Here is a 134,353-nt window from a genome sequence, read left to right as displayed (position 1 = left end):
CTTCCCGGCCCCACCACGTGGCTCCGCCGCCGCCACCACCGGGAGGGAGTAAGGGAGGGGCGGGGCGGGGCGGCCTCGGGAGCAGAGGGGAGGGGAGAAGGGGTAGGGAAGTGGAGGGTGGAGGGAGAGACGAGGAGGGAGTGGAAGAGTGCAGGCTTGGGGGTGGACAGCCCTGGGTCAAAGCCGGACTTCACGGGCTGTGTGACCTTGGGCGAGTCACGTCGCCCCTCTGGGCCTCAGGTTTCTTAGCAAAGTGGGAATAACGTGTGCTTCGGAGTTGCCAAGGTGAGAAGCTGTTGTGTGAATAAAGCACTTAGCCCTGTGCCTGGCCCGCTGAGGGTGCTGGAGCACTCCTCTCTCCACCCTGTCTGTAGGACCCCCCCCCCCCCCCACACACACACCCTGGGGTTCCAGCCTTGGACCTCTCCTGCCACTCTGGTTCCCAGGTCTGCTCCTCACCCCGGCCTCCCTCCTGAGTGTCTGGTCACATTTTCGTTCTTCCCTCTTTCCTTCTACTGGCATTTACTGAGCCGGGACTGCATACACACCCCTGGGGGCGCCCGGGATCCAGAGAAGAGCACTGCGGCGCTGTTCCAGAACCCATCGAGCTTCCCAGGGAACAGGCAAGCTCCCAGAGGCATGTGGGTGAGCTGCCTGATGGCAGAGACAGAGGTTGGCGCAGGGGGGCTGTGGCCTGCCCCTAACCCCTAACTGAGGCTGCAGTGAGGAGGGAGTCAGCAGAAGACTGCCTTCTTCAAGACACTCTGAAAAGCACTCCAACTTCCAAACACACGCCAAATCCATGTAATCCCCGGCTCCCCGCCTCACTCCTAACTTCTGAGTCATCTTGGTGGTTAGGATCACTCAGGTGGAAATCCCTGAGGCATCCTCTGGGCTTCTCTATATCCCATCTGACCATTCTGTGAACCGTACCTTCCAGCTAAGGTCTATGAAATACCTACTATGGGCCAGGATCTCCGCTGGGGAGAAGGGGATGCACCAGTCTCTGTGCTCAGTGAGAAAACAGTCCAATGAGGGGTTGCCATTACAAGAAACATACAAATAAATACATAATGATGGATTCTGATGAGTGCCTTAAAGGACAATAAAGAGGAAAAGAGAAGAAGGGGGCACAATCCAGGTGTGGAGACCAGGAAGGGCCTCCTTGGGGAAATGACGTTAATATTGAGAAGACAACAGGAGGGAAGGAGAGGCAGAGGAGTGGTGAACAGTGTTCTGACAGAAGGAACAGAAGGTTGCCAATTCTTCCCATAGTCTCTATTCTGGCCAGCCCTCCTGACCCGGGGGCGGGGGTAGGGGGCAGTGTGATACGGATTCAGACCCATGGTTCTGGACCCGAATAGCCAGAGGCCAGCCCCCTCTCCTCCCTGGACTACTAAAATGGGCTCTTCTCTGGTCCCCCTCCCCCAGCAATTCCTCAGCATGCTGCCTGGTATTTTAAAACACACAGGCTGCAGGCGGGCCCCTGGGTGGCTCAGTCCATTCAGAGTTAAGCGTCCGACTTTGGCTCAGGTCATGATCTCACAGTTTGTGAGTTCAAGCCCTGCATTGGGCTCTGTGCTGATGGCTCAGAGCCTGGAGCCTGCTTCGGATTCTGTGTCTCCCTCTCTCTGCCTCGCCCCCACTTGTGCACACGCTCTCTCTCAAAAATAAATAAACAGAACACACACACACACAGGATATTCATAGAGTTGAAAGTACATGTGCTGAGGTTTTCACTTGGAAGAATAAAATAAGGTAACAGTGGGAACTTTTTTTCAGTCATGCTTGGCGAGTAACAGCTGTGTCCAACCAGGTTCTATGACTAGACAGGCTTCCAGGAGTCTGTGAAGTCCCTGAAATAATATGCAAAGCTTCGTGCGAGCAGATGTGCCTTTTTCTGGGGAGAGGCCCCGACAGCTTTCATCAGATTCTTCAAAGAGTCTGTTTCCCACAAAAGAATAAGAACTAACCCCACGAAGCCTCGGCCCAGATATAATGGTTCTCTAGCAGGCCCTCTCTGGGGCCTCTTCCAGATAGAGCCTCTGTCAGTTCCCCCCGAGACTCTAACAATGCAAATCGGTAATAATAACAATAGCGATAGCTTATTGAGCGCTTCCTCTGAGCCAGGCACTTGGCATATATCATCCCATTCAGTCCTTCTGCTGGGGCTGTGACCAGCCCTTGCCAGGCTCTCGGCTGTATCGCATCATGTTCCCAGGCCTGGCTGACTCGCTTTTAAGTCTGACCCATGGGCCAAGAGATGGCTTGTCTGACCTCAGAATTGGCCTCTGGCCCCCGGTCATTCCATTTAGCCCAAGTCCTGCCCTGATGAATCCACGCACACACAGGCTTCGCCCATTTTGTGCTGTCTGGAGTACATCTCCCGTCCAAATTCCCAGCCCGGAGAACTTCCCATTTCGAATCTTAGCTCCACAGTCACTTCCCCTCAGAGGCCTTCCTTAACTCTCTGTCACCTGGAGCAGTGCCTCACCTTTGGGCTGGCAGTGGTCTGTGCGATACCTCCGTTAGCACTTTTACTGGGATTTGCTGTACTTTTCTGATGTCGCTGGTCTCCCCCAATAGACTGTGCACTCTATGGGGAGCCAGCAACAGTGTCATAAATTACCTCTGCAACCCACGGGGCTGGGATCACGTCGGGAGTCAGCAAACACGTGGTAAATGAATGATCTTCCTGGCCTCAGGCTTCAGCATACTTTGTGCCCTCTTTGTCACCTGGAAGTTCTAAGGGGGAAGGCAATCCAATTGTAGGAACAGCCAGAAACAGCTTTGAAAGACGTCGGGCGGGGGGGGGGGTTAGGAGCTGGGGATGACGTCCGGAGGGGCTCGTCATAGCTGGCGGCATGAAGGATGACTAACCCTTCAAGTAGGGAAAGACTGTGGGGCAAACAAAGCAGGATTTAGAAATAAAGGGCAGAGATGATTCAGAGCATACCCACGCTTCCTGAGTGAGGAGGCAGAGTCATGGTCAGCCCTGGAGAGAGGCCCAGGGGGAGCTGTGGAAGGCCTGGGATTTATGAGGTGCTAAGGAGTTCCTCCTTGGCCCTAAACCAAGTGGTCACAGGGTCTGAACCTTCCACCGTGGCCCCTGTGAGGGTTGACACGGAAAGCTTCTGAGAAAGTTCGCTCCCAAGATGGCCGAAATGTGAAGCCAATTAATTTCTCCTTCTTCCACGTTAGAGGCCGGGACGTGCTCACCAACGATAGTTTCTGGGGTATTTTCTGACACCAACCAATTCTCCAACACCAGCCGATCGTTCAACAATTCACTTCAGGTCTGACACTACCCAGAATGAGCGCAGACCCGCAGCTGAATTCAGGGTCAGTCCCCACGTGACCGCCTGTGTGTCGGATGCCTGCAGCAAGTCTGTGGTCACCCCTACTTCTGCCTGACCAGCTCTAAGTCGGGGGAGCCCGTGATCTCCTCCTTAGGTTCGATGATGTGCTTGTGAACGGCTCAGAGAATGCAGGAAGGTGCTTCACTTACCTTTACTGGTTTCTTAGAAAGGATACATAGTGAACAGCCGCTCTATGCCAAAAATGGGGAAAAAGACCAGATGTATTTTATATCATATCACAACAGCTAACATCTCTTAAGCATTTCTATACCAGGCACTGTTCTGGGCAATTTCTATGCAATGACTCATTAAACCTCCCAGCAAATCTTTAAGGTAGGTGCTATGATCATCATCCCCTCCTTTTTCCAGATGAGGAAACTGAGGCTCAGAGAGGTTAGATCACTTGCCCAGGATCATGTAACATAGAAATGGCAGAATCAAGATTTGAACCCAGGCAGAACCACTTTACCAACAAATTCCTATTCCATTCCTTACGTTTTCCAAACTTTTCTTTCTCTTTTAAAAACGCTTATTTATTTTGACACAGAGAGAGAGAGAGAGAGAGCGCGCGCGCACAAGTGGGGGAAGGGAGGGACAGAGAGAGAGAGACAGTTGGTTGTGTCCGACTTCAGCTCAGGTCACGATCTCACGGCTCGTGAGTTCGAGCCCCGCATCGGGCTCTGTGCTGACCGCTCGGAGCCTGGATCCCGCTTCGGATTCTGGGTCTCTCTCTCTCTGCCCCTCCCCCGCTCGTGCTCTGTCTCTCTGCCTCTCAAAAATAAACGTTAAAACATTTTTTTTAAAAATGAATAGGCTATCCCGAGAGTCCTCGGGATAATGGCTTGGGGGTTAGCACACTGTTGGCCAGTCGTCTGGCATCGAATGGCATCGTCTACCATTTCTTTCTTTCTTCTTCCTTCCTTCCTTTCTTCTAAGTAATCTCTATATACAAAGTGAGGCTCGAACTTACAATCCCAAGATCAAGAGTCGCATGCTCTACCCACTGAGCCAGTCAGGAGCCCCCATTGCTTATTTTCTTGAACCCGGCTGCTTCACCCATTGCCTTCCCTCTCTGGCCCCTGATGGCACCTGAGTTTGGGACTCGTGGGCCTGTGGCCGAGGCAGAACATATAAACAGGCAGTTACTAGCAATGAATAGAGAGGCCTAGCGCCTACAAGAATGGTGGAAAGAATGGTTAACTCTGCTTGGGATTAGGTAGTGATGGCAAACTTCAGAGAAAAGGTGATGCTGACTGAAATATAGGTTGCCAGGCCAAAAAAGAAACGCAGACACAGAAGCGTCTAACAGCCACGGGTGTTTCAGGAACTGTGAGCCCTTCCTTTCTTTAACTTCGGCACATACTTCTTCCTATTGCCTCCTTACTGCCACCTCTCCTCTCCAACCAACTTCCTTTAAAATCCCAGTTTTAGAGAAAATCTTTTTTTTTTTTACATTTATTTATTTTTGAGAGACAGAGAGAGAGAGAGCACAAGCAGGGGATGGGCAGAAAGAGGAGACACAGAATCCGAAGCAGGCTCCAGGCTCCGAGCTGTCAGCACAGAGCCCGACACGGGGCTCGAACTCACAAACCGCGAGATCATGACCCGAGCTGAAGTCTGACGCTCAACCGACTGAGCCACCCAGGTGCCCCTAGAGCAAATCTTAAAAGGAAAAAAAAAAAAAAAAAAGCTCTGATAAGAAGGAATGGTGGAGAGAAAAAGAATAGGATGGAACAGGGCAGGGTTTAGGGTCTAGGTCAGGAAAACCCTAAACAGCTCAGAGAACGTTTCGTCTCCTTGTCTGGGGCTCTGGGGTCCAGAATCCCTAGCACAGCATCTGCTGACAGCCGAGACAAATCTCCCTTTCCACTAGCCCTTGGTGGCCACATGGGCTTCCCGTTAGTTTGCCCTCAGGCCAGCTGAGCTGGGGACATTGTGAGATGGCCCCTCCAATCAGCCCCACACTTCGCCGGGCCTTCATTATACACGGGGTTTGTCTAGGGGCCACCTGGGGATAGGAAGACAGGCAGGGTTAGCTCAGGCCTCAGGCCCCCAGGCCCTGACGGGATTCCCAGTCCCCTGCTGGCTCCCCACCCCTTATCATTTTCCATAAGCCATCACCCAGGTGGCCTTTCACAGAAAACAATTCACTGAATCCTAAAATTACCATCTTAGAGTCTGAGGCAAACGGCATCTATAATCATGGGACAGTGGAGCTGGGAAAGGGGTCCTCTAATCGCATGGCCCCTGATGGTAGTGTGCAGACCATCTGTGTCTGTATCAGGGCCCCCACACCAGCCCAGCCCACACAGCATCTCTGGAGGCAGGACCTGCTTACCGGGATTTTGAAATATACTCCCCAGGGATTCTATGAACAGCCTGGGCCCTCTGAATCAATACAACACAAACACTTCTGTCAAATGGTCACCCAGCTTCCGCTTGCACACTTCCAGAGGGGAAGAACTCTCTATCCTTCTATCCGTGGGCAGCTCTGATTCAGCTGCTTTCTCTGTTGAGTGCAAATCTGCCTCTTAAATTCCACTTTGCCTTGGCTCTGCACTTTTGAAGCTTCCCAGAATGAGTGTTTTCTCTTGTCCAGCATAGCCATTTGCCTTACGAAGGCAGTGATCCGTCTCCCCTAGTTCCCACAACAGTTCCTCGCGATGATCTTCTGAGAGGGTACCCAGAGCCGAAAGCATCCTCAGGCGTGGTCGTCCTCCTGTGCGGAGTCGCGACCTCGGCTGGCTCCCTTTCCACAGAACGAGCCCCAAATCTGCCACCCTAGCTTTCGAAACCCTTTGCAATCCGGCTCCGGTGCTTCCCAAGGTTCCTCCTCATCTGCCTGCAACTCCCCCAGCATCCTGTTACCACTACCCCGTGCGGTGTGTCATTTTTGAACACACCCGATTTGGTGATCTGTGCTGCTGTCCCTGTTTGTTTGTTTTTTTTTTTTTTTTTTTTCCCCATCACCTCAACTATACTTCCCAGCTTCCAGCTCCCGGGCGCTTCTCCCCGGGTTCCAAGCCTCCTTTAAGATTCTTTAAGACTCATTTCCTCGGTAAAACTTGCTCTAACTCCAGAGCCCTTTGGTACTGCCTCTGACAGTATGGATTAGATTATACTCGAATTGCCCATTTGTTATCTGTTTCTAGAACAAGTACAGGAGAGGACACAAAGCCCAGATAAATGTGGTATATTGTCCTGGAGTGTCAATTTTACTAGGTGCTCAGTCATTGAAAACGTTTATTAATGTAAAACAAACAGAGCTACATCGTGAAGCAGCACACAAAACCACATATATTTAAATAGTCAATTTCACCAGGAAGAAGGTAGGGGGACTGTTCCGAGGTAAGAGACACTAGAGACACAGAATAGCCAGATACATGAAACCTGATCGATTCCAGATTGGAAAAAATAGCTGTGAAAGACATTTTTGATACTGAAGACATTTTAATATGATCATTAGATAGTACTATGGAATTGCTGTTAATTTTCTTAGGTGGGGTAATGGTACTGTGATTATGAAGGAGAATATTCTTGGCAGATGCTTGTCGAAGTATTTAGGAATATTTGAGAGTGAAGAATTATGAGGTCTGTATCTTACTCTCAGTAGTCATCCGAAGTCATATATATGTGTGTGTGACAGACAGAGATTATTGAATCTAGGTGGAGCATGAAGAGATATTCATTATATTCATCTTTCAAGTTTTGTTTGCAATTTTTCAAAACAAAAAGTTAGCGGGGAGGGTCTTATATTTTACAGATATGAAGTAAAATTTCAAGGTTATTAACTTCAATAGTCTCGCTGCCCCAGTTCATTCTCCTCTGCCATTTTTTTTAAATTAAAAAAAAAAATTTTTTTTTAATGTAAACAGAGAGAGACAGAACATGAACGGTGGAGGGTCAGAGAGAGAGGGAGACACTGAAGCGGGCTCCAGGTTCCGAGCTGTCAGCACAGAGCCCGATGCGGGGCTCAAACTCACGAGCTGTGAGATCATGACCTGAGCCAAAGTCGGATGCTTAACCGACTGAGCCACCCAGGCGCCCCCATTCTCCCGTGCCATTAAGGACACTTGCCAATTTTTTTTTTTTAATGTTTATTTATTTTTTAGAGAGAGAGAGAGAGAGAGAGAGAGACAGCACAAGTAAGGGAGGGGCAGAGACAGAGAGAGACACAGAATCTGAAGCAGGCTCCAGGCTCTGAGCTAACAGCTGCAGGGCTTGAACCCACAAACCATGAGATCATGCCCTAAGCTGAAGTCGGACACTTACCGGATGCCATGTATCATGTATCAGGCGCCCCATGCCATTAAGGACACTTAAGGGGAAAAGTTTGAGAGGCCCTGATTTTTGTTTTTGTCCTCACCCTCTGCCCTGGGAACTCCCAAAGAATATATGACTCAGTCATTTCTGTATTCTCAGAGGCCAGCACAGGGCTCGTCACAGAGGGATGTTAAATAAATGCTTCCCGAGTGAGCAGAACCCCTAACTTAATAATGGGCACGTAAGCTGTATCTCCCCTCAGTTTCCCCTTCTGTAAAATGAGGTTGGACTAGATGACTGACAAGTGAGTAGCTGGGAGGTTCTTTCTAGCTCTAGCACCTTCCGAAGCTATACCTGGAGTTCCAAAGGAAAGCCACAGGTCTTTTTTTCAAAATAAAGCCCCGGAGTCATCAGGCAGAGATGATCACAGTAGATCAATCTCTACTCTCCGGCCAAGGTCCAAAGTTTTAGCTCAACCATAGGCTTGGGAGAAGTGGGCGTACGCTCACGCAGACCATGAGCCAGAGCAGTTTCCTGGAGAGCCAAGGGGTGGCAGGGGAAGCCAATTTGGCTTTGTGCTGCCCTCCTGGCTATAGCTGCAGCCATGTCCTTAACCTTGATTTCATATTGCAATCCCCGAATGAAGCTTTAAAAGAATACTCCTGTTCACCCTGGAGATTCTGATTTAACTGGCCTGGGGTAGTATGATCTAAGCCTCTGGATTTTTAAAGGCTCCCCAGCTGATTCTAATGTGAATTCAAGGTTAAAAGCCACTAAGGCTACATTGTGGTGATGGGGTTAAGATCTCCAGCTAGGTTTACATCCTGGCTTTGCCACTTACTGGTTAAGCTTGGGTGTTACTTCTCTATGAACCTGTTGCTTAGTACTTGACAATCAAGTGAGATAATGCATGTACGAAACCGAGCCAGAAAGAACAGCTACGTAGTTAGGGGTAACTATGAATGAGTGAACAGAAGGCTCTGTGGCTCTCCTAGGAAAGATTAGAACTCTCTGAGCCTGTGGAGCAGTGGCTCTCCAAGCTTGCATCAGAATCACTTGCAGGGCTTGTGAAAACAGATTGCTGAAGACTTCCTTCTCCCTAGGTTTCCGATTCAGTAGGTCTCAGGTGGGGCTCTAGAATGTGCATCTCTAGCATGTTCTCAGGTGATGCTGCTGCTGCTGTCCCCGAGAGCACACTTGGAACATCACTGCTCTGGAGTAGGGTTTCTCAAGAGCATCACTGATATTTCGGAGCAACTAATTCTTTGAACATTTCTGGCCTCTACCCACTGGATGTGCACGGCATCCCTCCAGTTGCGACAATCAAAAGTCTCCAGACAGGAGCGCCTGGATGGCTCAGTGGGTTGAGCCTGTCTCTTGACTTTGGCTCAGGTCATGATCTCAGGGTCATGGGATCGAGCCCTGTGTTGGGACCTGGGCTGAGCATGAAACCTGTCTCTCTCACTCTCCCTATGCCCCTTTCCCCAGCTAGCTCTATCTAAAATTAAAAAACAAAAACAGGGGCGCCTGGGTGGCGCAGTCGGTTAAGCGTCCAACTTCAGCCAGGTCACGATCTTGCGGTGCGTGAGTTCGAGCCCCGCGCCAGGCTCTGGGCTGATGGCTCAGAGCCTGGAGCCTGTTTCCGATTCTGTGTCTCCCTCTCTCTCTGCCCCTCCCCCGTTCATGCTCTGTCTCTCTCTGTCCCAAAAATAAATAAACGTTAAAAAAAAAAATTAAAAAAAAAAAAAAACAAAAACAGACACACACACACACACACACACACACACACACACACACACATCTCCAGACATTGCCAAATGTCCCTTGGGAGGCAAAATTGCTGAGTTGAGAACTACTGATTTGGAGGATATAAGTTAAAGAACAATCTAAGGGTCTAGGTGGGTATCAGAACCAAGTGATGAAAAGTTGAAGCCTAAAAGAAAGAAGAGTTGGGGATGGCTCAGGGCTTGATGCAGAGGGGGTGGGTGCCTATCAGGGCTTTTTTGAGGGATCATTATGGGTCTAGAGTACAGAGACAATTGACCAGGGGGCAGAGGGCAGGCTCAGAGCTGTCTTGGCTTTATTTGATCCCACAGGAATAGGGGCTTTAAGTCTGGCCCCTCCTTTTGTTCTGAGACACAGTTATCCAGCCCTGAAGTCTCCTAGAAGGGGCAATTCCGTCTTAACTCAAATGGCTTGATGGCCTTTCCCTAAGGCTCAAGTGCCTGCAGCCCCAAATTGTTCAGATGTCTCTCTCACCTCAGTTTCCCATTCATGCACTTTTGAGATATTAACAAGCAGCAGACTGTAGGTCTACCCGTGAGAAACCAGTAACTCTGTAGTTTTGCTGTGAAGAAGCAACTCTGGTAAGATTCCTGACCTGTCCAAACCCACCTCTCTCAGAACTCAGCCCACAAAACTCAACCACCCAGCAAAAAAAGACTTGGCTCTTTAAGTGCCAATGGTATTAAGTGCTAGAGACTGTGGAAGTCATAAAGGGAAATTAACTGAAAACCAGAGATGCCATTACTCATTCGGGAGCAATCTATCTCTCCCAAAGTGAGAATACAATTTGCACCTCTGGGGATGTTTTATACTCAAATCTTTATTCCCCAGGCAAGGGCCTCTATTCCCTTCAAATTCTAAGTGGTGCTGCTATTTCCTGCTAATGGCTTCTAGCCAGCCTTTGAAGAAGGCACTTGGGAGGAGTGAAGAGGCTGAGGTTGGAGGAAAGCCCTTGTGGTCTCCAGGGCCTTGGTTCTTCCCAATCACAGCCAACTTCTCAAGGGATCGGTAGGCTTTGAAAGTGGTGTTAAGGTTCAAGCCCTGTTCTACCCCAAGCCAAGGGAGATGAGGATGGGTGGAGGGGCCTGGGTGAATGATGGGGTAGGTGGGCCTGGTGTTTAAGAGGGATCAGAGAGTAACCTGTGACAGTGCTAGAGGTGTGAAGAAGAGCCTGCAAACCATTCTTGGCTAAATCTCTCCTGGGTAAAGGCATAATTTTCTATATATTAATTGCTCAGGCCTGAAATCTGAGTCATCATTCCCTTTGAAGATCCAACTAGGTTTTGTGTATTAAAGGCTCTGAGCAGTCCTGCAGTAAAGAAACTGGTTTTTTATTGAACCCAGTTTCCTCCAAACTTATCTGAGCATGGGATCTTCATGCCCCAATGGACCTCACATATCAGGGAAACTGCTCTGTGGAATACACTTTAGGAAACCTCAACCTATAGGATCTAGCACGTGAAGGACAAACTCTCTGAGATTTGGCTCCTACTGAATTCTACCACTTTCCTGTCCCTATCACCTCTGACCAAGCTGAAGTTCTTTTGGTTCAGGAAATGTGCTAGGCTTTCAAGCTCATGCCTGCAGTTTCTTGGAATGGATACATTCTTTGTCCACCTGGCAAAGCCCTTGTAAGTCTCAAACTAAGCATAGTTGCACTATTGGTGAGACTTCCTTAATTCTTATAGGCACAATAAATTAAAAAAAAAAATTTTTTTTTTTTACATTTATTTATTTTTGAGAGAGAGAGACAGAGCACTAACAGGGGAGGTGGGGAAAGAGAGAGAGAGTCTCAGAGACACAGAATCTAAAGCAGACTCTAGGCTCTGAGCTGTCAGCACAGAGCCTGATGCGGGGCTTGAACCCGTGAACCGCGAGATCATGACCTGAGCCAAAGTCAGACGCTTAACTGACTGAGCCACCCAGGCTCCCCACAATAAATTTGTTTCCAGGCACTTTATTGAAATTCCATTGACTGTATTAAAAGTACTTGCTTTGTGGGGCGCCTGGGTGGCTCAGTCTGTTAAGCATCAGACTCTTGATCTCAGCTCAGGTCTTGATCTCAGGGTTGTGAGTTCACGCCCTGCATTGAGGGCATGAACTTTTTAAAAATAAGTTAATTAAAATAATAAAAGTAATTGGTTTGACAACTTTACTAATTGGCTCCTTCCTTAATGACTTAACTAAATCTTGGACATGTGCTCACTTAAAACTACCCTCTCTCTTACAAAAGAGAAATCTATTTCTTGAGAGAAATAGATGACTGAGGTTTGGGTGCTAAACATATAAAACCAAATTATGTTCCAAACAGGCTGGAGATGTGAAGCCCTCTGTGTTCTGACAGGAGATCCAGAAAAGACACATGAAGGCGCCTGTGTGGCTCAGTCAGTTCAGTGTCCAACTCTTGATGTCGGTTCAGGTCATGATCCCAGGGTCATGGGATACAGCCCTGTGTCAGGCTCCCTGCTGAGTGTGGAGTCTGCTTAACATTCTCTCTCTCTCGAGATCACAACCAACACACCAGGAATAAAAACAATAATAAGAGAATATTATGAGCAATTATATGCCAATAAAATGGGCAATCTGGAAGAAATGGACAAATTCCTAGAAACACATACACTACCAAAACTGAAACAGGAACAAATAGAAAATTTGAACAGACGCATAACCAGTAAAGAAATCGAATTAGTAATCAAAACTCTCCCAAAAAACAAGAGTCCAGGGCCAGATGGATTTCCAGGGAAATTCTACCAAAGATTTAAGGAAAAGTTAACACCTATTCTCTTGAAACTGTTCCAAAAAATAGAAATGGAAGGAAACCTTCCAAACTCTTTCTATGAAGCTAGCATTACCTTGATTCCAAAACCAGAGACCCCACTAAAAGGAGAATTTCCCAGACCAATTTCCCTGATGAACATGGATGCAAAAATCCTCAACAAGACATTAGCCAACCGGATCTAACAATACATTAAAAAAATTATTCACCACGACCAAGTGGGATTTATACCTGGGATGCAGGGCTGGTTCAATATCCACAAAACAATTAAGGTGATTCATCACATCAGTAAAAGAAAGGACAAGAACCGTATGATCCTCTCAATAGATGCAGAGAAAACGTTTGACAAAATACAGCATCCTTTCTTGATAAAAACCTTCAAGAAAGTAGGGATAGAAGGATCATACCTCGAGATCATAAAAGCCATATATGAATGACCCAACGCTAATATCATCCTCAATGGGGAAAAACTGAGAGCTTTCCCCCTAAGGTCAGGAACAAGACAGGGATGTCTACTCTCGCCACTGTTATTCAACATAGTATTGGAAGTCTTAGCCTCTGCAATCAGACAACACAAAGAAATAAAAGGCATCCAAATCGGCCGGGAGGAGGTCAATCTTTCACTCTTCGCAGATGACATGATACTCTATATGGAAAACCCAAAAGATTCCACCAAAAAACTGCTAGAACTGATTCATGAATTCAGCAAGGTTGCAGGAGATAAAATCAATGCACAGTAATTGGTTGCATTCCTATTCACCAGCAATGAAGCAACAGAAAGAGAAATCAAGGAATCAATTCCATTTACAATTGCACCCAAAACCATAAAATACCTAGCAATAAACCTAACCAAAGAGGTGAAAAATCTATACACTGAAAACTATAGAAAGCTTATGAAAGAAATTGAAGAAAACACAAAAAAAATGGAAAAAGATTCCATGCTCCTGGATAGGAAGAACAAATATTGTTAAAATGTTGATACTACCCAAAACAATCTACATATTGAATGTGATCCATATCAAAATAACACCAGCATTCTTCCCAGAGCTAGAACAAATAATCCTAAAATTTGTATGGAACCAGAAAAGACCCCGAATAACCAAAGCAATCCTGAAAAAGAAAACTAAAGCAGGAGGCATCACAATCCCGGGCTTCAAGCTATACTACAAAGCTGTAACCATCAAGACAGTATGGTACTGGCACAAGAACAGACACTGAGATCAATGGAACAGAACAGAGAACCCAGAAATGGACCCACAAACGTACAGCCAACTAACCTTTGACAAAACAGGAAAGAATATCCAATGGAATAAAGACAGTCTCTTCAGCAAGTGGGGCTGGGAAAACTGGACAGCGGCATGCAGAAGAATGAACCTGGACCACTTTCTCACCCCATACACAAAAATAAACTCAAAATGGATGAAAGACCTAAATGTAAGACAGGAAGCCATCAAAATGCCCGAGGAGAAAGCAGGCAAAAACCTCTTTGATCTTGCCCACCACAGCAACTTCTTACTCAACACGTCTCCAGAGGCAAGGGAAACAAAAGCAAAAATGAACTACTGGGACCTCATCAAAATAAAAAGCTGCTGCACAGCGAAGCAAACAATCAGCAAAACTAAAAGGCAACCAACGGAATGGCAGAAGATATTTGTAAACGACATATCGGATATAAAGGGTTAGTATCCAAAATCTATAAAGAACTTATCAAACTCAACACTCAAAGAAAAAAATAATCCAGTGAAGAAATGGGCAAAAGACATGAATAGACACTTCTCCAGAGAGGACATCCAGATGGCCAACCGACACATGAAAAACTGCTCAACATCACTCATCATCAGGGAAATACAAATCAAAACCACAATGAGATACCACCTCACACCTGTCAGAATGGCTAACATGAACAACTCAGGCAACAACAGATGTTGGCGAGGATGCAGAAAAAGAGGATCTCTTTTGCATTGTTGGTGAGAATGCAAGCTGGTGCAGCCACTCTGGAAAACAGTATGGAGGTTCCTCAAAAAATTAAAAATAGAACTACCCTATGACCCAGCAATTGCACTACTAGGTATTTGTCCGAGGGATACAGGTATGCTGTTTTGAAGGAGCACATGCACCCCTATGTTTATAGCAGCAGTATCAACAATAGCTAAAGTATGGAAAAAGCCCAAATGTCCATCGATGGATGAATGGATAAAGAAGATGTGGTATATATAGACAATGGAGTATTACTTGACAATCAAAAAGAATGAAATCTTGCCACTCGCAACTACGCGGATGGAACTGGAGGATATTATGCTAAGCGAAATTAGTCAGAGAAAGACAAATATCATATGACTTCACTCGTATGAGGACTTTAAGAGACAAAACAGATGAACACAAGGGAAGGGAAGCAAAAATAATATAAAAACAGGGAGGGGGACAAAAACATAAAAGACTCTTAAATATGGAGGATAAACAGAGGGTTATGGGAGGGGTTGTGGGAGAGGGGATGGCTAAATGGGTAAGGGGCATTAAGGAATCTACTCCTGAAATCATTGTTGCACTATATGCTAATTTGGATGTAAATTTAAAAAAATTAAGTTAAAATAAATAAATAAAAATGTAAAAGCCAAAAAAATTTTTTTGAATAACAACATTCTCTCTCTCTGCCCCTCCCCCTCCCACTGCACGCGTGCATCCTCTCTCTCTAAACAAAAATAAAAAAGACACACACTACTCTCCCGTGCCAGATGGGACTCATTAGTGTCAATCTGTGTGCTGGGCGCAGTCATCCAAGGATCCAGGGGGACAGTAACCTGTTTTGAGGATAGAAAGCAACTAACAGCATTTCTTACTGTCCCTGTCAGTTTAGGAAAGACAGGCGAGTAAGCAGAACTACAAAAGGTCTCAGGCAACGTCATGGTCCAGTTACGCCAAAACCTTCACAGATTCCTTCTGAGTGGAGACCGGTGCAGTGTTCCAGCCCATCACCGCTACTGGCTGAGACTGCCCACATCTGTCTGCCCGCTTCAGGAGCCCTGACTGTAGGGGCTGCTGCTCAGAACTGTGGCAGAAGGCAGAGTCAAAGTAGATCCTGTTCATTAAAGATCATGTAAAAGTATACAAAAACTAGGTTCTTTCAGACCTTATTACCTTTTGACTGCTAGTCTCTAAGTAGGAGAGAAAGCATTCGTTATGGATACTCTCTGGGAATAAATCTTCACGGGAGTAAATCAAGAAACATGAGAAGGGGGGAAAACCTCTAAACATCCCTGTAAACAGCATCCTGTAAGTTCAAATGGATTGTATCCCTTGGCCACATCATGCCCTGCTCAGATTTACAGCCATCAAGCTTCAAAGAAAAGACAGCAATAAATCCAATCCACATGGCTCTTGTAAAAAGGCATCTATTTGGTTTTTAATACAAAATGATTCAGAGAAACACAGAAAGAAAATATCATACAAGCCAGTTATTGAATTAAGAAAAAAAAAACCCAACAAACAAATTTCAGTCACATTTCCTGTTTTCACCCTGGATTAGAAGACAGGAAACTGCAAACCAGCCAATGTCTGTCTCTTTGAAGAAATCTTATTTAAAAAAAAAAAAAAAAAAAAAAAAAAAAAAAAAAAAAAAAAGGAGGCAAAAACCAAACAGTCCCTGAAATCTGGCAGGTGGTTTTTAGAGGCCACTGTAAGCTTGCCTTAATCATCCTGGTAAAATGGGATACCAGTGGTGGTTGGGATATGGCCACATCCTCCTTGCCTTTTGCTATGAATGATCTTCGTCTGCAGGTAGGATGCTGGCCTGGGCACTATTCGATGCCGCTTCTGTAGTCTGAGGTCTCAAGGCCAAGCAGCGGTGGAGTCTTCCATTCTGTGTCTTCACTGAATCTCCCCCATATACAGTCTCTTGTCACTGGACGCTGACAGAACTGAGGTGAGAAGAACAGAGAAGATGAGGGGAGCTAATGAAGGCTCAAGGAGACTTGGTGCTCAAGGGCTCTTGTGTCAAGAGCCAATTTTGGTAAAAAGAGCAATTGGATTTAGCTTAAATTCCCCTCCTCTCCAACACCATTCACAGGAAAACTGTAGCCTGGCTTTTTAGTTCAAGTCCTCCTTTTTTTTTTTAATGTTTTATTTGCTTTTGAGAGAGAGAGAGAGAGAGAGAGAGAGAGAGCGTGAATGGGGTAGGGGCAAAGAGAGAGGGAGACACAGAATCCGAAGCAGGCTCCAGGCTCCGAGCTGTCAGCAGAGCCCCACGTGGGGCTCAAACTCGTGAACCACGAGATCATGACCTGGGCCAAAGTCAGACGCTTAACTGACCAAACCACCCGGGTGCCCAGTTCAAGTCCTCTTGAAACCAACCCCAAGGGTGGACTGTGCTATGGGAAATGCATTTATCAGGGTCTAAACCCCGATGTCCCTCTTCAGCCACACCCTATGAAAAGACCTTCTCAGCCATTCTCCAGAAGAATAAACGTCTGTGCCAGTCATTTTTGTAAATGTGCTTCTGCTGGTTCTATTTAGCCCTGGAGAAAGTTATACTTTCTCCTTTAATTCAAGGCTCATTGTTTAATTAGCTAGCCAATATAACATAAGCTGCAATTTATATCTGAACATTAAGAAACATTATTCTTTTACCCAAACGTGTAACTGAAACACAGACTTGAAGCAAGTAAACTCAAGAGAACTAGAAATAGATTAACCAGTCTTCTTTTGAGAGTCACTGGAAAATGGAACATTGCTCTTGACTTCATCACTTAAAACACTGGTGAGGCTGTCAATGGACAGCCATAAAGACAACAAGGAAATTCACATAAAACAGACATCCACTTCTGCCTTTGTATTTGCAGGGCCCCTTGAGGGCGATTTCCCCCCAGTTTCCCTTTCCCCACAGTCAGGACAGACTTACTGATGGGTTCATCGGGGTGGAAAGCCACTTCATTGATGGAGCCAGCGTGTCCAGGCAGCTTATACAAAATCCTCCTGCTTGTGGTATCCCACACATACACAAACCTGCAAGGTATCATGAAGGGCAGTGTTAAAACTTCCCAGAGCTGAGGGTAGGGTAGAGGCACGGCTTTTTAACAGAGATGGAAGCAACAATTTACTCATTCATCCACCCCATATTTACTGAACTGTGTTCTGGTGTTTACAGACTAGAAATACAGATTCTGAATAACGGATGGACCCTTGAGCAACTGAATAGAGAAAGTGGAACAGCTACAACTATAAGCATTCCTTGTATTTCAAACGTAAGCTTTTGAAATAGGAAAGAACATGGAGGAAGACCATTTTTCCTACGGTCCCCACACAGAAATCTTCAAAGGGCATCTGATAGGCATCTAGGATGTCTTAAAGCTAACACAATTCTCAGCAGGCTGGGAGCCTAGGGTGCGGGCCCATGTGAGCCTCCCAGGACTGCGTTCAAATCACAGAGCTGAGAGAAGGAACAGGAAATTTCTGCAGTATAACACACACCAAATACAGACTTGACCCAATCTTGCCCTGAATTCATGGGAACTCCATGACCAGCTGGTCAAAACTCAGTTTACAGATAAGAAAACTAAGGTATAGTGACTCTTCCAAGGTGACACAGTTCATCAGAGGCAGAACTAAAATTGGAACTTTTTTTTTTAAAGTAGGCTCCATGCCTAATATGGGGCTTCAACTCGCAACCCTGAGATTAAGAGTCACATGCTCCACTGACTGAGTCAGCCAGGTGCCCCTACAATCAGAACTCTTAATATATTCTAGTAATCTCCTTTCTCTTACCACCCTCAAACATCTTCTAATTCCTCTCGCCCCTTGGAAGTTCTTTTGACCTTCAACCTTGCTTGGGTTATTTTGGGGCTGAAGGGTAAAATAAAGAGACATTATCTTCACATGCTCATGCAAAAATAATCTGTGGGTCAATTTAAAGGGCTGGTGGTTTTCAAGCAGGTTATAAACATTACTTGCATATTTGTTTTGTTCAGTCAACATCTAAAAGGGTAGGTACAGTTACCAGCACTTGATATTAAAATGCCTAGTGCTGGGGTGTCTGGGTGGCTCAGTCAGTTGAGTGTTCAACTTCAGCTCAGGTCATGATGTCATGGTCCATGGGTTTGAGCCCCGTGTTGGGCTCTGTGGGACAGCTCAAAGCCTGGAGCCTGCTTCGGATTCTGTCTCTCCCTCTCTCTCCCCTGCTCGTGCTCTGTCTCTTATCTATCTCTCAAAAGTAACCAAACATAGGGGCGCCTGGGTGGCTCAGTCCGTTAAGTGTCTGACTTCAGCTCAGGTCATGATCTCACGGTTTGTGGGTTCGAGCCCCGCATCGGGCTCTGTGCTGACAGCTCGGAGCCTGGAGCCTGCTTCAGATTCTGTGTCTTCCTCTCTCTCTGCCCCTCCCCCCCTTGCACTCTGTCTCTCTCTCTCAAAAATAAATAAACGTTTAAAAAAAAAGACAAACATAAAAAAATAATAAAATAAAATAAAATAAAATGCCTGGTGTTGATGTAACATCACATTTGTGGTTTAAAATACAACTAAACACGAACTTATTTACCCTGTTTAGTTCTCAAGTGCTAGGCTCCATAGGAACTTAATAAAAGTTCCAAGCAAGATGGAAGGGAAGCAGGAAGCCCATCTGTCTCCAGACTTCTTGGCTCCGATGATCCCGCTCTCCCTACTGTGTTCGTTCTTGCTGTGCACAAATAACGTCCTCATTAACCCAGCCCAGGAAGATATGACAGAGTAACAAAGTGTATGAGCTCTGGGCTCCAAAAGACCTGGGCTGAAGTCTCATGCAACTGTTTAATCACTAAGTAAGCTTAGACAATATTTAACTTCTCTGAGCTTCTCTTTCTTTAGTTGTGATGATGGATACTATACTGATCTCACAGCTTGGTTGAGAGAAAAGAGGAGATAATATATGCACAGTGTTTGGCACACACATGACAGCTGTTGTTATGATGAGGACATTTATTATCAAAACAGAAGAACATGAAGTCAGGAGGCTGACTAACTCACTCATGGCAGACAGACTGACCAGTCTTCCCACAGTCCTGGATAGGAACTGTTGAAGGGTTTCGAGTTTGAATGTGAGGCGGTAGGTGATTTGCGAGTAGAGAGGGGAAATGTGCCAAATCCAGGCCAAGCTAAAAAGCAAATTTCTGAGAAGGATACATTTCCCAGGCACATAAAAGCCAGCAGAACCCCAGATCTCCAAGGGTTTACTTGAAGGCCTCACTCTCCATGGCTGCCAATTAGGTGCTAAATTTAGAGGGGTTCCTTGTCCTCTCCTTACTTTGGCACGGGAACATTCGGCAGGAACCAGGTTCCTTATATAACAGAGTTGCTTGTTGACTTGGGGCTAATTGGCGAGGTGGCCTGTGAAATCTGGCCAACCCCAGCAGGTAGATACACGGGCTGTGCCCAGACCAGGGCCATGCTTCCCGCATGTAAGGTTTAAAGGAACAGTGGGGAGGGAAAGAAGAAGAGAGGACACTGAAAGTCAGAAAGGGCCGATGTCAGAAACAAACTGCTCAGAAGAAAAGCTTAGGCAAATATCATTTAAAAGCTTAACTGTGTAAAAAAAGAGATCTCTGTTGAGAATTATGTAAAAACACTTCGAATCGTTCTTACTCTGTTAGAATGCAAGATACCTTAGGCTGTGGACCTGTTTCTTAAGGTCTTCTTTAGTAACCTGACTACTGAAAATCCCTTAGATTTCCTCTGCAAGGCAGCTCTCTACACCAACGGGTTACAAACCATCAATGTGGCACTGATGGCCTGGACCTTTTACCCCCAGAAAACACCCCAGTACTTGGCCTTTTATCTCAGTATGAAACTTGCTAGGGAAAAAAAGTGGACTCTGGAATCTTCAGGTATGTTCAGCACTGTCCACAAGCAACAAGGTGTAGGACAGACCAACAACATGAGGCTTTTCTATGGCTGTGGTAGGGCCCCAAATAGAGAAGAAAACCCTGGAACATGCTGAAGAGTCCAAGCTATGCCACAAAAGGCTTCACGTTTGTAAGATGGTGCCTGTTTTAGTACGGTAGTAGGAAAATCTCTCAACGGAGAGAAAGATGGGGTTAAGCTAAAAAGGGTTAAGACATCTCTCAATGGAAGTTAAACCCAGAGTCGGCCATCAGAGGGCCTTAACATTCTTCACCACTCCACATCTGTGGCCCATTAGTCTGGCATGGGCACCCACACCCCTGCCTCTGACCCCGTCCTAAGTGCGGGTCACCATAGATATACTAAACAGCAGGGTCTGATAGAAGAATTCTCTCCCTTCTCTTTCTAATTCATCACCGAATGGCTGAGCCAGTTTAAAGTGACAGCTAAGAAAGTCTCATGGTCTCTGAATTCAGGGGTGGAAAATACCTAGCTCACATGTTGACACAACCCTCATCTAGCAATCATGGTACTTTTCCTATTGAGCCCACACCCAGCTCTGAATCACCTCCAACACAGGCAGCCATTACCAACAGCTGAGCTGATATGCAGAGTAAAATCTGACTGCCATCCTTGAGCTAGGAATTCATTCATGTAAGATTCACTAAGTGCTTAGAACAGGTCAAATACTGCTCTGGGTTCAGAGACGACTAAGACTCATTTCCTGACCTCTAGGAACAAATAATTAGGTGAGGGTGCCCCACTCTGTTTATCTCACGGTAAGACGTGCTGGATGCTGAGAAAGGTTTGATGTATAAGGTGTGACTACAGTGCAGAGTAAAGAGCAGTTAGTCATACCCCAGAGGAAAGGGAGAGAGGACCAGGGAAGTTTACAGACATAACACAGAGGTGATTCATAGAGAGACACAGAAATCTGGAAAATGGAGAACAGGGGCTAGGAGAAGCCTGGAGGCACGAGGGATGTAAGAACAGGGAGAGTTCTGTGTGAGTGAAGCACTGTGGCGATAGTGAGGGAGGAGAGGACACAACATGCATTTGAGCGAACTGGAGCGCCGCGGAAGAATCTGAGAAGGGAAACTGGGGCTAGATTAGGAGTCTAAATTTCACTTTGATGGCAAAAGGAATCCAACAGAATTGAAAAAACTGTTTACCTTCCAGGTCAAAAAGGTATCCATAGAGAGCAGAGAAGCTGTGTTTGTCTGACATGATCCTTAGGCCCTTACTGCATATGGCTTCATCGCTGAGCACGGCTGTAACTCTACGTCCGTGCTGGCGCGCCATCTGCACTTAATGGATTAGACACAAGCAGGCACCTGCAGAGCTCCATCATTTTTCACCGCACACCCGGTAATCCTTACCTGTCAGCTGAACCAGCTGCTATCTTGCTTCCATCAGGTGACCAAGAACATCTCAGGAGATTCTATAAAGATTGGAATTCAACGAATACAGTGATTAATGCACCACACCCCTCTTTACTGGACTACAGAATCACCAAAAGACTTTAAATTTCTTATTTAAAAAAAAAAAAATTTTTTTTTTAACATTTATTTATTTTTGAGACAGAGAGACAGAGCATGAACGGGCGAGGGGCAGAGAGAGAGGGAGACACAGAATCGGAAACAGGCTCCAGGCTCCGAGCCATCAGCCCAGAGCCCGACGCGGGGCTCGAACTCACGGACCGCGAGATCGTGCCCCGGCTGAAGTCGGACGCTCAACCGACTGCGCCACCCAGGCGCCCCAAGACTTTAAATTTCTTAAGTAGAGTTTCAATTAGTCTCCCCAGAAAGATGATCAGCAATCATCTTATATTGTGTGGCCTAAGACAGCATACTTTATTTCATACAACATTCAGACCAACTGTAGAAAATGCTTCATTCACAGTAAATTAGAGTGGACCTGGCAACAAAATGTTCTTCTGCCTACAAATGAAGGTTTTCTGTGCTCACTGATCTCGATCCTCATTAATAATTTCATTTTGAAGGAAAATAAAAATAAAACCAAATCCAACAAAAAACAAGATCTGATTTATAAAGTGAAACTGAATGGGCGCCTGGGTGGCCCAGTCAGTTAAAGCGTCCGACTTTGGCTCAGGTCATGATCTCATGGTTCATGAGTTTGAGCCCCACATTGGGCTCTCTGTTGTCAGTGCAGAGCCCGCTTTGGATCCTCTTTCCCTCTCTGTCTCTCTCTCTCAAAAATAAATAAAACATTAATAAATATATTTTTAAATATAAAGTGAAACTGAATCATACAGACTCTCAAAAGAAAAACATTAGTCTTATTATTAACAAAGTATCTGGAGAAAAAGCTGCTATCAAGAGCTGACCTAGGACTTGAAATTTAAGAAAAATTTCTCTCAAAATCTGGGCCATGGTCCTTACTGAGGAAAGGGATGTATTCTCAGGGCTCTAACAGTGGGTCACTGGGAAGGTGAGGGAAGCCACCTGAGTAACAGACAGGAAGCCTGAGTCCCGTATGTAACACTGACCCAAGAGGGTCAAAGTTTCCAAGGAATGAAAAGGAGGTTAAGACTATCTTGTTGAAGTCAGAAGTCTCGAATTTGAAGGCGGTCACACCACCGTCTATCTATGTAACTGCCTTCCTCCCTATGCTTCCATTAGTTTTATTTCTGGCAAGAACGGTTTTGATGGAGAACAGTGTTCACTGGAATATAGCCCCTTCTTAGTAGAGCTACTGCCCTCTATCCTTAGCACCACTTTTTTTTTTTTTAATTGAGATATAACTGACATATAACACTGTTTTGGTTTTAGGTGTACAACATAATGATTTGATATATATAAATATTGGCCTTGGCACCACCTTAAATGTATCTCTGAGTCAAATGGACAGTAAAACTCTTTTGCCATGCAGGACTCACCTTTTCAAAGTTGTGCACATTTCCTTGAAATATCTTCACACACCTCTCTTTGGGAGCAAATGGCCGGACATCCCAGACCCGCACTGCAAAGGGAGCAAAACATGTTATCAGCTGGAGGCCTCCTGAGAACCCACCCGAAGTCAGTATCACGTCAATGACAGATGCTGTTTCCTGGACGAAGGAGGGCCAACACGGTAGAAGGTACATGGGAAGGCTCTCTCTCTCTCTTTTTCTAACAGAAATGAAATGCATACAAATTCCATGAACAGTGACTAAGGGCACAGAGGAAAGCTGAGGAGGCAGGAAGGGGAAATGCCAAACACATAGCTGGGGGTCTCTAACAGAAAGTAGGTGGGTGTGACATTAATTTCACCAAACATTTGCAAAGGATTTCTCTTGCCAACCCAAAAAGTCACATCTAACAAAGCCTTAAACATAACACTCTAAATACCGTGGACTACTGTGACAATCATCTACAAAAACCAAACTCAGGACTGACCTTTTCTAACTTTGCTCACAGGGACACCTGACAGTCTGAACTTGAACAAGGAAATATATCCAGAGAGTACCATACTAAGAATTAGAAAAAGTGAGCTGTGATTCTCATTCTAGCTCTGTTATATGTATGGGTGATATCAGGTAAAAAGTGAGTTTCTGTGTTTTGTGTTTTGTCTCTGTAAAATGAGAATACCATCTGTTCTTTTACTTTTTCATGAGTATTTTCAGGATACAAGGGACAGGGCTCTAAGAGAGTGGAGGCAATAAACAAAAGGATTTTGTAATTTTATCATACAGCCATAATAAAAATTCTTATTATTTTACTAACCATTCAGGGAATCTCATCTTTCCTTATATAGGGCGAACACTGCTACAAAATTAGTCAATGGTAAACACATCACGATCAGGATATAAACATGCGTGGTAAGCAGTGGCTACAGTTGTTAACAAACGTTATAACTATAGTGGAATTCAAGTGATGATGTCATTTTAATTGAGTGTGAAAAACAAAACAGTCCTTGAAATCAGGCACAGAAAGGTGAAGGTATGCATGAAAGTTTGCTACTGAGTTGAGGATAGTCAGAAAATAAGGGTGCTCATTCATTCAAGAACCCGCTGAATGCTAGGCTCTGTTTGTATTACAAAATGTCAGTGAAAGCATTTCAGTTCCTGACAAGCCTATGAACTTGTACACCAGAGGGGCATCTCTAAGCTCTCCCAACACAAAGCATATACTCCATCCTCCTTTTTGCTATAGTAAACCCATCCTCCCACATAGCAACTCAGAAACAAGCAGAGGAGAGTGTTTGTGTGAATGCGGAATGTTGCGATGTCGTAATGAGGACCTCTTGTCACACCAGTCAGTGCTCTGAAGTGGGAAGGGCAGACGCGCTGGCAGAAAGAGCACAGTTCTACCCACAGCTCTGCTGACCAGCCAAGCTCGGTGCTCTCTGAAATGCTTGCGAACTGCTTTGGATGGACCTGCAGACTCACGTTTCTCAACAAACTAATGATCACCAAGAGTTTCTCGTCTGCTGCCTACATCCGCAGCACACCAGACGCTGAAATGGGTCTTAAAAGCTTGTGTCAAGTTGCTCAGGGATTAGATGGCAGATCTGGGACTAGAATCCTGGCTTCTTGACCATATCTTTTAAAGCTTTTTCTGTTACAATGTGTTTTCCTAACTGCCCTGGTAGAAACCTGCGAGCCACTTTTGACTCTTTCCTTGGATCCACATTTATCCCAGCACAATTTCTACCACCCAATGCCCACTTTCTTTAGGGTCCACAGTGACTGGGCACTTGGAGAGCTTTCCTTTTCAATGTTACCTGTATTGTCCATTGCATTGGACAAGAGATAAGAGCCTTCAGAACTTAAACTCAGGCCCGTCACTGAATCTGCATGGCCTCTCATGGTGTAGGTGAGCTTGTTTTGGCGCAAGTCCCAGACCTATAAAAACAAAAAAGTTGCTCCCAGAAATCAAATTGAGAATAGCAAAGAAACAGAGTTTTTACTAAAGACTCAATGGCCTGGAGAAACTGGTAACCCTTCTCAATCTGGCTGTGGGCCAAGTATAACTTTAGCACAAAATAGAAGATTTCTGTCAAAGAGGAAAAGAACTCTTGTCTTTCTAAAAAGGGAGTCAAAATTGCTATGTCTGACCAGAAGGCTAATAAATGTCAAAACTTATGTTTAACAAAAATTAATAAAATTTACAGAGACTGTTCTCAAATAATAACAAAATGTATTAGAAATTAAAAAACTAAGTAGCATTTAAAATGCTTCAACTATGATTCTTAGCAATTTAAACTATTAGAACTATAGAAGGGGCACCTAGGTGGCTCAGTTGAAGCATCTGACCCTTGATTTTGGTTCAGGGCATGATCTCACAGTTCGTGAGGATGAGACCTGCATCAGGCTCTGTGCTGAAAGAATGGAGCCTGCTTGGGATTCTCTCTGAACCCCCCTCTCCCCACCTCCCCCAATCATGCGTACGCACGTGCATGCACGCTCTCTCTCAAAACAAATAAACTTAAAAAAAAAACAAACTATAGAAAAACAAGTGAACATGTCATTTGAAAAGAGCATTATGATTACATGTAAATGTATCTTAAGATAATACACAGAAATATACGCGCTTAAAAATTTTCATTTAATGTTATAGGTACACAACACACACACACACACACACACACACACACACAGACACAGACACACACACCCACACTACAGAAAAGCATATTTATTAAAAGAAAAATGAACTGCAGATTCACTGTTGCCTGGGTAGGAAACGTAGAAGAAACAGTTCAGCTAAAAATAACCTAACATCAAACAGGGAATATAAATGGTTCATTAAGTTACAGCCCATGAACACATTGCAACACCACGGGACTTTGCTAGAGACAGTACAGCAGAGTGGAAAGACTGAGGATTTAGGGTCAGATTGACCCAGTCCTAAGAGTTCTGTCTTATTGGGCCACTAACCCTCTCTGAGCCTGTTTCTGGTCTGTAAGATGGGGATAACAACATTTACCTCTTATGGCTCAAATAGAATGCTCAGCAGATGCCTGGTATGCAGCAGGCCCTCAATAATTGGTAGCTATTATTAAGCAACCTCTAAAAATAACTCTGAGGACCAAATGGAAAAATGTTCCAATAATAAGCTATTAAGCTAATAAAGAAGATACAAAATAGCATTTATATTTACACAGACTGCAACTATGTGGAAAAAAAATAAAGCCAATAGCAATGGTCTGGAATGTCATATGGAAAAAAGAACAGCAATTTTGGTAAGGTCATTGGTATTACACAGAATTTCCTCCAAATTTGATTTAATACTGCCATGTAGTTTTTCTGAGTGGGAAAAAAAATGTTTTTGCTGCCTATTTAAGCAAGGCACTTCCCTTATCTAGAAATGAGTTTGGTGCTGCATGTCAAAGCAATGCAGAAGGCAGACAACTCCACTTTCCCCATCAATAACTCACTCATGTGTGCAACCCAACACACTTTATATACAATCATTTTTGTGTCAGGTGTTTGCTGCCTCAATAATCAGGAAAGCTTGAAATGGCTGACGTCTTTTGTTCAAGCTACTGTTCCTCCTTTTCAGGGAAGACACTGTTGAAGTCTTCAGCTTGTTAGGAGAGAATGCAAAGCCATCCCTCATAGCACTTGGGTGCCATTTCCAGACCTTCCTTCTTGAGGCATGTACACGTTGTGCACAGCCAACACATATCCAGATTTGCTGTAGAAAGTAGCACTAATTTAAGCAAGACATTTCGCAAATCCCAAATCAATTGTTCAGTGAATGCTTGGGCATCTGACTGGTGGGCAGCAACACTACGAGTTTTCATACTGGAAACAGTATAACAGGGTAGAAAGCTTTTCTAAGCTTCTGGAATACTGTGTACTTTCTAATAAAAAAATTTCCTGGGGCGCCTGGGTGGCTCAGTCGGTTAAGCATCCGACTTCGGCTCAGGTCATGATCTCATGGTCTGTGAGTTCGAGCCCTGCGTTGGGCTCTGTGCTGGCAGCTCAGAGCCTGGAGCCTGCTTCAGATTCTGGGTCTCCCTCTCTCTCTCTGCACTTGCCTCACTTGTTTCTCCCTCCCTCCCTCCCTCCCTCCCTTTCTCTCTCCAAAATAAATAAACCTAAAAAAAATTTCCTGAAAACAAAGCACTGGCAGAAAAATCTGAATGTCTATACACTAGCTTAAAAGATAAAGACTAGAAAGCTACGATGTAAAAAAATACGTAGCACTGGAGCACCTGGCTGGCTCAGTGGCAGCAGTATGTGACTCTTGATCTTGGGGTTGTTAGTTCAAGTCCCCTGTTGGGTGTAGAGATTACAAGAAAATAAATGAATAAATAGGGGCGCCTGGGTGGCGCAGTCGGTTAAGCGTCCGACTTCAGCCAGGTCACGATCTCGCGGTCCGTGGGTTCGAGCCCCGCGTCAGGCTCTGGGCTGATGGCTCGGAGCCTGGAGCCTGTTTCCGATTCTGTGTCTCTCTCTCTCTCTCGGCCCCTCCCCCGTTCATGCTCTGTCTCTCTCTGTCCCAAAAATAAATAAAAAACGTTGAAAAAAAAAAAATGAATAAATAAACTTTACAAAAAAAAGGGGGGGGAACCCACATATGATAACCAGGAACTAGTTCATTAAATTATACAAAACCAGAATCAGGGGACTTCTCAAAGAAACATGAAGGACATTCTTTTAGAAAAAAGCCAGTGAGGGGCGCCAGGGTGGCTCAGTCGGTTTAAGTGTCTAACTCTTGATTTTGGCTCAGGTCATGATCCCAGGGTCGTGGGATTGAGCCCCGTGTTGGGCTCCGTGTTGAGCATAGAGCCTGCTTAGGATTCTCTCCCTCTAACCCTCTCCCTTACTGACACTCTCTTTCTCTAAAATATGGGGCGCCTGGGTGGCTCAGTCGGTTAAGCAGTGGACTTCAGCTCAGGCCATGATCTCACTGTTCGTGAGTTCGAGCCCCGCGTCGGGCTCTGTGCTGACAGCTCGGAGCCTGCAGCCTGCTTTGGATTCTGTGTCTCCCTCTCTCTCTCTGCCCCTCCCCCGCTTGCACTCTATTTTCTCAAAAATAAACATTAAAAAAAAATTAAAAAGTAAGTAAATAAATAAAATAAAGTAAAAAAATAAATAAGGAAAAGAAAAAAGCTAGTGATATATGTAATTGCTGTACTTATGGGACTTTATTTACACATTCTCTATATAAGATAAGTTCAGCCTTCAGAATAAAACCGGTATGATTGACTAGCTATCTGTAGAAACCACCTACCCTAAGAGAAGAAATAACATATGGTGTGTGTCTGAGAGGACATGGAAAACCTTCAAATCCTAAAAAAGGAACCAAGTATCCCTTAAGGACTATAGCATACATTTAAAATATCTGTTTATAGAAGACCCAGGAATAGGCTAGGAAAAAGAGTATGGAATAAGTCACACTGTATGTGGTGAGAAGGCCTTACTGGCACAAGAGTATTCTTCTTAAACTAGTCTATCCCCTCAGTGTAGATGAGGGCATCAAATTCTCAGACCTTAAGTAAAAGAAGCCAGTCTCAAAAGGTTACATACTGTATGATTCCATTTGTATGATATTCTAGAAAGGAAACTATATGACAAAGAATGGTTGCAAGGACTTAGGAATGGAAAGAGGGTTTGTCACAGGAGTGCACTATAAATTTTGGGGGTGATAGAAATTGTTCTGAACCTTGTTTGTGGTAGCTATACAAATCTATGCAAGCATAAACATTCATAGAATTGTACAAAGTTAATTTCACCATGTGTAAACTTTAATAGTAATGTATCTTTTTTTGATGGGAATTTTTTCTTTTTTTGATGTAAGCTATATGCTCAACATGGGGGGGCTTGAACCCACGGCTCTGAGATCAAGAGTCGCATGCTCTACTGACTGAGTCAACCAGGCACCCCAATAATAATTTTTAAAGTATGAAAATTACAATACCTTAATGACACAAACCTACTGTCAGGTATAGAAGATGCCCTCTAGTGATTCTAAAGCTAATGGGCTCCCAAACTTCTCTCTGGGAAACACTGCATTAGCTATTAAGATGATCTAATTAAGTTCCTGTGCCCGGATTCCATATTCTCCATACAAGTTATAAGATAGAAAAGGGATGGGAAGTTACATTTTGGAAGTGGTCAATTTTCAAGTATTGTGGGATATCCAAGTGGGGACTTCTGAGGGGCTGGTCGTATACAGGGGTCTGGAGCTGAAGATCTGGGCCAGGAATATGGAGTCATCAGCACAGAGATGACAAAGTCATGAAAGCGGGGGTGCCTGGGTGGCTCAGTCGGTGAAACATCTGACTTCAGCTCAGGTCATGATCTCGCGGTTCGTGGGTTTGAGCCCCGCGTCTGTCTCTGTGCTGACAGCTTGGAGCCTGAAGCCTGCTTCACAGTCTGTGCCTCCCTCTTTCTCTACCCCTCCCCTGTTCACACTCTGTCTCTTTCTCTCTCTCTCTCTCTCTCAAAAATAAACATTAAAAAAAAAAAAAAAGAAAGAAAACACACCGTCTGGGAAAACTGATGGCATGAAGGCCCAGACAGGAAAAGGAGATGAAATCCTTCTGCTGAAGGGACTACCTTTAGACAAAAGCAAGCACATGTCATCCACTGTAACAGCGAAGGAGGCAAGGAGGGATGGGAATACAGCACAAGTTTTAGGTGGTGACAACACAGGAAGCTGAATATTTACTCACCAGTTACCACTCTAACAGTACAACAGAAAGTAAGGTCAAAATCTTTGAAATATTTAAGGAAGCCAACAGGTAAAGACAGACGCAAACTGGGTAGCCCCCCAAAACACTTCCCTTCTACTGGCATTTGCTGTGTCCAGAAACTGCTAGGTGCTCTAATGCATTAGGTTCATTTAATCCCCACAACAACCCTAGAAGGTAGACGTTATTGTTACTGTTGAGAGGCTTATAGAAGTTAAACAACTTGGAGTCATAAAAAACTAGAAAATGATAGGACTGGGATTAGAATCCAAGTCAATTACTCAAAAGCCAGAGCCACACTGTACTGCTGTATGGACTACTGCCACTCTCTATGACATCATCACTTCCCTCATTCTTAGCTGTGGACTCCCCAAAACTTCCTTTCCATAGTCTCAAAAAGAAAGATATGCTGAGAGATTGGAGCTGAGAATCACAAATTGCTTCAGTGTTATCTCATCAGGCCATCACAGTGAGAAAAAAAAAAGTTTGCAAATGTCTTTAGGCAGGGAATGCATTCTTCATGTTCACAGAATCCACACACGGGGTTTCACAATTCACATTAACTGTCTGGTCCCTGATGGCATTTACATGAGCTGCAATGCAACCTTTGACTTCTGTCAATGAAGACAGGACAGAAGGAAAACAAGATTTAACTTACTATCCTCCTTGTAGTTGGTATAAAGTGGAAAGCTACCAAAATCTCAGAAGTTTGAAAACATTACCTCTGAGAGTGAAGAGAGGTGAAAGGGAAATGTAACACAAACATTAAACATACCTTGATATCATTGTCTATTCCCCCAGAAATAATCTGATCACTTGTGTCATTGAAGGTCACAGCTAACACCTGGTAGGTGTTCTGAAATGTCTGGATGGCTGCTTTCTTCCGGATGTCCCAAAGCTGAAGCAGAGGAACAAGAGGGTCTATAGTCAAACATCATTCTAAGACGTAATTGCATAATACATCTCGAAATCCAAGGACTTTGTACAGGTGAATACATTTTTAATAGGGATCCTGTTCAGAAACTTGTCTGGATTTCCTAGTAACACGGTGAGAAGTGACCACAATTTTGCCAATGTATCTGAAGGCTGGGAGAACCAATCACTTTGGTTGTATTTTCAGATTCCTTTGTTAAAGTATGAATATAGTTAATCAACACGCCTTAGAATGGAAATCCTCTACTTGTTTAGTTTATATTTAAAAAAAATTTTTTTAATGCTTATTTTTTGAGAGAGAGAGACAGAGAGAGAGAGAGACAGAGCATGAGCATAGGAGAGGCAGAGAGAGAGGGAGACACAGAATCCGAAGCAGGCTCCAGGCTCCGAGCTGTCAGCACAGAGCCTAACACGGGGCTCGAACCCACAAACTGCGAGATCATGACCTCACCTAAAGTCAGACGCTTAACTGACTAAGCCACCCAGGCGCCCCTAGTTCATATATTTTTAACATAGCAAGGATATCAGACCAGTGTTTTAAAAATTTTTTTTTCAACGTTTATTTATTTTTTGGGGACACAGAGAGACAGAGCATGAACGGGGGAGGGGCAGAGAGAGAGGGAGACACAGAATCGGAAACAGGCTCCAGACTCTGAGCCATCAGCCCAGAGCCTGACGCGGGGCTCGAACTCACGGACCGCGAGATCGTGACCTGGCTGAAGTCGGACGCCCAACCGACTGCACCACCCAGGCGCCCCAGACCAGTGTTTTTAAACTGGAGATCCTAACTCATTAATGAGCTGTGGCTTACATGAAAAAATACAGAGAAACTTTTCTCATCAGCAAAAATGGAAGAGCAGGGAATACTAAAAGGCTGTCCCTCTACAAGAGCAGAGAATTATGTGACAAAAAAACTGACAGAACCAACTTTGTCAGAACTCTCGAAACTAATCAGAAGCTTATAGCAGCCAGGCAACTGCTTAATGAGGAACGAACCCTCCCGAATCTTACAGAGTTCTGTAGCGTCTTAACTTACCCTGGCTCCATCTCTTCCGCAGCAATAGCTTTGAAGACAATGGCCCACATCCCCAGGATAGGTTCCTGGTACCAGAGGGAGCAGAAGGGACCTTACTCCTTATTCTCAAAGAACTGTGGTGGTTTTTAACTGTCTGGTGGCTCCCTGAAGGATGAGCTTAAAGGGATGGACTTTACTTTGCCTAACTGGGAACGCTTCCAGGGCAGAGACATTGGTCTACAACATTTAAAGGCAAATGCATTAGCCTCTGCTGTCTGGAGCAAGGGATGGCAATTGGAGCAAACCACAGACAAAACAAAAAGCTTGTGAGGAAAGCTGGGGAATGAGACAATTTGGAGAAAAGGGGCGTCGAAAAGATGACATATTCCTAGGACTCTAGAAGGCCACTTGCATGCCCGTGTCTGGACACATGCTCAGAAAAGCCCTGAGAAGGCCCTAAGCTCTCCTCTTGCTGACCTGCACAGGCTCAAACCTGTGCACAAGCAAGAAGTGAAGCCTAATGCAAAGTTGTAAACGGCCTGGCTGAGAGGCAGAGACAGACCCAACACGCACACAGAGCAAATCTGCAAAGACCAGGAGTTTTTCTTTTAATCACAAGCCATTAAGAAAATCTCTACCAAAATCATTAGTGAATTGCCAAGCTAACGAAACCGAGATTTGAGTGGCTACGTACGGCAAACTACACAGACTTTACAAAATCAGTTCAGAAAATTCATCAAACAGCTACAACAAGGAGCAACAGCAAACCCCAGGGGGAGAATCTAATTTCTAGAGTTACCACATTATAATATTCAAATGTCCAGTTTTCAACAAGAAATTGTGAAGCATGAAAACAAGCAAAAAAGTATGGCTCTTACAGAAGAAAAAAGAAATTAAATCTTTTAAAAAATGATGGGACAACTGGATAACCATACCTAAAATACGAAGGCAGACCTTTATCTTACACCAGATGCAAAAATTTACTCCACATGGATCAAAGACTCAAATGTAAAAATTAAAACTCTGAAATTCTTAGAAGAAAACACAGGGGTAAATCTTCATGGCCTTAGATTTGGCAATGAATTATTAGATATGACACCAAAAGCACAAGTGACCAAAGAAAAAATAAACTTCATAAAAATTAGAGACTTTTAGGGGCACCTGGGTGGCTCAGTCAGTTAAGCATCTGACTTCGGCTCAGGTCATGATGTCACAGTCCTTGAGTTTGAGCCCCGTGTTGGGCTCTTTGCTGACAACTCAGGCCTGGAGCCTGCTTCAGAGTCTGTGTCTCCCTCACTCTCTGTCCCTCCTGTCTCTCTCTCTCTCTCTCTCTCAAAAACAAATAAACATTTAAAAATTTTTAAAAATTAGAAACTTTTGTACATTAGAGGATGGTATCCAGAAAATGAGAATACAACCAAGAGTGGGAGGCATTATTTGCAAATCACATACCTGATAAAGATCCAGTATCCAGAAAAAGAAGCTATGGTTCAACAACAAAAACACAAAGAGTCCAATAACTGGGCAAAGGCCCTGAATAAACATTTCTTTTCAGATGATATAAGTGCAAGACAAGATGCTTAGCATCATAAATCATTTGGGAAATGCAAATCAAAACAATTAGATGTTGCTTCACACTTACTAGTGGGGAAAAAAAAAGAAACCACAGAAAATAAGGGGTGCTGGTGAGGATGTGGAAAAATTGGAACCTTCGAACATCACTGGTGGAAATATAAAATGATGTGGCTGCTATGGAAAAGTCTGGGTGTTCCCCAAAAGGTTAGAGTTACTCTTTGACCCAGCAATCCTAGATTGCTCCTAGATATATACCCAAGAGAAATGAAAGCAGGTGTTCAAACAAAACCTTGTACACAAATCTTTGTAGCAGTGTTAAAAACGAATCAAGTATTAATACATGTTACAAGGATGAAGCCTGAAACATTAAGCTAATCAAAAGAAACTAGACACAAAAGGCCACATATTGTACAATTTTATTCCCAACAGAGACAGTAAGTACATTATGGTTGCCAGGGGCTGGAAAGCAGGGAAAAAGTACTGACTGCTAAATGGGTAGGAAGGTGCTTTTTGGGGGTGCCAAGAATATTCTGGTATTGGATCATGGTGATGATCACACACACTGTGAATGTACTAAAAATCACTGAATTGTACATCTTTTAAAATGGTTAAAATGGTGAATTTTATATTATGTAAATTTTACCCTAATTTAAAAAATATATAGAAAAGATAATGTCACATATAGAAGAGGCTGATACATAAACACAGACATACTGAGGGGAGTATATACTGGGTCACAGTTTAAAATGTATTCCTTAATGCAGATTGAGATTAAAAAAATATTTTTAAATTACTACACTTAGAGGATCTAGTTTAACTCCAATTTTTATGGATGAGCAAACTAAAGCTCAAAGAAGGAATTAACTTGATGACAAACACCCAGCAAGTCAATAGCAAAACAAGGATTAGAATTTAGTACTGTCTGATTCTGTTATGTTCATGTTATATTAACTTAAACATACTAAAATATATGCTAATTTCTTATAACGACTAAAGTAATCTACACTTGTTTTATACCGTTAACTTTTTAATGGCTACTTGATTTATTAATAATAGAAGATAGGGGTGCCTGGGTGGCTCAGTTGGTTCGGTGTCTGACTCTTGATTTCAGCTCAGGTCATGATCTTACGGTTCGTGGGATGAGGCCCCGAGTTGGGCTCTGTGCTGGCAGTGGGGCGCCTGCTTGGGATTTTCTCTCTCCCTTTTTCTCTGCCCTTCCCCTACTTGTGCTCTCCCTCCCTCTCTCAAAATAAACACTTAAAAAAAATAGTAATAGTAGATAAAAATTAGGTATAACGAGACACCTGGGTGGCTCAGTTGGTTAAGCATCTGACTTCAGCTCAGGTAGTGATCTCACAGTTCGTGAGTTTGATGTCCCATCAGGCTCTCTGCTGTTAGCACAAAGGCTACTCCAGATCCTCTGTCTCCCTCTCTCTCTGCCCTTCCCCCGTGCTCTCTCTCAAAAATAAAATAAACATTAAAAAAAAAATTAGGTATAACAACTCTAGAATCCCGTACCCTAAACAATTAGGCTCTATTTTTAAAAAATAAATTTATATAACACGGATCTACATTTTTTTTAAAAGATTTTATTTTCGAGTAATCTCTACATCCAACATGGGGCTCAAACTCACAACCCTGGGATCAAGAGTCACATGCTCTACTGACTGAACCAGCCAGGCACCCCAACATGGATCTGCATTTATAGAGTGTGGATAATAGGGAGGGCCTAGAGATGTTTCTTGCCTTTTTTTTATTAAAAAAAAAATTTTTTTTAACATTTATTTATTTTTGAGAGACAGAGAGAGGCAGAACATGAGCAGGGGAGGGTGAGAGAGAGATACAGAATCTGAAGCAGTCTCCAGGCTCTGAGCTGTTTGTCAGCACAGAGCCCAACGTGGGGCTCGAACTCACAAACTGTGAGACCATGACCGGTGTTGAAGTTGGACACTCAACCGACTGAGCCACCCAGGCGACCCCCCTTCCTTTCTTTTAAAGTTTTTTTATTTACTTGGAGAGACGGGGAGAGGGAGAGAGGGAGGGGGGGAGAGGGAGAGAATACACGCATGTGTGTGTAGGGGAGGGGCAGAGAGGGAGACAGAATCCCAAGCAGGCTCTGCACTGCCAGTGTGGAGCCCAACTTTGGGCTCAAACTCGAGAGCCACAGGATCATGACCTGAGCTGAAAACAAGAGTCCGATGCTTAACCTAATGAGCCACCCAGGCACCTTAGAGATGTTGCAACAAATGACTGACAGACTTGGTAAGGTGAACCGTGATGTTTTAAGAGTGTGGGTCATTTCATTCAAATGACAAAGACTGGGGTGATGGTGTCCCAAGTTTTACACACATGTCATTAAAAAAAAAAAAAAAAGATGGGTGCCTGGCCGGCTAAGACGGTGGAGCATGTGGCTGTTGATCTTGGGCCCCACACTGGGTGTAGAGATTACTTAAAATAAAATCTTTAGGGGCGCTTGGGTGGCTCAGTCGGCTGGGCACCTGACACTTGATTGGGGCTCAGGTCATACTCTCACGGGTCCATAATCTTTTTTTTTTTTTTTTTTCTTTGACAAGAATTTATCTAGCTCACTTGTGCTTAAGCACTACTTTTCACAAACATACATGGTTGAAAATATATGTTACATTCAAAGACCTAGAGAAGAAAAATTCCTACAATCTTCCACAATAATCGTTTTACAAAAATTTTTTTTTAAAAAGTTCTTTATCCTTATAATTAGGGGCACAGAAATGTTACATTTCCACCTTGTACATAGCAATTCTTATATATCTGAGTAACAACTTTAAATTTATCCTCTTCTACTTTTTTTTTTTTATATGAAGTTTATTGACAAATTGGTTTCCATACAACACCCAGTGCTCATCCCAAAAGGTGCCCTCCTCAATACCCATCACCCACCCGCCCCTCCCTCCCACCCCCCATCAACCCTCAGTTTGTTCTCAGTTTTTAACAGTCTCTTATGCTTTGGCTCTCTCCCACTCTAACGTCCTTTTTTTTTTTTTTTTTTTTTTTTCCTTCCCCTCCCCCATGGGTTCCTGTTAAGTTTCTCAGGATCCACATAAGAGTGAAACCATATGGTATCTGTCTTTCTCTGTATGGCTTATTTCACTTAGCATCACACTCTCCAGTTCCATCCACGTTGCTACAAAAGGCCATATTTCATTTTTTCTCATTGCCACGTAGTATTCCATTGTGTATATAAACCACAATTTCTTTATCCATTCATCAGTTGATGGACATTTAGGCTCTTTCCATAATTTGGCTATTGTTGAGAGTGCTGTCACGGGTCCATAATCTTATGGTTTGGGAGATCAAGCCCCCAGTGGAGCTCGGTGCTGACAGGGCGGAGCCTGTCTGGGATCTTCTCTCTCCATTGCTCTCTGTTCCTCCCCTATTGGTGCACGTGCTCTCGCTCGCTAGCTTGTGCTCTCTGTCTCTCAAAACAAATACTTAAAAAAAAGGAACCAGCCATAGAATCTCAGGAAAGGCCTTAAGTTTACATTCAAATCTGCGGTAAACAAGCAGTCTGGGTTGTTATCTCTGTGCCAACAAGGATTCCTCCTCCCAATTCTCATGGTTTGGAATGCAAACTCATGAAAACATAACCTAAAAAGGCTTAGGTTTGGTTACTCAGGTAAATGGTCCAAAAAGAGTGCTTCATCCCTCTTCTGGAGAACCAGTACCTAACCCCTGCCCACTAATTCCTCTGGCTACAGAATCATGTCCAAACCTATTAGTTTGGAATTCAAGGCTTTGATAATCTAGCCTCTCCGTAACTCTTCCAGATTTAGTACAATCTTTGTCTTAATAATCTCTACACAGATCAAATCAACCTTTGATTTTATCCTAAAAGCTAAGGTAGTCATTTAAAGCTTGATTCAGGGGCACCTGGGTGGCTCAGTGGGTTAAGCGTCTGACTCTTGATTTTGGCTCAGGTCATGTTCTTGAGGTTCGTGAGATCGAGTCCCACGTTGGGCTGCGTTGACAGCACAGAGCCTGCCTGGAATCCTCTCTCTCTGGTCCTCCCACTCGCATGTGCATATGTGCTCTCTCTCAAAATAAATAAATATTCAAAAAAAAAGTTTGATTCAAATATTTAATTTCTTAAAAGATTTTATTTTTAAGTAATCTCTATACTCAACGTGGGGCTTGAACTTCACAACCCCGAGATCAAGAGCCAAATGCTCCACTGACTGAGCCAGCCAGGTGCCCCTGATTCAAATGTTTTAGAATATTAGTTCCAGATGACCATCATTTTTAAAAGACTATTTTACTTTGAAATATTCACAAACTTACACAAAAAGTTGGAAGTAAAAGAGAACATTTTTGTTGCCCGAATCATTTGAGAACTGCTGACCTAATGTCCCATCACTCCTAAGTACTTGAGTGTATTTGTCCTATAAAAATATATATAATACATATAACATATACAATCCTGTATAATTTCAGCACAATCAATCAAAATGCAGAAATTAACACCAACACATCACTACCAACCGGTTCTCAGATTTCATTCAAGTTTCACCACTTGTTCCAACATGCCTTTTATAGAAAAGATTCAGTTCAGAATCATGTGTTGAATTTAGCAGTTATGTTTCTTTAGTTTCCTTCAGCCTGGAAGAATTTCTCAGACTTTCCTTGACCTTGACACTTCTCAAAATTATAGGACAGTTATTTTGTAGGATGTCCTGCAATTTGGGTTTGTCTGATGTTTCCTCATGATTAGATTCAAGTTATGCCTCTTTGGCAGGAATATCACTGAAGTGATGCTGCATTTTCAGTGTATTTTACTGAGTGGCTCACAATTTTGTTTTGTCCCATCATGAATAATGTTCAGTTTGATCATTTGATTTAAGATATTCTTTTGACAAGCTTTCTGCACAAGATGTTCCAGGTTCATCTTGTACTTTCCCTGCCCAGTCCTGAAACAGGGAACCCTGGTTTCTTCAGTGGAAAATGGTGTTTAAAGGCCAAGACCTGCACAGTAGATGTGTTCATTGCTTTTGGACCGTTGTTCCTAAACCCTCTCAGTGGACAGTTGCCAATATATCCATACACAGGTGCGCGCACACACACACACACACACCTGTAAATACCCATTTACATCTCCCATTTCTTCTACGCCTGTTTATGTATTGAATGTTTATCAGTTCACACTGACACTTCCAGTTCAATACCAACAACACAAGATGCATTTTAGTTTTCCCTCCTGCATTGGTAACTCCTTTCTCCGACAATGAGAAACCTGCCTCCCGTTATTATATTTACTTATCTGATCAAGCTTCGTGAATGTAACCAATCTCCCACATCCTTTTCTACCCTTCTCCTCTTCCTTCCCTGTTTGAACTGTGATTCCCATCCTGGGCTGATCTTATGTGAACCCCTCCTCATCCCATATGGGTCATCCCTTTGTATGAATACCCCCTTCACCCTGCTCTGGCTCTAATATCCCTCTCCAGGCTGCCTTTCCTCAGGAATGCTAGCCTCAGCCCCAGACTCCCTACCCAAACTGCTCCCACACTATGTGGACACCCTCAGCTCAGGCTGTGACACCCATACTTCCCCCTACTCCACTAACGTACAGATGACCCTTTTATTCTGCTAGGGTACCAACTCTCCATGCTGGGCTGCTCCCCGCTCCAATTCCCTATTCTGGGCTACCGACCCTGTGTTATGTGGTTGCCCTCCTCACCTTTCTCAGTCCCCATCTCCCTACAATGGACTGCCCCCAACTTGCATGGATGCTCTCCTCACCTCACTTGGGCCTCATACTCCACTCTGGGTCACAATGGCCCACACCTCCACCTCTAACCTGAAAACCTTCTGTGTCTTGGTCTACATAATGGCACTAAGACTGAATTGTAACAATTTGTGTTTATATGTATGTGTGTATATATCACATCTATAGTAATATATATGCCTTAAACATATGATATGATATAAAAATGATTTTCTAAGTACTTTACCAGAAAGAATAGATTGCTAAAAATATGAAAAAACTGTGAAAAACAGTATGAAATATTGTTAAAAACAACAGAAAAAACTACTAGTATGGACAATGCTCAGGATGCCATTTCTAGACTGAAAATGCAAGCATTACCGAAAGCTTTGTCTTCTGTTGCGAATCCTGATACGTCAAATGCAACACAAGGTTTCCCCCCTTAGAGAAACAGAGGTTATTAAATTCCTACACCTACAAACCTAAAACAGAAAATAATCAACAAAGCATTCCAACCTGATAACTAACTAAAAGGCATATGTAAAAGGCTGTTGACAAAGCATTAATTATAAAAAATATGTTGAAATTAAGAATAAGGAATTGGTTAAAAAAGTCACCTTTAGTTGATGTGACATATCGCACACTAAGATAAATATTAGCTTGAGTGACAATGTTAAAACATTTATTTCAAATCATGTTTAATTAGAGGAGAAGAGAAGCAAGAAACTGAAAGGAGGACAGAAAACACAAACATGTACTCACAAAGGAGTAGTTGAAAAAAGAAAAGCCGAGGAGAGACAGAAAGGCAAACATGAGGAAAGAGGTAAAGAAGAGGCAAAATGAGAGAAAGTAAGAGAAAAGGTGAAGGAAAGCCAAAAATAAACAGGAGTGAGTTCCCAGATGTTGATAGAGCAGGCCCTCGGTAAAATTCCTTAGGGCCCTGTCGTCTCTTACCACCTTTTGAAAGGCCCTTTGGCGAATCAGTTTACAAAGAAGACTCTCCAACCATGGCACACGGAGATTAAGAGCTCTGGGCTTTGGAATCATTCCTAAGCCATACACTCTCTTCCTAGCTAAGCACCAGGCCCCAAGTGACTGGGTTTATTATAAAAATGATTTAGTAGGACAGTATCTCCAAGCAGATGATTCAGTATGTCAGTGTCACCACTTTAATTATGAAAAGAAAGCAAATTCATTTTAAAAAGCAACAATCACAAGGTTAGTGTGGTTTCTCGGATATACTCCTTTCAAGTCCCTCCTTGTTTAATCACTAAAATACTTCCCAGAGTATCAAATTAGTGCCAAAGAAAGAATAAAAATGGTGGTACTACAGAGTAGTATGTCCTTGTGTGCTCTTGAAATAAGTAATTATTTTTAGGCCTCATTTTCCTCATTTGATAACGAGGATGCAGTGGTGAACATAGCATAATGTATAAACTTGTTGAATCACTATGTCGTACATCTGAATCTAATGTACCATTATGTATCACCATATTCAAATAAAAACAATAATAAAAAAATAAAATGAGGATGCTGGATGAGATCAATGGCTTCCAAAATGTCAGACCTGCTACATCAAGTCATGTTGAGGAACATGTTTAATAATCCTGGTTCGTGGGGCACCTGGGTGGATCAGTCAGTTAAGCATCCGACTTTGGCCTAGGTCATGGTCTCCGATTTGTGAGTTAAGTCCCACACTGGGCTTTCTGCTGTCAGCACAGAGCCCACTTCAGATCTTCTGTCCCCACCCCCATGCTTTCTCTTTCAAAAATAAACATTTTACTTAAAAAAATTTTTTTTAAAACATTTATTCATTTTTGAGAGACAGAAAGGGACACAGCGTGAGCAGGGGAGGGGCAGAGAGAGAGGCAGACACAGAATCTGAGGCAAGCTCCAGGCTCTGAGCTATCAGCACAGAGTCCAACATGGGGCTCAAACCCACAAACCATAAGATCATGACCTGAGCCAAAGTCAGACACTCAATTGACTGAGTAATCCAGTGCCCCAATAAACATTAAAAAAAAAAAAAAAAAAATCCTGGTTCTTAAAAAACACGATGTCATTTACATTAGCACCCAAAACAAAAGAGAAATAGTTAGGTATAGATTTAACAAAATATGTACAATCCAAATGAAGGAAACTTCAAAACTCTGATGAATGGCAGCACCTGGGTGGCTCAGTCAGTTAAGTGTTCAACTTTTGGTTCGGGTCATGATCTCACAGTTGGTGGGTTTCAGTCCCATAGAGGGCTCTGCGCTGGCAGTACGGAGCCTGCTTGGGATTCACTCTCTCCGTCTCTCTCTCTCTGCCTCTCCCCTGCTCACACTGTCTCTCTCAAAATGAATAAGTAAACTTTAAAAAAATAGTTTAAAAAAACAAAACAAAAAATCCCCAAAAAACAAAACTCTGATGAACAAAATCAAAGAACTAAATAAATGGTTTCTCCATGTTCATGGATAGGAAAACTCAATATTGTCATTCTCAACTTTATAAATTCAATGCAATCCCAACCAAAATGTGTTGTGGAAATCAACAAATTGATTCTAATGTTTATGTGGAGAGACAAAGACCCAAGATTTCCAACACGATAGGAAAAGAATGGAGGAGGAGGACTGATACTACCTGACTTCAAGACTTACTATAAAGCTACGGTAATCAAGACAGCGTGGTACTGGGGAAAGAATACATCAGTGGAAGAGAATAGAGAGCGCAGAAGTAGAACCCCATAAATATAGTCAACTGATCTTTGACAAAAGAGCAAAGGCAACACAATGGAGCAAACAGAGTTTCTTCAACAAATGGTACTAGAACAACTGCACATTCACATGAAAAAACATGCATCTAGACACAGACCTTGCACCTTTTACAGAAACCAATTCAAAATGGATCACAGACCTAATATAAAATGTAAAATATAACTCTGAGAAGGTAACAGAAGAAAACATAGATGACCTTGGGTATAGCAAAGACTTTTAGACACAACACCAAAGCACAATCCATAAAACACTGATGAGCTGAACTCCATTAAAATTAAAAACTTCTGGGGGCGCCTGGGTGGCTCAGTCGGTTAAGCATCCCAACTTTAGCTCAGGTCATGATCTCCTGGTTCATGAGTTCGAGCCCTGCATTAGGCTCTCTGCTGTCAGCACGCAGCCTGCTTTGAATCCTCTGTCCCCGCCTCTCTCTGCCCCTTCCCTGCTGGTGTGCTCTCATGCTCTCAAAAATAATCAAACATTTTTTAAAAATTTAAAAAAATTAAAAACTTCTGCCTGCTAAAGACAATGTCAAGACAATGAGAAGACAGGCCACAAGACAGGGAGAAAATATTTGTACATCTGACAAGGGACTATTATCCAAAATATACAAAGAGCTCTTAAAACTCAACAATAAGAAAACAACATGATTGAAAAAAATGAGTTAAAGATAGCAGACATCTCACCAAAGAAGATACACTGATAACAAAATGCATATAAAAAGATGCTCCATATCAAATGTCATCCCGAAAATGCAAATTAAACCAACAATGAGGTACCACTACATACTTATTGGAAGAGCCAAAATCTGAAGCAATGACACCACCAAATGATGATGTGGCGCAATGGAGACTCTCGTCCATTGCTGGTGGGAATGTAAAATGGTATAGACACTTGGGAAGAGAGATTGGTGGTTTCTTTCTTTCTTTCCTTCTTTTTTAAGATTTTATTTTTAAGTAATCTCTACACCCAATGTGGGGCTCAAACTTATAACCCTGAGATCAAGAGTTGCACGCTCTACTGACTAAGCCAGCTAGGTGCCCCAGATTGGTGGTTTCTTAAACACATTCAGGGGTGCCTGGGTGGCTCAGTCGGTTAAGTGTCTGACTTCGGCTCAGGTTAATATCTCACGGCTTGGGAGTTCGAGCCCTGCGTTGGGCTCTGTGTTGACAGCTCAGGGCCTGGAGCCCGCTTCGTATTCTGGGTCTCGGTCTCTCTCTGCCCTTCCCCCGCTTGAACACACATGTGCTCTCTCTCAAAAATAAAAAACATTAAAAAAAAAAAACCTAAACATACTCTTACCATATGATCTAGCAATCATGGTCCTTAGTATTTACCTAAGAGAGTTGAGAAACTTAGGTCCACACAAAAACTTACACGTAGATGTTTCCAGCAGCTTTATTCATCATTACCAACTCTTGGAAGCAACCAAGATATCCTTTAGTAGGTGAATGGATAAACTGTTACATCCCGATGATGGAATATTATTTGGCACTAAAAACAAATGAGCTATCAAGCCATGAAAAGACATGAAAGAATCTTAAATGCGTATTACTAAGTAAAAGAAGCCAATTTCAAAAAGGCAAAACTCTGAAGACAGTAAAAAGATCAGTGGTTGCCAGGGGTGGGAGGGATGAATAGAAGGAGCACAGACAATTTTCAAGGCAGGGAAAATACTCTGAAATGTACCACAGTGATGGATACATGTCATTATATGCTTGTCCCAAACCACAAAATGTATAACACTAAATGTGAACCCCAACAAAAACTATGGACTTTGAGTGATTATAATGTGTCACTGTAGGTTTATCAATTGTAAAAAATGTACCACTCTGGTGGGGGAAAATGAGGGAGGCTGTGCATGTGGGGGCAGTGGGTATATGGGAAATCTTTGTATCTTCCCCTCAATTTTGCTGCCAACCTAAAGCTCTTCTAAAAAAAATGTCTTAATTTAAAAACAAAAATTCCCTTGGGGCGCCTGGGTGTCTCAGGTGGTTGGGTGTCCGACTTCAGCTCAGGTCATGATCTCACGGTTTGTGAGTTCGAGCCCTGCGTTGGGCTTTGTGCTGACAGCTTGGAGCCTGGAGCCTGCTTTGGATTCTGTGTCTCCCTCTCTCTCTGTTCCTCCCCCACTCACACACTCTCTCTCTCACTCTCAAAAATAAAGATTAAAAAAAAAAATTTTAAGAAAACAAAAACAAAAGCCCCCAAAATTCTCACTCCAGACCTACTGAACCAGAATCTGGGTATTTTTAACAGGTTCTTCAGGTGAGTCTGATATGAAGACAGGTTGGAAATCACTGGACTAAATAAATGACCCAGTTACTAAACCACATATTGACCTTTTCATATAGTGACTATACTTTTACAACAGCTTTGGAAGACATGTATATTACGGTCACTGTTCTAAAGATTGAGAAACAGGATCAGGAAAGTGAACTACCTGAGATCACATAATTAAGTAAATAGCTGAGTCAAAACTTCAATTTGGGTGATTCATGTCGTTTCATGTCACAATGGTTCCACATGGTTCTAATATTTATTATTCTAGAGGATACTTAAAACGTATTATTTTAGGGGTGCCTCAGTCGGTTAAGCATCCAACTTTGGCTCAGGTCATGACCTCGCAGTCATGTGAGTTTGAGCCCCGCGTCGGGCTCTGTGCTGACAGCTCAGAGCCTGGAGCCTGCTTCAGATTCTGTGTCTCCCTCTCTCTCTGCCCCTCTCCCCTGTTCATGCTCTGTCTCTCTCTGTCTCAAAAATAAATAAATGTTAAAAAAAAAAAATTAAAAGAAAAAAACGTATTATTTTAAAAGGCCTCTGTTTTGAGAAATGACCACTAAAGCAAAGTTGTGGAGAGGAGTGTATAGCACAAGTGGAAAGCAAGATACGTTCCCATTATGTAACCTTAGAAACTGCAACAGACAGACAGACAACACCCACCTTAACTGTACCATCATCACTGCCAGTGCAGACAAGCTGGGGGCCCCTCCTGGCTGGGTAACAGGAATTCACAAAGGAAGTATGTCCTTTCAGCCTTTTAACCCTCTCGCCTGTCTCACTGTCCCATACTGCCACAGTTTTATCTGTGGATGCGGAGAAGAGCATACTACAAGAAGAACAAAAAAAGAAATAAGTGAAGAAAAGCAATGGCAACCCACCCCCTCCCCGCCCACACACAACACTTGCCAAAACGTGCCATTCTTTAAGGCCACTGACAGGTTGTGCTCTGACAGTTTGACACATGATGCAGGAATGCTTCACCCTCCCTAACAAAATCCTGCTGGTTTTCTAGACCCAGTTACAAGGTCTACTCTATGAAATGTCAAAAAAATTTCCTTCTGTCAGTCCCCATGATGTATTACAACCTAACACCAGTAGTTTTCTCAATCTTTTTCTCCTTTGAGATAGACAACACTTAAGACATTTTCCCATCTGGAAATGTTTAATCACTCCCTGCTGCAGAGTGAAGACACACTGTAGCAATTCCTGACCTGGTGGCTCAGTAAAGTTTTTACTTTGTTTCCAAAAATGATTTCTAAGTTATAATTGATTTCATAAGGCATTCTTTACTCAAATACTAACAGGGAAAATGTATACAAGGTTATGTACCAGTTGATTCTGGGACCCTAAGATTTTAGAGGCCAGAGGTATAAAACAATGAATGTTCACTAAAATACCTAATAGGATTAAATGACTTTGTATGATCACATTTTTATATTACCTAGGTTATTGTAAAATTACACGGTCATTAAAATGTTTATGATAAAATGTATACTATGATACAGATACAACAGGTGAGTAACAGTAAGGAAAAAAGCAGCAGAAAAGATCACACATGAAGCTCTAACGTATACGAAAAACCAAATGGCTTCGAGTAGGAAAAAAACTTGAGAAAAACATATCATAAGATTAACAGTGATAATCTTTGGAGTGGTAGGAATATGGGCTATTTTTTCATTTATGTTTTTGAGTTTCTCAAAAGAAACATGCTATTGTTTTTATTAAAAAAAATAACTGATATCTGCATATGCAAATTACATTTTGTTTTGTTTTAAAAAGAAACAGATTTGCCTGAGCTGTCGATGTTAGGTGATAGAGATGTATTCATATAGGCATACATGGAGCAAGAAACACCAAACTTGGCTTAACAGTGATAGGATAATAAAGTAGCTGCTCAAAATGCAGTAGTTTTTGATGGCATAGTCTCCTGAAAGAGAAAACTCAAGGATGCAACGTGAAAGGATGCCGAGACAAGTTAGTAGAAGAGCTGTCCTTCCACTGTGCGAACTACTCACCTGCCATCGGTATTATAATGCAGCTCCATCACCGCCCCACTGTGTCCCTTCAATGTGGCATAGTTATCACAGTCACCATAGACATTCCACAGCACTGTCAGGGAGACAGGGGTTCTGTGATCATTACTACGCAAAAGAAAAGTCATCATTGGCCACAGAAAAGGTACTTCTAAATTTATCACAACAGTTCTGAAATTATACTCCCTGGGAGTATTCTCCCGATTGGTTCTCCCAGCTGGACCGATTTTCCTGACACTAAAACAAAAGTAATGCCATATTTTCATATTTCATAAGGTTGAAAAAATTAATTTTTTAAATCTGAAAGTTTTCTGCTGTAATGTTAAAAAAGTTGGTACTCACTCCTACATGTCTGCTATGAGTATAAGAGAACTGCAAAATGATGGCACTTACAGAAAACCCAAGAAGCTGCAAACTGACTTGAAGGGCACATGGCAATGACTTTATATTACATTTACTCATTCCACATGTACCATGTACCCGTAACAAGCCAGATGCTGGGGTAAAATAAGATAAGCGAATAGACACAGTTCCTGTCCTCAGGCAGCTTGGTTTAGCAAGGAATGAAGCTTGAGTATTATTAAGGAGCACCTCTATATGTAATAAGGCATGTACATATGGTATTTTTCTGTTGATAAACCATTTTTCTGTTTGATGAAATTAAGCACATCAATTTAAGGGATTGATCTTAATTAATCTTCTGCAAAGATTCCCAACTCTTCCAGATGCTTGGTCACTGTTAAGTTGAAGGATCACAGAACTAGAATACCTACATCAAGACAGCAAAGACAGCTATCATCTACCTTGAGGTACAATTTTATAAGCAAAGAGCTAAAGGACTCACTTAATCTCACAATACAACAAACGATGCCAGGATAAAAGAGTCAGATGTTTCCGGTATCTTCTCTCTTGTTTTTTCTCATGACTCTTCTGAAGTGATTTTTTTTTCTACTTATTTCTGAAAAATGGGTATTCCCAACTAGCAGCTGAGAATCTAAATGCCGTATGATCCTGATGACGTACAGTTAGATTACCCAAGTGAGTTGCCACTTTAGGATCCCCATGTCCCCTCCTTCTTTTCATATGCTAGGATTCTATGAGTGGATCAAGAGGAAGGCCTCACACCTTTGGGAAAAGGAAAAGCTATCTCTCTCATTACTTCCATTAACCTGGTATGCCTAGATCTCTTGTCTGGCTAAATCAGCTCAAGATTTGCCTCCATGAGGAAGATACCCTCAAACTAGGACAACTCACTTTCCAAGGAGTAACATGATTCCTCCTGTACTACATGGACTTTGAGTTCTATACCCAAGATCACTCAACATTTTCATGACACTATTTCAGCATGTTAGCCATGCAGTTTGTGATGTGACCAGCTCAGACTGATACCTTCTGTGGCACTGAAGGTCTTATTTTTTTTTTTTTTTTAAACCTGAAATGGAGGAAAGAACAGGTTTGTTTTTTTTTTAATTTTTTTTTTCAACGTTTTTTTTTTTTGGGACAGAGAGAGACAGAGCATGAACGGGGGAGGGGCAGAGAGAGAGGGAGACACAGAATCGGAAACAGGCTCCAGGCTCCGAGCCATCAGCCCAGAGCCCGACGCGGGGCTCGAACTCACGGACCGCGAGATCGTGACCTGGCTGAAGTTGGACGCTTAACCGACTGCGCCACCCAGGCGCCCCGGCACTGAAGGTTTTAAAAGAAGAATCACTATTTGGCAAAGAACAATTACTCCAGCTTCAAAAACTCTCTTACATATCAGTCGATCGAATCCTGCAGATGCTAAGGTGGATCCGTTGGGATGAAACTTGCAGCAGTACACTTCCCCTTCATGTCCTGAGAGAAGCATGATTGGAGCTTGAAGGGAGGAACACCTGGGAGGTCCCTAAACAAAAGACAGAAGTATAGGGTAGTCACTGCATACAGGCAAAGGAGGCTGCAAAAGACACGGGGAACAATAATCGAGTGGATTTCTTCTGATTTAGAGAACAGCAACTTTTCTCACGTGAACTTCTGCCTCCAACGCGACGCGGTCCTGCTGAAGTGTCCAGTGTCTATCTGTTATTCTAACTACTCCCTCATTCTGCTCCCGTCCCCTAGCCAACTTTTAATTGCTCAAACATGTTAAACTCATTTCTGCCTCAGGATCTTTTATCCTTGTTGTTGTCCCTGATCGGATCTTCTTCCCTTAGATCTTCCTGTGTTTAGCTACTTTCAAATGTTTCCACTTCGGAAAGTGTTTCTTTGATCACTCAAACTCAAGCAGCACCACACCTCCCCTCTGCATTCGATTAGTCCTACTGTATTTCCCCATAGCACTTATCACTACCTGCAATTACCTTCCTTATTTTACCTTATTTTTAACGTATCTCGTCCTTTTTCCCCACTACAAAAGGTTTGTGAGTGCAGGGACCCTGCTTGCGTCATCCAACACTGTTTTCCCAGTCTCTAGCTCATTTAATGAATGAATGAGTGAACTGACCTTCCCAACAACTCCGCAGGGTACAGATTACTGGGGAAAGTAGTTTTGATTATGGTCTCGACACTAAGCCTAGGCTTGGACAAGTCACTAAAACCTCATACTCTTGTCAGAGAGAAAAACTAGCACACTATCAGTAATCCCCAAACCTCTTCAGTCATTTCCAGTTTATGCATGTATTAAAAAATATATATACTATGTGCCAGACACTCTCTAGGCACTGGGAAAACGGTACTGAACAAAATAAAAACAAACAATGGAGTTTGTGTTCCAGAGGGAACGAGGAAGAGGAGGGAGGAAGAGAGAAAACAAATAAAACAGATGGCAGGTGGTAGGTACTATGGAGGAAAAAAAGCAACGTGGGTTAATGCATATGGTGAATTGCAACTTAAAACAGGGTCGTCAGGAAAGCCCTCACTGATAAAGTGGTATCTGAACAAAGATTTGGAAGAGCTGAGTGTGTAAACCATGTGGGTATTTTGAAGAAGAGCACTCCAGTAGAGTGTAGCATATGAAAAGGCTTTGGGGCAAGAACATGGAAGCCAGTGTGACTGGAGCAGGGTGAGCAATGGAAAATTGGCACATCTGAGCGGTAAAGGGAAAGAGGGCAAAAGGCTGTAAGGGTTTGGGTTTAACTTTGGGGGAAGTGGAAAGCCACCGAAAGTCTGCAGCAGAGGGTAACGTGATCTAACGTTTAGCAGGATTCCTCTGGCTGCTGGACTGAGAACAGATTGACCAGACAAGAGCAGAAAACAAGAATACCAGTTAGAACCTCACTGCAATTGTCAGATGAGATGATCATGGCTTAGACCAGGAGCTAGTGATGGAGTTGGTAGAAGTGGTAGCAATTCGGGATATATTTTGAGGAGGGTGCCAGCACGATTTGTTCATGGACTGGCAGAGAGGTTGAGAGAGGAGACCCATGTATTTCTTGATCTGAGCCTAATAGTCCAGGAGGAGAGGTGTGATCATTACCTCTATCTCACAAGAAATGCAGTTAGGAGCATGGATTCTGGGCTTAAAATCTGTTTCTGTCACTTAGCAGATAAGAGTTTACAAAACAGGATACTAACAGTTCCTACCTCTTTAGCTATTACCAAGATTAACAGAGTTTTCATGTACAAAGTACTTAATACAAGGACTCGATGATCTAGCTATTGTTCGGTTGTTGTTAGTAACAGTACTAGCGCTGAGAGGTAAAGAGGAAAGCAACTTGCCCGAAGTCCCAAAGCGAGTCGGTGTCACTCATTTCCTTTCTCCCCTCATTCACTCATTCATTCATCCATCCATTCTACAAACTTTTCTGAATGTTGACTCTATGTCGGATCCCTGGGAGATTAAGTATGAGAAAGCCCTGGTCCTGGTTTTGAGTTCAAGGTCCTTAAACTCTAATTCTAACGCCACGCCACAGGGTGGTCGAGACGCTGAAAACAGGAGTCCGACGGGCTAACGAACGCAGCATCCGCGGGGGGGTCGGGGGGGGGTGTCGAGGGCTTTTACAGTGTTTTCTGCTTTAACTGCAGGTAGCGATTCTCGTTCCGCCCCCGCAGTGCGGGATCTCCCGGTGCAGGGCTCTCGGATGAAGGATGAGCCGAGGGCCGAAGGCCGCCTCCTACTTCACTTACCGCTTGCAGCAAAGCTCCCGGCGCCGTCTGCTGCTGCCCGGCTCCGGGGCCCGACCCCGCCGCTCCCAACAGCAACTCATGCCGCTGCCGTTTGACTGGTACCAGCGGCAACTCTGGGCCCTTGCGCTTCTGCTGTTCTATCATGGCGGCAACCGCTCTTCTCAGCGCCGCCACTGACCGCGCCGACAGGCTCAGGCACCGCGCGATTGGTTCCGACTTAGTTCTTCCCCCAGAACTTCCGGCTTGGAGAAACCAATCGGCTTCCAGTAATCTCCTCTGCACCGCCCCCTGAACGCTCTTCTTTTATTGGTCAGCTCTTCCTGGCGTCACGACAGTACGATGCCAGGATTGGTGGGTAGAGCTGGAGTCCCACCTAGGCGCGCTGTGTCTTGTGGGTGGAAGCGCTGTCTGGGTTTTGGCGTTTCGCGCAATGCTGCGGCGGGGAGACCCGGAGCTGACACCGAGTAAGTGGAAGGAAGGTCGGGGGTGGGTGGCTGCGGCATTTGGAGGCGGCGCCTCGGTTGTGTGGCCTGAGCCTGGCCCTTGTCAGCTGAAGGTTTGCAGGAGGCAGAGGCGGGCCCAGAGTTCGCCGCGCCGGTAGGTAGCAGCGTGGGTTCCGCTTCTAGGCTGGGGCCGAGCGTTGGGGTCTTTGCGGCCGCCTGGGGCTCTCGACGGCTGGCTTGTTTGTCCAGCGCCTGCAGTGTAGAACCCTGTGACGGACGCTCCCAGGGAGGAAAGGCCTGTCTCCCAGCTCCACCAGGTTCCTCTGTGGCTGAGGAGGCCGGCTTGTTTCTACCACTGATGGTGCAGCCTTGTACTAGGGCCTGCTTTGTGCCTCAGAGAAACAGAGATGAGGGAAATGTCCGGCGCCTGCTTCTCCTGAGTACGGTCTTGTTGAGAGTTTTGGATTCATACGTGGGAACCAGGTCTCCTCCTTAATCGTCCAACTGATACTTATTGTGCAGAGCCTCGGGATACATTGTGAACCAGACATGGTCCCTGACCTCAGGGGCTTGAGTCTGGTGGTGCAAACATGTAAAAACAATGATCTCACTAAGAACTGTAAAATAGTACTGCCTAAGAGAGGGGCCTGATGTTATGCGTGCCTAAAATAAGCAGAAAGGCATCTGTGAACAAAAGGTGCCTGAACTGGTAACCTAAAGGGAGAATTCTAATTACTTAGGTCAAGAGAGGAAGGCAGAATATTCCATCTAGAACAGCATTTGCAGGGGCCCTGTGGCAAATGACTAAAAGGCAAAAAGAGGCCACAGTGGCCAGTACAGAGGAGATGAAGGAGAGTCTCGTACAGGATGTAGCCGGAGGGGGGGGGGGTAGAGGTGCAGAAATCTTACTGTGAGAATGATGGGAAGCCACTGGATGTTTTTTATGGGGGAGGGGGAGGTGGTCTGGTGGGAGAGTGGCTTGATCCCTCAGGCTCAGTAGCATGAACAGGTAGGAGGAGAGATAGGTACAGATAGACTACTTGGGTGAGAGCTATTAGCAATGAAGACTGAGGTATTTGTACAACTACAGGAACTGGACAGTTTCTAGAGATATACAGGAGGTAAAATTAGTAGGATTCAATGATGGATTGGATTTAGGGAGTGAAAGGAGAGAAATCAAACTGTAGGTCCTAGGTTTCTGGCTTATGCAACAGGGTAGTTCTTTTTTTGGAAGAAGAAGAGGGAGGTGGTATGATATCCAGGAGGCAGTTTGAAATACGGCTTTGGAACTCAGAAGCGAGTTTTCGGGAAACATTTACTTGGGAATAATTACATATAGGTGACAATATGAGCCATAAGTGTGGGTAAGAGAACCTTGAGTGGTCCCAACTTGTAATGGCCAAGAATGAAAGCATGAGTCCACAAGAGAAACACAAGAGCTATAGAGGAGGACCAGAGGAATGTTGCCTCAGCAGCAGGAAATGGTCTGTGTAGTGGTGCCTGACTGGTCCAGTCGGTAGAGTGTGCCAACTGTTGATCTTGAGGTTGTGAGTTTGAGCCCCATACTCGGTGTAGAGATTGCATAAAAATAAAATCTTTAAAAAAAAAAAAAAAGATTCTGTGTTAGAAAAAGTTTCTGTGTTAGAAAATCCTGGGATTTGGGGCGCCTGGGTGGCTCAGTTGGTTAAGCGGCCGACTTCGGCTCAGGTCATGATCTTGCGGTCCGTGAGTTCGAGCCCCGCGTCAGGCTCTGTGCTGACAGCTCAGAGCCTGGAGCCTGTTTCAGATTCTGTGTCTGCCTCTCCCTGACCCTCCCCCGTTCATGCTCTGTCTCTCTCTGTCTCAAAAATAAATAAAAAACATTAAAAATTTTTTTTAGAAAATCCTGGAATTTAAATAACATGAGAATTGAAACATGTCTGTTGGCTTTATCATCATGGAGCTTATGGTGTCCTTCGTGAGAGTTGGTGTGATGAGACCAGAAGCCAGATATGAGGCAGAGATTCAGGAAAGGAAATGGAGGCAGTGAATCTACAGAGTATTTTTCATGCATAAGATTGTAAAGGAGAGGAGAGGATGTGGAAGCTGAAGGACATGAGGGGTCACCAAGGATTCAACTGAGAGGGTGAAGGAGAAAGTGAGAGAGAGAGAAATTGGGTCATTGATCGTGTTGTGAAAACGTGGGAATGGATGGGATCCAAAGTACAGTTAGAGCAACCTTAGGAAGATGGACAGTTTCTCCAGTGAATAGAAAGGAAGAAGGAAATGAAGGCAGTAGGTACAGTCTGTTTGTATATTTGGTACTGATAAAATGAATTCCTTTCTCATGGCTTTTATTTTCTCTGTAAAGTAGGTGATGTGATCATATGCTTAGAGTGAGAGGAGATCAGAGATTTGAGAAGATTGCAGAAGGTGTGAAAGACGTTGTAGATCGGGGGAGAATTGTGTGACCAGAGAAATGTAGAATTGTCTTGCAGATTTGAGGTTGGAGATCATAATTTTTTTCTAGCAACATCAGGCTATTCTGTGCCGGCATGCAGAAAACATACCAAGGTATGGTGGTAAGGACTGTGGGTTTGACTTGCTCAGCGCACGTTTCTACCTCTACCTCTTACAAGGCAGCGCACATTGCCTTCTCTTACTGAAAATTCTGAGATGCCAAAAACGATTTCGTAGACTCCTTTGCACCTAAGGTGAGAATTGAATTTGGAACTGAGTTAGATGTGGAGACAAAGAGAGTGAGAGCCATCCAATTCTGCTGGCAAATTTCGTAGCAGAGCTGATGTCTCTTTAGTCACCAACTTTCTGGTTTAGTGACTTTCTGCAATGATAGCCATAACTTTCTTGATCATGGCGAAGACTTATTTTGCGGGTTAGGACTTGTTCCTGTAAGTTCTAACAGAGCCTGCTCCCATAGCCCTTCAAGTAATTTTGTAAGCCACATGATCCCTGGCGATAACTCCCTTTTGGCTTATCTTAGCTGGCATGGGTTCTGTTGTCTGCAACCATACTTCACTCATGCCAGACAGGTGAGCTGTAAAGACAAGGAGTTAAAGGGCGGTCAGGGTATTATTAAAATGATGGGCTATGGAGTCCAAGCTGGAGAGGGCTAACAGTTGGAAGAAAGTAGAGGTCGATAGATTAGGGTTCTAATGAGGTCAAAGAACAGTGTTCTCTGCTATAGGACTTCCATTTATCCTTAAAGTCCTCTTCAGTTGTCACCTCGTAAACTTCCCTGTGTCCTCCAAACCCTTGGTCTCTTTCTTGTTTTCTCAGCACTTTGAACCTAGCCACTATTTTAGCACTGGTCACATTGCATTGCAAATGGTTACCATTATCCCTACCAGACTAGGAAGTCTGTGAGGACAGGGACTGTGTTGAAAGGGGTAGTAACAGTGGCCTGGGCATATGACCCTTGGAATGGCCTAGTATTTGTCTCTTTCTAGCCATGCATTTTGGGCAACTTACTTCATTTCTGTACACAGGAATACCTACTTTGTAGAGTTGTTTTAAGGCCTGAAGGGAGGTTTACAAAGTGCTTACCACAGAGCCTGGCATAAACATCGGTAAATGTGCTGAACTGATAAGTTAACAGTTTGAAGTAGGATTAAACGAAGTACTTCAGTATTTCAGTAGACAGTTCTAAATTTCAGTGTGCTAGACGCTGCAGATTTGTGGGGGGGGGGGGGAAGGATATGATACTGTGTAAGACAAGGGCATGCACAGAAGAATTCCACAATCTAGAAAGGGAAGAAAAAATGTCCATATGATTTGAATCCCATCTTCATCATTCATAGCTTTGTAATCTTGAGTAAGTTACTTAGCTTCTCTCGTGTCTTAGCTTTTTCATCTATAATGTGGCAATGATAATTGCCTATCTTGTCGAGTGGTCCGAAAGATAATCAAATTACTTAAAACAAGTAAAGCTCTTAGGTTAACGTACAGCAAATAAATACTCGAACACTAGCTGTTGTTATCAGACGACTTGGAGAGGACCTCCAAGATTATTGACTAAGAACAGTGTGGGGTAGAGCGTAAGTACTGGTCATGGGGTCTCGTGCCAATGGCTAGCTGTAAGCAGCCTCTGTCAAGTCACTTGACCTCTGTTAGCCCTATTTTCAGTTAAGTAAAAGTAATGAGGTGAATGATTCCTTTTCATCTTTCACATTTTATGAGTCCGTTTTTTGTGTTTTTCTTTGCACTTTACTATTCTCTTTCCTGCTTTTGGACATTTTCTCAATCAATCCATGACTGAAGTTCAAAAAGGAAGAAGCATCTGTCTCAGATAGTCATTCTATCAAGTTGATGGGAAGGAGGAAGTTTGGCTACCATTGTGGCATTTGAAAATCTCCCCCCTTCTAATCTAGCCAACATGTTTGGTGGAAGTTATTTCCTCTACATTCTTTAGACCAGAATGCTTTCTCCCTTCTTTCTTTCCCTGTTTGTTTGGCGTATAGTGAGGCCATTCACTCATTCAAAAACAAACAAACAAACAAACAAAAAACCCACAAAATTTTGAGTACCGACTGCATACCAGATATGAGGAACAGAAGACCAAATAAGAAATGATCCTTGGTTACATGTTTAGATGAATTAATCTAGACCCAGCTCATCATAGCCTCATCCATGAATAATGCCCTTCTGACGATGACTCCTCCTTGGAATCTCTAATGTTGGGACTTAGTTCATGTTAGAAATTCTCACAAGATTTAGATGTGCACTGTGAATTCTTTTGAGGCAATGGAGAATAGTGGTTGAGAATGCAGGCTCTGGAGTCATTCTGTCTTTGCTCATATCCCAGTATTTTTACTTATCAACTGATTCTCCTCTCAATTCGTATGCACAGGTTAAAGATAAATTAAAATCCCTTTAACTCTTAGGGTTCTATCTAGTTATTATTGTTCTGTTACGACCACAACAAATCTAAATTCAAACAAACTTAACTACAACAACAAAAATCTTGGCCAGATCAGTAAGGTGACACATGAAATGAAGTTCCAAAGATGCCTTAAAATATCTTCCAATTTGGGGCGCCTGGGTGGCTCAGTCGGTTGAACATCTGACTCTTGGTTTCGGTTCAGGTCATGATCTCACAGTTCATGGGTTTGAGCCTTGCATCGGGGAGTGGGGGTGGGGTGGGGTGGGTGGGTTCTGAGCTGACACTGTGTGGCTTGCTTGGGATTTTCTCTCTCCCTCACTCTCTGGCCCTCCCCTGCTCATGTTGCTTTTTCTCAAAAAAAAAAAAAAAACAGTATCTTACCAATTTAATATTATTCTATGAGCTTCACGTTGCTTGAGAGAAGGGAGAGCAGGATGTTTTTCTTTTTTAATTGCATGCACATTTAAAAAAAAAAAAACAAGTTTGAAATAGTCACAAAACTGGAGGTACAGTACAAATAACATTTTTTTAATGAATCATTTGAGAGCTAAATTGCTGACCTGATGTCCCATCATCCCTGAATACTTTAGTTTTCCTACAAACAAGGACATTCTCCTGTATGACCACAATGTAACTAATATAATCAGAAAGTTAACATTGCATTACTTCTTCTAGTCTTTTTTTTTTTTAATGTTTATTTATTTTTGAGACAGGGAGAGAGAGCACGAGTGGGGGAGGGGCAGAGAGAGAGGGAGACACAGAATCTGAAACAGGCTCCAGGCTCTGAGCTGTCAGCACAGAGCCCGATGCGGGGCTCGAACCCACAAACCGTGAGTTCATGACCTGAGCCAAAGTCGGACGCTTAACCGACTGAGCCACCCAGGCGCCCCTACTTCTTCTAGTCTTTAGGCCCTGTCATCATTCTGGACAGCCCATTATGTGGACGCCATCATTACCCTGCTCCTTTTCACACTGGGTTGATCTTTGCAAATTTCCTCCTCACCCAATATAGGTTCTGACCTCACTCTGGGCCATCGTTCCCCTGCCACACCTCCCGTCCCCACACTCTCCTTGCTCTGTCCCTTGCTTTGGGAAGTGGGTGGCTAGTAACTGGGTCCCTGTTGCCTCCCTACACATTACAATGTTTAAAAAAACGTTCACTTAAAATGAAGCACTTAAAGAAGATACTCTGTTTCTAGAATTATTGCAAAGCAACTCTAAATGGTATACCTCGATCCTTGTCAATTTACTTGCTCTTTTAAGTCTACAAATGTGGTCCTATTTGACTGGACTGACTATATCTCAGTGTTTCATAAACTTTCTTAAAACAGCAGGACTCTTTTTTTCAAATGACATCTTACTTAGAAGCTTAATAGGTAAATCGGATCCAAGCAGAATACACTCCTGTACCCTTCACTCCTCCTTGCTCCCATGGTCCAACCCAAGGCGGGGAGGGCAAGTGGGAATTGCCAATACACAGTCTCTTACTAATTACTGAAGAGAGACTACTGGCTCCCAACTGCTCTGGACAGGACCTCCAGAAGTTGGTTTCTTTGGGGATGTGTTCCCCCTTCCTTTGAGGACTCTCCACTGGTTGGTTGGCCTCCAGCCCTACTTCTTTGGCTTTCTTGAACCCTGTGGTCCCTAGATATTTCAGAGTTGACTGTTTACAAATAAACTCAGGTTGAGGAGTTTCTGAACAACCACCATAAAACTCTAGGTTTTTATAGGACATAATTTGAAAGAAAACATCAAGGTCCATTTTTAAAAATGGCAACCTGCTACTTTCCTGAAATTGTAAACCTGTCGTGTTTCCAGATTTCCCTCATTAATGCATGCCACTCTCCTTGAAGAATCACATAGGGTTTCTCCTGTTCTGTGGCAGGAGCCAACAGGAGAGCTTTAAGTTATGTATTCCTACACTGACCACAGCAGAAATCTGTAAGAATCAACTTTAGATTTTTTTTGTTTGTTTTTTTTTTGTTTGTTTTTTGTTTTTTTTTTTTTTGCTCTTTCCATGACCTTTGTGTAGAGAGGAACAGGTTATAGACTAAGATGTTTGAGCTCAATTTAGGTGTCCTAGCTGCTGATGCCTCTATGGACTCTATACCTCACTAGTGCTCCAGGAGCTGGAAGAATTAAAGTCTCTTGATGGAGCCACTGGCCTCAGGTCAGTAACCTCTGTTTTAGGATGTGAGATAAGAGGTGCTAGTCAGAGAGAGGGGAAGACTGGAGATGAGCCTGCAGAGCTAGGAAGTGACAGAGGCAGGAGCCAACCAGGCTGTGATACTTGGATTTAACCTGTTTACCAGCCATTTCTCAAGAACTGACAAATCTGCCCTCATTCCACGTGCTATTAGTAGAGTAACAGAAAACCACGTGTGGCTGACCTAAGCAGAAAAGGGCGAGTTTATTATAAGGGTACAAAGTTGTCTTATGGAACTCAAGGACAAGGATGTAGGAACCTGGGGATGATACAAGAACCAGGGTTTGGAAAGCTGGTGGGATTTCTTTCAGTTCTGTTTTAAGTGAGGGAGTGCAGTTAATAGACGATGCTATAGATCAGGTAGAGTTTCCAAAACCAGGACCCAGAGCCATCATGTGAAAGTGAGGGGTTGTGCTGGGAATTGAGGAGAAAAGAAAGTATTTGGTTATGAAAATCTAGGGAAAATAGAGGTTCAAGTCTTACTGTTGGCAAATGTAAATGGGAAAAACCGAACTGAGGGCAGTACCATTAGATTTATCTTTGTGTAGCACTGATTTTATTCGGCAGAGTAAAGTGGCATGGTTAAAAGCCACTGGACTGCTATTTTCCTCTCTGATAAAACCAGGAGACTGAGGTCCCTTCCAACTCCAAAGCTGTAAGACTTTCTTTCTTTTTTTTTTTTAATTTTTTTATTATTATTATTTTTAACATGTATACATTTTTGAGAGACAGAAGACAGAGCACGAGACGGGGAGGGGCAGAGAGACAGGGAGACACAATCCAAAGCAGGCTCCAGGCTCCGAGCTGTCGGCACAGAGCCCGATGCGGGGCTTGAACCCACAAACTGTGAGATCATGACCTGAGCCAAAGTCAGATGCCTAACCAACTGAGCCACCCAGACACACCCAAAGCTGTGAGACTTTCTACTCAGGCAGCATCAGCATCGTCTGGGAGCTTGTGGAAATGCACAGTCTCGGGCACCACCTCGGACTTACTGAATTGCAGTCTGCATTTTAACATGATTCACAAATAAGTAAAATTGGTGCATACAAGTGTATATGTGTGTGTATAAATTACTAAAATATATTTTTAAATGATTGTTAATTAATGGTTAATAATTTCATGATTCCATTAAAAAACCTATATATATAAAGAAATTTTGAAGAATATAAACAGAATTGAATGATGAGTGATTTTTTTCTTTATTATGACTACGTATTATCATCTGAACTTTTAAAATGAGCATGTGTGTTTTTAGTTTTATAAGGAAAACAATAAGCTATTGTCTCTTTTGAAAGTCACTTCAGATTAACACCTAGCGTGGTGTTTAAAAGCAGGCGGGGGTAGGGGGGCACTGGCAGGTTTACTCGGTAGAGAATCCTACACTTGATCCTCGGGGTTGTGAGTTTGAGCCCCGTGTTTGGTGTAGACATCACGTAAATAAATATAACTACCAGAACAAAACAAAACGAAACAGATGGGGACTCTGGTGTCAGCCAGAATTTGACTTCAGTATTTCCTAGCTTTTTGACATAGGCCTAGTAATTTGACCTCTGGAAGCCTGGTTGTTTTTGTCATTTATATAAGAATTCAACCTACATCTTGAGAGTTTTGAGGATTAAATGAGATACTGGATGTCCAGTGCTTAGCACAGTACCTGGATATAGTAAGTTCTTGATAACCGTTAGCTCTTATTGCTACGATCATTCCCTTTTTCAAGATTCAGTCTCTCACACGCACATCTCAAAAGCCTTCCCTTGACAAAAGAATAGTAATAATAGCAATTAGAAGACAAAAAAAACAGACTAATGCCTTTGGGTAGGTATCAAATTGGAAAAAAAAAAAAAGAGAGAGCAAAGTTTCCACAACTTACCGTGATCACAGTGGGCAAGAGAGAGGTAGATGAAAGCACATGGTGTTAAATCTAATGCTGTTACTCTGTAGAGATGAGCTGTGGGTTATGTGCACGTTTCTTCTTTAATGCAGATGTCTTTCATAGTGTTGTCTTATTTCTTTGTGATAGGACACTTGAATTAGCTTTACCAGAGGAGAAATGGAGGAGCCATAGAACATCAAGGATGAATTCAGGAAGACCCGAGACCATGGAGAACTTGCCTGCTCTCTACACTATTTTCCAAGGAGAGGTATACACTTTTGGCTTGAACACCTACTCTTTATGTTAAGCATGGACTGAAGGTGAAAAGCTGCTGGGTCTGGAGCTCCTGTCCACTTGAGAATATGTTAAGCATTGCAGTTCCAACAGGAAGGACTAGAGGAGTGTCTGGCTACCACTTGTACCTCCTCTAAGCTCCAGACTCCCTACTGCATACTTGACATCTTCATTTGGATACCTCACAGCGTGTCTAATTTATGTTTTAAACTGAATTTTGTCTCTTCTTTCTCCCTTTATTATCTCTTTCTCTCTTTCTAGAAATGTTTTTTTTTTTGTTTTAAGTAATCTCAACACCAGACGTGGGGCTCGGACTCAAGACCCTGAGGTCAAGGGTCAGATGCTTCACTGACTGAGCCATCCAGGGGCCCCTTAATTTTTTCCCTTTTCTAGCCAAATCTGTTCTTCTGGTCTTTCTCATCTCAGCAGATGCAGCCACTACCCTTCCAGGTACCCATGCTAAATGTCTGGGTCTTGCCCTTCATTTCTCCTCTTGATTTGATTTTGATTTTTCCTCTCCCTCCAGTCCGCCAGCAACTTGTGTCATTACTACCTCCCAAATGTATCTCTTATCTGTATACTTATTTACCCCTATGGCACCCCGTTAGTTCAAGCCCGCCATCTCTTGACCTGGCCTTACTGGGGCCCCAACGTCTATTGTAGTTCCTCTCCAATCTGTTCTTTCCGTTGCAGCCAGAATAACATCTAGAACAGATTGAACATGCTGCTTTCTCGCACTTCTAGGCTTCTCATTGTACTTGAATTCATCCAAACAATTTCATGATCCCTACATGACTTGGCCTCTGCTTACGTGGACAGTGTGGTTTTGTTTCATTCTACTTACACATCAGCCACACTGGCCTCCTTACAACTCTGAGTATTCTAAGCTTGCTTCCTTCTCAGGACTTTTGCATATGCTGTCTGTAACTACCCCACTCTCCCACCAACTTCTTTTCATGTTTTTGGTCTCAACCCTAGCACCGTCTCCTCAGAGATCTTTGCCCCACCATAAATAAATAGGCTCACCCTGTATTTGCGTGCTTGTGTAGTGTCTGTCTTCCTCACAAGATACTCAGCTCCATGAGGACAGAGCCCTGGGTGTTTTGTTCGTGGTCGTGTGTCTCAGTCCCAAGTAGGTGGGTAGAAAATAATAGGTGCTCATCACATCTTTGGTGACTGAATGAACCATCGGCCTTTGAGGAAGAAGGCGTTGTATTTGGAGAGCAGACAAAACCTGGATTCCTGTCCTGGCGCTTTTACTTGAGACTGCCACTTACTCTCTTTGGGGCCTCAGTTTTCTCATTTGTTAAATGGAGATAATAACTCCTTCCAGAGGCTTGCCCTGATGGTTCAATAAGCTGTCATCTGTAAAAACAATGCCTGAGGTACAGTAGGAATTCATTAATGTTGCCTTCCTCTTCTCAAAGCAAAAGTAGAGCCAAAAAATTTTTACTGCCTTATGAGTGCCCATGGTATTTTTACAGTATCATTCCTGTGGTATTCATACTTGCTTTATGGTTCACAGAAGTTTCATCTTCTAATAATGTAAAGCCTTTGAGGACAGACTTTGTGTCTGTCAGTCGGTTGTAGATAATCGTGGCTTTTGACTCCTGTTAAGTCAGTCCCAACTTGTAATATGAAGTCAAGATACAAAGGCTAATAACATTCTAGCGTATAGGAAACTTCTGCTCTTCAGAGCCTTTATATTTTTCTTTAAGGCCCGAGGTATCTCCAAAGATCAGTGAGGTAGGTACAAGGGCTCAGGAAAAGGAAGTGGTAACACTAGAGATGAAATTGATTTTTCTGGCGACGAAGCCTTCATTTGTCAGATGTTGCACAAAAGACAGAAGAGTGCTGTTCCCTTTCACACACTGACTCAGATTTTTAAAGTGGCTGCCGACTGACAGCTTCTTAAATGAGGTGGGACTTGAATTAGTGTAGGGTTTATATATTTTACTATTAAGGATGGATGGGCTAGGAGAATATTTGGAGAGAACTTAGTAGTTCTAGCTTAGTATTTCAGGAGCACATTTTGAAAAATGATGGTTTAGAAGTGAACAGAATTAGGGAGAGAGAAGTTACTTGATAAATCAGAAAGAAGAAACTATTTTTCAGAATATTCATCTACAAACATTTTTATTTATTCTTATTTTTTTATTAGAGAGAGCACACGTGAGTGGGGGCTGGGGCGGGGGGGGGGCAGAGAGAGAGAGAATATCTCAAGCAGGCTCCATGCTCAGCATAGAGCCCGTTGCAGGGCTCGATCCCATGACCCTGGGATTATAACCTGAGCTGAAACAGAGTTGCATGCTCAACCGACTGAGCTACCCAGGCGCCCCTTCATCCACAAACATTTAATGAGTGCCTGATATTTAAAAAAAGACCTGGTTACATTAAATTCTATTTATTTATGTATTTATATCTATTTTTGAGAGAGAGCAAGAGAGCACACCTGCGTGCTCAGGCAGGGGAGGGGCAGAGGTGGGGGGACAGAGGATCTGCACTGACAGCAGCGAGCCCGATGTAGGACATGAACTCACGAGACACAAGATCATGACCTGAGCTGAAGTCTGACGCTCAACCAACTGAGCCACCCAGGCGCCCCAAGACCCTGTTACATTGAAATTCAAAAACTTCTAAGCTTAACATATGTCAGCACTTTGACACACTCTGTCTTTGATTCTCTCCAAAAAATTGTTAACTCTGTTTTATGGATAAGGAAACTTCTCTCAAAAGTTAATTGCCAATGGTTAATAAATGGCAAAAACTGGGATTTTATTTTATTTTAAGTTTTTATTTATTTATTTATTTAATTTAAATGTTTATTCTTGGAGGAGGGAGGAGCAGAGAGAAGGGAGACACAGAATCCGGAGCAGGCTCCAGGATCCAAGCTGTCAGCACAGAGCCCGACGTGGGGCTTAAACCCACAAACCGTGAGATCATGACCTGAGCTGAAATCAGACACTTAACCGACTGAGCCACCCAGGCGCCCCTAAAGTTGTTTTTTTTTTTTTTAATGTTTATTTATTTTTGAGAGAGAGAGAGCATGAGCAGGGGAGGGGCAGAGAAAGAGAAAAAAACAGAATCCACAGCAGGCTCTAAGCTGTCCGCACAGAGCCCGATGTGGGGCTCGAACCCAGGAACCTGAGCCAAAGTCAGACACTTAACCAACTGAGCCACCCAGGTGCCCCTAAAACTGGGATTTTAAATCAAGTCCTCTCTCCGCGTCTGCTTCCTGCTAACTGCACCTGGGGTTGTCCACCTGTGCATAAATGCATGGAGGAGCCAAAAGAACCCTAAAAGAACTCTTTCAACTGAATTGAGGTGGAGGAGGAAGGTAGACGGTAAATCTGGTTGTTCCACAGTCCTTTGTTTCTTTCTCAGTTATGGCCCCTCTCGCAGTGTCTTGTAGGATTGTTACTCGTGTACGTATTTGTCTCCTCCACTAGATTGTGAGTTACTGGAGAGCAAGGGCTAGGGTTGTCTCATATATCTTGGTAACTACTTCAAATTCACTTAAAAATAGGCTGCGAATTTCTTTTAAAGTTTTAATCTCACAGTACCTGATGTGGTATCTCGCCTGTAGGTGCTCAGTAAATGTGTGAATACAATGGAACCCAAGCCTCTCAGGACCAATCATCCTTGAAGAAAACTGGTGGTGCAGCCTGTAACCTAGCACTTCTTCTCTGAGCAGGCTCAGCAGGGCTGGGAAGCTTAGCAACCAAACAGCTGAGAAGCCAATATTCGTCCTTCTCCCACCCTCGGAGAGGCATCTTAGTGCCCACGTCAGTGCAGCCTGGTAGCAGGTACAAGCGTAGCAGTGGGAGTTGGGATTTGGCTCAGCCGAGCCATAGCCAAAGAAATTCGGAGGGGAAACTGGTGTTGGTGAGGCGGAAATAGCATGGGACAAAGTAAAAAGGAAACTTCTGTTCTTGCTACTTTCTACCTTTGTGATTTCGGACAGGCAACTTAGGTCTCTGAGCCTCAAGCTTCTCATTCACATTATGGGGCTAACCAGTTCCAAGGCCAGTGCAACCTCTAATCTGAAGATGGCAGATTCATTTTACCTGAGTCCTGAGTTCAGTTGAGATAATTACTGAATTTTTCCCCCTGAGCTATTTGACTAATTATTCTTGGGACACCAGGCAGACTGTGTGATCATCTACAGCAGGTGCCATTCTGTTCATTGCAAGTCTGACTGCACCCTAGGAGACACAGTGATGGAAACACCTGGCCCTGGAAATCGGCAAGAATGCCTTTGCCTGACTGAACACTTGACTGCATCCGTTCTGGAACACATTAACTTTTCCTTTTGGGAGAAGCCAAATTAAGGTCTGTTAATGATCTTTTCTCAAAAGATCGTAACGTGACACTGGAGTTTCAGGATTGAAAAGTGAGATGGTCTTAATTTACAGCAGCAAAGCGAGTTGGGCTCCAACTTCCAGATGCTTCTTTTAAGTTTGTGAGATAACTATGCCCTTTAATAATGTGGTTATGCAGTATGAAGCACCTCAGCCATCTTTTTAGAACTGTGGAGCAAAAGCCTTTAGTTGGTCCAGAAAGAAGAGATTTGCTTTTATTGTAATTAAAAACTTACAGTCTTGTCTTTATCCATGTGGCTCCATTTTACGGAAAACAACTTGCTCTGTGGGCTTGGGTAAGCACTTTGTGTCTCTGGTCTTCACTTTCTTTATTCGAAACATGATAGGATTGTACCAGCTAATGTCTAAGGTCCCTTCTTCAGTTCCACTTTACCTTGATTTCAAGTACTAGCATCTGCCTGGTTGTACTGCTTCTTTGGGACTGTCTGGTCCCTACCCCAGTGTAGCACATTCATCAGTACAGAAGAGGATTTTAGAACTTCTGGTTCTTAACCCATTAATGCTGTATCTTGGAGAGTTAGTTTCAACTGTCCATTTATAAAATGAGGTGAATGGGGATGCCTCGGTGGTTCATTCAGTTGAATGTCCAACTCTTGATTTCAGGTCATGATCCCAGGGTCATGGGATTGAGCCCCCTGTAGGGCTCCACACTGAGCATCGAGCTTGCTTGAGATATTCTCTCTCTCTCTCTCTCTCTCTCTCTCTCCCTCTCCCTCTCCCTCTCCCTCTCCCTCTCCCTCTCCCTCTCTCTCTCTCTCTCTCTCTCTCCCTCCCTCCCTCCCTCTCTCCCTTCCCCCCCTCCTTCCCCCCTCTGCCCCACTTCCCTGCTATCTTTCTCTCTCTCCCAAATAAGATAAGATAAGATAAGATAAGATAAGATAAGATAAGATAAGATAGGATAGAATAAAATAAAATAAGATAGGATAGGATAGGATAGGATAGGATAGGATAGGATAGGATAGGATAGGATAGGATAGAATAAAATAAATGAGGCTAATGGAAGTCTTTTTCCATCCTAACATTGAAGTGAGTAATGGTATTTGGTGGAGTTAGGGGCACTGACTGAACTAGACATCAAGGGATTTAGGTTCTGTGCCTTGTGTTTTGTTTCCACTAGTCACTAACCTTTTTGTGCATCGGTGTCTTGAACTATAAATTATTAAAAAGCTACAATTTATTGAATGTACATTAGGTGTCAAATACAGCTTCGAGGCACTTTATGTACTCATTTATTATCTGTAGCAGGAAAGTGAATACATGTGGGAACTTAGGCCCCGAAAGGCAAGTCATGTTCAAGATCCCACAAGTCAGGAATGGCAGGGCTGGGATTGGAAGCCAATCGTTTGCTCCAAAGCCCATTCTCTTCCTACACCTGTGTTATTCTACCTCATCTGCAGCATGGAAACCTACCGTGTGCGCTTCTGAAGATCATTCCCAGGAACAGATGAAATGTCAAATGTCACATTGCTTCTGTGTTAGAACTGTGTAATTAAAAGGAACCCGTGAGTAGCCCTAATGTAGTTAAGACTCACTGGGTTCAAATCCCAGCTGTGCTACCTCCTAGCTTTGAACACTGGGCGAGTCACTTAGTCTGTCCATGCATAAGTTTTGTCATCTATCAAGTGAGAATGGTAAGAGCACCAATATCATAGGGTATCACGAGGATTATGTGAAGCACCTTGAACAGCTTTTTACATGTAGTGAGCATTCAGTGTAGATTAGCAAAGAGCAGGGCTGCAGGGTTTGTCCTGTTCATGCCCCTTCTCTTAGTTACTGTGAGGCTGAAATAGAGAGTACCCAAGATGAAACAACTAATTGAAGTCACTGAAAAAATGAAGTTTATAAGATTGTATTGAATACCTGATAAATAATAATGAATTAGGTGATAAATGTGGAGTGTAGTGACAACTTTAATCCCGGTCCACGGGTTGGAGGGTGGGCTAGAGGATGGATGAGAGGTAGAGATAGAGTTTAGGATAGTGATTTATCCACAAAAGACTTGAAGACAACTCTTTTTCCCTGTGATTACATCTTTTTAGGTGCTGCCAGATGTGTGTATATTGGCTTTTTCTGTAGTTGTCTTGATAAAACCCAAGGCTGGTTTGGAGTGAAATCGAGCAGGCTATATATAGTCTGGTTTGACTCGAAGTTTAGGAAAAAAGGATGTCCTCCATAATCCGTCCCAAATTATTTAAGTGTTAGGATTGGAGGCCTCAGTCCCAGCTAATGGAAAGTGTGACTAGATTTTTTGCTGTTTGTTCCTTTTCTTGAAATACCTCCTTTGGGGATTTCAGTAGGTGTGGGACTTGGGCATCCCTAGATACTGTCATGCCATCTGACAACACTTCCATCTCACCGGTGTTCTTAACGTGTTCGCACATACCTGCCAGTCTGAATTTCATAAAGAACAGAAAGAATATTCGACAGAACATAAGTTTAGGCAGCTTTGCAGCAGTCAGTAGCAAGTAGAAATTCAGGGAGACTAGGTTAAATGCCACAGAAGAGAGATTCTCATTTGTGTGACATTGATTCTTTTTTTGTTTTTTTGTGTTTTTTTTTTTTGTCTCTATAGGTTGCTATGGTGACAGACTATGGAGCCTTTATCAAAATCCCAGGCTGTCGGAAGCAAGGTGGGAGTTTATAACTTGAAATTCAGACCTCCCATTCCACTCTCTTCTGTCACCCCCACCACATCCTGATTACAGACACTCATTTTTCAAACAGTAGTTTTCTTTTTGTCTTTAGTGTAGAGATAGGAATATAGACAAGTGATGACAGTCCATGTTTTCGTAGGTCTTCACTCAGAAGTGCTCTCTGACTTGGTGGAGGGTGGGTATAGCTACTTGGGTTCACTTCCAGAACCAGCTCTTGCCTAAATTTCTCCTGTGACCCTAGGCAAGTCACTTGACCTCTTTGGTCTTACAATTTGGGGTAGGACAAGCTACTTATACTCTGAGGCTAACATTGTGAGTTTTCTAATATATGGCACATGGAATGAGAATAGTGCCATAACCAATACAAATTTGATATATCTATCTATGTATCTATCTATATATATATATATAGAGAGAGAGAGAGAGAGAGAGAGAGAGGGAGAAAGTATATATATAGGTACATATATATAGTATATATAGCATATATGTTACATAGATACATATGTAGGTACAGAGGTATAGATATATATATATATAGAGAGAGAGAGAGAGAGATATGTATATATATCATGCTCTACGTTTTTAAAGTGATAGGTCTTTGTTGAACATTTTTTGAGACTCCCCTTCACATCTATAATCTTACTCGTTTCTTAAAATAATTGTGTTAAGTAGGAAGGACAAGTTCCACAAACTGGTGGTCTGCTTAGAGTGATTTAGCTAGGTAATGGCACAGCCGGGTCTAGAACCCGTACCTCCTGCTTCCTAGCCTAGTTGGCTTTCTGCCATATCACAGTGCTAGTACATCCAAAAACTCAACTTGCTGGTTCCTCATGCTATAATAAATTAAGGATTTATCGAAGATTTTAATGTAAAAAATATAACTATAAGGATATTATTAGAAGAAAATATAGAATGATATTTGACCGGGCACCTGGGTGGCTCAGTTGGTTGAGCGTCTGACTTTGCAGTTCGTGGGTTCGGGCCCCACATCCGGCTCTCTGCTATTAGCACGGACCCCGCTTCCCCCACTCTTGTGTGCACCCTCTTTCTCAAAAATAAATAAACATTTATAAAGAAAAGAAAAGCAGAAGTTAAAAACAAAGAATGATATTTGACTACATAAAAGTAAAAAACTTTCTCTCAAAAATCATAAGCAAAGTTAAGTTGGGAAAAAGGATTTGTAGCACACATGGCAAAAGACTAATAAAAAAAGGAGTAGGACAAGGGGCCAAGAATATGGAAAGAATTCACAGGAGAAAGAATAGCAACTAATCAATAAATGTCTTAAAAGATGCTCATTCTCAGGATTGATTTAAAACTAACTTAGGGGCCTCCTGGGTGGCTCAGTTGAGTTGGTTAAGCGTCCAACTCTTGGTTTCAGCTCAGGTCATGATCTCACAGTTCATGAGATCCAGCCCTGCATCAGGCTCTGTGCTGACAGCCTGGAGCCTGCCTGGGATTCTCTCTCTTCCTCCCTCTCTGCACCTCCCCTGCTCACAAGCACTCTCTCTCTCTCTCGCTCAAAAATAAATAAACATTAAAAACAACAACAACAAAAAAAACTAACTTAAACTGTGGCATATACACGCAATGGAATACCACTTGGCAGTAAAAAGGAACAAGAATGAAGTATCCGTGATGCCACCTGAATCAGTCTCTAGGAAATTATGTTGAGGGGGAAAAGCTAATCCCAAAAGGTTGCATACCTTACGATTCCTTTTGCGAAACATTCTTTTTTCTTTCCTACGGTGTTATTGAGATGTAATTCACATACCATACATTTCACCCAAATGTACAGTTCAGTGGTTGTTTGAATATTTACAGTTTTGCAGCTACGATCTAATTTGAGAACATTTTCGTCATGCCAGAAAGAAACTCTATACCTGTTAGCAGTCACTCCGGATTACGGTCCCACCTGCCCCAGCCTTAGGCAACCACTAGTCTACCTTCTTTCTTTATATGTTTGCCTAGTCTGGACATTTCTTGTAAGTGGAGTCAGACAACACGTGGTCTTTTCTGATTGGCTCCTTTCACTTCACATTTTTTCAAGATTCCTCCATTCTGAAGCATCAGTACCTTAGTTGTTTTTATTGCCGTTCCAAAATGTGGGATGTAATTAATAACCAGTTCTTCAGCTATCTGATTGGTTGATTCTCTGATGCCAACTGGGTATCCTACAGTTCAGTTCAGTTCTGACACTGACTACCCAGAGGTAGCGGCAAACTCAACAGTATTTAAGGGCTTGATCCCATAAGACTCCCCTCACTTCAGATGCCAGTTACAATTATTGAGTCCCCGGGTTACCCACACTTCTGTCAGACTTGGCTACATATTTGGATGTTCCCACACCACCTCCCCAGTTTCAGTAATTTGCCAGAACAACCCAGAGAACACCAGAAATGTTATACTTACTGTTACAGTTTATAATAAAGGATACAAATGAATAGCCAAATGAGGAAGTACATAGGGTGAGATCCAGAAGGGTCCCAAGTGCAAGAGCCCCTGTTTCGGTGGAGTTGAGGTGTATCACCCTCGGCATGTGGATGTATTTGCCAACCCAGAAGCTCTCTAGACCTTATTGTTGAGGGTTTTTTGTAGAGGCTCCAATACATAAGCATAATTGATTAAATTATTGGCTTAACTCCATCTCCAGCCCCTCTCTCCTTCCTAGAAGGTAGAGGGTAGGGCTGAAAGTTCCAGCCCTCTCATCACAGGATTGGTTCTGGTGGTTATCAGTCCCCATCTTGAAGCTTTCTAGGGGCCCACTAATAGTCTCCGTATAGCATAAACTTGGGTAATGCTGAAAGGGGCCTATGAATATAACAAGATGCTCCTATCACTCAGGAAATTCCAAGAGTTTATGAGTTCTGTGCCGGGAACCAGAGATAAAGACCAAATGTATATTTCCTATTACACTATAGTATCAGTTCTCAAAATCCTGGCTGCAATAGTGTACTATAGTTTTGCAGAATGTTGCCACTGGAGGAAACTGGGTAAAGGATACCCAGGATTTTTCTATATTCTCTTCTGACTACATGTGAATCTAAAATTCTCCAAATAATTAAATTAAATTATTTATTAATGTTTATTCATTTTTGAGAGACAGAGCATGAGTGGGGGAAGAGCAGAGAGAGAGGGGGGGAGACACAATCCGAAGCAGGCTCCAGGCTCTGGGCTGTCAGCACAGAGCCCCATGCAGGGCTCAAACCCACGGACCGTGAGATCATGACCTGAGCCGAAGTCAGACGCTTCTGAGCCACCCAGGCGCCCCTAAGATTTTCCAAATATTTTTTAAAGTGATTGCATTACACTGTATGTTAACTAACTGGAATTTAAATAAAAACTTTTTTAAAAAATCTCTGTTAATACCCAGTTTTGGAAATGGCTATTTCCAACAATAGTTTTACTCACTGTTGGGAACATAAATTGTTACAGATTTTGGCAACACTTATTAACAGTTTTTTATATACAATTTTTTTTTAATTGTAGGAAGAGAGCGTGAGTGGGGGAGGGGCAGGGGGAGAGAGAGGGAGGGGGAGAGAGAGGGAGGGGGAGAGAGGGAGGGGGGAGAGAGAGGGAAGGGGGAGAGAGAGAGAGAGAGAGAGAGAGAGAGAGAGAGAGAGAGAGAGAATCCTAAGCAGGCTCCATGCTGAGTATGGAGCCAGGAGGGTCAGGGGGTGGGGGGCGTCCCAGGATCCTGGGATCATGACCGGAGCCGAAATCAAGAGTCAGATGCTCAGCCAACCGAGCCACCCAGGCACCGCGCCCGCTAACATTTTTACTGTGCTTGCCCTTTGATCCAGCAGCCCCTTAGGGGGTTTAGTTCGCAGTGTAGACTTAGATACCTGATGTACATCTGTGCAGTGGACTGTGCAGATGATCAGAAGATTGATACTTTGATGCTGGTGCCTTCTTCATTTTACCAGAAAGGATCTGTGAAAAGCGTTGATGGCAACTCCCCGGCACCAGTGCCTGACTGGGAGCTGGTTGTAAGAAGCCCTCTGATTTCAGAGACGCCAAGGTGAGGGCAGGGAAATGCCTCTTAGGATTGGTGAAACGGGTGCATCCACTTTCCTGGGATGGTAAGATGTCCAAGCTAAGATGAAAACGCACGCTGCGGCAGAGTTTCCGTGGTGTGCCCCGCCCCGCCGAAATTCTACAGCATGTGTCCACGTGCCGATGTCGTTCTTGAACTACTGCATAGGTTTAGAAGGAAGCCTGGAAGCAGCCCCACAAACTGTTGACAACGGTCACCCCCGGAGGGTTCAGTTTGCTAGGGGAGACATGGAGACCGAAGAGGGACTTTTACTTTGTGCAGTTTCTTAACCCAGAATTTTTCTTAAAAATAAAAAGTCCAACCGCTGATCTTTGGATAATAAAGCCGTGCATCTAGCCTTGGAGACTACTGTGCCATGAATGGCATCGTGGAATTAGAAAGGGCTCCCCGATAGTTTCCAAGCTAGCAGTCAGCAGAGGATAATAAAGTTGCTCATTTTGTGTTGTCTGGGATTTAACGAGAGGACTCATCCCCCTCTTTGTAGGCATGCCCCTCTTTTGGTCTGAAGACAGATCTTGTCAGTGTACTCACCATCACTGCAGTACCTACTCACTTGAGCATTTATGTGGCACCCTGGGGACTGTGTGGAGACGAAAGGCCTGACACCTCCCAGCAGCCAGGCTTCAACTCACTTGTGTCCGTGCCCTGTCAGGGGATGCCTCTCATTGTTGCTGCCTGCCTACAAGTGGATCTGTTAGTCTGACAGCCGGTGGAGACAAGCCTCAGAGGGAGAGCGCGGGGAGCCAAGTAATTAGGCGGGAAGTCTCTAATCCTGGGCTTTTCTGTGGTTTTGCTGCATAATTCCAGCAGTTGTATTTTAGCTTCCCTGCTCTCAAAAGGAGAAAATCATGAAGTCCCACGCCAAAAGGACTGAGCTATAAGATAATTCTGGTCTCCAGATTTTAATGTTCTGATTCAGGAAGGGAGACTCTAACCTGAGTTGTTTTTCTCAGCCTTCTATTCTCAGAATTTTTGTCCCTCCTGAGCTGAAGACCCCTTCCTCGTACTCAGATCTAAACTAGATTTTCCCCTGGCTCATAGTGTTGCCTGCTAGAACGATCTGTGATGATGGAAATGTTCTATATCTGTTTCGATGTGTTTTTCTGACACCAGCTAATTCTCTGGATTCCAACTGCAGGTGTCTTAATTCTGACACTACCTGCTTGGAGTTAGTGTGTCAGATCGCACAAGTTAAAGGGGCTCAGACTCACAAGACTGCCCCTACTTCAGATGCCAGTCGTAAGTCCTGAGCCACCTGTACTTCTAATTGGTGGGCTGTGAAGCAAGGGTTCCCACGACCCCCTCTTCAACTTTGATCATTTGCTAGAACAGCTCTCAGGACTCAGGGAAACACTGTTTCTTATGTTCCCCGGTTTTATTATGAAGGATACAGTCAGGCCCGGCCAAGGTATGGTGGTGGTGGGGGGCGGGGGTACTCCAAGCTTCTCTGACACAACACCCTCCCAACAAGCTGATATGTTCACTAACCTGGAAGCTCTCTGAGTCTTGTTTTAAGAGTTTTATTGGGCCTCTTCAGCCCCTCTCCCTCTTTCCTGGAGACCAGTGGTCCCAACCCTCTCATCATTTAATCTTCTGGAGACTTGCCCTGTTCAGAGACATCTAGAGCCCCACCCTAAACCACCTCCTTAGCAAAACTCTTCTGTGATCAAAAGGGGCTTATGAATAACAAAAGACTGTCGTATCACTGGAGAAATTCCAAGAGTTATAGGAGTTCTGTGGAGGAATCAGGGACATACACCAAATAAATTTTGGTATTCTAGCACATCTGTGCTGGCCAGTAATGTATCCACTAACTTTTAACTTTGTTTATTTAAAATAATGTTTTAATGTTTATTTTTAAGAGAGAGAGAGAGAGAGACAGTGCGAGCGGGGGGGGGGGGGGGGGGTGGGCAGAGAGAGAGAGGGAGACAGAATCCGAAGTAGGCTCCAGGCTCTGAGCTGTCAGCACAAGAGCCCAACCTGGGGCTCAAACTCATGAACTGCGGCATCATGACCTGAGCCAAAGTCAGACCCCTAACTGACTGAGCCACCCAGGTACCCTGACCTTGTTTATTTTAATTAATTTAAATTTAAACTTAAAACAGCAACATGATGGGACACCTGGGTGGCTCAGTCAGTTAAGCATTTGACTTCCGCTCAGGTCATGATCTAGAGGTGCATGAGTTCGAGCCCTGCTTCAGGCTCCACGCTGACTGTGCACAGCCTGCTTGGGATTCTTTCTCTCCCATGCCTCCCCCATTGTTCGTACGTGTCCGTGCTCTCTCTCTCTCTCAAAATAAAAAATTTTAAAAAGAAAGTGAAATGGAATAAATATTAAAAAAAAAAAACCAGCAACATGGCTAGAGACTATCATAGTGTCAGTGCAGCTTTTTATGACGTTCTTTTTTTTTCTACTATCCTTTGCCCCACTAGCACATGAGATTTGGGGATTAGATTGTTCAACATTTTTTCCTAATGTTTATTTATTTTTGAAGGGGAGGGGAGGGACAGAGAGAGAATCCCAAGCAGGCTCAGCCTTGTCAGCATGGAGCCTGACCTGGGGCTCGATCTCCTGAACTGCGAGATCATGACCTGAGCTGAAATCAAGAGTCGGATGCTTAACCGACTGAGCCACCCACGTGCCCCCAGCGTTATACTTTTTTTTTGTTTGTTTTTAAGTTTATTTATTGTGTGTGGGAGAGAGGGAGAGAGGACACCAAGCAGGCTCTACACTGTCAGTATGGAGCCCAGCACAGAGCTAAACTCACAAACTGGGAGATCGTAACCTGAGCCAAAACCATGAGTTGGACACTTAACCAACTGAGCCACCCAGGTGCTTCCCAATGTTACACTTTAAAATGTCCTGCTTATGGGGGTGCTTGGGTGGCTCAGTTGGTTAAGCGTCTGACTTCAGCTCAGGTCATGATCTCACGGTCCGTGAATTCGAGCCCCGCGTCAGGCTCTGGGCTGATGGCTCAGAGCCTGGAGCCTGCTTACGATTCTGTGTCTCCCTCTCTCTCTGCCCCTCCCCCATTCATGCTCTGTCTCTCTCTGTCTCAAAAATAAATAAATGTTAAAAAAAATTAAAAATAAATAAAAATAAAAAAATAAAATGTTCTGCTCAAGGTAGAAGCTCAAATATTTTTTGCAATGAAATCAGTGTGGCGAATAATTACTGACTTCCATTATCTGGCCACTATGTTAGGTGGGAACACAGAGATAAGAGATAAGAAAACATAGTCCCTCCTGCCCTACTGTTGGTAGTCTAGAGATACGAACAAATTACAATGTAGCGCAATGATATAAGTGAGGTTGTGGTTATCCACTGAGCTGTGAGATATCCACGTGAGGAATAGTGGCTGTTCAATACATTTTATTAAATTAATACATTAATTCTAGTTCCAGCCCCACCATTTACTGGCTTTTGACTTCAAGTTGCTTTGGACTTGAGCCTTAGTTTCCTTATCTGTGAAATGGGAATGATGTGCCTGTTTTAGAGTTTCTTATCTGTCAGGATCATGTCTTACTTGTCCTTGAATCCACAGTTGCCTGTATTATTGTGGATGTTTTGTAACTATTTGAATGAATTCATGATCCCAACAAGATAAAGGATATGAAAGCACTTTAATTTATGGGCTTACATTATAATCATAAACCATTGATTGGAGATAAGTTATTTGAAAATTCTAGAAAGGGAATTCATATCCCCCAAAGATAAAGGAGACCTTTTATTTTGACAGATTTTGGCTGCAGCTGTTTTCTAATGGTTTGTACTTTTCACCTCTTTCCTTTATTGCCAGTGGAAGTTGTGAAAGAAATTAAGGTTGAACAATGCATTTGGGAGAGTATTTTCAAGGGAACAATAATAGGCTTACTCCTTTTTTTTTTTTTTTTTTAAAGATAGTGATTGAGATGCTAGCTCTTTCCAAGTTGTCAGAATTTTTTTTTTCCTTCTTTTACCAGCATCTACTCAGATGGGATTCATTCTGTTCAAGTGTCATGTTGGGTTTACTGAACATGATGACGGACTTGATATGCCCTTTGGGCATTTATGGCTTCATGTCAGAAATCCAGGCACAGACTACTTCCGAACAACTCCCTTCCACGTAGACTGACAAGCAGAGCATACTTGTTTCTGTTCATTTCGGAGCATATGCTAAAGCAGAATTAGATGCGTTTCTACTACTTGTAGATGAGACCATCTTTCTTTCTTTTTTTTTTAATTGAAAAGATAGCACAGATCATTAATAATAAATGGAGAAATATCAGTATGCTATAGAAGACCTGACAGACTCATAGTTCTTTATTTTTAAGCTTATTTATTCATTTTGAAATGAGAGAGAGAGAGAAAGAGCACGCGTGCGTGTGTGGGTGAGAGCAGGACAGGAGCAGAGAGAGGGAGAATCCCAAGCAGGCTCCATGCTCATCGCGGAGCCCAGACACGGGGCTCATGACCCGTGAGATCCCATGACCGTGAGATCATGACCTGAGCCAAAATCAAGAGTCGGCTGCTTAACCCACTGAGCTACTACCCAGGTGCCCCACAGACTCATATTTGAATTGCAGTTCTTTCTTTATCAGCTTTGTGACCTTGGCCAATACGCTTCTACAGTATTTTCTCATGTGAACCTATGTCACAGGGTTGATCTAAGGAGGAAATGAACAAGTGAATATACTGTATATAGTGAGGTATCCAGCACAGGGTAAGGGGACCTCAAGTGTGTTATTTGGTGCCCTCTACTATATCACTTAATCCAGCTGTTGGTGGCTTATGTGGTTAGCAGTGAAACACCTCCCAAGAATGTAGACTGGCTTCTGAGAATGAAACCTAGTGATGGATTCCCCCACACAGAGGATGGGATTAGCCATGGATAGAAATATACCAGGCAATTGGCTATAAATCTGTGACCAGAGAGATGAGAGCACTCACGACTTTGACAAGATAATTTGGGTGTGATTCCAGGGAAAAAGGATTGGAATGAAATTATAACTCAGGAGACTGAAATCTAATTGACTATCATTCTATGTAGGGGGAGATTATATGAGCAGGTGGGGGTTGTCAGCCTGGAACATAGTGAAAGAAAGTCCGAGAATCTGAAGATAGCAGTGTTTGTCTTACCTTATTTAGGGCAGAAATGAATCTGATGCCAGGAACTGGAGAGAGATGGGTTCTTTTATGAGGAAGTGATAAGTCCATTAAACTTTTGTGGACTGTAAACCTATCTTAAAACATTTATCTCCTTTTTGTTCTGATTCTGTGTTGAAGCAGTTTCCAATCACTTATCTAATTTTTTAGGTATTTGATACTGGAGCGGTGGTGGGTAGTTTATGAGATGAAAACTAGGAATAAACAAAGTATGTCCTCTGTTGTAAATTGATAAACTGGTGAATTGTGTCTATCCCTGTACCAATCACTAAATTGACAATCTGGTTAATATATTTTAGTACATAAACATTTGTATGCTGAAGACTCTTACGTATATTTGTATCTTCAGTTCATACACATCCTCTGAACTTTGATAGACTCACATATCCAACTGCCCACCTGACATCTGCATTCAAGACCGACAGCTAGACCGTTTCCCTTGTTTAATTCACCCCATAAGCTTTTGGTAATAAGCCATTAATGTCTCAACTATAAAAATCCTGCACCTTAGCATAGCTTTTTATATTCCTCTTTAGTCTGAGTCTATATGAGACATAGTTTTATTTTGGTCATAGTACACATATCATTTTTCATTTTGCTTTTAAGATATTTATGATTAAAAATATTGCACGCTGGGGTGCCTGGTTGGCTCAGTCGGTTCAGCGTCGGACTTGGGCTCAGGTCGTGATCCCATGGTTCGTGAGTTGAAGCCTCACATGAGGCTCCACGCTGATGGTGCAGAGCCTGCTTGAGATTCTCTCTCTCTCTCTCTCTCTCTCTCTCTCTGTCTCTCTCAAAATAAACTTAAAAAAATAAAAATACTGCATGCTTACTATAGAAAATTAAGGGGGACATTTTTTTAAGTTTATTTTTATTTTTTAATGTTTATTTGTTTTTGAGAGAGAGAGTTCAAGTGGAGGAGGGGCAGAGAGAGGGGGACGGAGGATCTGAAGCAGGTTCTGTGCTGACAGCAGAGAGCCTGATGTGGGGCTCGAGCTCACAAACGGTGAGATAATGACCTGAGCCAAAGTCATATGCTTAACTGACTGAGCCACCCAGGGGCCTTAAGTTTATTTAGTTACTTTATTTTGTTTATTTATTTTGAGAGAGAGCACGTGCATGTGGGTGGAGGAGGGGCAGGGAAGAGAGAGAATCACAAGCAGGCCCTGCACCATCACTGTCAGCTATCAGCACAGAGCCCGATGCAGGGCTCAGACTCCTGGACCGTGAGATCAGGAGCTGAGCTGAAACCAAGAATTGGGTGCTCAACCAGCTGAGCCGCCTAGGCGCCCCAAGGGGGAAAACTGTAAAGGAATTATATGATACCATTACCACACAGAGACAGGTGCTGTTAACATTTTGGTATATTTCTTTATTAGTCACATGTACATAAAATTTGACATACTGAGATTAAGATTATACTGTCTATATATACATTGTAGCTTTTTACACTTAGTGAACCTTAAACATTTCTCCATTGTTTAACATACTTTTGTAAACATTTAAATGACATTATTCTGTCATTCAGATGTACCACATAATTGTTTTAAGTTGTTTTCAATTTTTCGCTACTAATACTTTGAGAAATACCTTATTGAACCAGGAGAGATGCCTGGACCAAAAAATATCCTACTTTGGGATCAGAGGGGAGGACAAATGGTTAGTGCCATTATTTCCTTGTTTGTGGTACAGACCTTCTGTTTTAGGAAAGGGGAAAAAAAAATATCTCAAGTATTATTAGGTTCAACATTAATTTCCTTCATAACTTTCATTAACAGAGGAAAGAAGTAAATTTTAACATGAGAGGACAGTTGCAAAAAATGTCAAAGGGAAAGGTTTCCCTTTCCTTCAGATCATCTGGATTTCCCCTCTAGACTTCCCAATTAGGCAGCTCTGCCCATTACACCATCATGGGGGAAAAAAACACAGCTTCACAAATTTTATCCGATTTGGAGGTTATGTGATGTGTCTAAAATTAAAAACATAAGAACGGGGCGCCTGGGTGGCGCAGTCGGTTAAGCGTCCGACTTCAGCCAGGTCACGATCTCGCGCTCCGTGAGTTCGAGCCCCGCGTCCGGCTCTGGGCTGATGGCTCGGAGCCTGGAGCCTGTTTCTGATTCTGTGTCTCCCTCTCTCTCTGCCCCTCCCCCGTTCATGCTCTGTCTCTCTCTGTCCCAAAAATAAATAAACGTTGAAAAAAAAAAAAAACAAAAACAAAAACAAAAAAAAACATAAGAACGTATAAGATGTATATAACACATTTTGGAGGCCCCAGAGTTCTTCATAGGCTATCAACCTCCAGAATGAGCCGACATAGGTAGGTGAGACCCAGTGACGGTGGTCAGAGCAAGCAGGGACTTCCAGTAGGAGCTCTAAGCAGAGGCCAGGTGCTTCGAATTACAGGTGTGTGCCTGCCGTGCCGATGACTTTGTGGGCACACACACGTGCAAGACAGCTTGAGAGAGAGAATACAGGCTAATAATTCCCCCAGGAAACTTAAGGAAGGGCAGTCATTTTAGACGTAACTCTTTGACTTACCAGTTTTTTCTCTAGTTTACATTCCTGGTTTATGTTCATTCAAAATAATTGTATATTGTATCTATTTCCCCCAGAATAGAGACAATTTTCTTTATTGAAACACTTGAAAATAAAGAAAAAAGTGAACGTGTAATCTTGTACACTAGTATAATCGTTGTTACAGCATTTTGGATCATTCTGACTTTTAAAATCTTTTTGAAGCATTTGTAGTCATACTGTATACAATTTTGTGTTGTATTTTGTTATTTACATGGGGAAATGCTGGTTGTTTTCAGTGCTCGACACAGAGTCGGCAATCAGATGTTTGCTTACTAAAGAATGAATTATGGATATATTTTCACATCATCTTTTGAGCAACATTTTTAATGGACCATTCAATGGCTGTACCACAGTTGACTTAACCATTGCTCTGTTGTTGAATATTAGGTTGTTTCTAATTTTTTTGTCTTATAAATACATGAGTATTTTTATGTATGTCACTTTTCCTGATGCATATCACTTTTTCTGTGTATATGATTACTTCCTTTGGACAGATTCCCAGAAGTGATTATGGGTCAAATTAATTTAGTCAGAACTCTTGGTTGCAAGGGACAGAAACAGTTGAGAAATGTTTTGACTCTTCCCATTGGGATGTGCAGGATAAATCTGGCTTCCCTAGGGCTCTATCAGGTGCTGAGATTACACCCTGAGGGCTTGGTCTCTTACCTTTGGTCACATCTTGCCACCTGGTGGTTAATATGGGCATTGGTAAATTTTTGTAGTTCGTAATCCCAACATCTTGAAAAAGATGAATTGATTTAGCTAATGTCTCGTGTCTATCCCTGAACCAATCAGTTACTGTGGCTAGCTGGGTGAGGCATCTTGATTGACTAAGCTTGTGTCATGTGTCCATAGTTGGGGGTTGTGTCAGCTTCAACCAAATCACATGAACTGACCAGATTTATTTTAGAAAGCAGGGAAGGTGATGTTGATTAATGCTTTAATAACTTTTTCCATAAAAATCTGAAGTTGATCTCAGAGGCATGAGTTCCAGCCCCACATTGGGTATAGAGATTGTAAATAAATAAAAACTTTTTAAAAATCTGAAATTGTCTAACAAAAAAAAAAAAAAGAAAATAGGGAAGGTGGTTCTCCCAGGAAAGGAGTTTGGACAGACAGGAAAAGGATATCTATTACAAATATTTTATTAAATTATTTAATGACTATTATTTAACTTTTAATTTTTTTTAATGTTTATTTTTGAGAGAGAGTACGTGCGCACTCGCGTATGAGTGGGAGAGGGGCAGAGAAAGAGGGAGACAAAGGATCTGAAGCAGGCTCTGCATTAACAGCAGAGAGCCCGATGTAGGGCTTGAACTCACAAACCATGAGATCAGGACCTGAGCCAAAGTTGGACGCTTAACCACCTGAGCCATCCAGGTGCCCCTGACTTTTAACAAATTTTATTAAATATTTTTACCACTCTTGATAGTGATTGCTAAATGATTTCTAACATTTTATACTAGCCCTAGCAATATTTCTTACTTGCCTATGCTCTCACCAGTGGGTATTGTTATTTTCTAAATATTTTGCTAATTTAATAGGTTAAAAATAGCACCTTGTTTAGATTTTTTTTTCACTTATTTCTCATAATTATTTTCCATAATTGTAAATTAAATGGCTGCTTACTTTTCCATTTGGTTGATTTACCACGGTTTACCAAGCTAATCATTTAGGTTGCCTTATAGGTTTTTAAAAACTTTTCTAGATAATAATACTGCAGGTATTTTTCCATACCCATAGGTCTTTTGCCTTTATTGGGTTTTCTCTTTTGGAAAAATTCTAATGATGATATTCGTGCATCAAAGGTAAAAACATCTTGATGCCCTTGCTTTCAGAGACTTTCATTGACTTGTGTTTTTACTAGTGTAAGTGTGGTTATTGTATCACATGTTTGCTAACATTGAGCATTATTTTTTTAATTTATTTATAAAAATGTATATTTAAAAAAAATTTTTTTTAACGTTTATTTATTTTTGAGACAGAGAGAGACAGAGCATGAACAGGGGAGGGTCAGAGAGAGGGAGACACAAAATCTGAAACAGGCTCCAGGCTCCGAGCTGTCAGCACAGAGCCCAACGCGGGGCTCGAACTCACGGACCGCGAGATCGTGACCTGAGCCAAAGTCGGCCGCTCAACCGACTGAGCCACCCAGGCGCCCCAAAAATGTATATTTTTGAGAGAGAAAGTGTGTGTGTGTGTGTGTGTGTGTGTGTGTGTGTGTGCATGCAAGTCGGGGAGTGTGTGTTGTGTGCATGCAAGTCGGGGAGGGGCAGAGAGAGAGAGGACAGAAGATCCAAAGCGGGCTCTGTGCTGACAGCAGACAGCTCAATGTGGGACTCGAACTCAAAAACCTCGAGATCATGACCTGAGCTGAGGTTGGACCCTTAACCAACTGAGCCACTCAAGCGCCCCTGAGCATTATTTTTAAAGAATATTTGTTGATTAGCTACAAAACATGATCCCACATCGTCTTAATTTAAAGTTTTAAATTAACAGACATTTTGCAATGAATTCTCCACTCCCATTTTCTCCTTACCTTGTTATTTAGAGTATAAATACCAGATATACCCTGTGCTTTACTTCATTTCCTCTTGTGCCCAGGTTTGGTCCATCGAACTCACATGTCCTCCTGTCGCGTGGATAAGCCCTCTGAGATAGTAGATGTCGGGGACAAAGTGTGGGTGAAGCTTATTGGCCGAGAGGTAAGGTTCTGTGCAACTTTCATGTGGTGAGAAGGAATGAAGGAAAACTAGGGGCAAGATGGTGAATGTGTATATGTTATTAACTGTGGCGGATGATCTTATTTTTGAATCCTGCCGCTGAATTCTGTCCTGAATTGAAACCTTCTGGCCCGCTGTCCTGTAAACTCAGAAGGAACGTGGTATAAACTGTAATAAGAGTGGTGCAATAAGTACACATTTGTAAGACTTTCCTCCCTGAAGTTTATGCAAATGGCCGGTGGCAAGAAAAAAAAAAAACAGAAAAGAAAAGAACCAAAAAGAGAGAAGGCAGCTTAATTGCTGGGACGAGTCTTTATCAAACTTCAGAGAACAGCTGCCAGGTACACTTCAGTTTGGACCCAAACAAGGGCAGACACAGAGTTTACCATTATTGATCCTAACGCCTGGCACCATGCAGTGTGAGGGAAGTGAGAAAAGTCTGAAGGACCCTGTTAACAGCAACTCCCTTGAGGGCATGTGGGCTGCGGGTGTGGGCAGCCTACAGGAGAAATGTGATCAGACGCTGAGACCTCCACCAGAGAACGGCCGGGGCAGATAGGGCTGAAAGAGACGCCGTTCGATAATGTTTGAGTGCTTCCATGTACTAGTCTGAGGGATATAAGAGCGAAGCAGACATAGGTGACATCAGCTGTTATGGAGCTTATACAGAATGTAACTGGAAGACACAAACATTAAAATGAGCAAGCATATGTATAAAATCATTGTAAGTTAGGGGTGCCTGGGTGGCTTAGGATCTGAGCCCTCTTCAGATCCTCTGTTCCACCGCCGCCCCTCCCCTGCTTGCACGTGTGTGCTCCGTCTCTCAAATAAATATAAGCATTTTTTTAAAAATTGGAAGTTCTAATAAGTGCTGTAATGGGCTCAGGCAGCGTCAGAGGTAGATTTAGTGGTCAGGCACAGGCTCTCTGAGGAAATGACACATGAGCTGAGACCTAAAGGGAAAGGCAGTGGCCACGTGAGAAGCTGGGATAAGCATGTTTGAGGCCAGGAGAGCAGCTGATGCAAAGACCCTGAAATGGAGAAGGGCTGCAAGGGTTGGAGGGAGCAAAAGAAGACCAATGTGGCTAAAAGAAAAGAAAAGAAAAGGAAAGAAAGAAAGAAAGATAGGTAGATGCTCTAGACCAAGTCCAAAGGAGGATCTAGTCTAGTCTGGAGTGTTTCAGAAACCCATTCTGGGCTCATGGATCTCTGAACTAATCATTATGCTGAACTTGAAAAATGGCTTTTATTTTTCTGCCTGGCTACCTCCACAGGCCTTGAATTTCTGAGCAGCCATTTCTGTCTTTCCTCCCCAGAGGAACAAAACTAAGGTAAAAACTGCTTCCTACAGTTATTCTGCCACAAGATCTATTTATTCTCATTAGTACTCCCAGTGTTCCCAGTACAGGACCTCAACCATTAGAGGAGCTCGGTGTTTGTTATGATGATAAAAGCTTTGATTCTCAGTTAGATAATTGGAGATCAGCAGTCTAAATGATGTACTCTTAACTTCTGGTGACTTTGCCTTTTGTCTTTTACAGATGAAAAATGATAGGATAAAAGTGTCCCTCTCCATGAAAGTCGTCAACCAAGGGACTGGGAAAGACCTTGACCCCAACAACGTTATCATTGAGTAGGTAAAAGGTTTGGAAAGGCTAAAATCCTTCTGCTTCTCAAATTAAAGAATGCTGTAGTGAATCAGACTGACCTGGGAACTCTACCATATATAGTCTCTGATACTGAGGAGTTAAGTAGCCTTGGTGATATTTGGATTTAGAGGTCTGAAGTGTAGGTCACACTGTGCTGTGTAGAGTTCGAGGATGGAATGCTAACATGCCAAGCTCCTAGCACAGAAGTGCTCCATCAGTGGTTTTGTTTCCTTCCCCTTATTCTTTCTGCTTTATCCCTTTAACCAGTCAGCCAACAAGCATTCATGAAGCACCTGTTCCTTGTCTCCTAGCACTGGGGCTCAAAGAAGACAGAGACCATGTGGGAGGGTAGGGTGATCTAGAAGCAACACATCTTGGGATAACTGTGTTCTGAACACCACATCTTAGTTTTATTGGCTCTTCGGACCTTTCATTTAGGAATGGAAGATTTGCTATCCATGTAGGCTAATGTCTGGTGATACAAGGGAATTTGCTATCTGTCTCAAAGTCTTTCCTGAATATATGCCGGTGGGATTTCTGATTAGAGGTTCCTAGTTCCCTAAGGTTCCCTGAAGGGTTTATGAACTGTTTCCAGTATTTCAGAAAGCCAGCCAAATCATGCATTTACCTTCAGGTTAACCATACGTTAGAGCACCTGGGTGGTTCAGTTGGTTGAATGTCTGACTCTTGATTTTGGCTCAGGTCCTGATCCTGGGGTTGTGGGATCGAGCCCTGCATCAGGCTCTGCGCTGATCTTGGCGCTTACTTGGGATTCTCTCTCTCTCTTCCTCTGCCCCTCTACCCCGCTTGCACACACGCTCTCTCTAAAGAAAAAAAAACATTATTTTATTGCTTTTGATATTGTTAAAATAGCACATTGTTTATCTCAGGCTAATCGGGTGCTCTCAGTGGAGTTATGTTATTGATTTAAAAAATAAAAAAATAAATGTTTGTGTGGGATCTTGGTGGGGAAAAGTTTGGAAACCTGTGTTTATAGTTCTAAGCAAAATCAGTTTGATGTTTATTTTGGAGAGAGACACACAGAGCACGAGTGGGGGAGGGGCAGAAAGAGAGGGAGACACAGAATCTGAAGCAGGCTCCACGCTCCAACCTGTCAACACAGAGCCCCGTGTGGGGCTTGAACTCACGAACTATGAGATCATGACCTGAGCTGAAGTCAGGTGCTTAACCAACTGAGCCACCCACCCACACGTCCCATAAGCAAAATCAGTTTGGATACATAAGAATTTTACCTAAAAGGGAAGGAATTGATTTTTATTGGATACATATTATGTGCCAGGCATTATGCAAGGCAGTTTACATACATTTGTGTATCTGATTCTCCTAATAACCTCCAAATGGGTATTATCTTCATTTTACTTTTTATTCCTAGTTGGGGGGGGTGTTTTTTTTTAAGATTTTATTTTTAAGCAATCTCCACACCTATTGTGGGGCTTGAACTTACAACCCTGAGATCAAGAGTCACATGGTCCATTGACTGAGCCAGCCTGGTGCCCCTGGATTCCTAACTTTGAACTTAATGCTTGGTGATAAATAATTTGCCTGTGGTTAGTAGCAAATTATAGTGGGTCAAGGACCTGAATCTAGGTTTCCTTGACATTAAGGCTAATGCCTGTTTTTGACACATGATGCTTCTAGCTGTTGCATGTGACTTAAGAGTTTTTCCATGTTTCTATAGTTTTGTCTCCAAATATTGACATTTGTAAGTCTGATTATTGACAGAATACTTTTCGGTTACAGTAGAAATGTTTTATAACTCAGAGCTCAGTAAGGTTATTTTAAGTTTGGCATTTACTTGGTTTTGGGGGTGTCCATGTTTCTGTGTGTAGGCTATTTCTAGTAATAACCAAGTGGCCGAACAGTAACTTGTAAACTATTTCTAGAATTGCATCCAGGAAAGAAGCATGGTATAGTGGACTGATAAGAGGTTTTAGAGTTCTACGTAAAGCAGAAAGAGTCCTAGTTCTGCTATAAGCTGATGTATGGCCTTGAACAGACCACCTTGAGTCTCTGAACCTCAGCTTCTTCACTATCAGTTGGAGAGAATGATACCTACATCTCAGAAATGATGGAATGATCTCGATACAGTCTTGTTTGTAAAGAGCCAGATTAGCATCTAGTTTACAGTAGAAACTTAACAGATGGTGGCTACTTGTAGTTACTGGTTTTTAAAAAAAAATTTTTTAATGTTTATTTATTTTTGAGAAAGAGAGAGAGATAGAGTGTGAGCAGAGTAAGGGCAGAGAGAGAGGGAGACAGAATCCGAAGCAGGCTCCAGGCTCTGCACTGTCAGCACAGAACCTGATGTGGGGCTCGAACTCATGAAAGAGATCATGACCTGAGCCAAAGTCAGATGCTCAATGGACTGAGCCACCCAGGCACCCCTCTTTAATCTTGTTTAATCTTTATTTTTGAGACAGAGACAGAGTGAGAGCAGGGAAGGGACAGACAGAGAGAGAGGGAGACACAGAATCTGAAGTAGGCTCCAGGCTCTGAGCTGACAGCACAGAGCCCAATGCAGGGCTCGAACTCACAAGCCGTGAGATCATGACCTGAGCTGACGTCCGCCACTCAAGTGCCTGAGCCACCCAGGCACCCCATTGTAGTTATTATTTTCAAAGATCTCATTTTTCTCTTTGGTTAGCACACCTTTTCTTTTGAAAGAATATGTAAGACCCAGGAGAACAGGGGTTGCACCTCTTTCTTATCTCCCATCGTGCCTGATGTGTATCGCTCATTTAGCTGGGGCTTTCTTTTACTCATTTATTCAACAATTATCTTAGAGGTTCGTGTTCTACATTAGGTGCAGTGGCAATACCAAGGTTTCTGCCTAAGGGCCTTAGGGCCTAGTGTAATGAGATCATTATGCAAATAACTTTAATAGAAGGCAAGTGGGATAAATGCCAAAAGAATGGATTAAAGGAAGAATTCTAGGAATTAGCTTAAAGAGGACAAGTTAGTTTCAGTCCCTGATGGTTAGAAGAGAGGTTACATTTGAGCTAGGTCTAGAAGAATGGATACAATTTTGTCAGGCAGCAGGGAAGGGAGTGCTATTCCATATAGAAGAAAGGGGTTAAGGAAAGGCATGAGACAGGAAAACACAGGGCACATTTAGGAGTCTTGTTTAAGAAAAGAGGGGGGTCCAGCCACTCTGGAAGCAGTATGGAGGTTCCTCAAAAAATTAAAAATAGAACTACCCTACGACCCAGCAATTGCACTACTAGGCATTTATCCATGGGATACAGGCGTGCTGTTTCGAAGGGACACGTGCACCCCAATGTTTATAGCAGCACTATCGACAATAGCCAGTATGGAAAGAGTCCAAATGTGCATTGATGGATATATGTGGATATATATGGATATAGGTGATACACACACACACACACACACACACACATACACACACACACACACACACACACACACACACACACAAAATGGAGTATTACTCAGCAATCAAAAAGAATGAAATCTTGCCATTTGCAACTACATGGATGGAACTAGAGTGTATTATGCTAAGCGAAATTAGAGAAAGACAAATATCATATGACTTCACTCATATGAGGACTGTAAGACACAGAACAGATGAACATAAGGGAAGGGAAGCAAAAATAATATAGAAGCGGAGGGGGACAAAGAGACTCTCAAATATGGAGAACAAACAGAGGGTTACTGGAGGGATTGTGGGAGGGGGGATGGGCTAAATGGGTGAGGGGCACTAAGGAATCTACACCTGAAATCATTGTTGCACTATATGCTAGCTAATTTGGATGTAAATTAAAAAAAAAGAGGGGGGGTGTGGTCAAGGTCTAGAATGTAGGGCTTAAAAGGTATGTTGGGGTCAGATTGTAGAGAGCTTTGACTTGACTATCAGCCAAAGAGTAGTATTAATTTTCTTAAAGCCTTTGAGGAGGAGTAGAGGCACCTGATCAGATTAATCTCCCCTTATGTCCCATTCTCTGACCTTGCCTTCTTATGCTCAGTGTCCTCGTGCTGTCTCCAGCCACCCAGTCTGTCAGCTGCCTTTTGTTTTTCATCAATATATGTCTTACATTTCGTCCCTTCAGTCCCAGAGCGTTAAAGTGAATCTGTAAATGGAAAGGGTGAAAGACAGTTTCCAGGTAGGTTTAGCCAGTATAGCATAGTCTTTTAGAGGAGTATTTATGGGGGACAGCTGCGTGGGTCAGTCTGTTAAGCATCTGACTCTTGATTTTGGCTCAGGTCGTGATCACACGGTTTGTGAGTTTGAGCCCTGCGTGGGGCTCCGCACTGACCGTGCAGAACCTACTTGAGATTCTCTCTCTCTCCCCCTCTCTGCCCCTCCGCTCATGCTTTCTCTCTCTCTCTCAAAATAAATAAATAAACTTAAAAAAAAAAAAAAGAGTATTTATGGTTCACCACTGTAGTTACCCGTGTGTATGTCTCCCTCTGCTGCTAGTCTGTTAGCTCCTTGAGGAGAAGGACCATGTTCTGTCATTTTAACGTACTTATATCCCTAGTACTCGCACCGATGCCTACCACTTAATAGTTGAACTGAAAAAAAGAAAGTTTAATTCAACTATGTGCACTGGATGGATTGGAGGAGGAAACTTGGAGGCAGGGAGACCCGTGAGGGGATTATTACCATTTAGATGTGATGTAGTTAGAAGCCTAAAGCAGCGCGATGACAGTGAGCACAGAAAGGGAGATGTGGTAAATGACACGTTTGTTGAATTGAGTATTAAGTGGGACTTACGTTTGGCTTGTAGTGTGTTAGGACCCACAGAATATTGGAATTGATTATAATGAGGATTTGTTTAAGCTGCAGCTCATAATCACTTGAAACTCAGCTCCGCAGATAAGGACATCTGAACGCCATGAAGTGTGTGACTTTCTCAAGTTATGTCCGCAAGATCCTGCCCTGGTTTTTAAGAAAAATGAGTTTTATTGTGGGAAGAATACTTACCATGAGATCTACCCTCTTAACAAAATCTTAAGTGTACTTATGGTATTGTTTACTAGGTACGGTGTTGTACAGCAGGGCTCTAGAACTTAGTTCATCTTGTTTAACTGAAACTTTATGCCTCTTGACAAGTAACTCCCATTTCTCTCTCTACTCACCTCACCTTTTTTTTTTTTTTTTAAATAAGTGTTTATCCATTTTTGAGACAGAAAGTGTGAGTGGGGAAGGGCAGGGGACGCAGAGCTTCCAAAGCGGGCTCTGTGCTGAGATCTTGCACGGAGATCTGCGTAGAGATCTTGATGTGGGGCTCAAACTTACGAACCGTGAGATCATGACCGAAGTCATGACGCTCAACCAACTGAGCCACCCAGGTACCCGTTTTTGTTTTTGTTTTTTTAAAGATTTTATTTTTTTAAGTAATCCCCACACCCAGCATGGGGCTTGAACTCACAACCCCAAGCTCAAGAGTCACATGCTCCACCCACTAAGCCAGCCAGGTGTCCCCTCACCTTGGTTTCTGTTACTCAAGCTTTACTCTTTGAAAGGACCCTCTCCCATGACCCATGCTAGACAGTGACCCCCTATTTGAGTAAGATTATCCTAGGGCAAAAGCTGGGGATTTGAGCAGACATTTTCAGAACTTAGGACGCTTGTCTGCACTGTCCCACTAGGTAGCCACTAAGTTACGTATGGTTATTTAAATGTAAGTTAAAATTAAATAAAATTTAGTATCTAATTCGTCAGTTATACTAACCACATTTTAAGTGCTCAGTAGCCACAGATATAAATATTAGTCAGCAGTACAGACATAAACTTGGAGAACTTGTCCATCATTGCATTCTGTGGGACAGCGGTATGCTAGAGAACATGCTTGCTGTTCAGATATCGGGAAAAGTCAGACATGGACTTTATCTTTGAAGTCCTGCTCGGGGTAGGAGGGTGAGCCACAATGTAAACAAATGTAACAAAATGATCAGAGAGTCAACTGGTGTGGGAGCACAGAAGAGTCATTAACTCTGCCTGTGGTAGCAGGGAACATGTTAGAGAAGATGTGTGTGAGCTGAACTGAAGAATGACCAGGACAGAATACAGAGTATCTCGGTCTTTTCTGTTTCCTCTCTTGAGCCTGCGTATCCCATGAAACTGTGAACTAAAATATGTGAGGTGGGCAGTTTTGTTCTGCTTTGATATGGTCATCCTGCATTTCTCTGGGTGAGGGGGTGTTTTTGGCAAAATATTTCTGGTTTTGCTGGACTCTCTAGAGACCTGGAGAATAGTTGGAAAAGCTTAGGTGAAGTCAGTGTTCAAAGTTAAAGAGGTTTAGGTAAAGAAAAAACATTTGGGGTCAAGACCACAGAAATTTCAGCATTCACTCATTGATGTGGTCGCTTGCTAAGCCTTGGGCTAAGGTGCTGGGAGAACAAAGACAAGTAAGGTGTTGTAGAAAGGGCTCACAGTCCAGAGAAGAAACATCAGGGCATCAGGCTATAAAGTGTGATGTGCCATGGGACTGAAGTGTGTTTGACTACAGTTTGAGTTTGAAAGAAAGAGTGATCGAGGGTAACACTGTGATCGAACATTCCCGAGTGCCCCCTCTGTGCAGGTACTGTGTGTTACAGTAAAGGTCAAAGAAAGCCATGACAGCTGGTAGGAGTGTAATTGGTAAACGCCACAGAAAACCGGCTGGCAGTGTCTGCTACAGCTGATGCCCTACAGCCCAGTATACTGTTCCTCTGCTCCCTGCAAGTAGGCATTTCCCAACAGAAATGCGTATATATCTGTTCACTGAAGGACGTGCTAGAAAGTTCACAGAAGCACTGTTCCTGATAGAGACTACTCAGATACCTCTCGACAGCTAAATACTTTGCAGCAGTGAGAATTGGTGATGCATAAGTGCACACAGCAATACAGATGAATCTCCCAAACAAGTGAAAGAAGCCAAACAGAGAAGCGTCCGTACTCTAGGATTCCCTTCACATAATTTACAAAAATCCATGAAACTATGCTGTTAGAAATGAGAGTAGCGGTTACCCTTGGGGGAGGCATGGTGACTAATGGGGCTTTGGAGGTGCTGGCCGCCTTCTGTTTCCTTGTCTGAATCCTGGTTTCCTAGGTGTGTCCAGATCGTGAAAGCCGGTCAAGCTGTATGCTTATGAACGCCTTTTTGCACATATACGTTAGTAGTACCTTTAGAACTTTTAAGAAGCGCTACAGGAACGTGAACAAAGAGATGAATTCTGGCTGAGGGCTCGGGAGAAGACCTGATAGAAGGAGAGATGGTCATTGACTGAGCCTTGAGATGTTTGGGGGTGGTGAGGTGGGAGGAGAGAGGGGAGGCATCATTTCAGGGGGAGGGAACTGGCCAGGTGAGGGCAGCGAACCATCTGGAGAAGGCAAACTAAACCTGTTTGGCTAGAGCATCTCATACAAGTAAAGAAGGGGCCAGAGAAGCAGGTTAGAGCCAGACTGGGAAAGGCCTCAAGCACCAAAGTAAGGGATTTGGACCTGATTTTTTAGGAAGCCTTTGGAGGTCTTTTAAACCCCAGGAGTGACCTTGTCAGGGTTATAGGGGGCTTAGTGAGGTGAGTAATCACAGCTTTATCCTCTGTGCTTCGGTGAGCTGAAGTTGTCTCATTCATAATTATTAATTCAGAGCCTGTCCTGAATGAAAAAAATCATCTGTTTCATGGCGTTGCTTTCACTGCTTGTCTCCTCATGCACGACGCTTTTCCTTCTTTTTTCCTTCTACCTGCCAAAAAACAAAACAAAAACCAGTATACAGCATTACCTTCTAGTATCTCTGGCACATCTCTTAAGAGGGCCGTCAGTCAGTGTCCTTTTCGTTACAGGCAGGAAGAGAGGCGGAGGCGGTCCTTCCAGGATTACACTGGGCAGAAGATCACCCTCGAGGCTGTCCTGAACACCACCTGCAAGAAGTGTGGCTGTAAAGGTAAGGTGAAGCCTCTGCCGTGCCAGTCCTCCTCTCCTTGTGATGGCCCCTTACTGGATGCGGGAGGCCGCCTGGTTTGCGTGTGGCTCACCCTGCTTTTTAGTCTGGCGATGGCCTCACCTGCTCCTGCTGTTATTCCTACTAGACTCTCAGCAGAGTTCGTGCTCTTCGTGTTTCCTTTTCGGAATGCTGGCCCCGCTGAATACTATACTGTCACCCCGCTCCCCCTCTTCACGGCTGATGCCCTGTCCAGGCAAGGTCCCCATGTACTATGCCAGGAGGGGGGAGAGTGTTGGATTATGGTGAGCACTGTAAAGTTTTACCTCCAAGGACCATTATTATTCTGCAGAAACGAAGTGACTTGGAAATATATTCCTCAAGGATCCAAGTCAAACCCTTTCTTGCTCCCCTCTTTATCTCTTTAACTTCAGAGTTCCAAATACAGTACCCTTTGAGTAATAAAGAACACAGGCTGGCCTCTTCCTTGAAGCTGCCTCCTCAGGTTTCTTCTAGTCTTACTCGGGTGTTAAAGAGCTCACTCAGCCTGACTTCCCTCTCCAGAGCTATCATGAGAGGGACTGCCAGCGTCTCATTTCAGAGTGACCTCAATTTGTCACCCCATCTCCCTTGCCTTCCTTTTACCCTTCTCTCCTGAATTTTCTATAGCAGATTTGTGCCCCGATTGTTGTGGTGGGGTTTAAGCCCCTACTTACCATTAATGTAGAGGGAGGAAGGGAAAAATGACATTGAAAGAATACCTTCTCAGGGGACTTGTGGGAACAGTCCAGATATTTGGAAAACTGAATGCTGTATTCCCCTTGCAGGCACCATCCAGCTTCTGGATTCAGAGTTGCAAAGTAGTTGACACAGAGCTTTTTGATGATCTCATGGGATCATCTGTGCCCCCGAAACAGGGTCTGTAGCAAGCTTGGACAAAACCAGCTCCGTGGCAGCTGTTAAAGGGCCCCCTGACCGCACATTAGGCTCCGGGGGAGTGGGGTTCTCTTACCTTCGGCTTGCGTCCTCCAGGTGTTACGCGGGGCAGAGAATATAACACGCGGAATTGGGCCCAGTCAGCAGAGACCCAAGGTGGTCGGTCTTGGTGCAGCCAGAAGGGCACAGCGCAGGGAGGCAGGAACCTGGGGTAACTTTTAGCTCCGCTGCTGTCTTTGTGACGTTGAGCTGCTTCTCTACTCTGGGCCTTTATATCCTCTGCACATGCGGTGTTGGATCTGATGAGCTCTAAGGCCCTTGCCAGACCTGACCGTCTGGATGTTGAGTGCCTGTCTCCGTGTGTTAGCTCGGAGGCGAATGCCACCTTCCTGCCGGCTGCCTGAGAGCTGTCTTCCTGTAGGGCTTGGCCTGCCACTCAGCTCCCTCTGCTAAGCATTCTCTCTGGAGCAGCCTTTGGATGTCAGGAGTAAGTTCCAAATAGATCTTCAAAAATAACTAAGCCCCATTGCTAGTGGAAGGAAGCACAGACCTGCTTCCTCATCTCCTTTGCCACGTCCACAGGAGTGCCAGCGGTTCCCCCGGCTCTAGGACCAGATGCTGGCCTGACTCTGGCTGCGTGAGCGATGCCATCTTGAGGCACCAGAAAAATCTGCTCTGAACCCAGCAGCCGCTCTGAGCTGAGGAACTCAGTCATACCTCCTGGACCAGCTAGCCCCTTTCAGGAGCCTCTGGGGAAGGTCCACAGGCTGAGCGGAGAGGCTCCTTCTCCCCTCCTTACCTCTTCTGCCTCTCCTCTGCAGGCCACTTTGCAAAGGATTGTTTTATGCAACCAGGAGGGACCAAATATTCTCTGATACCAGATGAGGAAGAGGAGAAGGAAGAGGCAAAGTCAGCAGAGTTTGAGAAGCCTGACCCCACGAGGAATTCTTCTAGAAAAAGAAAGAAGGTGAGGGCTGTCTTTCATTTTATTTACCATACATTTTTGAGTGTAAAATGAAAATGTACCTTCTGCAGAAATTTTAGAAATCTCGAAAAACATAAAGAATATTATGATCTCCTGTAATCTTTTTGCTGGGTAATGATAAATAGATAGCTACATCTACATTTAAACACAGAATGACGGTCGTACTCAGTCTAGTTTATATTCTACTTTTTTCATTATACTTATCAAAATCATTTTCTCGTATTTTTAAGTGTTCTTCAAAAACTTGATTTGAGAGCCACATATGATGCTCTACCCTATGTCTGTATGATGGCTTATTTAATAATTTTTCTTTGGTTGGATATTTTATTACTTCCAACCTAAACCTTTGGCCACATCTCTTAATGTTTTCTTTGGATGAATTCCTAAATAAGATTACTGAGTTAAGGCCTTGAGGCTCTTGATACATTGTATCACATTGTCTTTCCAGATCCTACTTAACCTTTCAGTGGTAGGTAAGAGGTCCTGTCTCACTGAGTTCTGTCTCCCATGTACTACTTATCACAGAACAATTCATAAAACAGACACTATTGTGGTGCAGGAAGAACCAGTTCATTTGTCGCATGCCACACAGGGGACGAAAAAAAACTATGCTGTAATTTGGTAAGGAAATAGTTGTTCTCATATTGTTTAATAATTTTCTAATTGTGGCCAGTTACTGGGTTTTGGTTTTGGTTTTGGTTTTTCACAGCTTCAGCAAGCTTTTGTGGAGCGGTCTTTTTGTTCCAGGTAATACAACCCTAGGAATACAAAAACTGCCCTCAGTGGCATTACTTACAAATTAGGTATTACTTCCTTTTTGTAGGTGAGGAAAAGGTCTATTGTACCATTGTAAGAGTTAGTCAAGTGTATGAATAATATAATTCACTGCCCTGCATATTTTCTCCATGGGTGATCACATCCCTCCTAAGACTTTAACTGCCTTGATGACTCTCGCATCCCTAACTACTATCCCATGGGTACCTCAAACTTGGGCTCGGAGTCCATCAGACCCAGGTTTGAGGCCCTCTGTGCTGCATACCACCTGTGTGGGTTTGGGCTAACTTCACTTCCTTAATTTTCAACGTAGGATTTTTGTGCTCCTTGATGACAGTGTTCTTTGCAAACGGATGCCCCAGCTCTCCAGAATAGATAGATAGCACTGACAGGTGCTCAATTAATGTTGGCTGTCATGACTAACATTCTTCTTCGGCCCTCCTCCCTACACACGCACGCGCGCACACACACACACGACCCACCACTATAGAAACAACCCAAATCCCTTGTTTCTGTCCTTCCATCTTGTATTACTTGTTTTTTTTTTTTATTATTATTATTTTTTAAACGTTTTTATTTATTTTTGAGACAGAGAGAGACAGAGCATGAACAGGGGGGAGAGTCAGAGAGAGAGGGAGACTCAGAATCTGAAACAGCCTCCAGGCTCTGAGCTGTCAGCACAGAGCCCGACGCGGGGCTCGAACCCACGAACTGCAAGATCGTGACCTGAGCCGAAGTCGGATGCTCAGCCGACTGAGCCACCCAGGCGCCCCTTGTATTACTTGTTTTAATGACAGCAGTAACCTGCCAGAAAGAAACCACCGTGTCATTTAATTTCCTCTCCTTTCCATCCCACATATAGTCAGTCACCAAGTCCTGTCGGTGGCACCTTCCAAATATTCAGTTCTCCTTCTTTCTCCCGCTGCCTCTGCCACGTGCACATTCCCTCCCGGCTCTCACAGCCTAGGGAGATTTTATTTGCCCTTCGCCTCTTAGTTCCAAGTTCCCAGGCTTAGGTCTAGACATCTGATTTTTTTTTAAGCGTCTCCTTATTTCCCTCACTGCTTGATTCTTTTCATTATTATGCTTTTTTGCCCTGTGCTTTCACTCTCAATAATGGGGTGCTCCAAGGTTGTCTTGTTACTCCCTCTTCTATTCTCTACCTCCTCTCTGGGTAATCTCACCCCATCCTGTGGTTTTGAATCCTATTTATATGCTAATAATCCCCAATTAAGTATTTGTATCCTTATTTTTGTCTAGATCTGTAATTCTGTCCCTGACTTTTTCTTTGGAACTTCACATTTGGAAATCCAGCTGTCTAGGGCCATCTGGGCAGCTCAGTCAATTAAGCGTAGACTCTTAATTTCAGCTCAGGTCATGATCTCATGGTTCATGGGTCCGAGCCCCACATCAGGCTCTGTGCTGACAGCGGATCCTGCTTGGGATTCTCTCTCTCCATCTCCCTCTGCCCCTCTCCTACCCTCTTCCTCTTTCTCTCAGAATAAATACACTTAAAAAGAAATTTAACTGCCCACTTAACATCTCCATCTAATTGTCAAGTTTGCATCAGGCTTAACATACCCAAAACTCTTTTTTTATTTATTTGGGGGGTGGGGCACAAGTGAGCAAGGGGCAGAGAGAGAGAGACAGTCCCACAAGGGGCAGAGAAAAAGCGAGAAGCCGGGCTCACCCAAAGCAGGGCTCAATCTCATCCAAAATAGGGCTCATACTCACCCGAAGTGGGGCTCGTGCTCACCCGATGTGGGACTCCAACTCAGGAACCGTGAGATTGTGACCTGAGTCGAAGTCAGGTGCTTAACGACTGAGCCGCCCAGGCGCCCCACCCCAAAACTCTTGTATTTTCTACCCAGAGCTGCTCTTTCCACATTCTGCCTTATCTCCGTGAATAGATCACCACTCACCGAGTTCCTCAAGGCAAAATCTGCAGCCTTTGGATTTGGTGTTAATGTTGTTTTCTTTAAATTGTGGTAAAATATCCATTACATAAATTTTACCATCTTCACCATTTAAAAAACTTTTTTTTTTTTAAGTTTTATTAAGTAATCTCTACACCCAGTGTGGGGCTCGAACTCAGGACCCCGAGATCAAGAGTCACATGCTCTTGCCACTTTGCCAGCCAGGCGCCCGCCGCCTTAGCCATGTTTAAGCGTACAGTTCTTTGGCATTAAGTGCAGATGGTTGTCCTCACCGGCACCCGTCTCCAGAACCATTCATTTTGCACAGCTGAGACTCTGTACCCATTAAACGCTAACTCCTCATTCTCCCCGCCCGGCACCTGGGAACCACCGTCCTGTTGTCAACTGAGAAAAGGGGCAAAACTGAAAAAGAGCAAAATCCTTTATTTGGGGTCTCAGAATTGCAATCTGGGGAGCACAGATTTTGGAATAACCAGAGAAGTGTCCCACTCATCTAGGGAAAGCAGGGTTTTTTATGAGAGAGATGGAAATGGGGTAATTACATGATTTAGGTAAAGAAGAGAAGAAAAGAAAGACCCAGCTAGTTGGGGGTTGACCGCTTGAGCCACTTCTGATGACTCTCTTATTGATTATTTGACTTGCCTATCAAACGAAACTGGCCCTGGTATGTATTAATTAACTTTACTGTCCTCATATGATCCGAATACCAGTTGCCGCGTTGAAATTTTATGAGCAACCGCCTGTAAGACAATTGACGTTCTGTCCCAGTTCGAGCGTTCATCAGTTTGGGAAGGAAAAAAGAGCTTCAAAATGGAGTCTCTTATGTCCAGAAATGTCATACAATTCCATAGCACTTTCTGTCCCTAAGAATTAGACTACCGTAGGTGCCTCAGGTAAGTGCAATAACACAGTACCTGTCTTTTTGTGACTGGCTTATTTGACTTAATAAATTTTCCTGAGGGGTCATCCATGTTATAGCATGGGTCACTTTCCTTACGTTTTAAGACTGAATAATGTTTCATCGTGTATATATACTACATTTTGTTTATTCATTTTGTTACTGGCTTTGGGTTGCTTCTACTGTTTAGCTATTGTGAATAATGCTGCTATGAACATAGTTGTACGGATATTTCTTCAAGGCCTGCTTTCAGTTCCTTTGCGTATATACCCAGAATTGGAGTTGCAGGATTAGTGGGTAATTCTGTTTAGATTTTTTTTTTTTTTTTTAAGGAACCACCGTACGGTTTTTCACAGTGACTGTATCATTTCACATTCCTACCAGTAGTGCACAAGGGTTCCATCAGGGTGTAGCATTTGGTGATTGTCATTTAGGTAAAAGTAGATGATGGTGTTGTTCAGTTCAGTTCTTCCGTGTCTTTTCTCGTTTTTTTCTCATTAAGAGAGGGTTGTTAAGATATCCAATCAGACCATGTGTCTTCCTACTTAAAATCCTTCAGTGATTTTCCACTGTACTTAAAATAAAATCCAAACTGCCTCCTTGAAAGCAAACTGTCTAACCCCACAGCTACTGCTTTTAGCAGGCAGTGAATTATATCTAGCTAAAGCATTGTTTCGTCTCTTGATGTATTTTTATTTTGAGAGAGAATGTGCACAAGTGGGGGAAGGGCAGAGAGAAGGAGACAGAATCCCAAGCAGACTCTGCACCACCAGCCCAGAACCAGATGTGGGGCTGGATCTCACGACCCCGTAAGATCATGACCTGAGCTGAAATCGAGAGTCAAGATGCTTAACCGACTGAGCCACCCAGATGCCCCTATGTATTTATTTTTATAGTTCCCTTCTACTTACAGCAAGGGATGCAGGCTTTCTATTTATAGTTACTGTTATAAAGTTTCCCTTTTAAGTAAAACTTTTTTGTTGTTGTTGTTTTTAAAGTAAAACTTCTTAAAGTAAAAAGAAAAGTAATAACATTTTAAAATTTTAAGTAAAAAATTAGTTTGTAAACACATGGAATAAAAATTGTGGTCATATTGTAGGAATGACTGGCACTTGGAAAACACTGATTTAGAACTGTGGAGATATTTTTCTGTTCGGTACTGTTCTCCTGTGAACCAAAGAAATAGAAACTTACAAAAGCCCCTGCTTGCAGCACAGTCTTCTCGGAGCCTCTGCAAACCTTCAGCACTGCCACGTTTAGCCTTGCTCCCTCACAGAGGCAACCCCAGACCCATCCTGTCTGCAGTATTGCTGATTTTTTAACGCAGGGCTTGGCCTTACATAGCTTTGTTTTTCATGCTAGTGTTTCCAGAGCCTTCTTCACAGAGGTCTGAGGACTTGATTTAAAGAGGGAAAGGGGGGGGGGGCGCCTGGGTGGCTAAGTTGGTTAAGCATCCGACTTCAGTTCAAGTCATGATCTCACAGTCCATGAGTTCGAGCCCTGAGTCGGGCTCTGTGCTGACAACTCAGAGCCTGGAGCCTGCTTCAGATTCTGTGTCTCCCTCTCTCTCTGCCCCTCCCCTGTTCATGCTCTGTCTCTCTCTGTCTCAAAAATAAATTAAAAAAAAAATTTATAAAAAGAGGGAAAAGGGAAGTTTCCACTATTTTATAACATTATTCTTAATGTTGCAATAAGAATATTACGTGTACAGATAAGAATATGAAATGTACAACAAAAGAAAAGAAAGGCAACCCATAACCACACTCCTTTGCCAGAATTGATATTTAAAAAAAATTTTTTTTAAGTTTATTTATTTTGAGAGAAAGGTATGCATGCATGAGCGGGGGAGGGTCAGAGAGAGGGGAAGAGAATCCCAAGCAGGCTCCACGCTACCAGCACAGAGCCCGACGTGGGGCTCGACCTCACAAATCATGAGGTTGAAATTGAGAGTCAGTCTCTCAGTGGACTGAGCCACCCAGGCACCCCCAGAATATGTATTATTGTGGCACACTGCTTCTGTTTTCAGATGCCTGTTTTACCTACACGTAATAAACATGTATGTAGTTTTGTTTCCTGCTCTTTTTACTTTGCCATAAGCATCTTTCCATTTTTGTCACATGGTCTCATGATGCTCGTTTGCAGTGCTATACAATATCAGGTGAATGTGGAGGGATTTGTGGAGGCAGTAAAGAGTGGCACTTTAGAACCTGGGCTGTGAGACTGATTGCCCAGGTTCCAATCTTAGCTTAGCCACGTTCTTACTGTGGAACTTAGACTAATTACTACTAACCTTCTCTGAACACTGTTTGTTTTTAATGTTTATTTTTGAGAGAGAGAGAGAGAGAGAGCACGAGCAAGGGAGAGGCAGAGAGAGACGGAGACACAGAATATGAAGCAGACTCCAGGCTCTGGGCTGTCAGCACAGAGCTGGAGGCAGGGCTTGAACTCACAAGCTGTGAGTTCATGACCTGATCCAAAGTCCATGCTTAACCGACTGAGCCACCCATGTGCCCCGCTATGGGAATAATAAGCATCTCCTTCATAAGGTTGTTAGGATGAGGTAATGCGTGTAAAACTCTGAGCACAGAGGGCGGCATACAGCCCAGCCCAGTGCATGTCAGCCATGAGTAGCTGGTGCTTCAAAATAGAGGCTTTGTGGTCAGAGACTAGGTTCAAGTAGACTAGGTTTAGGGAGTTTGTTACATTTTCTGGATGTCAATCCCTGATTAGATACAGGACTTCTTACAAATACTTCTTTCATTATCTGAATTGCATTTTCATTCTATTGATAGTGTCCTGTTTTTTATTCCATATTTACATTTAAAAAAAACTCGTGGTGAAAACACACTTAAAACTTCCCATGTTAGTCACTTTTAAGTGTATGGTTTTTTGTGACAGTGTTAAGTACATTCACATGATTTTATGTGTGTTTATTTTGAGAGAGAAAGAGGGGCAGAGAGGGGCAGAGAGGGGCAGAGAGAGAGGGAGAGAGAGAGAATCTCAAGCAGGTGCGGAGTAAAATCTCATGAACTGAACCAGGAGATCATGACCTGAGCCAAAATCAGAGTTGGACGCTTAACTGACTGAGCCACCCAGGCACCCTGTGATTATGTTTTGATGCACAAAAATGTTTATCTTGATGAAGCCCAGCATACGTATTTTTTCCTTTCGTGTCACGTGCTTTTGGTGTCACACTCAAGAAACCACTGTCATAGCCAGTGTTACGAAGCTTTTCTTCTCCGTTTTCTTCTAAGAGTTTTATAGTTTTAACTCATACATTTATTTAGGTCTTTGATCCATCTTGAGGGTTTTTTTGGTATATGGTGTGGCTCCAAATTCATTTTTTTTTTTTTTTGCATGTGCATCTCCAATTTTCCCAGCACCAGTTTTTGAAAAGACTATCCTTTCCCCATTGATTTATCTTGGCATCATCGTTGAAAATCATTTAACTGTATATGTGAGGGTTTATTTAGTTCTGGCTCTCTACGCTATTCCATGGGTCTGTATGTCTGTCTTTAGGCTAGTGCCACATGATTTTCATTACTCTAACTTTGTAGTAAGTTTTGGAATCAGGATATGTCAGTCCCCCAACTTGGTTCTTCTTTTTCAAGATTATTTTGACTATTTGTGATCGCTTGAGATTCCATATGGACATTAGGATGGATTTTTTTATTTCTACGAAAAATGTTACTGGGATTTTGATAGGGTTGCATCAGATCTGTGGATCGCTTTGTGTAGTATTGACATCTTAACCATGTTAAGTCTCCCAATCCATGAACATGGGTGTTTTTCCATTTATTTGTGGTGTTCTTAATTTCTTTCAGCAGCACTTTGTACTTTTCAGGTTATAGGTCTTTTTGCCTCCTTGGTTAAGTTTATTCTTTTTGATGCTATTGTCAGTGAAATTGTTTTCTTAATTTCCATTTTGGATTGCTCATTGTTAGTGTATAGAAATGCAACTGATTTTTGGGTGTTGATTTTGTATTTCTGCAACTTTGCTGAATTCATTATTAGTTCTAAGAGTTGTTTCATGGAATCTTTAGGATTTTCTGCATTTAAGAACATGTCTACAAACAGGTCATTTAACTTCTTTAATAGAGCTTGATATTTGACTGCGATTCTACTTCTGTATTCCAAGGATTGTTCTTTCTCTTTTAACCTTTTAGTGTGTAAATGATATTGTCAGATTCCTAAAGTGGTTCTGTGGCTGTTTCACTTCTGTGGGTCTTTGGTTAAGTTGTTTTGCATTGCTTAATACATCTGGTACAATTAGTGTTTGCTCTGTTTCTTTTTTTTTTTTTTTTTTAAATTTACATCCAAATTAGCGTATAGTGCAACAATGATTTCAGGAGTAGATTCCTTAGTGCCCCTTACCCATTTAGCCCATCCCCCCTCCCACAACCCCTCCAGCAACCCTCAGTTTGTTCTCCATATTTATGAGTCTCTTCTGTTTGGTCCCCCTCCCTGTTTTTATATTATTTTTGTTTCCCTTCCCTTACGTTCATCTGTTTTGTCTCTTAAAGTCCTCATATGAGTGAAGTCATATGATTTTTGTCTTTCTCTGACTGACGAATTTCACTTAGCCTAATACCCTCCAGTTCCATCCACATAGTTGCCAATGGCAACATTTCATTCTTTTTGATTGCCGAGCAATACTCCATTATATACACACACACACACACACACACACACACACACACACACACACACCATATCTTCTTTATCCACTCATTCATCAATGGACATTCAGGCTCTTTCCATACTTTGGCTATTGTTGATAGTGCTGCTATAAACACGGGGGTGCACGTGTCCCTTCGAAACAGCACACCTGTATCCCGTGGATAAATGCCTAGTAGTGCAATTGTTGGGTCATAGGGTAGTTAGTTCTATTTTTAGTTTTTTTGAGGAACCTCCATACTGGTTTCCAGAGTGGCTGCACCAGCTTGCATTCCCAAGTTTTTGCTTTGTTTCTAAAGCTGCTTCGAAATGTGTATTTCATTTCATCAAAAACAGTTATTAAGGATCAGCTAGGTGTGAGGCTCTTTATGACCTGGTTAGTCAACCCATTATCCTACCCTCCACCTCACTTAGTAGAGGAATGGTCTGATGAACAATGACAGTAATAATCATCATATCTCGTTATTTTTTCAAGTACCTTTGTGTATTTGAACTTCTAACTTCATCAGTCATTTTTGATTAAAAAGTGCTCTAGAGAATTGAAACTGTGAAAACTCCCCCCACCCGTTTCTACGAAGATCTCATCTAGTGTTGTCTTTTCACCTCCTTGTTAATCCCTTCATTATCTTTTATGCTTTGTATTTCTTTAGGGCTGACAGTTTATAAAATATCCTCATGTTTTTTATTTTGTTTTATCCTTATCACTCCTGTGAAGTGGCCAGAGTAGGTACTACGGTTCCATTTTACATGGAAAATGGAGAGGAAGAGAAGCTGTCTCCCCTAAAGCACACGGCTACCAGAGATGGACCTACAGTAAGAACCAGGCCTTTGGATTGCACACCCTGTGTTCTTTTTTATACCCTGCACGTCAACCACTAATTCAGTTAGCGCTCTCTTTATTTACTCAGCAAATACGTACTGAGTGCCTTATACATGTCATTGTGTGTTGCTAGGAGCTCGACTTATCAGGACTCGTAAGGTCACTTTTTTGCTAGTTTTGCTCTGTCACCAGCTACCCCTTAGCAACCATTTGACGTTATCCATTGATCTGTTTTCTCATGTGGATCTATTTCTTTCTGTTCACAAGCATAAATCAAGATTCTAGGCCTCCTGTGTTTCTTTTTACCTTCTAGATCTTTTTTTTTTTAATACTTTTAAAAATGTCCTTAAGTAATCTCTAAAACCAACGTGGGGTTCCAACTCACAACCCCAAGATTGGACGTCACAAGCGCCAGCCAGGCTCCCCTACCCTCCAAACCTTTGATTCCAACAGGAGATTGACTTTCCTTACCAGCGAACACTTCTACTTGCGATGCAAGTTTTGGGGGTGTGACAGTGGCAGATTCAGATACCTGTCGCAGACTAGTTGGCTCTGGGAACCGAATGTGGGACCAGGTAGAGTCACCTGAAGGGAAATGCCTTTAGCAGTCCATGCTGCTGAATAAATTAGTGGGTAGCGGGAGTGCCTAGTGTGTGGAAGGCCTAGGCAACGGGCAAGTCACATGATATAAAGGTTATACACGACAGCTACACCCAACGGCTAATAGCAGAAGGAGAAAGATAAGCACCCAAGGTATTTCTGGGGACGAAGGACAGGCACCCACTCCAAGGAGGGGTGGTTATTGGATCCCATAGAAATCCAGCAACAGGAAATGAAGTGTGGTTGGACCACTCAGAACTGGAACCAGAAAGTCAGAAATAGGCTATTGGATTCTCATTTCTGCTTTTTTTCTTTCTTCTTTTTTTTTTTTTTTAATTATTTATTTATTTATTTATTTTGAGGGAGGGAGGGAAGGAAAGAGTGAGAGAGAGAGTGCACAAGCAGGGGAGAGGCAGAGAGACAGGGAAGAGAAGAATCCCAAGCAGGTTCCGTGCTTTCAGCATGGAGCCCTAAGGGGGGGCGGGGGGGGGGGTTAACTCACCAACTGTGAGATCATGACCTGAGCCGAAATCAAGGATTGGACACTTAACTGACAGAGCCTCCCAGGCACCCCTCATCTCTGCTTCTTTACTAGACTACTTCATTGTCCCACGTCTTTTTTGCAATCTGGTGAAGAGAATGTCTAACGCAAAGCTTCTCAGACAGGAGAAGGTGCTAGGCATGTTGGGAAACCAGAAAGTGGTCCAGGATAAAGGAAGGATGTCACCTGTTCCACATAATGCCTGGCATATAATAGGCATACGCTAGCTACCTTTGAATAGATAGATCGATAATCTCTGCTCTCAGTAGCTCTGTAGGTCCCTTGACTCAGTGAGACCTGCCCTTAGTTTGGAGCAAAGACTGACTCCTGTTGCTGTGCCAGTAGGTAATAATGAAGGGAACAGGGACAGGAGTATGAGAGCTTCCCAGCCCGGAGGCCCCCACCTCGTTTTATCAAACATACACACATTGGGGGGCGCCTGGGTGTCTCAGTCGGTTAAGCGGCCAACTTCAGCTCAGGTCATGATCTCGCGGTCTGTGGGTTTGAGTCGGGCTCTGTGCTGGCAACTCAGATCCTGGAGCCTGCTTCCGATTCTGTGTCTCCCTCCGCTGCTTGCTCTCTGTCTCTCTCTCAATAAAAACATTAAAATACACACATACACACACTGAATGCACACATTGTCCAAACATCTAGTATGCACTGGTTTAGTCCTATAAACCCATTCAGTACCATGACAATTTTTGTCCAAGTGTCTGAAAATTGTAAGTCATTTTTGTTGGGCATAATTAGAACAAGAGGAAACTGTGTGTTGAAAATGGAAATGGGATATGAAGTGGTTGGTAAAATAGGAATAGCGGTTTTTGTTGCAAAACCCTGGGTAATGTTTCCATGAACCTGCGGTCTGTACGTTGCTGGCTTCTTTCACTTAACTGTATGCCACCGTGGATCTTTCTGAATCAGTACGATATTATGAGATAGCATGTGCCTTGAGGTAAGGCTGCCCACTAATTATAGTGACATTTAACTATATTTGATCCCCAGAATATAATTTTCTTTTGATGTGGCTACCGCAATTACTCTCTGCTGTACTGTATCCAGGAGAACAGAAATAGCAATGTCATTCCTTGGCTGCAGTGCTGGCTTTGTCCTCTTGTCCAGAGAACTTCTTCTGGTGCTCATCTGCGAGAGAGAGGTGGTTGCCAATCCTGGACCCATTCAGATAGAGCACAGAGAGCTGTCTAGGGTGGTCTACTCAAAAGCCTTGAGTGATTCATTCCCCTTCTATGGAATAAAGTCTGAGTTTGAGACTCTTCACAATCTGTCCAGCCTCCCAGCATCATCTCTGACCAGTTCCTTCCCACACACAACTGTTCTTTAACCTCATTCATTAAAAGAGCTTCTGTGTGCCAAGCTCTGTTCTAGTCACTGCAGGGACAGTAATGAACAAAACTGTAAGTCCCTGTCTTCACGGCACTTGCATTCCAACGGGGGTCACCGCCAATGAACTGGTAAGCAAACGCAGAGTTATACCAATATGCCAGGTAGTGCTAAGTGCTGTGGTGAAAAGCCTATTTGATTCTGAGAGAGAGGGAGTGCTGAAATGGTAGGATGGAGGAGAGGTGGCTCACCATCGCAGGCTGAGTGGTGAGGGCAGGCCTTTCTCAAAGCATCATCAGAGTGGGTATTTGGAGGAAGAGGGGAGGCAGGCCCCTCCGATAAGTGGAAAGAGTATTTCAGCCAGTACAGTAGCCAGATGCTGGGGATGAGCTGGCATGTGTAAAGAACAGTAAGGAGGCCAGAGTAGCCAGGGTGAAGCGAGGGAGAAGAGAGGAAGTTTGGGGAACCGGGTCATGGGGGGCCTCGTAGGAGAGCGTGAGGACTGCAGCTGTCCTAGTAGAGGGAGGCGGGTGTCGTCAGAGCTCTGCCTGGAGACACGACGTGATCTGGCTTGCCGTTGAGGAGAGTCATCCTGGCTGCTGTGTGGGGACTGGGCAGCGAGCTCGTTCGTCAGCAGACAGTATTCACAGTCCCCGTGAGAGGCGGTGGGGGTGGTGAGCAGGGAGTCGAGGTGGGGATGTATTTTGAAGGCAGAGTTGACAGAATTTGTTGACGGATTGGATGTGAGGTAGGGAAGAGACCAGTTGAAGAGTGCTCTAGAGGTTTTGGACTGAGTAACTGGAAGATTCGAGTTGAGAGGAGAAGGAATGCAGAAGTAAGTAGGGGAGTGGGGAGCAGTTGGGGTTTGGTTTGAGTTGCTACATACGACGGTGGGGAGGAAAGCTGGAGGGGGTGGCGTGAGGGCAGGGTGCGGCGGTAGTGACCCCGGCCAGGTACCCACGCGGACCCACCCACGGTAGGCGGTTGCATGTGTAGTTTGGAGTTCAGAGGAGAGGCCCAGGTAAGAGAGATAAATGTGGGAGTCGGCGCATACAGACGGTGTTCACGTTCATGTGTGAGATCACCTGGAGAATAAATGTAGGAAGGGGGCAGGTCTTTGAACACTGGAGTGTCCCAACTTTTAGGGGTTATGGAGGTGAGGACGAACTAGCAAAGGAGACTGAAAAGGAACAGCCAGCGAAGTTAGCGGACAAGTAAGAGAATGCGGTGGAAGTTAGTGAGGAGTATGTTCTAAGGAAGATGGAGTGTGTCAGATGCGTCTGGCAGGTCAAGTAAATGAGGACCGTGGATTTGGCCACATGGAGGTCGTTGGTAACCCGGACAAGAGCTGTTTCAGTGGAGTGCCAGGATGACAGTGTGGTTAAAGTTGTTCAGGAGGTTTTTGTTTTTGTTTTTGTTTTTTTAGAGAGAGCATGAGCAAGTGGGGGAGGGGCAGAGGCAGGGAGAGAGAATCCCAAGTAGGCTCCGTGCTGAGCCCCAACTTGAGGCTGGATCTCACGACCATGAGATAATTAACCTGAGCCGAAATCAAGAGTCGGACGCCCATCTGACTGAGCCACCCAGGTGCTCCAGGAGGTTTTTGGTTTTTTTTTTTTTTTTTAACTTTATTTATTTGTTTTGAGAGAGAGCATGTGAGCAGAGGAAGGGCAGAGAGAGAAAGAGAGAGAAAACCCCTGCTGTGGCAGTGCAGCGCCCAATGTGGAACTCAATCCCAGAAACTGTGAGACCTGAGCCAGAATCAAGAGTTGGATGTTTAACCCACTCAGCTGCTCAGGCACCCCTCCCCCCAGGTTTTGTGTGTTTTTTTTTTTTTTCATGGGACTATTATAGCATATTTGTTTATTGGTGGGAATGAGCCAGTAAAGAGGGGGAAATTGATCCAGGAGAGAGGACAATTCCTGGATCGATGACTTTGAGTAGAAGAGAAAGGATGGAATCCAGTGCACAGTAAATAGCTACACAGGAGGTGATCTGTCACCCCCTGAAAGATCTTCCAAGCATTTGCCTTCATCCCGTCTCACCCCCACTTTCCTTCTTCCATCAGCACCACCACCACCATTCGACCTGCCAAAACCATACTCATGTTTCGGAAGCATAACACATTACATATTATCTCTCATGAAGCCAGCCTCAGATTCCTCAGACACGATCGATTTTTCCCTTGTGTGTTAATGGCATGTTTTTTGTGCTTAACATTACCACCATGGACTCCCTAGTATCTCCGTTAGTTTTTATCTTTGATAATTTGTTTCTTGAAGGCTCATGATCCCTGATTTCCGACCTCACTCGACTATCCTATTTTAAGAGACAAATTAATTAATGGATATTCCTGGCTCTCAGAAGGCACTCAATAAATACTTGTCGGATGAGTTATTCCGATTTGACGAGGTTGGCTCAGGTTTGGAGGAATGGTGCCAAGTTCCACTACTCAGTGAAATAGTAGGTACTGTGCCTGAATTCTATTAAAAATTGGTGTGTTCTCCTTATCTCTTAAGCAACACTGTATGCCCCTGTGGCTCCCTAAAGTGCTTTGTAGGTTAAGTTAAATAAATATTTATGAGTTGATTGATAAACCTTTTTCTTCTGGTCTTACCCTTTCCAAGCTATGGTAAACTGGTGCATTATAGGTAAATTCTATCAAGGAATTACACTCTATCTTAGTTCCCGAAAGTTCACCCCAGTGAACTTCTCAGTTTGAGAACTAATCATTTCTCAAGAATAATTCTTAAGAATAAATAAGAATAAATGCTCACTTGATTGATTTTGGGCCAAAAATCAGTGCCTTTGGTTGGCAGGTACCAAGTTAGGTGCTGCCTTTAATGCAGACAGGGCTGAAAAGAACGTCTCCTCTGGGACCCAACTTGAGTCAAATCCATGTCCTACCATGTGGGCAAGTCCATCTCAGTCATCCCCTCTGAAGTTACCTTTTTCTTTCCTGAAAATATAGGGGCAATTATGCCCACTTAATAGATTTGTTGTGAAGGGCACCTGGGTAGCTCAGTTAAGCGTCTGACTTTGGCTCAGGGCATGATCTCATGATTTATGAGTTCGAGCCCCGCGTTGGGCTCTGTGCTGACAGCTCAGAGCCTAGAGCCTGCTTTGGATTCGCTGTCTCCCTCTCTGTCTGCACTGCCCCTGCTCGTGCTCTGTCTCTCTGTCTCTCTCTCAAAAATAAACATTAAAAAAAACCAACAGATTTGTTGTGAAGGTCAGAGGGAGGTATGTGTACAAAGTGCCCAGCTCAGCATCTAGAGAATGAAGTACTTATTAAAAGTTAGCTGCTGTTATTCCCCTTTCGCAGTTTTTGTTTTTGTTTTTGTTTTCTCCTGCTGGGCTGCTGCTAACCTGTTGCAGAACTACCGAGAAAATGGGTGGGCTAGCTGCTGTCACTGGATACTGGCTTTTCCTGGAGTGCAGTTCTGAGCAGTGGCTTCTTTCCCATGCACCTCCTGGCCTGTCTGCCAGGGACTCACATCCAGGGTCATTTTTTTTACCCTTTCTCTTCCGTTCCACTTGCCCCTTGAATGCGGTCAGGGCACCAGAAGCTGGTGGAGGCTCTGGCTGTGCATCTGCTCCCTAGTCCCAACTCCAGACCTTCGTCTTGCACCACCCCCGCTGAAGCGACCGACGCCACCTGCTGGAGGACTAGATTTTCTTTGGTCAGCTTACAAAAGAGCTTTCGCACCAAGAGTGAGGTCTAGAAGGCCATTCCCCTCCCCGCCTCCCCCCCCCCCCCCCCCGCCTCCTTTCTAGGTAGAGTCCACATCGCACACGGCCTGTGACTTTTCTCTTTCCTCCTCTTGAGCTTACATTTTTGAGAGCAAGCACAGTGGACATCACGCCCACTGTGAGTTACAGAGTACACTGTTCTTGTCACTTGGGCCTCAGTCACCTCGTGGTGATGCTCTTACTTGCAGCCTTCCCATCTGCACGGTGGGGGTGGGGATTCCTGAAGTCTGACCTTACCGGATTACTGTTGTAGCGGGACGGGTGCAGAAAGCTCGATAAACTAAAGTACTGTTTGGATGTAAAACGCTACTGCTCCCCTTCCTCACGTATTTATCCACGCCGTGCCAGGCTGGGAGGGACAGGTGCCAGACTCGCTCCGCCAGGACCCTGCCCTCCCTCAGGGGCAGAACGCAGTGAGGCTCCCCGGGCCCCGTACCCCGTGACTGGTCTCCATGAGCCTGTCAGCGGAAGGTGCAGCACCGTGCATCTGCTGGCTCTCCGCTCCCCCAGCCGCGGTCCCTACAGCTTGGTGATGTGGCCGGGGCGGCTTTGTTCCCGTGTCCCTACTCCACTGGAGACTTCAAGAAACAGTTTTGGTCTACTCTTCTCTCAAAACTTTGATGCACCTGCCAGAGATGCCTGACTAGACTGTCAGAACATTCCGGGAGTTCTCTGAAATGAGAGAACATTGGGGCGCCTGGGTGGCACAGTCGGTTAAGCGTCCGACTTCAGCCAGGTCATGATCTCGCGGTCCGTGAGTTCGAGCCCCGCGTCGGGCTCTGGGCTGATGGCTCAGAGCCTGGAGCCTGTTTCCGATTCTGTGTCTCCCTCTCTCTCTGCCCCTCCCCCGTTCATGCTCTCTCTCTGTCCCAAAAATAAATAAACGTTGAAATGAGAGAACAGTACTTGTAGCTACCGCTGAGCGCCTACCACATATCAGGCGTTTTGTGCCTGGTAACTAGTGCTTGTCTTGTTTAATCCGCATAGCTCCTTTAACAAAAGAAAAAACCGAGGTTCCAAAAAGTTAAGTCTCTCGTCCCAAGTGACATAGCTAGTAAGCTGCAGCTGGAATTTGAACTTTACTCTGTCTGATTCCGAAATCATTGCACTGGCCACCATACCACGAGGCCTGCCATTGCTGTACGGGAGGAGAGGCCGTGCGCCACACAGGAAAACTTTCCACACAGGAAAACTTGCCAGTTGTCTCGTGCGCGTGCGGGTCCCAGCCCTGCCCGTGTGGTCTGGGGCAAGTGGCTCTCAACCTCTTGAGCCGCGGATACTGTCTCATCACATCTTCACCACAGACGTGTGACACAGGTGTTGTTCCCAGCTCCACGTCACATTTGAGGAGAGTAGGTCTCGTGAGATAAAATGGCTCGCGCTGAGTTGCAGAGCAGTGATCGTAAGTGGCAAAGCCAGAACTCGAATCTGGGTCTGACACCTGGTCCGGTGTTCCGTCCATCATTTCTCACAGTGGCTCCTAAGACCCGGCGTATCACTCAGGCACTCAACAGCCCTCGGGATGCTGGCTGGGAACCCGTAGAGGGAGCAGGAGCCGTGCCTCTTCAGCCCCGTCTCTTTCTTACCCCTAGTATCCCCTTCTTAGAAACCTTCCTGAGGCAATAGACATTTGAAGTTCAAGGAAAAAGCTACGCACTGCTTAAAAACCGCTTGAAGCCCCGCACGGAAGTCTAGAAATCTGCCTCCCATCCTTTGAGCCTGTGCTGTTCCTTTGGCGGCATGGTGTGGTGGTTGTAGTTTGGAGAAAGTTCTTTCTGGGCTCTTCCCTCTCGCAGTAAAATCTCACAGGGCTGTTGCGCAGGTTAGAGAGGACACACATCAAGGGCGGCAGCGGGAGCCTTTCTAGTTGATGCCAGCTCTGCTCCCTGCATCAGGTCTGCTGGAAACCAGCGTGGGACCCCCAGGTCCTGGAGCTCTCACTCTGATTCCGCAGACCTCGGGCCCCTGGGGGCGCTGCCTCCAGCTACGCTAGATGACCTCTAAGGACTCCCTTCACCTGTGCTTTTTAAAAATAAAAGTAAGGACACTCGTGTTTTGGTTTTTTGGTTTTTTGAATCTAACTGGACAGAGTTCTATGAAGTAAAAAGTAAAAGACTCCATCTTTCCCTCCATTCATTCATTCCTGAGGTCACTCGTCGCCAGTTTGTGTCCTTCCCGTTGTTCTGTGTATTTCACACACCTGTGTATTTTACACATCTACAGGTATGTGTAAATACACACATTATACGGTATGGTAAACACGCTGGACTCTAGGACACATGCTGTAGCATGACTCGGCCCTTTCACTCGTTTGGGGTATCTTTTCTCGTTGATACTTGAAGATTTAACTTACTCTTCTTAATGCTTCATAACATGTTAAATGGTCCCCTATCGATTATATGCCGCAATACTTTCAAGCAAACGCACACATGCAACGCCGCTTTTTAAATTTTCTTTTCAGGAAAAGAAGAAAAAGAAACACAGAGACAGGAAGTCATCTGACTCGGACAGCTCAGACTCTGAGAGTGACACAGGCAAGAGGGCAAGGCACACCTCCAAGGACAGCAAGGCAGCGAAGAAGAAGAAGAAGAAGAAGAAGCACAAGAAGAAGCACAAGGAGTGAGAGCGGAGAGAGTAGGGGGGTGGCTGAGAGGAGGAGGAACCAGGGGCCCGGTGCCTTGAAGCCCTGGCTCCCGGAAAGACTCAGTAGTGAGAAAATGGCCTCCCACCCCGCTGGCTTCTCGCCCATGGGAGATGACTTCCCCTCGTGCAGCAGGCAGGTTTGGGAGTTAGAAGTCAGAAGCATCTGCCCGAATGAGTCGTCGTCCACTTATCATTCCCGGTCCCTTTGCAAGTGACCCCTGCAGCTCGCCCATTCGTTCACTCAACTTCCTTCATCCAGCAGGAGGTCCTTTTACCCTCTCCAGCTGCCACTGCCAGAGCCAGATTCCTGCACAGGGGTCCAGGCTCCAGCCACAGGTACCGCTGTGGAGGCGAGTCTGGCTGTAGTTGGAGAACAGAGTGAGCGGCCCCTCCCCGTCGGGTCTGCCCTGGGCTGCTTGGTGAGCATCCAACACGGGGGCCGAGGGAGATCGGCGGGATGAGGGAGAACATGGTAAGAAGTGGTGCTCACTTTTTCCATTCCCCCTGACATTCAATCATGCTAGAAGTGACAGCCAGAAAACCATCGTCTGCAGTGACTGAGCTTGTGTGTGACATTCTGCCAGACCACTGAACCAGACAGCTCAAGCCAAGATCATTGCTTTACTTTGTATTCACTACCGTGTGAGTCCCTTGGTCCCACTTCAGGTCTCTGCTTCAATTCCTGGCACTAAACGGAAGTGTGTTTGGTTTTAAACTTACTGAAGGTTCTTATTGCCGTAATCCCTCTTCCTGGGTAATTTACATCCTTAAAAGTCACTGAGTCTGTATTAGTTGACAGAAAAACATTTAATATGTTACTTCAGACCTTGGAGAGAGGCCCAGCTGAGGTACAGAGCCAGAGGCACCAGCAGGTCACAGCCTTCTTAGGAGATCACTTACAAGCCCTCCCTTCTGTAATGATTAGATGACCTCTCCCCCCAGAGCTGATTAGAGAACCGGTAAGAATTCATAACCCTGAATGGCCGAGGGCATAGAAGGGAGCTTAGCAGTCATCTTGGCCAGCGAGCATTTGCTCCTACTACGAAGGCACAAGCCTGCATCCTGTGTCCCGAGCCTACGTTCTGCAAAGAGAGAGACCACAGCATTTCACAGACAAGAGCGGCTTCCCAAACCCAAGGGCATTCAGCGCAGGATGGGCCTGAGGGGACAGTTTAGTAGCCAAGCCTGGGGAAGCCGGGCCACTGATGGATTATTCCAGGTTGGACTAGCTCATTTGGCCATGGGGTGGGGGGACAATGTAAAGGCAAGGTGTAGGTGCAGCTCTTCTGCTCTTATACGCGTTACGTGATCAGCTACCGCTGTCCCTGAGACTGTCCAGTTCAGTCTCTCATCTGTGCTGCTTCTGAGTGACCTTCAGGCAGTATTTCTGCCCACTCTCCGACACACAGGAAACCAAGACTCCCAGAGTCGTGTCACCAAAGGCAAAAAGGCAATTTGGTGACCTTGGCTCTGCTTTATTGACCTTAGAGCACCCTTTGGATGCAGTTGAAAAAACAAACATACACACTGGGAGCCAGAAACGGATCTAGGCTGGTGTCGCCTGACCCCAGAAGAATTTCCCCAACCCAGGTGGATTTATACAAAACGCCAAAGGGAAAAATGAGGCAATTCGGTGCTGAGTCCAGGGCTAGTCGATTGGCAGAGGAGCAGTCGGTGAAGGAGTGGACAGGTCATGCCTCCTTCTCGTAAGTACGAGTGCAAACTACACTGCCATGGGTGAGTGTCTGAAAGGAGAGACAGAGTCAGATTAGGGCAGGGGTGAGGGCACCGAAGGTATCAGGGCACTCCACATCCTGATGGGAAGGGCCTCTACCTTCATCCCAATAATCTTCATTTATTGACTGCCTGCTGTGTGCCAGGTACTTTACGTGTCTTTTTTTCTAATACTTAGCACCAAGCTTTTAGTTTCGTTAGGCACTTATTTCCTCTGTTAGAAAGTTGGGGAAATGAGCTATGAGAGAGGAAGTGACTGGTCAAGATCTCAGGGTGTTCTCTCTCCCTTGCACCATTCCCGTAGTGCCTAAGATGGTGCCTGGCACGCAGTAGACAAATAGTGAATACAAATGTCCAGAGACTCTTGGGCAAGAACTGTGCTAGGCCACCAACTCTCCGTTCCTTCCCCGACTTAGAGTAGTGCAGGGACCAGAGGCTCGAGCCACCATCACCCAGCCTGGCATCGTAGAGCCAGGCCCGTGGCCTCACCACAGGCCGAACTGCCCAGTGAGCGTTTGGTCCTGCGTATCACATTCCCACCAGACCTAGACACCTCATTCTTCACTCTGCAGGGCCTCCTGGATGCAGCAATGCAGGGAGAGCATTACAGAGACCACAGGGGCTGCTGTCTCTGCCCCAGGCCTGGGGGTGTTCAGTCACGGCTACATTCTTCCAGCGAAGCCCAAGTTTGTCCCCAAACAGACCCACGTGCCAGCCTGGCTGTCCCTTCCTCCCCAGGCTGTTATCAGGTACTCGCAGAGGGCCAGGCATGCAAAGCACTGACCGGCGGTGGGGCTGGAATGAGGTGGAAAGGGCTGGTCTGTCAACTGCCCCACTGTCCCTGCCCAGAGGCTTTCTGTGTGGCAGCACCGTCCCAGGGAGGAGAGGGAAGCCTCTCCTAGGGGCCTGGGATCCGGCTTGGCCCTGCTTTCTACTCCCGGGTGAGGCAAGGTGGCAACAGAGGAGGACACTAAGGCCGTGGGGCACGTGTGGTGGCCCTCTGCCTCACCCGTGTGATGCTGTGTGCTCTACGTCACGGTCTCCTGATGCCCCAGCGGCCCACGAGTTTGGTGTTGCTCCCGCCCCTTTTACAGTGGGACACGGAGAAGGTGACGTGTGTGAAGCCCTGTTTCGTATAACTGAGATGTGAATCCAGGCCTGTATGAGTCCAAAGCTACCACACAGAAAACTCCCACCTAAAGCCATCCCAACCCCGCCTCCGCCCTCCACTGCTCCCAGGGGAAGACGCTGGCTTTCCCACAGGCTTGACTGAAGGGGAAGGAGTGGTAAAACCAGTTGGGTGAGGCTCCAAAGTTGTCCATCTTACCAGGATGAGTTTCCCATCAACTAGCTCCCGCACCAGTGTTGTCTCTTGCCCGTTCCACTTCTGCAGGTGGACAAGTTTGCCTCCATCCAGCGTCACGATGGACTGTGAAAGAGGGCAGAGGTCTGAGCTGCGATCTGAGCCAGGACTGAGTGACAGGATGGTGTCTGGTCATTGGGGCCACAGAGGACCCTGCCTCTGTCCCAAACTAACGGAGCTCAGGCGGCCGCCTCCGACCTAGCCCCGCGGGCGGTCTAGTCCTCCTCCAGCCTCTGCTCCACGACTGCTTGGCTGGGGCGGGGGCCTTCAGGTGTTGCGCGGGTAGGGAGACGCCGGCAGCATGGTGGAGCCAGACAGCCCGGTTCTGAGAAGTGCCACCAGCCTTCGGAATGGGCACTCATCCCCTCCGCTGGGTGATGTCCACAGCCCTAGAGCCCCTTAGATACAGGGGACATGAACCATCCTATATCCCCAGGAAAGACCGGTGAGGAGGGGTCCTGAGACTCTCCGGCCGAGTGCTGATCACACATAACGTCTAACAGACCGTGGAGATGGGAGGTGCTGGGAAATCAGACTTCCTGCTTTGTATTCCTCTCTCTTCCCGATCCACATCATGTGACCCCTTCAGCTGACAAGTGGACAGCAACTGCCAGGTCCTGGGTCTGGGTGCCCTTGGAGTGTTCCAGACCCTGGTCAAATGCCCACTTAGTCTTCTGGGCTCTGCCAGCCTGCATCAGCTGGTTCTCATTTGGCAGCTCTCCCAGGTCTCTCTTGTTTAGGAATTTGGGGGCTCTAGGTCAGGCTAGGGGACTCTGGCTGAGCAGGCTTCAGTAGGAGAATCTGAGGAGGCTCTGTGTGTGTTCGGGGCCACATGGGGAGTAGTTGTGCATCCTTGCTCCCACCACCTTACTCCTCATTCCCATCCCCCAAGGTGGTGGTTTTTTTCTTTTCTTTTCTTTTTTTTTTTTTTTTTTTTGCCCACTCCAGATTATTTTTAGCCTAGGCATCCCAGAGCACTACTGTTTCATTGGGATTCTTATTCCTCAAAAAGTGGGCTAGTCAAGGAGGCAGATGCATGTGATAGGGCAGCTACCTCTCTCCAAGGTAGGATGACATCTTTGGGCACCATCCCAGCTCTGCTGCCAGCTTCCTGTTGATTCTGGCCTGGGCTCCAGCTTCCTTCACAAGGAGAAGACCAGACCCAGTCATGTCTTTTCTGGGGCAGTTGTGAGGAAGCCGGGAAACAGCTGAGGGGCTGACTGATAGGGTCTGGTGGAGACACTGCTATAGGAACTCCCTTTAGAGATCAAAGCCCCTTAGTTCTCTCTCTGCCATGCGTGGCCGAGAGGGCTGGGAGGCCTGAGGCAAGCAGCAAAGACAAGAGCCACCACAGGTGAGAAGCCCTGAGACTAGAGGTAGATGTCCCCTCCCTCCCTGGGAGGAGAGGGGCTAAGGCCTGGTGAGAAGACATACAAACACACCGTAGACCATGCCCCATCCAGAACACAGCTTTTCCTGCCTATGGGCTGGCAACATTGGAAATAGTTCCTCAGGGTCACTGGCCAAGGCTGGGAGGTGGAGGTTGGAGAAAAGGAAGCCTCTGATGTAGGTCCCACCTCTTGTTCCCAGCTGCCCCCTGTGCTGCTGGAGGCCAGGATGATCTGCTCAATCAGGGAAGAGCTCTGAATTCTGGGCATTCTTCCTAAAGCACTTGGAGGTCACAGCCACGGCCACATAACTCTCCCGTCTATGGATTGGAAAGAAATCCAGAACTAGTGCGTGCCATGCATGGTCACTGAGCTGGAGCTGGAGTCAACGCTGAGGTCAGAAGAACATCCTGGCCCTGTGCTGCCCACTCCCAGATAGATGCTCCCCAAGAGGAGAGGGAGGAAGACAGGACTAGTGTGCTTCTAGCACCTGGGGCATCCCAGCACTGCACAGGCTTTATGTACCTTGTTCATTTCGGTCCCCCATAACCACCTGCCCCTCGGGGTGCAACAGTAAGGTGCCACATCTCCACACCCTCCAACTCCCAGACCCCCTTCCATGACTCACCTTGACCTTCCTGTCATCCGCTGTTGTCTCGTCGAACTCCACCCCTAGCTGGAAGCTGATCTCCGTGTTCTTGAAGGTGCTATGTGTTTTTATGGTGACGGTGTCCCCATTTCTTTCGATGACTGTGGTAGGCTTGGTCATGTTGGCCACCTGCCTGGTAGCAAAACCCACACCTGAGAGCAGGGGGAAGGTTATGAGCATATGAGTGAAGCGGGAAGGCAGAGCACAGGGACCTCAGTGAACAACTCTCAGGCCTGGACGTGGGACCGAGAGCAGAGGAGTATGAGAGCTTTCAGAGACCCTGGCCATTTTTAAATTCAGTTTTCCTGTTAGCTCTGTGCAGTGAAGAGACACTTGATTGCAATAGACAGAAGAGAACCTTAAGGGACAGGCATGCCACAGCAAGTCGGTGGCCTAGGGGCCTCCGTGTGGTGAGGACTGTCCTCGTGTGCATGTTATCGCCCTCGCCCTCTCGGCCCTCCCATTCTCCCTGAAGGCTTGATGCTATTAGCTCTGCTTTACAGATGCAAAAAACAGAGCTGAAGCCCAAAGGTCACAGACCTGGAATTCACACCCAGAACTGTTAGACTGAAGAGCGGGCTTATATGGCCTCCCTAGGCTGGAGCAAGGGCTGCCTTCCAGGGCACCTGAGCAGCTTTCAGCCCACAGGCTGAGGAAAGAAGAGAAATGTAGACTTTGCCTTCCAGAGCCTGAGGGACAAGAATTTCCCACCTTGGAAGTGTTTGCCCTGAAATGCACTGGTACCCTTGTCCCCCATGTATAGCAGTAAGATATTTTCTATTTTTCTTTTTAAACTTTTAAAGACATATTTTTATTTATTTATTTATTTATTTATTTATTTATTTATTTATTTATTGGCAAGGTATTTTCAAAGCCTCTCATCCATAACCCAGAAGGGAGTGTGTGTGTCAGTATACAGATTTAGGAGACGCCTCAGGTGCTAGTGCAGTCAGGACGCAAGTCCAGGTCTCTTGGCTCCTAGTCTTGAGGCCCTGTGGGAACTCCCTGCTGACCCAAGCCCCCCTTCCTTGGGTGCTGGGCAAAGCCCGAGTGTCCCGCAAGAGTGTGCAACAAAGAGCTCTTGGACAGAGCTTTAAGCCCCTCGGGTCATAGCTTCCCTGAGATCTGCCCTCTTGCCTCCAACCTCCCATCACGACACCCTGCCCGCCCTTCTGCCCCCAGCAGCTGTGGTGAGCCCTCCAGAAGCAGCCCAGCGTGGGGAGGTGGTGTGCCGGGCTACACAGCCCTGGCTGGAAGTGAGGGACTTCACCCAGACCCTACACGGGCTGTTTCACTTGATGCTCGTAACAGCCCCGGACAGGTTTTAATATCCCCAATTAACAGATGAGGCTTGGAGAGAGGTGACTTGCGCCAAAGTCAAAGAGTGAGTGACTGACCTAGACACGAATCTGGGCTCCAAAACTTGTTCGCTGTTCCTCCCTGGGCCATTCTCCCAGCATGGCCACCAGGTGTGCCTGTGATCACTGGTACTAACTGGGCTGGGTCTGTCTGCCTGGATGTCCTGAGAACCCTGGGTCTAACACTAGAGGGGCGAGGGCGGATTCTGTCCTGCCTGGCCAGTAAGGGCACTGGCCTTAGCCCTGCTGTCAGAGTGAGGCCGATCCCACTCCCCAGCAGAGAGCAGGGCCTTGTCGCCATGGAAGGAGCTCTGTTTGCATAGGACCCACCCAGAGGTGTGGTGTATTTGAGGAAGGAAACCACTGAGAGGTGAGTGAGGGACTGAGCCAAGAGAAACTGAGACCAAAAATGGGGCTGACAATTTTGGAGGCTCAGAAAGAGCTGGGTTCTACTTAGAGATGAAGCTGAAGCTATTTACTGTCAGAGCTGAAGACGGTCTTTTCTCCCCCATGGGCCTCTCATTCTTTACATCTGTATATGGAGAAGAGCAGGCTGGATGGATTCTCAGCCCTGCAGCCCAAATTCGCCCCCTTATTTGGGGCAAAATAAGGGGACAAGGGTGGTAAGGATGTCGCAGCTCACTTCAGGGACACAGGTTTTGGCTGCAGTGTCTACTAAGGGAGGAGGGGCTGGCTCTGGGCATCCTGACTTCCCAGCAGCTGTCCCGGGGCTCGCTTGCTCCAAGTGTGGCTGCTTTCCTGGGGTCTGTGGGCATAGTACCCAGCATACTGTGGTGGGGCAGTTGAGAGCTTTGGTTTCAAGAGCCAACACCTGTGGTCCCTAGTTCAGGAAACGGTTAGGAACAGAGCTAAGAGGTGGGTCCCCCACACCTTATTTGGATATCTGCCAGAATCCAGCCCCCTTTCCCTAGTAGGAAGGCATGGAATGGAGCTCGACTATGAACAATATGCTGGTTTCCCTGTCCCAGCCTGGGGTACTAAGATAATCTCACACCTGGGGATTTGGGTGAAAGGGCATCATCACCTCCATCGAAGCCCATACAAGGAGGGGAAACGCGGAGGCCAATTCTTAGCTAAGTAGTTCCTACCACTCCCACCCCCAGGGTCCATAGGGGAAAATAGTTCTGGGTTGCACATCTAGAAATCTAGGTTTTCTTATCAGCTCTGCTGTGGGGCTGATCTGACCAGTTTCCAGTCTCTCTGGGTCTCAGTCTCCCCATCTGTCAAACCAGGCAAGGCATGGGGATCTCCAAGCACCTCACCCGTAAAGAGTCGGAATCTTTATTCTTCCCCAGCCAACACCACGCCCTCGGAGACCAAAGACCCTCCCTGCCTTTAACAGATCTTGGCCTTGTTCCAGGACCCTTGCTGCACTCCAGAAGTCCACTGGTTTTCTCCACCAGACCCCTCCCCAACAAGTGGCTGAGCCAGCTTATAATGGGTCCTCTTGCCCCACCCTACCACTAGGCTCTCGGACCGCGATTAGAGCCTGGTTACACACCACTGCGGGACAAGGTCAGAGACTGGATGGTGAGAAGGAGGGCATCCTCCAGCAGCCATCCTTTCCCTAGTTCAACGTGGAGGGGCAGGGGTTGTTGCTAACTGTGCGGCGCCTCCTCATATCCCATTCACCGGTAGTTCCCTCTTCTATCTTCTTCCTCCTCGGCGTTCCCGCTTCTTTACGCCATAGTACACTCCCCATCCGCCCCATTCCCTTTGCGTATTTACACTTTCCAATCCCTAAACCACCCATGCTCCTGGTTTTTTGCTCCTCCGGCTAGCCTCCCACCTTCTAGGTCAATGCTCTCCTTTCATACAAACCCACCTCCTAGCTCCAGATCCTATATATATACACGCCTCTTCCTCGAAAGCCCTCCCTGCCCCAACATCGACCTGCACACCTACCTCCTTGCTCCTCCCTACCTGGGAATCCCTCTAGCCGGGTTCAGACCATGAAAACCCCCTTCCAACAGGCCTCGCGTGCCCTAGCCCATGCTGCCATCCCCTCCGCGTTCCCTTACTCCCCAACCTTGAGCAGGAGGGACGCAGCAGGCTCGCGTAGTAGCAGCCACAGCCAGAACGCTGCGCGGGGCTGCGCACGCGGCCAGGCCCTCTCCCGCCCAGCATCCCGAGTCGCACTCACCAATCGACTTCATGTAGTCATCGAAATTCTTGCTGTCCACTAGCTTCCAGGTGCCCACGAAGGCGTCCACCATGGTGAGGCTGGGCTAGGCCGAGAAAGCTGAGGAGACAGAACACGCGTGCAAGGACTCCGGGACCCGCGGTTCCCGGCCCGCGCTGCCGCTTTAAATAGCCCTTGCATCACGTGGTGAGGCGTGGCCCACACCCCCAGCTCCCGAAATAGGAAGCCTCGGGCTGGCGCTCCACCGCCCGGAGCTGGCTGCCCATCCCCCACGACCCGCCCGGCCGGGGGAGGGGGACAGCTAGTGGCTCCCGGCTCTCCTGCGTCAGCGCGGGGGCCCGGCCTCCGAGTCCCTGCCCCGCGCTGGCGGGACCTGCTCTCTTCCCAGGCCTCCAGGCGCTCGTCGCAATCTGAGGAGGAAGCAATTGAGGGCACGGTGCCCGCGAGGTGGGGCGCGCGCTCCGGACATCTTCGTCCCCCAGTGACTCCCCGAGCTTGGGGTTAGAGCAGAGGTGAGAGACTAGAGGAGACAAGGCTGATGCCCACGCCGGGAAAGCTCTGGCTGACCCTAAGCGGCGCAGGCATCTCGGTCCTCATTTTGCAGGTGAGGAGCCCAAGGCTCAGAGGGGAGCTGCCAAGGTCGCAGGAAATAAGGCGAGGGTTAATTGGAGCCCAGATTGCAAGCCTGGTCTTAGCTGGTCCCGGAAACCGCGCTTTCCCGCCACTCCGCACTGGCCGGTGGCGGGAAGAGACCAGGGGGGCACCGTGGGAGGCTGAGCTGCCCCTGTGCCCTCCACCTGCCCCTGGCGAAAGCGACCCAAGCCGCCGCGCCCTTCCCGCCCCGCACGTGCTCGTCCCTCCCCGTGGAATGTCACCGGCGCGGGCCTTTCCGCCCTGCAGGGCTGCTCCCCATCCTCCTTGCCAACGCTTCAGGCTTCTCTGACCTGTACGCAGGGCTCAGAGCATTTGATCGGGTCACTTGCCCCCTCACCTCCTTCCGAAGTTCCTTCCCCCAGCCACCTGACAGGCCCAAGGGCAGCTCCCCACCTCCTGACCGCTGCAGCCCCGACCTGCCTGCCGGCCCTTCTCTGACCTCTTTCACAGAATGTCCCTCACCTCCTTTACAGAGCCTGCGGTGTGATGGACACTTTACAAAGCGCTTTTAATAGGAAGATCCACCTTGTATTGATGTGTTTTTTTGCACGCCGAGGGCTTTAAGTGCATTTTCTCCTTGAACTTCCGGAGCAAAGTCCACCAAGTAGGTTTTATCATTTCCACTATTTTACAGATGAGCAAACTGAAGCTTGGAGGGGTCCATTCATTTCTTAATCCCCCCCCCCCCCCCGTTATTAAAGCGCCTACTTTTCACCAGGCCTTGGGCTAGGCTCTGGAGAGACCACCATGAATAAGACGCACTCGTGTAGCTCCCCTTTGGGCAGGCAGACCTCACCTAGCCTGGTGGCTTTGAGGGGAGACCTGTCCTGACCTAGGGGCTTGGGGGAGACTCCCCAGAGGAAGTGAGGGGTAAGCGAGTGCCGAACAGATAGGAAGCCCTGCAGAAGTAAATGGTTCCCCGGGTGCCTGGGTGGTTCAGTCTGTTAAGTGGCCGACTTCAGCTCAGGTCATGATCTTGGGGTCCCTGAGTTCGAGCCCGGCGTCGGGCTCTGTGCTGGTAGCCCAGAGCCTGGAGCCTGCTTCTGTTTCTGTGTCTCCCTCTCTCTCTGCCTCTCCCCCACATCGCGCTCTCTCTCTTTCAAAAATGAATAAATATTAAAAAAAAAAAAAAAAGAAGTGAATGGTGCCCGACCGAACTGAAGCCAGCAGAGGTCCACCCAGGGGGCTTGCAGGAGCACAGGGCACACTAGCCCTGGGGTCCCAGCAGCTCTGCACATGTGCAGTGTGGCAGACCCTCCTTCCTGGGCCTCTGTTTCTCCATGTGGAAGTGGACAGCATCTGCCCCTACCTGACTTTCTGGGAAGAAGCCAGGGAGGAAGAGCCCTCGCTTGCCCAAGCTCTTGGTTTGTTCGGACAGGTCCACTTGCCAGAAGGCCTTAGGGCCGGGCACGGAGCCCTGCTGACCTCATTGCCGGAGCAGGTGCAGGGGAGGGTGGGGAGGAGAGTGGGATGGTTTCTAAGTCAAGGTCACAACCTTTAGACACTGGACCTCCTCTCTGAAGGACCAAGTGGCTAGAGACCCCAGAGGCCAGAGCGGTCTCCCTACATGGTCCTTCCGATGCAGCCACGGAGGGCTGGGGCTAACAGCTGCGGGCAGGTAGATCTGTGAGCCAGTTCTGATTCCCTTGGGTACTGGGCGTGTGGCTGTGGGTCTCAGTTTCATCTTGAAAATGGAAGTGATGACAGTATTTACCCCCCTAGAGATGTCTGGGGAGCAAACGAGATCGTGCATTTAAAACGCTGAGCATGGGGGACTTCCATGCTCGATTCCACTGCTGTTACCGTTACTGTCATCCTTGGATAGGGTGGGATTCTCAGGCCCTGTCCCTCACCTGTCGGGCCCCCCCACAGCAGATCGCTTGGCTTCTCCAATCCTCAATCTTCTCATTTCTGGGCAGGATTAGAACCTGCTGCAGCCGTGGGGAAGGAGCTGCAGAGACTTGGGGGATGGGTTGAGAAGGACACTGCCACAAAGTTCTTTTGTCCCCTGCCTAAGCTGAGCAGCCTGGAGACAAAGCCTAGACCCATTAGCCTTGCTGCCCTACCCCCATCTCCCCAGCACACCCAGACCTGAGTCAGTTGACTCCTCAGGCACGCCCTATCTGCTTTCCACTGGGCTGTCTTCTCCCTTCCAAATATGTACAGCTTCTCATCCCTCCGATTACCTGCATCCTCTCTGCCCCGTGATACTCCCTGCATCTGGGGAACGAGGGGAAAGGGGAGGGAATGTGAGCCCTTCCCTTTTCCTGCCCCTCCTTCTTGCCCTTGGCAGATCCAGCTGTGGATACAACATCTGGCAGGCCGCAGGGCCAGTCCCTGCCAAGAGCGCATCTCCGCAGCCCTCGCCCTATGGTGATGTCACTGTTCTGTGTCTCCACGGCAACCACAGGCTGGGAAGATGGAGAAGAGGAGAGCCGAGTAACCAAGAGAGAGCCAATGAGATGGGCCAGCTGCACCGGATGATCCGTGGGGCCATGGGGCGGGGCTGGGGGGAGAGCAGGGGGCCTACTCAGCATCTTGGGCTGCTTCCTGGACCCTCCCTGCCATCTGGACGCCTCCGATAGGGGATGTGCCACTGGCACAGGGAGAAATGCCGGAGGTAGAGGCCAAAGAAGCTGAGCTGGAGCCTCCACTGACCCAGGGACATAGAGACCCCCCCCCCCCATAACCTCTTCGGGGCCTAATCTGTGCATGTTGACTGCCCCACTCCACCCCCAGGACCTGCTGCTGGAATTTTTTTTTTTTTATGGTAATGGTGGTGCAGCCCTCTGCCACGGAATCAAGTCCTTAACCCTTCTCTCCACACCCTCCATAGCTTCCCCTGGTGCATGATGTATTCAGAAGCGGCATCTTTGGAAAGAAGCCTGGTTCTAAATCCCAAGCCTGCAACTTAGTAGTCAAGAGACTAGGAGCCAGTCCCTTCCCCTTCTGAGTCTCCTTTCCTCCCAAATGGAGGAAGAGCCATCTACTCCCAGGGTTGACAGGAGGATTAAAAGAGATAACATATGGAAGCCTAACACACAGAATACTCAATGAGTGGTGATTACGTTCTCCCTTCTGGGTCTCCCCGGGGCAGTTTTCCCAGAGATGCACGTGAATGAGCCAAGGCCCTTTGAGACATTGAACCAATAGCAAAGGACCAGGTGTGTCTGTCTCCTCACTGGGGCCATTAAGTGCCTTCAGATACTGCAGACAAGTTTTCCACATCTCTCCCAGTCTCCGTGAGTACCTCCTGCGCCCAGACACTGTGCTGGGCTCACCAGGTTCCAGGGGAAACAGGAGAGCCACAGCCCTCATCCTCCCTGAGCTCACTATGTAGGGGGATTGCAGCGCGGTGGCTGGAATGCAGTGTTCTTTCTGCCACAAGGAAATCGCTTCCTCGTTCCCCAAGAGTTCTAGATACTGTGGGTCTGAGAGAACAAATGATGGCAAAAGGTAGGGATTTACTCAACACCAGTTGCTTCTGAGAAACTGCTGCCTGTGGCACATGCTCCCTGGAAGGAGAACAATGGTTCTCTCTGCCCAGGGAGGAGAGGGGGTAGCTCAGGGTGGTGGGGCGGTCACCTCGGCTTTCCCAGAAGCCAGCTGTCCTCCCTGTTGGCAGAATAAAGCCCAAACTCTTCCGCCTTGCTCCGTCTGTTTCATTAGTTTATTACTGAAATCCTATTCCGAGAATAGTGCCTGGCAGATGGTTGGCATAAATGAATGAATATTGAACGAATGAATGAAGGAGTGTATGGAATATTGATTGAATGAATGAATGAATGAACGAGTGAGTGCGTGAGTGAATCTGTCTACGTCTCTAGCTTTGGGGGCTCTGGAGTGAGACTCACTTGGCTTCCATTCCTGCCCCTGTTGCTTACAGACCAGCTGTGTGGCCTTGGGCAAAGTCACCACCTCTCTGGGTCTGTATTTCTTTATCTGAGAAAAGCACATCACAGTTCCCACCAAGCCAGCCTCCCAGGGACTCTGGGGAGATAAGCTTGGGAATGCAGTACAAAGGGTAATGGTTTCTCTTCTCAGCCTCCTTCCAGGGAGGCCCCCAGGCTCTGGCCTCCACCTGCCTCTCCACACCCTCCGTGCTGCAGCCACTCTGTTCTTGTTGTATCTCAAAGGGGTGCCATGTATCTCTTTTGTGTTTGCCTAAGAGGACTCTTCCTCCCTAGCTGCTACTCTCTTAGTTATTCCTTACTTTTCAGCTTGACTGTCCCTCCTCCGGGAAGCCCCGTCTTCCCCAGCAAAGCACTCACCCCGCTTTCCATGTGGTCCACTCGACTCAGAGTCTGACTTTTCCTATTACACCGACCCTGCCATGTCCACGGAGCCTCTCACAGGGCCTGGCACGGGTCTGCGAAGTAGACAGTCTCTCCGAGAGCAATGGAAATCGCTTGTCTTCTTCAGAGTTCTCGGTTTGCAAATTCTGCCCCCACTTGTCCCCCCCCCCTTTCCCGTTACTTTCAGCTTTTCTCTTGCCAGAGTATCCTGTCTCCTTTCCACTCCATCCCTGAGGGCCCTGAGACTGCGCCCTGTCCTGTGGGTCGTGGGGCTGAGAACTGCCCTTCTGAGCACATAGCTGTAGCCAGAATCTCAACTGTAGCTCTTTATTATTTTTTAATTTATCATCATCCGTGTGTAAGTGAGTTTTATCCCCAGCGCGGGGCTTGAACTCACGACGCCAAGATCAAGAGTTGCCTGCTCTACTGACTGAGCCAGCCAGGTGCCTCTTTAGGGACAGTAGCTCTCTTTAGGGACAGCTCCGGTCCTGGGAAGTAATCAAACCAGATTCCAGACAGCCCCTGGCTCCTTCCCCACACTCCTTCCCCTCTATCCAATGAAAAATTTGCCTCTGCAAAACTACAAATAATATTAGATTAGACTGAGTGAAGTATAATAAGGGAAACCTAATGCCTATAAAACTACAAATAATATGAGATTGAGTAAAGTATAATAAGAAAGGGAAACCTATAAACAGCACACTACCCCGAGGTCCGGGGCGGGTTCATGTGCCATGTGACCTAGCGGCAAACAGACGTTTGGTTCAATGGTCGCTCCCTAGAGCACACTTCATTCAGGAACAGCCCGCTTAAGATTCTGGAAAGAGGCAGGCAGCTCCAGGAGATCTGATGAGCCTAGCTGGTGTGGACAGGTGACCCCTGTGTGTCCTTAGGTGAGGACAGCTGGTTGGCAAGCCCTGGCAGGAGTCTGGCAGAGAAGGGATCTTGGACTCGGGAGTCTGGGACCTGGGATCTTGGGGTCAGCTGTTTGGGTGGGGGGGGGCAGCATCTCTGGGCCCCGTAGTCACCAAAGACACTAGATAGGAAAGGCAAGGAGCCTACTTGGACTTGAACTGGGTGGACTTGGGTGAAAGAGCTGCCCTCCTAGAGGTGGGAGGTAGGAAGAGATTAGAAGGATGGGACCAGAGTCGGGAGGGTGACGTCAGATGGGCAATGGGGTTGTTCCGTGCAAGGGTCAGAACAGCCCAGGGTGGCATCAGGAGCTGAGGACTGGCCTGTGTGCGGTCACTCTCTCCATTTGATGAGTCACTGTATGAGCTGTCAGGGGCCAGGAGGACGAGGGGGAAAGACCACTGGCAGGGCAGTTGGGAGACCCGATAACCGGCTGTGTGAGCTTGGCCAGTCAATCTCTCTGTGCCTGTCTCCTTTTCTGCGTGATGGGGATAGTCATGTCTACCTTCCAGGGTGGGAGGAAGGAGCGCATGAGATCGTGGGGACAGAGAACCTTTACACGCTGTGACGCGCGGTGCGGAAAACGATTGCCCGCGGCCGTGCGGCACTTACGAAGCGCCGGGCACTGGATTCAGCGGGTTTCAGCCTCGCAGCTATTGTGATTCTGACAGTAACCCAGTAATGTAGGCACTTTGGTTCCCATCCCCAGGTTACAGATGAGAGCCGGGATTTGGACCCAGGACCCTGGTCCCGAGGCCTTGTATGGCCTGCCACCATTCCACACCGCCTTTCCCAGAGACAGTCTGCCCTGCCTCGCTCTGTGACCTTGGGCCAGTCTCTTTCTTTCAGTGTCCCCAACACCATGGCAGGGGGTTGGGCCAGATGAACCCTTTAATCCTTCAAGCTTTGGCAGTTGGTGGTTCAGGGAGGGTACTTCCAAGTGGGGGAAGAGGGTGGGGTGGGGCCAGAACCAGGAGAGGACAAACTTTTCCAGTGTCTCTGCTCCAATCCTGTCACCTCCTCAGGGGGTAGGCTGGCAGGCTCCCCTTTGACCTACAAGCCGCGGGGCCAAAGAAGCAGGTGATGCTCAGTCCTGGCCTGAAATACCCACTGGTCACTGAGGGTCACTGAGGTCTGAGTCCCAGAACAGACCACTAACAGTCAGGCAGGGCCCATCTGCCTTGGCTAGCAGACCCCAGAGGGCAGTAGGGCCACATTCTGCCTGAGTCATACCTCTGGGTCTCCACCCACCCATCCTGGGCCCCGACACCCTCACTCAGGGTCAGTTAATCAGGGGGCCAGGCTTGGTCTGGACCCAGGGAGGTGGCTATTTCTAGATGTCCTGCCTGTCTCCTTGGCCTGGGCCTCCAGCCAGCTCAGGACATGCACACACACACACACACACACACATACACACACACACACACATGCATTCTTGAACTTGACTGCCATTGGCTTGGTGCCTGGACCCGTACTGGCGACCAACCGATGGCCTAAACTTAGGTTCCACCCCTATAGAGAGAGGGGAGAGGTGGCTGCCTACAGACTATGGCAATACAGAAAGGCTATCATTATCCCACGTGCGGACCGCACACGGACCGCAGAAGGCCAGGAGCGGGAAGCCACTCACTCTGCCGGGAGAGTCAGGAAAGGCTTCATACCGGACGTACCCTTTGGACTAGATCTTAAAGGATGCATAGCAGTTTGCCAGGTGTGGGGTGAGAAATTGGGAAGGCAGAGGAGGAATAGACAGTTAAGGAAAGATGAGATTTTCCTGATGATTGATCTGGGATGAGGGCAGAGGATAAAAGCGGCAAATGAGGGGCGCCTGGGTAGCTCGGTGGGTTGGGCGTCCGGCTCTTGATTTCGGCTCAGGTCATGGTCTCACGGTTCGCGGGATCGAGCCCCGCGTCCGGCTGTGCACGGGTGGCACTTGGGATTCTCTCTCTCTCCCTCCCTCTCTGTCCTCTCTGCCCCTCCCCCGCTCATGTGCAGGCTCTCTCTCTCTCTCTCTCAAATAAATAAATAAACAATAAATAAATAAAAGATAGGAAGATTGTTTAGGTCCGGACAGAAAAAGGCCTTGCCCACCATCAAGGAGGCTGGCCTTTCTTCCGAAGGCCATGGGGAGTCACTGAGGGCTCAGGTGGGGGAGCACGATGATCTGACTCAGATCATGGTTAAGAGTTCTCTGGCTGTCGTGTGGAGGCTGGACTGGACACTGGTTAGTTAGGAGGCTATGGCAGTCGTCCCAGGCTCTCACCAGCAGCCAGCAGGCAGGGGACAGAGGAGGACACACCTCTCCTAATTAAAGGCGTGACCTGGCAGCTGCACTTATGGCCTCCCTCTTGGCCAGAAATGAGGCACGTGGCCACATCTAGTTGCAAGCGAAACTGGGACACATGGTCATTGTTCTGGACGGCCTGTGAGTCTGGAAAACAGAGAGGGTGGCCATCACGGGACACAAGGTCCCTGACACGGTGGTTAAAAGTCCTCTCTCTGAAACCAGGTTTCCTGAGCTAAAGCCTTACCTTACCATGTCAGCTTTGTGGGCAGATTACGTGCCTTCTCTGCACCTCCGTCACCTCGTCGAGGCACAACGAGCTGATACGCCAAGTCTTAGAGTAGAGCCTGGCACGCAGTGAGGTCCAGGGCTGTCTTTAGTTTCTGAGACAAGGGGATGTTCTGGGGACAGGTTCTGCCTGAGCGCCCTGGCAGGGCTGAGGTACCCATAGGGGGGCTGATGTATGGCTGAGACATCTGGAACTATCCAGCCCCCATCCCTTAAACCAATGGTTTAGCTGAGGCAGAAGAGGCAGGGAGAAGATGTTGGGAAAAGAAAGGTTGATTTTGGAGGGGATTCAAGAATAGGAAACCCAACGTCTGACTTCGGCTCAGGTCATGATCTTGCGGTTCAGGAGTTCGAACCCCATATCGGCTCACTGCTGTCAGCCTGTCAGCCCAGATCCTCTGTTCCCCACCCCCCTCTCTCTGCCCCTCCCCTGCTTGTGCTCTCTCTCTCTCAAAAGATAAATAAAACTTTTTTTCTTAATCTTAACATTAACAACAACAAAAAAGAATACGTAGCTCAAGAAAAGATACCCCTCGACTCAGGAGTTTCAGAGGCAGCCCAGCCCTGAGCTCCTTCTCACGGGACTACAGATCCCCCAGAACCAGGAGGACGTGGTTAGTTTTGAGTCAAGGGCACCTGAAGCGGGGCTCAGGCTCATAGCCGCTGTGTGAGCCCAGGCCTCCAGCCACCATTGCCCCTCTCCGGACCTGGGTTTTCCCACCCAGAAGCTGGAGATCGATTGGCCCAGCCTTCTGGCCACATGGCTGAGAAGATGTTTGTCCTGGCTCTGAAACTGGGCTGCATCTGCAGGGCTAAACACCCGGGAGGGATGGGTCGCCAAAGATGATAGTGTGACCCCTCCCAGGAGGGCGGAGCGTTGCAGCCACTTGCTGTCCTGCCTTCTCCCTCATCTGGCCTGTGTTCCAGTCCCCAGGCTGCGGACTGTAAAACAGGGTGGGACGAGAGAGCTAATGGGGCGGAAGGGGGGGGGCGGGGTCAGGTGAGCTACGTTTACACCGGAGAACCCTGTCTTCAAACAAACTCTTAGATGCACGTCCAGGAGATAAGAGAAGGCTGTATGGTGGAAGCCGAGAAGGGGCCTGGCCCTTGCTGGTGAAGAGTGCCAGCCGGATCTCTGGGCCTTTGTGGGCCTGACTGGCCCGCCCCCACCTCCCCCCACCCCCACCTGCTCTTTCTGCAGCCTGGGGTGGAGGCGGGGTGGGGATGGGGGTCCAGGCAGCTGTGACAAACAGCAGGCAGAACCCCCACCCTAGGTTGCCCTTCTATCCCTGGGAGCTGGCAGCAATCACCACCCCTGAAGACCCCTCGGGTCCCTGGGCTGGAGCGGGGGGCCCAGAGAGAGTCCTCAGACGCCAGGGCCTCTGGGTGCTTACCTGAGTGTAGAGCACTGAGCACAGAAGAAATGAGGAGAGTACTGAGCACAAGACCACGAGATTTGGGGTTAGGAAGCTCCTGGTGCTACCCTGGGTAAGTGATCTGGAGCAGCCGCTATGCCTCTCTGGGTCTCAGTTTCCCCATCTGAACAATGAGGGATGAACGCGATGATGTCAATGTCCTCAGACCCTTTCTCATTTGTGGCCGGAGGAGAGATGGGGGCTGGTGGAGACTATGCTATGGGTGCCGTGTTTCCCAAGAGAGATAGAATCCTGCTAGTAGTTCAGAGGCAGAGATGGCGGGCGCAGCCGTCAGAGGCGTGGAGGGGGTCAGAGGCTGGGGCAAGGTCGGCGGGAAGACTCAGTTTGAGCTCGGGCTCTGCCGCTGGGTTGGTGAACGTGGTCCCTTGTCAGGGCCACACTTTCTCCTCTCCTCTCCCAGCGCTTTCCCCAGGACTGATTTTTTTTTTTTTTTATACTCTTCCCATCTTCCCACAGGGGCAGGGCTAGGGGTGCGGTGGGGCACTGGGATCTTGCAGAGACAGAGGGGTCCTGGTGTGGGTGTGAGGTTGGGCTGGGGGGTGCAGGGCGGAACTGATGCGAGAGGCTTTTCTCTGTGTCTTGGGTGGGGGTGGGGGAGGTAATTCCCACAGAGACCAGCATCCTGGTCCCCTAGTCAGAGGAAGACCCATCCCAGAGACACACATGCAAGCCCAGACGTGACGCACACACCTAAAACCGCACGTGACCTCGCACGCACCCCCAGACACATACACACGTACCCCCGACCCTTGACTGGTTAGATAACTGGCGGGCCCACTGCAAAGTGAAAATAGGGGCCCCTGGTTAAAAAAAAAATGTGTTAAGAATGTCAAGACGGTGACAGCCAAGCATTAGACCAAGAGCAGAGCCCTTCAGAGCGGAAGGCGCTGTTAGACTACACACCCCTGAGGGTGGTCCCATCCCCAGAGCTTTCAGGCCATTCCTCGGGACCCACAGTCCCATAGACACCTGCCGGAGACACGCTCACCTGCAGACATTCCCACCCTTACACCCACCTCACTGAGGCCATACGCCCCAAACACGCCGCTGTAAGGGCCCCTGTGCTGCTGGAGCCTCCCCTGAGCCGGGACCTCTCCCTGGAGGGCCAGGTGGAGCCACCCCCAGGGCCCTTACACTCACCCGTTATCAGGACTGCCATCTCTCTCCTGCCCTCTGCCCCACACAGCTCCTCCCCCTACACACACCAGCCTGCCTGCCGGCTTGGAATGGATGACAGAGGAGACAGTAAATGCTAGCCCCTCCAGCCACTCTGCACTCCAGTCTGCAGGGGTGCAGCTGAGAGTGGAATGCTAATGCTAATAATAATAATACTTAAGACTTGAACATTGGGGTACCTGGGTGGTACAGTCGGTTGAGCATCCAACTTCAGCTTGGGTCATGATCTCTCACTTCGTGGGTTCGAGCCCTGCATCAGGCTTTGTTGCTGATAGCTCGGAGCCTGGAGCCTGCTTCGGATTCTATGTCTCCCTCTCTCTCTGCCCCTCCCCTGTGCTCTCTCTCTCTCTCAAAAATAAATATTAAAATTTAAAAAAAAAATGGGGCGCCTGGGTGGCGCAGTCGGTTAAGCGTCCGACTTCAGCCAGGTCACGATCTCGCGGTCCGCGAGTTCGAGCCCCGCGTCAGGCTCTGGGCTGATGGCTCGGAGCCTGGAGCCTGTTTCCGATTCTGTGTCTCCCTCTCTCTCTGCCCCTCGCCTGTTCATGCTCTGTCTCTCTCTGTCCCAAAAATAAATAAACGTTGAAAAAAAAATTAAAAAAAAAATTTAAAAAAGCAAACTCATTCAGTCCTTACAACCATATGTGGTAGGCACAGTTATTTATCTCGATTTTACAGGTGAGGAAACTGAGGCACAGAATAGTTGTCACTTGCCTGACTCTCAACAGCTAGTAGGGAAGTCGGGATTCGAGCCCAGGCCATCCGCCCCCGGAAGAGCCTGCTCTGTCAGCTGCTTCAGTACCTGGAGTGTGCCAGGCCCTGTGGACCCTGTGGCTCTGTGGCCCACCCTGGGCAGGGGGGCGGGGAGGTGCTCAGGGCGTATTGTGAAGTAAGGAAACAACATGATTATGACACAGCATCATAATCTGCGTCATAATCCCCCCCGATGGGGACCCACGGGCAACCCTGGGAGCCCCAGGATGGTCACCAGACCGCAGAAACAGAGATGACTGTCTCCTACTACGACCTCAATATTTAGAAGCTATCTGAGCGCGAGCCATATGTGTTTTTCACCTCTTTACAGACAAAACTATCAAGTGTGTAATTAAGGCATATTCAGCGGCAACTGAATGTGATACCGGACAGTGCACGAGGTGGCCTGTTACCCAGAAGACTTTCTCCCTGGGAATGAAAGGAAATCGGCCCTGCCGGGGAGTCCTGGGCGTCCACCCGGCTGCACTTCACGTGTGACCTCCTTTGATACACGACCTTCCGAGCGTTGGCCCAGCCCTTGCCCCACCCTCCGTCTCCCCGGAGGAGCGCCTCCCGTCCGAGTCTGTGGCGCTGACCTCGAGGCCAGGGCGGCGCGCGTGTGACTCCGCCCCTCCACGCCCATGGCCGCGGCTGATTGGTCCAGGAAAGCCTACCTGATCCAAGCGGGCCAATCAGATCCTTCGGGGGATACGGACCGGCACAACTCGTTCAGGCTGGTCCCTGACCTAAGAAAGGGTCAACCTGTTGACTGTAAAGTAACTGCCTTTCCCCTCATTGCTGTTTGCACAAGAGAAAAGAAGCAGGAAGCTGAGCGCAGGCCGGGGAAGGGTGAGGGAGTGATGAAGGTTTGCAGAGGAGAGTTCTCGCGCTCTGCCCGAATTCATACTTCCGGCAATTCCTGCCTTGTTTCAACGAGCCCGCGAAATTGGGGTTACTTGCGGTCAAATCGGCCTTTTTGAAGGCGCTTCAGTTGGCAAATGTAAATAAAGTACCACAAAGCTCCTGAATGTGTTGGTTTTATTGTCATTGTTGAAAATGACGGAGCTCAAAGGCACAGAGCCACCGAGGTCAGGGGAATGTCCACAATGGAAGCGTGAGGTCATCTGTCTCTTTGTCCTGAAATCACTTCCCTGTGGTGAAAAGGGCTTCCCCCAGAAGAAACGTGCTCTGAAAAGGACTTTATTAAACCTGGATTTAGATTTGTCCAGTGGTGTGCTGGCAAATGTTTGACGACTGGTTCTTCAGAAATCCAAAGACATTCATTATACACGTATGTATGTCTATTATGAATTTCACGGATATAAAGGATGTGTTGCACACAGTTTACAAATAACACAGGGCATGCACCCTTGACTGTAAATTCTGTATAGTCCATTAATTTCACAGAATGCTGTTGTTAATTGTTGCCAAACCCTTGTATCTCTGGTCAGCCTATGGTTGCGACTCAATCAAAATTTGCAGCGGGGTTCCATTCCGGTCTCCTAACTCTTTTCTCAATAAATTATTGTCATTAGGTCTGATACATGAACTACTGTTATACTATATTTCGTCGCTTCGGTATAGTCTGTGCCATTACCATTTTGTCCATCACTTTCTTTAGAAAGTCAAAACAGCAAATCAAGCCCTGATGTGCAGCGTTTACCAATTCCCGGGTAGTAAATAAGCCCGCCTTGGCCAGTTTCAAGTTACCAATGTGATGTCACCACACACAGAGTTGGGAAGAGATGTGCCGAAGCACGTCGTTATGTCAAGTTTCCGGTAGACAGATACCATCGACGCGGATGGCCTCAAGAGACTCAGATGATGGCAAAATGTAAAATCACAAAGAAGTGAAGAGTTTTGAGTCTTGTCTTTATTTTAATAAACTGCATTTGATTGTAAAGATTAGTTGATTGTAAACTTAGGTTATTTCATTTTTAATGAGGACTGCCCTGCCCAACAACTGGTTTGCAAAACTCCTGAAACTCTGCCAACTCGTGAATGGCTAAGACAGCTCCAGAGCACTGCGGACACGTCGCCACCCAAAGGCATCCCGCGGCACACTGGCAACAAGAGACTCCCGCGGCGGGAGAGACTTGGTGAGGCCCATTTGCCCTGGGAAAGTCTGAGCTGGTTTGTGCCTTGGAGCAGAGGAAGAAACTTGAAGCGAAGAGATTCAAGGGCAAACTTAAGGGCGGGACACATCCACACAGCTGGTTTGTCATGGCCTTTTTCATTCCTCCACATCAACATGTGAGGCGTCTGACCCGTGGCCTCAGCCTACCTCTGCCTCCCACCCTGTGCCTGAAACTCACCCCACTCATCATGGTCAGTAGTTGCCTGTTCTCACCCCAGACCCCCAGGGGAACAGCCAGATCTTGTTGGTTAGGTTTTTCCACCCGCATCACAACTCTCTTCCCCAGGGAAAGGCGGACCTCTCACTAAGATCGGTATCTTTGCACAAGCCAGTGTGACAGGAAAAAGCCTGTTTAAATTGAAAAGAGCGCAGCGTCTGATAGGCTCCTGTCCATTCTTCAAAACCCCACTCACACGCCCCTTCTCTTCTGAAGCCTCATCTTCCAACAGTGCTGTGGCTATGACTTGTCCCTATTCCTCTTGTTACTTGAGACAAGAATGTGAATGTTTGCCCACTAATCACTGCCCTCGACTAGGCTGTCAAGTTTTCCTCAAGGGCAAAGACTGTGTGTGTTGTATGTTACTGTGTGGACAGTGACGATTCGTGCAGGGTCTGGCGCTGAATATTTTCTCATTAAATATGTCAAATTAAAAAACCTGAATATGTAGTCAATGCCAGGTGGACTCCTTTGAGCCCTGGGAGACGATTTGGACTCAGTTCTTCCCTCAAGGAAGTTCCCCTTGGGGCCCCTTGCACCTCCTCTTAAATCTCCCTAAATACATAGTTTCCCCTTGGACCTCTGAATGTCAGAGCCAGAGGGACCTGAGGCCATTTGGTCCGATCAACTAATAAGGTCCGGAGAAGGGCAGGGAGTTGTCCAAGCTCGCACAGCTCATTCAAACCTTACGCCTCCCGGATCAGGATTCGTGTCTTTTTT

The 134,353-nt window shown here is 45.5% G+C and overlaps 3 protein-coding genes across 6 annotated transcripts; 1 reads left to right on the top strand and 2 right to left on the bottom strand.

Moving 5' to 3' along the window:
• Window positions 1-15,793: 15,793 nt before the first annotated feature.
• On the bottom strand, window positions 15,794-50,290 carry SNRNP40 (small nuclear ribonucleoprotein U5 subunit 40). Its single transcript, XM_047084685.1, has 10 exons — window positions 50,131-50,290; window positions 47,782-47,911; window positions 46,009-46,102; window positions 44,654-44,819; window positions 30,473-30,595; window positions 24,775-24,895; window positions 22,949-23,031; window positions 21,429-21,490; window positions 17,078-17,181; window positions 15,794-16,097 (listed from the first exon to the last, which is right to left on the bottom strand). The coding sequence occupies exons 1-10, from the start codon at window positions 50,272-50,274 to the stop codon at window positions 16,048-16,050; spliced, it is 1,077 nt and encodes a 358-aa protein (XP_046940641.1). The 5' UTR covers window positions 50,275-50,290; the 3' UTR covers window positions 15,794-16,047.
• Window positions 50,291-50,523: 233 nt separating this feature from the next.
• Window positions 50,524-111,544, top strand: ZCCHC17 (zinc finger CCHC-type containing 17). Of its 4 annotated transcripts, XR_006962841.1 has the most exons (9): window positions 50,524-50,594; window positions 59,682-59,802; window positions 66,783-66,840; window positions 81,249-81,349; window positions 82,909-83,000; window positions 90,829-90,929; window positions 92,684-92,829; window positions 110,644-111,244; window positions 111,350-111,544. XR_006962841.1 is itself a non-coding variant. In XM_047084517.1 (8 exons), exons 2-8 carry the CDS (start codon window positions 59,737-59,739, stop codon window positions 110,803-110,805), a joined length of 726 nt encoding a protein of 241 aa, XP_046940473.1. In that variant the 5' UTR covers window positions 50,524-50,594; window positions 59,682-59,736; the 3' UTR covers window positions 110,806-111,544. The 4 variants fall into 4 exon arrangements, 3 of the variants coding, with proteins under 3 accessions (XP_046940473.1, XP_046940474.1, XP_046940475.1); XM_047084517.1 differs by having other exon boundaries at window positions 110,644-111,544; XM_047084518.1 differs by lacking the exon at window positions 50,524-50,594 and adding an exon at window positions 50,650-50,727 and having other exon boundaries at window positions 110,644-111,544.
• A 69-nt stretch (window positions 111,545-111,613) lies between these two features.
• Window positions 111,614-119,619, bottom strand: FABP3 (fatty acid binding protein 3). The gene is made up of 4 exons (XM_047084520.1): window positions 119,482-119,619; window positions 115,939-116,111; window positions 113,887-113,988; window positions 111,614-112,570 (listed from the first exon to the last, which is right to left on the bottom strand). Exons 1-4 carry the CDS (start codon window positions 119,552-119,554, stop codon window positions 112,517-112,519), a joined length of 402 nt encoding a protein of 133 aa, XP_046940476.1. The 5' UTR covers window positions 119,555-119,619; the 3' UTR covers window positions 111,614-112,516.
• Between the last annotated feature and the right edge of the window lie 14,734 nt (window positions 119,620-134,353).

The sequence above is a fragment of the Lynx rufus genome, unplaced genomic scaffold (assembly GCF_022079265.1).
Source record: "Lynx rufus isolate CCGP_SWC_20201006 ecotype Redwood Valley unplaced genomic scaffold, mLynRuf1.p SCAF_2, whole genome shotgun sequence".
Taxonomy (NCBI): Eukaryota; Metazoa; Chordata; class Mammalia; order Carnivora; family Felidae; genus Lynx; species Lynx rufus.
The sequence above is the reverse complement of the archived record's forward strand: the minus strand, read 5'-3'. Positions and strand labels throughout refer to the sequence as shown.

What these genes read in the sequence shown, in the direction of transcription:
- SNRNP40 (XM_047084685.1), bottom strand. Translation starts at nt 50,274, where the DNA reads ATGATAGAACAGCAGAAGCGCAAGGGCCCAGAGTTGCCGCTGGTACCA. An exon ending in CGGGAGCTTTGCTGCAAGCG is followed by an intron (nt 47,912 to 50,130) that starts GTAAGTGAAGTA and finishes TCTTTTGTTTAG; the next exon opens with GGACCTCCCAGGTGTTCCTC. An exon ending in AGGATTCGATCGACTGATAT is followed by an intron (nt 46,103 to 47,781) that starts GTAAGAGAGTTT and finishes TCTCCCTGACAG; the next exon opens with TGCTGTGGAATGTCTATGGT.
- ZCCHC17 (XM_047084517.1), top strand. Translation starts at nt 59,737, where the DNA reads ATGAATTCAGGAAGACCCGAGACCATGGAGAACTTGCCTGCTCTCTAC. An exon ending in ACACTATTTTCCAAGGAGAG is followed by an intron (nt 59,803 to 66,782) that starts GTATACACTTTT and finishes TTGTCTCTATAG; the next exon opens with GTTGCTATGGTGACAGACTA. An exon ending in CTTCTAGAAAAAGAAAGAAG is followed by an intron (nt 92,830 to 110,643) that starts GTGAGGGCTGTC and finishes TTTTCTTTTCAG; the next exon opens with GAAAAGAAGAAAAAGAAACA.
- FABP3 (XM_047084520.1), bottom strand. Translation starts at nt 119,554, where the DNA reads ATGGTGGACGCCTTCGTGGGCACCTGGAAGCTAGTGGACAGCAAGAAT. An exon ending in TGACTACATGAAGTCGATTG is followed by an intron (nt 116,112 to 119,481) that starts GTGAGTGCGACT and finishes CCCTGCTCTCAG; the next exon opens with GTGTGGGTTTTGCTACCAGG. An exon ending in CGGATGACAGGAAGGTCAAG is followed by an intron (nt 113,989 to 115,938) that starts GTGAGTCATGGA and finishes CCTCTTTCACAG; the next exon opens with TCCATCGTGACGCTGGATGG.